This window comes from Dryobates pubescens, chromosome 31, assembly GCF_014839835.1.
Source record: "Dryobates pubescens isolate bDryPub1 chromosome 31, bDryPub1.pri, whole genome shotgun sequence".
NCBI classification, from domain to species: Eukaryota; Metazoa; Chordata; class Aves; order Piciformes; family Picidae; genus Dryobates; species Dryobates pubescens.
In genome coordinates, this window is record NC_071642.1 from 11683658 (window position 1) to 11824036 (window position 140379).

Sequence of the window (140379 nt, forward strand, 5' to 3'; positions counted from 1 at the left end):
GTGAGGGAGGTGTGTGTGCTGCTGGCCTGTTCAGAATGAAAATAGTTGCTAATTATGGTATTTTTCTCGTGGAGATTAATCTCTGCTCTGGAGAGAGCGGCAAATTCTCATCTCAGGACAAACAAAACCAGGGTTTTTGTTCAGAAGCTTTGAGATGTTGCAGTCTGAATGCAGACACGGGGGGGGGGGGGAGGGGGAAGTTGAATTGGTTTGTGGATTTGTTTTTTTTCTTTTAATGGAGTTGAACTACTTTGCCCTTTCTGTGCTCCAGTGGAGACCCCACAGCAGAGCAGGTAGTGAGGCTGGGCAGGGATGGCTCCATATGGAATGGGTTGCATGGGCAGGAGCCAGAAATAAGGACATACAATACAAGAGCTCAGAACCAAGGTTCATTTTTGTGGCAGAGTTCTGAGTAGCGGCACAGAATCCTCAGGAGATGTGGGCTGTGCAGAGCTGCTCAGCTCCTTGGCCAGGGTAGGAAATACTTTAAAATATTAGCAAAAAATAACTCCCAGTGGTCAGCTTGTGGTGGACTTCAGACAAAGTGCTTCCACGTCCCTCTGACATCATTCTGTGGAACTGGGGGAGGGTTAATTCGAGCCTCCCCCAAGGCAGGTGGGCAAGTAGCAGGAGGCTGAAGCAGAAGGTCTGTGGCTGGAGCCTGCTGAGCTCCAGAGCAGCTCCTTGGCTGCAGGAAGTCACTGCTTGGGCATGGGGAGAGCCAGGGAGAAGAGGAGTTAGGGCAGAAAAGGTGTCAGTAATTCTGCAGCTTCAGTTCTGCAGTGGCAGTTATCAGTATTTCCCTGGCTAAAAGGTGCTGAGACTGAAAAGGAGAAGCCAAGCTGCTTCCAGCACATTCCCGTTTGGATTTGATGCATGCAAGGAAATGCCTTTTGTGTGGATCCCTTTGGACACTTCCTGCCCTCCACGAGCCTTTAACAGGAGTTTCACTTTTAATCTGCAAACATTCCCCCTCCTGCTCTCATCCTCTGAGCACGGGAAAAGTAAAACAGTTTAGAATTTGCCAAAGAAAAACAGACAGGTCAGATGGCTTAGGAGGAGATCAGGTTGCCAAACAGCCCAGCGGCAGTGTTTTGTTTGGTGCTTTCCAGCGCCTGCCAGAAAATCCCCAATACAAACATCTGCTCCGCTGGGGGAGGCGAGGGGGTCCGGGGAGGGATGGTGGTGGGCAAGGCAATGCTGTGTCTTTAATTTTTCTTTTCTGGAGGAAGAAAGTCTGCATAGCAATGACAGGATCGCTTGTTCATGCCTTTAATGCGCGATCTGTTTTCTCCAGTGGAGGGCACTCAGTGTATCACAAACTAGAACATTAGCACCAACAAGCTCCGAAGCATCACCGCTCTCCGGGAAGCCTCCTGAATTAGACGAGAGCTGCCTCCCAGCACAGCTACAAAACACTCGAAACCTGAGCGCCTAAATGGATAAACCTTTCCTGCACGGCCTTTGAACTGGGGGCTTACACAGCACGGGGGCCTGCCTGCTTCAGGAGCCGGGCTGCTGGAGGATGGATTGCTGTGGCTGGCAATGGCACAAGGCAGCAGAATGAGAGATGCTAGGTACCGGCAAAGGCTTTTGTATTCCTCCCGGAGAAGTTGGTTTGCCGCCGTGGTCTGCTGTGGCTTTTCCTTGCTGATTGTCACTTAACGCTGATGGTTCTCTGATGACTTACACAATGGCTCTCAGAGCTTAGAGTCCCTCCCTACCCCTCCACACTTCCCCCCCCACCCCCAACCCCATCCTTCGTCCTGTCTTCCCCACCCCCAATCCCTTCCCTATTCTTTCCCTTCCTCATCCCCAAAATCCTCGCTTGTCCTCTCTAGGGAACTTTGTGTGGGTTACTGGCATGCACGCTGGATGGCGATGATGTGAGTGGCAACCCTGCTGTGCCATGAAGATTCTGAGGGTTTAAGGAAAGACCAGTTTGGAAAAGAGGGAGGCAGAGGGAGAGGGGGGGGGGGGAATACAAAGAGAGAAGAAAACAGCTGGAGGAAGGCGAAGGAGGCCGTTTGCTGCCGACAAAAGGATGGGTAAGTGAACTTTTCTTGTTTGTTTGTGAGCTGCAGCCGTGGGGGTCATTTTTCAGTTGGTTATTAGCTGCACGGGAGGGGGAAACAGCCTCCAGAGCGGCAGCGGCGGCAGCGCATTCCTTTGCCAGGTGACTCACTATCTGCCGCTGTATTTTTAGATCCCCCAGGCACACAGACACCTTTCCCCCTGCAGTGCCTTTGTAATTCAGCTGTAGAGGCATGCAGCGAGGTGAGGGCTGGAGAGGGTCCCCTGGCTGGCTGCACCCCCCCACACACACCTGCACACCTATGGATGGGTGCAGGGATGCAGCAGGCACCTGGCAGCACATCGCTCCTGGGGCTCCATTCGGATGCCGTGAGCCCGTAGCGGTGTCAGCCAGGCTGCCAGGAAGGGCTCTTAACACTTCGCAGTACGTAGGAAGCTGAGGGGCGTTGGGGGTGGTGGTGGTGGTGGGGGATTGTCTTCTATGGGTGCTTGGGGAAAGGCTGCTTTGGTCTTTGTAAAGAACCCCCCCAAACATCGCTGCTAGATTTCCAGCAGGCATTTGCCAGCCCTATTTTTTTCAGGTTTATTTCCCTCCTTCCATTCCCCTCACCCCCAACCCCCAAGTCTGTGGCAGCCAGAACATATTTCCAGCTGCCTGCTGCTGCCACATAGGAAGCAGCATCAAAAAAAAAAAAGAAAGAAAAGGGAAAAAAGAGGATTTGAATTAGAACTCTTCCCCTCAGATGAGAAGCACAGGCAGCCAGGGGCATTTCAGAGCAGGAATTGTTTTGCAGATTGAATTCCATTTTAATCCAGGCAGCAATAACTGCAGCACAGGGCTGGGTTTGTGTGTGTGACAAATCATCGAGCAATTATGTATTGAGGTGACAAATAGCCCCCAAAATACTTCCTGTGGGGAGCAGGGGGGTTAATTGTTACCGAGGTGGCAACTCTGGGCAGAGGCAGCAGCCCTCAGATGGATACAGGTTATGGGAGGTGCGAGCCTGTGCTGAATTTTCTGCCAGCCCCTCCACCCCCTCCACAATCATTCCAAGGTGCAAAATGTGACTGTCCTCACGTAAGGAGCACTGCTGCTCTCTGAGAGCTCTGACACCTCAAATGCAGCATCTGCCAGTCAGGCAGAGCTGTGGGGGAGAGAGGGGAGCTGGGATAGAAATCAACCCCTTGAAACTTTCTGTGTTTGCTGCTCCTGAGGCAGGGTTTGTGTCAACATTCTGTGTTTAGTTTCACAGAGTACATGATGTAGATACAAAATAATGACTGCTGAGGTACTCAGCTGCATGTGGATCAGCTTAATGTGTCTAATGAGTCATGTTAGAGAAAGATGTCTTCAGGCACTACCTTGCTGTTGGGGTCCCATCCTAGCATTACACAGGGTCCCCCTCCTCGACATGCTCGAACTTCGTTTCTCTGCACCTATTTTATAGTTGAGGCCCATAAAAATAATGAGCAAACCTTCCCTTAAGCCCCAATCTCCGTGCAAAAAGTAAAGCCCCTACTTCCTGTCTCATTTTCCCAACAAATCCACATTTTAAAGCTGGATCAAAGTTTTCCATAAGCAGATTTCTCCCTTTTTCTGCAGTAATTTTGGGAGGAATTGGGACTCACAGTTGCCTTTGTGGAGGGACACGTTTAGCAGCACGTCAATAGCAGCAGCTTTGGCTCATTTCCTTTCCAGCACTGTGGAGCATTCAGCACAGTGACTTGACAAATATGTTTATTGTGAAAACCTCAGCATCTACGATAAGGATACAGCAGCTACATTGAGAGATGATGTACAGGAGAAGAGCAGGCAGAGGACAGGCTCCCGGTCCTCCCTAGGCATCATAAATCACACCAAAGTAATTGAATAACAAGAGGAGAAGTGGGGCTGGTGCGGGTAGGAGGGATGGCGAGGCAGGAACTCGCAGGAGCAGGCTTCACACGGCAGAAGAAAGTGCAAGGCAGGAGGCAAACAGGTTGCCTTCAGAAGCCACTGCTCCGCTTGCGCTGTGCTAGCCGCCCCCTGCCCTTCCTGGTCCGCCGCCGCTTTGTGCCGATGGCCTCACAGAGCTCCTTTGTTTTCTTTTTCCCGTGGCAGGTTTCCATTTAAGGAGGCAGCTGAGAGGCATGAGTGTGGTGTTGGTGCTGCTTCCGACGGTGCTGCTGGTGGTGCTGGCGGGGGCTCAGCGAGCCTGCCCCAAGAGCTGCAGGTGCGACGGCAAAATCGTCTACTGCGAGTCGCACGCCTTCAGAGACATCCCCCAGAACATCTCCGGCGGCTCGCAGGGCTTATCCCTGCGCTACAACAGCATCCAGAAGCTGAAATCCAACCAGTTCGCAGGCCTGAACCAGCTCATCTGGCTCTACCTTGACCACAACTACATCAGCTCCGTGGACGAGGACGCCTTCCAGGGCATCCGCCGGCTGAAGGAGCTGATCCTGAGCTCCAACAAGATCACTCAGCTGCACAACAGAACCTTCCACCCCGTGCCCAACCTCCGCAACCTGGACCTCTCCTACAACAAGCTGCAGGTGCTGCAGTCGGAGCAGTTCAGGGGCCTGCGGAAGCTGCTGATCCTGCACCTGCGCTCCAACTCGCTCAAGTCGGTGCCCATCCGCATCTTCCAGGACTGCCGCAACCTGGACTTCCTGGACCTGGGCTACAACCGCCTGCGCAGCCTGTCCCGCAACGCCTTCGCCGGCCTGCTGAAGCTGACCGAGCTGCACCTGGAGCACAACCAGTTCTCCAAGATCAACTTTGCCCACTTCCCACGGCTCTTCAACCTGCGCTCCATTTACCTGCAGTGGAACAGGATCCGCTCCATCAGCCAGGGGCTGACGTGGACCTGGAGCTCCTTGCACAACTTGGATTTATCGGGCAACGACATCACAGGGATAGAGCCTGGCACCTTCCAGTGCCTGCCCAACCTCCAGAAGCTGAACCTGGATTCCAACAAGCTCACCAACATCTCGCAGGAGACCATCAACACGTGGATCTCGCTCATCTCCATCACTCTGTCTGGGAATATGTGGGAATGTACTCGCAGCATCTGCCCTCTCTTCACTTGGCTTAAGAACTTCAAGGGCAGCAAGGAGAGCACCATGATCTGCGCCGGCCCCAAGCACATCCAGGGTGAGAAGGTCAGCGACGCGGTGGAAACCTACAATATCTGTGCCGAAATCCAGGTGGTGGTGACCGAAAGGTCCTACCAGCCGCCCAAAACCCCCCAGAGGCCTCTCTTCGTCCCCAGGCCTACCGTGTCCAAGCTGGAGAGCGAGCAGGCGACGTCCGCCGAGCCCAGCCCTTCCGCCGCGCCGCCGACACCGGGGCTGGAGCCGGACTACGAGCACGTCTCCTTCCACAAGATCATTGCAGGCAGTGTGGCTCTCTTCCTCTCCGTGGCCATGATCCTCTTGGTTATCTACGTCTCCTGGAAGCGGTACCCAGCCAGCATGAAGCAGCTGCAGCAGCACTCACTCATGAGGAGGCGCAGGAAAAAGGCGCGGGAGTCGGAGAGGCAAATGAGCTCTCCCTTGCAGGAGTATTATGTGGACTACAAGCCAACAAACTCTGAGACCATGGATGTATCAGTTAATGGATCTGGGCCCTGCACCTATACCATCTCTGGCTCCAGGGAATGCGAGGTATGAACCATGACCCTCCTAAAACCATTTCAGCTGCTGGGAAGGAGAGGTAAATGTTCGACGCTCTTGAGGTGTCTCTCTAAACACACGAAAGGTTCATGAGGTGGTTGTGTCTCTGGGGCTGCTGGCTGTGCAAGGTTCTCTCCTCAGCAGCAGTGGTGGTGATGGTTCTTGAAGGATTCTGATTTATAAGGGAAAAATAGATGAGGAGGGAGGAAAGAGCTGTGATAAAGGCTTCTGGAGCGTTATTCCCCTCCTGTGTGCACCCAGTGGCTACAGGACAGTCTCATTTGTAATGCATTGGTAGGAAGAGAGATGTTTAAGAACCTTTTCTGGTTTAGGAACACACATGGGAACCTCTTTGCTGCAGACTCTGTGTCAAGGCTTGAGGGGTTTGTGGTCTATTTAGAGATAATGCCAAAGATTTTCTGCATCATATGGCTGGTTGAAGAGTAAACCAGGGAGCAGGAGGACTGCAGCACAACCTTACAGCTAGGCGCTGCTTCTCCTGGAGGAGCAGGAAGGTACCAGCTGCTTTGCCAGCTCTGCTGAACTGGAGCCTTGGAAAGGCCCTGGGTCAAACAGAACATCTGCAAATGTCTGGGTTGGGAGAGGAGGATTCTTGAGGGGGGGTGGGGTTCATTTTCTTGCTTTGCTTGGGAGACAGCTGTGCTGGAGTGAAAGGTTTCCTGTACCTAAGGCCACGTTATGAGTTTGACTCAGCCACATGGGGAATGCAAGCAGGAGAAGCTTTCAGTGCTGCTGAAAGCTGTGGTGTGGAGCAAGACAGCAGCAGAGCTTTCCCTGCTGGGCTGTCACTGACCCTGTTGGTGTGCATGTAAGAAACGTTGGTACCTGTCAGTGCCACTGCCCCTCTGCACCTGCTGAGCAGGATTGCTTAATCCTGCAGGTGATGTGGTGTGAGGGGGCTGGGGGGGGCTCTGCTTCCTTGCTTGTGGGCTCATCCTCCCTGGGAGTGCTGTGGAGCACTCCCATTGATGCAAGCTGAGCTTGGCTGTATGAAAGGTGTTAGAGGTGAGCAGTGCTGAACAGGCTGCAGATCTGGAGGCCTCCCTTACAGCTGGGTGCTGTCACTTCCTGACAATAAGGCATCCAGAGCATGTTGTGGTTTGGGCACCTGAAATCCCTGGGTGATTTTGGACCACAGAGCTGAGGGGAAGAGAAAGCAAAGGTCTGCACTTTGGGGTTGCTTTCTCTGGAGCAGCATCGTCTTCAGGAAGGACAAGCAGCAGTCACACCCTTGTCACTTCCACCAGTGGGCTGTGAATGGAGGCTTGGGGTGGATTTTCCCTCTTAGCAGCATGAGTAGAGAGTAAGTGATGGTAGCAAAGTTGGTTTGCATTTTCTCTGGCTGTCACAAGGAGCATTAATCTGACCTGAAAGGCTGTCTGCTCTTCATGCTAAAGTTTAACACTGCTGAAGTTTCATTAGCTTGAATGAAATGCTGTTTAATTTACACCCAGATGATATGGGAGAGAGCTGAATCTGCACTCAGAGCTGAGAGCCCATGGAATGAAACCATCCTCTGTAGCAGAACCTGGATCATGATTGCAGGGCACAGAAGACAGGGAGTGTGTGATGTAGTCTGAGAGACTGCAAGCTGAATCATTTGCATTCTGGCAGATAAATGAGAGACTGAAGAGTCCTACCAGGCTGAGGAGCAGAAGGTCCATGTGCTCTCATGTCTTGGTGCTGCTGTGATTGTTACACATAGCAGCAAACACAAGGGGACCCCAGTCCTCTTGCTTTCCAGGTGCAGCACCAGGACAGTTCTATTCTGCAGCTCTCTTCAGGCTGAGTTAAGCTGGGGCACAACTTCGCACAGCTGCAGCTGTGCACCGTGTGGTCAGCGGGGCTGTGCTGAGCGCAGCGGTGCTGTCCAGGCTGGGGCAGAGGATGTGCACCCTGGGTGTGCAGTGTAGGAGGCCTGGGGGTGAGCAAAGAGCAGCTCACTGGAGGCAGCGTAGCAGCCATCAGCCCCCACTGAAATGCGCTCTCCAGCTTGGATTTAACATCCTTCGTCTCCATAGCTACAAGGCTCCACTTGTAGAAGGAGAGAGATGCTCTGTACAGTACTTACAAATGGTAAGAGAATAAACCCTTGGAGTGTCTTCAGCAGTGCAAAACTTTTGTGTTTGGGGGGGGGGAATCAAACAAAGCTCTCATTATTTGCTAATTGACCCAGGTGTGTGCACTACGGGGAAACTGCTCTGAAAACTGTTCTTTGGTCCAGGCCCATCCTGCTGGCACTGACTTGCTCACTCACTGTGCTCAGACTCAGCTTTCACCCAGCAAAGGAGCAGCCTGGGGGCGGGGGAGGAGGGGGCAGGAGGGGCGGGTTAGCAACATGGAGGCTTCCAGGATTCATTGCTTAGGAGTTTGTTGACTTTACTTCTTCAGTAATGTTTCTCAAATGATTGTCTGCTCTCAGGTGTTTAACCCCACACACGCCTGTGAGCAGCTGAGGTGGCCAGGAGCGGTGTCCTTCAGGAGAGGACTCGTGGCTCGCTTCCCTTTCAACCTGGGAACGATACCTGAGCATCCCTGCTGCTGGGAGCTGGGTGGTGATGGCTTCAGAGCATGGCCTAGGGCTGTGTGGGCATTCCTGCTCTGCTCCCAGGGATCATTTGGGGTTTAGCAGTGTCCAGCTCAGTTCATGCTGCAGCCTCCTGTTTCCCATGGCAGAGCTGGCCTTGCTGAGGCATTTCTGCAGGCTCTGTGTTGCACAGCAGCAGGGCACAGGAGCAGGGCTGGGGGCTGGGGGTGGGTCAAGCTCAGGGAGCTTTCTAGATACAACAAAGCAACACAAGCAGAGGAGAGCTGCCCTGTCTGGGCCTTTGTGCTGCAGGTGGAGGAGCTGCAGGTATGGTTTGTGTGGCTGCTTTTGCAAGTCCCTGCTCTGTGAATTATTTCTTGTACCAGGGAGGGAGAGCCAGAGCCAGGCTGGCTGCAAAGCGGAGCCGCTCTTGGCATCGGAGGCTTTATAATCACTGACACCTGGCCTGGGGTGTTCTGTTTAGTCTCTTGGCAAGGGGTTCTGGAAGAACTGGATGCTGATGGCTTTGGCTCTCACCATCCGGTTAGCAAGCTGCTGCTCTCTCATTCTGGTGTTTGCTCTGTGCCTGTGCATCTTCCTCCCTCTCTCTTTCATATTTATTTGTACATTTGCTGAAGACCTGGGAGCCATAAAAAGCAATTTCCTAACCCAAGCTCTAATCTCATCTGTCTCCTACAGATCACACACAAAGTGCCTGTGCATGGCACTGTGGAGGTGTGTGGGGAGAAGGAAGGTTGCTACAGAGCCATTTCCTTCTCTCTCCTGAAGGGTTATTCAGCTCTGTTTCTCAGGCTGCCAGTTACAAACCACCCAACAACCAACCCAACAAGTGAACATCTTGGCTCTGATAGCTGAGCACTGCTGATGTGAGGCCCTTGGAGAGCAAATTGACACAGACCTTGTGAGGCTGCTTTTTACACTTCTCAGTGTCTAACCATACCCAGTGCTGACAACCAAGCCCACCTGTTCCCTCCACAGACCAGCTCCTCTCTGCCCTGCTGCTCCTGTGCTCTCCACTGGAGTGAGAAGCAGGGCAGTTGTCACTTGGATTTGCACATGCTAAAATCAGTCACACAAAATTATGTTCACTTTGAATTCTGCTTCCTGCCCTCTTGCCAGTGGGAAGAGATGGATTGGTGGAGGGATGTGACATATGCAGGCTCTGTGGGCTGCTGTTGACCTCCTGCTTTTGAGCCTAATTTGGAAGGAAATGTTGACATGCCACTGGTGTTTATTATTTATTTCTGGCACACCACTGCTGCCTTGTTCTCAGCAAGATGCAGAAAAGCAGAAGAGTCTCCATGGCCCAGATCCTCCTCAGCCCAAGGTTCTAGTTCTGTAAGGACAGAGATGGCTCTGGAGCTCAGCTTGGGAAGGGCTGCCCAGGAGCTGAGCATGAGCATGAGACCTCAGGAGGGAAAGGGCTCCATGACTGGCAGAGTTTGTCATCATCTCTGATCTCTGGGTGCAGTGCTGCTCTTTCTTGTGGCCATCAGCCTGGTGGGATGCTCAGCAAGGACCCCATGGCAGAGGGGTGAGTTCATCCCAGCTGGGGGGGAGCACAGGATGAAGCTGGTTTCACAAGGGGTGCATTACAAGAGAAGAATATGGGAGGTGAGGGGTGTGGGAAGCTTGGAGACCTCACTGCCATTCTAGCCAGAGCTGTGTGGTTGCCTTTCCAGTGACTCCCTTTTGGAACACATTAGGATGGAGGTCGTTACTTTGGCTTTCTTATGTCCTTCTGTGCTGTGGCTCCTTCTCTGCCTGCTTCTTCGCCTCTCTGTGACTGTAGATGGACCTCAAATGCTTGCTTGAGCTGTAAATCAATCTCACAAAAGTCTGCCATAAGCTCTGTGTTTGTACTGGGAGGGTAAGCAAAGGCTAAGCCAGGAGCTGCTCCTCGGTGCTGTGTGTCTGGAAGAAATATGTCAGAAGTGGCTGAGAGGCAAAAACTTCAGGCACCAGGCCAGAGAGAGAGGCTTCAGGAGAAGGTGAATTTTAAAACTGCCTTCAGGATTAGGACCAGAAGCAGAGATTTGTGTCTGGCTGTTACCCTCCAGAGCCTTCCCCAGCCCTGCAGACTCGTTCTGGCAAGTGCAATGTCAGCGCACAGGAGGTTGTGCTCTACAAGTGGTAGTGATGTAGTAATAAACACAGAGGGGCAGATTTTGCTGGGCTCAGCGCTTGCAGAGTGTGAGCCTTGCCAGAGACATCACCCAGAGCCTGGCCCTGCTTCCGGCAGAGCTCAGCCAGCTGTGCAGCAGCAGCAATTGAGGCTCTGGGTGTGGATTTGAAAAGGAAGCTGCGGAAGGATGCTGAGCACTTGTGAAAGTCTTACTCAGTCCTTTTTCAGGTGCCTGGGTGAGGGATGAGCTTGGCTGAGATCTGGTCTTGCAGTAGAGGTGCTGCTGAGACCTTGGAAGTGGTGAGCTGCGAGGCAATGCAGACAATCTCACTGGTGAAATTGTTTGGTGCTCCTCCCCAGCCCTGTTCTCCAGACCCTTCCTTGCAGCCCCTCAATGTCCTCCCTGGAGTGAGAGCCCCAAAACTGAACCCAGCACACAAGGGATGGCCTCAGCAGTGCCCAGTCTGGGGGCACCATCACTGCCCTGCTCCTGCTGCCCACACCACTGCTGATCCAGGCCAGGCTGCTGGCGGCCTTCTTGGCTGTCAACCAGCACCTCCAGGTCCTTTTCTGCTGGGCATCTCTCTGACCAGTCTGGAGCCTTCATGGAGCTCTTGTCACCCAAGTACAGAAGCCAGCACTTGGCCTGGTTGAATCTCATCCCATTGTCCTCAGCTCTTCAATCCATCCTGTCCAGGTCCCTCTGCAGAGCCTTCCTACCATCAAACAGATCACCACTGCAAACTTACTTAGCCTTGGAACCTTCCTAACCACATTTCAGACATTACATTTGCTCCTTTAGGTCTCATCCAGGGGCTGGCAGTTGAATGGATGCTAAGGATTCTTGGTCTTAAGCATCACATCCAGCTGGGAGGGTAACTGATGGACCATTATCCTCCTGTCCTTCTCATCACCTCTTTTTCTACTTCCCCAAATTTTGCCATTTTCTAGAAGCTTCATGTTTTGAGCTGTGCACAATGAGGGCTGCTCACATGGAGAGGATGCTGCCCTGTAAAAGCTTTGTACCAGGGAAGAAAATCCTTGTGCTGCTATTATAATTGTTGCTCAGGTCCTTGCTCCAGGATCCCTGCATTGCTGGAGCTGTGACAGACACAGTTTGCCCTCTCCATCTCCCTTTTTCCTTTCTCTCATCTCTTCTTCTGCTCCTGCTCAAACTCTGTGATGTGCTGCCAGTATTTTAAGGAGGAGGAAAAAAAATAAATCAATTTTAGTCCATTATGTAGCTCCTGCCAGGAGGGAGAATGCTAACAGAAATAGCAGAGAAATCTGTTGAACCTATTCATTTTTTACACACCAAAACATGAAAAACCTCAAGCTCTAAGAGGGGTAAACAATCTTATTAGTAAGTATCCTGCTGCCAGAAACATTCCTCAAACTCTCCTCCAGAATAATGGAGCTGACCTGATTCTTGATGTTAAGTCTGGTGCCTAAACCACAAGGGCTGTCCCTGCACAGCTCCCTGAGCTGCTCTGGGTGCTGCAAAGAACCAGAGCTCAGGAGGTGCTGGTTTGCTGCTTCCTGACAGCAGTGCTCTTAGGCACAGGCTCCTTCTGCAGACCTTCTGCCCCTAGCAGAAGACATCTACAGGTTTCAAAGCCTCTGGGACTGCACTTCAGGCCTCAGCTCTGCAGGTGTACTAGAGTCACAGACTGACAGAACTGTGGGGGTTGGAAGGGGCCTCTGGAAATCATTCAGTCCAATCTGGGGCAGGTTGCCCCAGCTTGCCCAGGACTTCAATGTCCAGGTGGGTTTGGAGTCTCTTCAGAGGAGGAGACTCCACCACCTCTCTGGGCAGCTTTCTCCAGGGTCTAGCACCCTCAAAGTAAAGAATTTTCTCCTTAAGTTAAGTGAAACCACTTGGTTTCTAGTTTGTGCCCATTGACCCTTTTCCTGTTACTGGGCAGCACCAGAAAGAGCCCAGCCCCAGCCCCCTGCCCCCTACCCTTTTGATATTTGTGTGCCCTTTGGGGCTGCTCTTCTCCAGGCTCAACACCCCCAGGGCTCTCAGCCTTTGCTCCTCTTGGGCTGGGGAGCCCAGAATTGGACACAATCCTCCAGGCTCTGGCCTCACCAGGGAAGAGCAGAGAATCTCCCTTGACCTGCTGGCCACACTCCTCATGCAGCCACCCATGGCTCTGGTCTGCTGGCTCTGCCGAGGCCATCTCATGCTTTCCTAGCAGGGGCTGTTTGGCACACAGGAGTGTGCAGCCCTCCCTTGCTGCCCATTTCAGTGTGCTTGGTGCTGATGGCGCTGATGGCACTGGTGGCATGCAGGTATTGGCCATTTCCAGCCAGGTGCTTCAGCACCACACCCAGAGGGGCTGCAGCAGCAAGCAGCTGTGGCACTCATCAGCTGCCCTGTGGTGCAGCCAGAGCAGCTCAGCTGCCTGTGCAGCTCTCCATCTACACACACTGTGACTGGATCAATTCTCAGCTGTTTCCTGGGAGCTGTTGTCTCTGTCCCCAGCATTGCCAGGAGCCAGGGTATGCAGTGCAGGGCCGAGGTGAAGCAGCATTTCCTTTCGGGGGCCTTGGCCTCTGGGCCTGATGAGCTTGGGTTGGTTTTGCCTTTTCCAGCCACAACACAGAGAAGTTTCCTTTGTAGTACACAACAATAATGAAAAAAGAAATATTCCTGTTTTCAGCCTGCAGGGAAACTGTTATGATCCTTTTGGTTGTGATCAAAGGAGGACCACTGGTGCTGGGTGCTTGCATGGCTTTGGGTTTTCTTTGTGTGAAGACCTAAATGGGAAAGGTTGACCTTAAGCTTGCCGTGACACCGAGGGCTGTGTGCTCTTTTGTCATCCCAAGGAGCAGAGCCCTCCTCTGCCTGAGCATTGCAACCTCGCTGCAAGGGTTAGCACACCAGGAAAAAAAAAACAACAACAAAACCTTAAATGGTTGTTAAATGACTTTGTGTTAAATGGTTTGTGGGGCTGTGGCACGTCCTTCATCACAACAGGCAGAGCTCAAGTAATTGCCTGGTGTGCAAAGATCTTTTGATAGGTTGGGTGTGTGCACGATGCCTCCAGCTGTGTACTGAGAGCAATACACAGTGGAGAAAAAGCCCCAATTTCTGGCAGACAATGCAGCAGCCACTTTTCAAGCAGAACGTTCATGATATTGTTTTTTTTCCCTCTGTAAATGCTGTTCAAGGTTGGCTTTTTCTTCCCTGTATGAAAGGAGAAGGCTTTTCCTCTGTTACTTGTGTTTTAATCTAATTAAGAAGCAGGCAGTTGAAAGAGGTAAGCTGAGGGTAATGGTGGTGTTATTGCTGTGGCTATTTGTGTTTGGGCAGCAGCTGACAGCTTCTCATTTCCATGTATGAAAACAGTGAAGGGTTCATTTTGTGCCCAGGAGAAGAGGACTCAGGAGGTGAGCTAAAGGAGCAGGGCACAGCAAGGAGCTGGAGTCCTGAAGGGTGATTTGCCTGCAGGACGTGAGGTGAGCAGGGAGTGCTGCAGGCCAGCTTAGGACACCCTTGAAGATGCTGTGCTCCATGGGTGGCTTCAGCTCAGCCTCCTGCAGTGCAGAGGCCACACCCTGCTCTGGGGCCACACCCTGCTCTGGAGCCACACCCTGCTCTGAGGCCATCCCATGCCCTGGCTTCACACCCATGCACAGGGCAAAACCCCCTCCCGTGCCAGGGGAAGACCTCTTTGGCACCGAGCACAAGCTGCAAGTTCTCCATGGGAAGGTCAGCCTCGCTCTGGGATCCTCACACTCTCACCCCCCCCAACTCATTTCTTTATTCAGTGCATGGAGTGCCTGTGATGAATGGACTTAAGTTGTGTGGTTTTGCTCATTTTCAAACCCAGCTCTCATTAAAAATCAGCTTCTCCTCCTGCGTGGTGGCCTCTGAAACCCCAGATGATTCTTCACTGCTCTCATCTTTCACTACCACATCGGTTTGGATTATCTCTGGACCATGATGGATGCTTTAAGAAGAACCAACAAGGCCATCAGATTCTTGCCCTGGTTCAACCAGCATTTGTCAACCTTCTAAATCATCTTGGGCACGAAATGTGCTGCTTCTTAAATTTAGAACGATGTGATTGCCTCAAACCTCTCCATGTGTTAATTAAATCTTCATAATTGTGGTTTCTTGAGCCTGACAGCTTATAAATAGCTGTTCCTGCCCCCTCCTGCAGCAGCCTGGGCTGAGTGACAGCCCAAGAGGCTATTGTGCAAACTCTGTGTCCGGCAGCAGCTCTGCCCTCGCAGCCTCCATTCCTCTGCCGTGGTTTGATGGTCCTGAAATAATCCACAGCGTGGTTCCTAAAGGCCAGCTAACTGTCATGCACTTCTCACATCGTGTGGAGATGAGGGAATGGGTTCTCTGGGTCATCCTCACCCATTCACTCTAGCAGGATGAGTATTAAAGAGTGCTGAAGGTCAGGGCAGGTGCTCCATGCCCGTGTCTGCAGACAGGGTCGGAGGTCAGAACACTCAGAACAAATCCAAGGATCAAGAAGCTTTGGCAGTCACCTCCAAAGCCATGCCTCATCCAAGAGTTTCATAGGATCATGGAATCATTTTGGATGGAAAAGACCTTTAAGATCAAGTTCAACTATCAGCCAAACACCACCATGGCCACCAAACCACGGCCCCAAGTGCCCCAAGTTCCTTGAAGGCCTCCAGGGATGGGGACTCCACCACCTCCCTGGGCAGCCTGGGCCAACCCTGACTACTCTTGCAGCAGAGAAATTTTTCCTCATCTCCAACTCAATCTTCTCTTGGTGCAGCTTGAGGCCATTGCTTCTCACACTGTCACTTGTTCCTTGGGAGAGGAGACCACCCTCCAGTTGGCTCCAGGCTCGTTGTATTTGTAGAGAGCAATGAGGTCTCCCCTCAGCCTCCTCTTCAACAGGCTACACAAAGCCAGGAGCTCCTCACCAGATCTGGTCTCCAGACCCTTTCTGTGCAAACAGAAGCCTCGGTGCTGCTGCTGGAGTTGTCCTCTGTGCTGCCATGTGCTGAGGCTTCACCTGGGGAGGAGCAGAGCTGCTGTGCTGTAACTGGCACAGGCAGAACAGCTTCATGAGGTTACACATTGCTCCAACCAGCTGACTCCAGGCACTGTTGTCGCTAATCTGGAGAGGGAAAAAAGTGCTGCAAACATTGAAGCTGACCAAGGATTTGTGCAAAGCTCCCTGCTCGACTTTTGATCTTCCCTAACTTCAGAGCTGCTCTGTCCCCTGTGCGAGAGAATGAGGTAGAAATGATGTTAGTGGGAGCATCCTCAGGCTTGCATTATGGATAGAGCCATCAGGCAATTATTTGTTGCTTTTTAATTACTCCCCTTTAATGTAGGCCTGCACGCTGTTTACAGCTCTAATTTGTGGAAGAACCTAAGGCTAGAGCTTCAGCTGCTGCTCTGCTTCCTCCTTGCTCCTCTAATTACAGAAAGAAATGGTACCACCGGCTGGAGCTCCTGGATGTGGAGATGTGTCATGCTGATTGGCCTGGCTCAGGCAGCTTCGAACAGGGAGCTCAACCTTTCTTTCCAGGGCTGGAGGATGCCCTTCCTCCTGGTGTCTTTGTAAAGCAAGGTGATCCACAGCCAGCTCCAGCTGGAGGCCAGAAGATTTAGGCACTGCTCTAAACTGCTGTTAATTTACTGTGTGAGCCGGGAGGGATTGTTCCCTTGCAAACTGGCACACTTCAAACGAAGAAAGGGAAGCAAGGTCACGTTGACTTTCATTAGAATTTGAGCGTTGAAACCAATCCTTACGTCTTTGAAAACACCTCTCAGTCTTTGCCCTCCCATCCACTTACACCCAGGGTCAGCCTGAGAGGATTGCTTTTCACTCCCTTACTCCATGGCGGCTGGCAGAATAGGGTTGGGGCTTTAGCTCCTGCTTTAGCAGGCGAGAAAAAAGTATTGTCTGGAGCCTTGAGGGACTCCTGCTGAGCCTGTTTTGTTCCTGGCATAAAAGCCAGCCTGAAGTGCCGGGCTTTGTCTTGGTGTGGTATTAGCAGGCGCCTATTTAGTTCTTTTAAAACCTCTATACCGTATTCAGATGCAACAGAGACTGACTTACAGCCACTCAGGTGCTGCCTTCTCCCAGGAGCTTCCTGCGGGAGCAGGGAAATTGCATTATTTTAATGTAAATCTTGGCTCCATTTCTTTTGCCCAGCTTCATCATTTTCTTTCCCGCAGCCTCTAAATAATACCTTAGGCTCCTGGCTTAAAAAGCCACATCAATGTCACACACAAAGTGGAATCAGGAGATGAAGGCAGTTTGTGTGGGTTTGGGGCTGGAACACAAATTGTGCAAATCAAAAGAGGAAGCAACCCACTGGTGAGCCTGAATGATCAGAAATTGGTATTTGGAAACAAAATCTTGGAGTATTTTCTCTGCTGCCTCTTCTTTGTTGGATTTATCAAGAGTCCCAGTGTGCACAAAGCTCTGGCAGTCTGAGGAATTGATTAACCTTCTCATATTTGTGATTAGCTCCCAAATATTTATTGTGTTAGCTCCTGAGAACGAGGTCAAGACTTTGTTTTGCTGTAATAGAGCAGGGACTGGAAACAGCATCGCTGCAGGGAGCTCTCCACGCAGCTTGCGCTGAAACCAGGCACAGCTTGGGCCCCTCGCTGCCACCTGTGTCCAGCCAGGGCTGGAGCAGGGATACAAGAGCCGGCAGGAAGGCCACCAGCAGCCAGGCCCGGATCAGGAACCACACGGCCAGGAGGACCAGGGAAGAGCTTGGTGGAGTTTAGCCCTTTGCCTGGCCCCTAACCCTGATACCCAACCTGTGAGGTTGCTCTGTTCTAAGGCTGCTGTGGATTCTGAGCTGAGCTTCCTTCACTGTTCAGTGCAGTTTAGCAAGGCACTCTGCATCTGCTGTCCACCTCCAAAGAGCCTTCTCAGCTTGCTGGCTTTAGCAGCCTGAGGAAATGACTCTTTCACCCCAGCCCCCAAATGTGGGGGGTTGCTGGCCTCAGCCAGGTGGACATTGATTGCTCTGTTATTAATGAACTGCTGCAACAGGGATAGTTTGCTAATGAATTCTTCAGTTAGCTACAGAAAAGAGGCTCCTGAAGGGCAGGTATTACTCTGGAATAATTATACTGAAGAGCTTCTGTAAATACAGGATTTTGGTAATTGAGCCGAGGTGGAAAGGAAGGCATTTGTCAGAGCTCCCAAGTCTGTCTTGTTCTGCTGAATTAACAAATGTTCTGGTTATAGGTAATTAATTAAAAATCATTGATGAGTCCAGGACTTGTAGCAGGCTTTTTCCTCCCATTAATCTGACATGATAAACTGCAGAAGATGGATTCAAAGTTGGTGTCAGGAGCATGTTGCAATTTACAAAGCACTTCCCGGAGCGAGCTCGGCAAGGAGCTGAAGTGGCACAGGGGTTCAGCTCCTTGGCAAAACATCTCACACTACCTCTGAGCTGCTTCTGTGCCCAGACCTTCCTGCCTGCCTCGGGTCATCACACTCTTCTTTCCTTAAACCATGCACCCATGCTGGGCCCCATCCTCTTTAACATCTTCATTGATGATCTGGATGAGGGGGTTGAGTCAGTCATCAGCAAGTTTGCAGATGACACCAAGTTGGGAACAGATGTTGGTCAGTTAGAGGGCAGAAAGGCTCTGCAGAGGGACCTCGACCGACTGGACAGATGGGCAGAGTCCAATGGGATGGCATTTAATAAGTCCAAGTGCCGGGTGCTGCACTTTGGCCACGGCAACCCCATGCAGAGCTACAGGCTGGGGTCAGAGTGGCTGAGAGCTGCCAAACAGAGAGGGACCTGGGGGTGCTGATTAACACCCGCCTAAACATGAGCCAGCAGTGTGCCCAGGTGGCCAAGAGGGCCAATGGCATCCTGGCCTGTATTAGGAATAGTGTGGCCAGCAGGAGCAGGGAGGTCATTGTGCCCCTGTACTCTGCATTGGTTAGGTCACACCTTGAGTACTGTGTCCAGTTCTGGGCCCCTCAGTTTAGGAAGGACATCGAGAAACTTGAAGGTGTCCAGAGAAGGGCAACAAGGCTGGGGAGAGGCCTTGAGCACAGCCCTATGAGGAGAGGCTGAGGGAGCTGGGATTGTTTAGCCTGGAGAAGAGAAGGATCAGAGGTGACCTCATTGCCCTCTACAACTACCTGAAAGGTGGTTGTAGACAGGAGGGGGTTGGTCTCTTCTCCCAGGCAACCAGCACCAGAACAAGGGGACACAGTCTCAAGCTGTGCCAGAGGAGGTTTAGACTCGAGGTGAGGAAAAAGTTCTTCACTGAGTGAGTCATTCATCATTGGAATGTGCTGCCCAGGGAGGTGGTGGAGTCGCCGTCCCTGGAGGTGTTCAAGGGGAGATTGGACGTGGCACTTGGTGCCATGGTCTAGTTGTGAGGTCTGTTGGGACAGGTTGGACTTGATGATCCTTGGGGTCTCTTCCAACCTTAGTTACTGTGATACTGTGATACTGTGATACCCCAGACTGCAGCAAAAGCCTGGCCAGCAGATGGAGAGAGAGGATCCTGCCCCTCTGCTCTGGGGAGGCCTCACCTGCAGTGCTGCGTCCGGCTCTGAGATCATCGAATGCAAGCATCAGCCCAGCCCCACAACAGTGAGGCCAGCAGGAGCAGGGCAGCGATGGTGCCCCTGGGCTCAAGAAATGTGTGGCCATGACGCCTGGGGACACGGTTTGGTGACCAGGGTGGTGCTGGGTTGATGTCTGGCCTCGATCTGGGAGGTCTTGCCCAGCCAAAACCACTCTCTGGCCCTGAGCTCCCTGCGCTGTGCTGGGGCTCTCCAGTGTCTTGCTGCTTTCTGGTTGCTATTTTGCTTCCCTGCAGCGGGGGCAGGCGAGGCAGGGGCTGGCCTCATCTGTGGTTCAGGCTCACCACAGCAATTACTGATTTGCTCTGTGTACACTTTGTAAGAGGTTTAGGAAGTGCTGGCTAATGATTGATGAATTTTTAAAGAGGATAAGCACATAAGTAAGAGGTCACATGTGATTTCTGATAATTTCTTACAGCGTGTATCAATTATTTATTAATTGTTGATAAGCTGTTTACAAATGCAGGCTCAGATGAGCTGCAGTCATAAAGCCAAGGAAAAACCTCTCCAGACTAGTGGCTGCTCCACAGAAACACCAGTTCAGTGCAGTGGGTGAGGGAAACTAGGTTAAAACATGGAGTGAACAAAAAATCAGTTGTAAGAGCTCACATTTGGTTCTGAGATGAAGTGTGGAGGCTCAGGGAGCTGTCAGCTGGCCAGCTGCCACTCTAGGCAGTGGAAAACAGCTCTGTTGGAGAGGTCCCCCTGTGGATCTTCTTCACCATTCAGGACTTGCTGAGCACAGGAGCTGTGTGGTTTGAATTCGCTTGCAGTGGTAGTCAGAAGGCTCGGTGCCTCACCCCTCAGTGCGGAAACAGAAGGGCTGTAGGAGGGCTTCTGCCTTCCTTCAACAAGGCCAAGAGCTGGGTCCTGCACCTGGGTCACAACCACCTCATGAATGCTCCAGACTTGGGGCAGAGGGGCAGCCTGGCAGCTGAATATGAGTCAGCAGTGTGCCCAGGTGGCAAACAAGGCCACCGGCATCCTGGCCTGGGTCAGCAGCGGTGTGGCCAGTGGAGGGGAGACCTCATTGCTCTCTACAACTCCCTGAGCAGAGGCTGGAGCTGGGTGGGGGTTGGGCTCTTCTCCATCAGGTCATAGAAGGAGAGGAAATGGCCTGAAGCTGCAGCAGGAGAGGTGTAGGCTGGAGATTAGAAAGACCTCTGGGTGCTTTATCCTCCAGTGACAGAAAGGAGCCATGTGAAGCACCTGCTGCCAAAGATGCCCTCTGGGGAGTGGCTGGAGAGGGGCAGAGTGCCTGCCACTGTGGAGTTGGCATCCACAGCTGACATGCATCATTTGCTCTTTGAATTCCAGAGTCTTCACACACCTTTCATGAACAGGAGAAGAGAAAAAACCCCAAACCAAACAAAGCACAACAGCTTTCTCTCTGCTTATGCTTCCTGAATCAATATTTATACCTTGTGATCTCATTAAACGCAGCGTTTATGGCTCCTGCTCCCCTGCACCAGGCTCTGCCTTTCTCTCACAGCTCTGCTCTGGGCTTTTCTTCCTTTCTTTCTTTTTTCTCTCAGGTAGGCACTGAAATATCTCTCCCCTCTCCTTGTGTTGATTGCTAATTACCTGGATGCAAGGTTGGCTTTGTTTCTGTTTAAAAGCATTTGCTTGGGACTATTTCATCAGCATCTTTGAATCAGAGTGCAGCAGCAATATCAAGCAGAGAGCTGTCAGGAGCTTTGCTTGCCACCTGTCTCCTTTCCAATGACTCAGTCCTGATTTCTTCTTTATTTTCTTTCAGCTTCTTCATCCATTTGATGTTTTTGCATCTGAAGAGGTTTTTATTCTCCTCCCTTCCCCCTGTTTTTATTTGGCATGGCTCTTTAGCCACCTCTGAGCCTCAGCTGGTTTCTTCCAGGAAGGTCCTTGAACTTGCCAGGTTCCCTGACAGTGAGGAGCCTCAGAAAGCTGCTGCTGCTCCACTGCTCTCCATTTTTAGCTCTTTCAAAGGCAGTTTGAAGTCTGGCTGTTGAAAAAATTAGTAGAGGCACACTGGGACGTGGTCCAGTGGTCATGGGGGTGCTGGGTAGGAGTTGGGCTTGATGACCTCAGAGGTCTTTTCCAGCCTTAGTTATTTCTCTCCTCATTTTTCACAAGGCTATTTTAAATTTTCCAGGAAAAAAACAAAACACCAAAAGCCCAACAACAAACCCAAACCAAGCACTTCAGCCATGCCAACTTTGATCCTTGTTTTCATCCCATTTTTACCTTTTATAGCAAGAATTTCTGTTTCTTGTAGTGCAGCATCAGAGGCTCTGCTGAGTTTGACCTCACATTCCAGCTGCTGTTGGGCTGTCTGTGCTGCTGGGAGCTGAGTGAGGGAGTCACAAAATGTTAGGGGTTGGAAGGGAGCTCCAGATGTCATCTGGTCCGACGCCAGGGTTTGTGTCCCTGTTCCCAACTGGAGACCCACAGTACCTATGGAAACATCTGAAGGTAGAGGTCATGAGGATGGGGGCAGACTCTTTTCTCTGGTGGCTGCTGGTAGAACAAGGGGCAGAGGGCAAAAACTGGAACCCAGGAGGTTGCATCTGAACAGGAGAAACTTCTCTGGTGTGAGGCTGCTGAAGCCCTGCAGCAGGCTGCCTGCAGAGGTTGTGGAGTCTCCTCTGGAGAGCTTCCAACCCCCCTTGGCCATTGTGCTCCTGGGCAACCTGCTGTGGGTGCCCTGCTGGATCAGGGGGCCTGGACTGGATGATCTCCAGAGGTCCCTTCCCTCCCCTCACCCAGCTGACATTCTGTGATGCCATGAGATGTGATATTTATCTCACAGCCAGATGGGTCCCCAGCCTGCAGAGTCTCTCCCCTGTTTTTCAGCCCGGTGTCTTGGCTGTGTCTTTGGTATCTTTCTGCAAGTTTCCCCTCTCAAGCCACCAACCAGACCTTCTGCCCATAAATCTGATTTGCACAATCTCCTTTCCCATGCACAGAATCCTGTCAGAGCCCAAATACTCTGTGTAATGTCTTTAACCATGCAGACAGACAACAGGATCAGGACTGCCTAAGGATCAGTTTAAACTAAGTTTTCTCTTGAAGCCATCCTGCTGCCCAGTACCTCCAGTCCTCATTCCCATTTCAGAGCTCATACTGTACAAAATTTACCAGAAAATACTTTGATCTCCGGAGCATAATCTTTGCAGGACATGTAGAGAGCCTCAGTGAGAAGTGCTGCTGCCTTCCTCCAGCAGCAGGTTTGCCACAGCTCAGCTCACACCAGCCCTGCTCATTAGCCTCCCGGTGTGCCCTCTGCCTGTGCCATGAAGGATCCATTTAGCAGAGAGCAGATAACTCTGGGAGTGTTTGGAGCATGCAGCCCAGCAGGCAGCTGGGCTAGGTGTGAAATACCTTCATGTCTCTGCAGCCTTCTTTGGATCTTCCTTTAACCACAGGGGTGACTGAAGGCTGCTGACCACCTACGACTCCCTGACAGGAGGCTGCAGTGAGCTGGAGGATGCTCTCTTCTCCCTAGGATCAGGTGATAGAAGGAGAGGAAATGACCTGAAATTGTGCCAGGGGAGGCTGAGGTTGGAGATCAGGAAAAATGTCTTTGCTGCCAGAGTGTTCAGGGGTTGGCACAGGCTGCCCAGGGAGGTGGTGGAGTCCCCATCCCTGGAGGTGGCATCTCTGCCACACCAGTGCTTGCTCAGCTGTGGGTGCCCCAGCAGGGCAGTGCTCTGGAGCAGCTGCACATGCTGGGAAGTGCAGCAGGGAAGGATGGGTGCTGAGTGGATCTCTGTGAACAAAATCTGAAAGACAGGAGACTGCAACCAGGCAATCTGCATCAGATCTTACCTCCAATTTGTCAGCTCAAATCCAGCTACAGTAACTACAGATGAACTACAGTTCAGTGCTCTGTGGTGTTCTGGCCAGCATGGAGAGCCTCTAGTTCTCTGGAGTTTCTTGAGGGATGAATGGAAACATTAGTCTGTGGTTGTGCTGCACCCAGAGCAGTGGATTCCTGATCCAGGGGATCACAACAAGAAGAGGCAGTCCAGTGCAGAAGCAGCTCTTGAGCAGCTCTGACAAGCACACCAAGAATTAGAGACTCAATTATTGCCTCCACCTCAGCTTCGAAACCCTCTGTGCAGGGATGGCACAGCTGCTGTACCTGTCTGGTGGCTGCAGGGAGGACTCCTGCCTCCAGAGCTGACAATCTGGAGCACTGAATTCCCCCACACAAGGAATCCATCTGCTTGCACAGCCCAGCCCTGTCTGCAGCCTGTTCCCAGCTCTGCTAAGCTACTGCCCATGAAAAACCACAGCAGTGCAGCCTGTCCTGAGCAGCTGCTGCTGGTTGCACCCTGCCCAGGCAGAGGAGAGCTGCTCTCTCTTGAACTCCCCTTGTGCCAGTGAGAAAGTGAGAGGTCATCTCCCAAAGTCTCTGTGCTCCCATCCATGCATCCCTCTGCACACCTCCACAAATCCTTTCCTTCCTCTGGTTCTGTTCCCTCTCTCCTCTTGGTGGTTTGGGCAGTGAGCTCTTTGGGACAGGGCTGCAGCACTTTCTGTTCCTAGGCCTGCAAGTCTCCTGCAATGAAAATAATCAAACTCTGCCCTTTTCACATTAGTCTTGAGCTCTTGCTGCCATTTAGAGAAGCAGGCAGCACATAACTGTCTGAAAATGTCATTTGCAAACATTTACCTCTCCAGTGCTCGCTCTGCTTCCGTGGGAAGGCTTCTGGAATCACACAGCCAAGGACCAGGACTCATTTAGTGCTGCCTTGTGCTGGCACTGCCTGAGCAGGATTAGAAAAGGGCACAAGGGAGACCTAATGAACAAGCTCTTGAGCAAGGGACTATCAAAGATGCTTTAAGGAAAATTAAGGAGAAAGGAGAGACTTAGGAAGGCTTCCTTATAGAATCCTTCAGGATCCTCCAGTCCAACCATCCTCTGACTCTGCCAAGGCTGGGGCTAAACCATGGCCCTCAGCACCACATCTCTGGGGCTTTGAAACCCCTGCAGGGATGGACATTCAGCCACCTCCCTGGGCAGCCTGGGCCAGGCTTTGAGAACCCCTTCAGGGAAGAAGTTTCTTCTGATGTCCAAGCCAACCCCGCAGCCTGGGACTCCTGGCACAGCAGCAGCGGTGGCAGCGCTGCCGCTGCCGTCGGGGCAGGCTTTGGGGATATTTGTGTTTAGTTCATGTTATTATTTTCAAGCAGTTTCAGTTTCTTTTTCCAGCCCTACACTCTCTTCTCATTCCCTTCCTTTGCTCTTTGGGAAGGGAGAGGGCTTCACAGAGAGCCTTTGTCACTCCCCTGGTGGCCAGCCCAGCTCTGACCCTTGGCTCCTTGCTGTTCTGGTCCCTCCTTTGGTTTCATTATTGCTGCAGGAGGTAGCACAAAGAGTTCAGCCCGGGGTGGTTTCCCCTCTCTCTAGAACTCATTCTGTTTATCATTATTATTATTATTATTTTTGCAAACCACCAAACTCAATTGCAGGTGGAATAAGCCATCTGCTTCCTGTCACAGCCACTGTATATTCCATACGTAGGGGGAAATTGCTTATTGATTTAGCCAAGTGTGAACAAGTGCTCACAGGAAACCACAGAAGTGCTCCCGATGCTAATAGATCCGATCAGAAGTGACACCCTGCACGTGGCTCCTGGCCAGAGGGCAGCAGCTGCTAACCAAGGAGTTAACAGCCAGATCAGTGCTTCCCCTGTGAGTGGCCGTGCTGCTGGTGCTGGGGTGAAAAACCTCTTGGGGAAAAGAAGGGAAGAGACTGAAAGTGAGGATCTGAATGAGAGGATCAAGTGCACCTCAGTCGGTGTGCAGAGGACACTGAACTGGGTGCTGGAAGGCTCTGCAGAGGGACCTGGCCAGGCTGGACCCCTGGGATGCGGTGTAACAAACTTGGGGCATGGTTTGACGGCCGTGGTGGTGTTAGCTCAGTGCTTGAACTCGCAGATCTTGAGGGTCTTTTCCAGCTGAGCCAATCCTATGGCTCAGTGATTCTGCACACCCCATGTGTGTGCTGCTGACCTTCCTGTGCTCTGTGTGCTGGAGTCAGGCTGGGCTGCTGCAAGGTCCTTCAGTTACTTACGTCAGTGAATCACCCGGAGAGCTCCGGTGCTGGTGGTGCTGCAGCATCTGCACACATGTATTTAACCAATTATTTGTATGACCTGGATCTTATTTTTAGCCAATTTGACAGATGAAACCACTGGGAAAAATGGTACAGGGCAGCCTCAACCCAGTGTGTTCCTGCCTTTGCAAATGAGCTGCTCCTGTGGGGCTGGAAGTTGATTTCCAATACCTTTGGGGAGGAAAGTTGGAATAGACTAAAATCAGGGAGACTGATTTGTGGGGAGAAGATTTCAGTTAGACAATGGGGGAATAAGTAGAGAAGCTGTAAAAATGGCCAGAGAAGTCAGGGACTGGCACAGGCTGCCCAGGGAGGTGGTGGAGTCCCCATGCCTGGAGGTGTTCCAGAAAGCTGTGGCCATGGAACCTGGGGCCAGGGCTTGGTGGCCATGGTGGGGTTGGGCTGATGATTGGAGCTGATGATCTCAGAGGTCTTTTCCAGCTGGAGCAGTTCATTGATCCCATGACTCTGTAACAGCCTCTGGGGTTGATGTGAGGAATTCCTTAGGAACTGGTAGCTGTGACCAGAACTTCCTGGAGGAATCTTCCCACTGGAAGCAGTTTCTGCCTTTCTGCTCTGGCTGTGCTCATCCCACAGATGTTTATCTGCATCTCCCAGCATTTATGTTTTAGAAGCTGTGATCTCCACATGCAGCAGTGCTCCTCCTGCTGCCACCATGACTGAGGAAGCTGCCAGCCCCTTGCAGCAGCCCTGCTGCTCTCTCACTCTTCCCTGGCCCTCCATATTTAGACCTCCCCAAGTGTGAATCATTATTAGGAGGATTGCTTCTGTATCAATACATCCTTCCATATCTTAGCAAAGTTTGCCAATCAGATGGAGAGCAGAGGCACCATGGGATGGGATCCCATGAGGCATTCCAGCAAGCAGGAATCGCTCAGCATGGTGCTAAGTCTTCTCCTGCAGCCTGTGCGGAGGAGCAGGGATTCTGCCAGCTGTGCTCTGCCTGGCTTCTGTTACTCATCCTCTCGTTCTGCATTGTCTGCTTTGTACTTCAGAGTTACCTTCACCCTTGTCACTGCTAATGCCTGGGAGCACGTTTGTGATTGTGTTTGAAGAAGGATCTCTCTGGCTTAAGTGTCCAGCGGTATTTTCACAAGGCTGATGTGAGAAACCCTCTTACAGATGCTCTGGAGTTAGCACATTTAATTTAGGAAGCAGGCAGCAGTGGATCACAGTGAGTGGCATCTGCTCTGACTCCTTGCAGAATGAAACCTGAGTGTTTGTGGAGGATTCTGGAAGGCTTTAGGACATTGGAAGAAGGTTTTTTTACACAGAGGGTGCTGAAACACTGGGAAAGGTTGCCCAGGGAGCTGGTGGAGGCCCCATCCCTGGAGATATTCAAGGTCAGGCTTGATGGAGCTGTGAGCTACCTGATCTAGTTGAAAATGTCTCTGCTGAGTACAGGACTGGGTGACCTCGAAAGGTCCCTTCCGATCCAATGCACTCTGTACTTCTGTGATTTTGCTCCTATAAATAGAAGTGATTAAACAGCTAATTAATGTTGTGTTATAACCCCTGACTCTCCAGAGGCCCCTTCCAACCCCTGCCACGCTGGGATTCTGTGTATCAATTGTTGATGTAATTGATGATTAAGTAATACAGAATCATAGCATCACAGAGCCTTCCAGGTTGGAAGAGAGAGGTCATCCAGTCTGACTGCCCCCCCAGAGCTCACAACCCACCTCTCCCACCAGCCTAGCCCATGGCCCTCAGCACCACACCCAGGTGGCTTTTGAACACCTCCAGTGACGGTGACTGCACCACCTCCCTGGGCAGCCTGTGCCAGTGCCTGAGAGCCCTTTCTAGGAGGGTATTTTCCTTGTCCCTGGCTTTAGCATCCTGGTTATCAGAGGTATGGAGCATCAACCGTGGCAGCTCCTGGTGTTGTGCCACTTCAGAAGCCCATCAGATCTCACCTGATAAGCTTCGGCTGGTGCAAACTGGTGTGCCAGATGAAGTCACTCCTCTGTTTCAGAGCAGGATCCTTTAAAGCAGCAATAAATCATCTCACTTTTAATCTGCTCAGCAACAAGGGAGCTGTTAATGCTTCCTCCTAGTGCCTAATTTGTGCCACGAATTTGACTCCCTGACAAAGGATCAGCAGATAGCAGGTTCAGCTGATCACAGCTCTTGGGAAGAGTGTAGGTGATACTGCTCCGAGTTAGGGGGGAAATAATGGAGAGCTGAATGCTGCAGGTAGGTAATAACAATGCTTAAGCACATTACAGCTTCAAGAAGCTGTACAAACATTAACTAATTAGTACCCCCAACTAATACATAATCCCCCACCATGGTATGTAATTATGTATTACTATTAGAGCTGGAGGAATTATTCCTTGTGAATAAATTATCCAGTAAATTTTACCTGGTTTGGGCTTGGGGTTTTTAATCCCCCCCTTCCCTCCCCACTGCTGTGACTTTGTTTGCAAAGTATTCCCAGGTGTTGTGGCTGTGCTTGGCCTCACCTTTGCCATGATGATAGCCAAAGGCATCCTCCGTGTTCTGTGTAACCATGTCCTGCAGGCACTGGGTGGTGGTTTGTGACTCTCACTGGTTTTGTAGCAGCACCTCCAGGCCCAGCTGAGGGGAAGAGCTCAGAGTGTGGTCAGCAGAAGGACCGAAATGATGATGAGGGACATGGATGCAGAGGGAAGGGACAAGTGCTTGGCCCACATTCATTGGTGACTGTGTTGGAATGAAACAGGGGGTTCCTGAAATGCATCCCCGTGGGCAATGCCTCTCCTCTGAGCTAGGTCAGAACAATTCCTGTGATGTCACAGAGCTGCTCCTGTCCCCACAAGCCCAGGTCACTGTTTCCTGCCCTGCCTGGGGCTGATCTGAGGCTTTCTTGCTGAAGGCACATCCTCCTGGAACAGGGGGACCCGTTCAGCCCCAGCCCCTGCCTTCTCCAGGCCCTGAGCTGCTGTTGTGTGTGGGGCTGGCTGGGCCCTGCTTTTGCAAGCTGTTTGCAAATAGGCTGGTGGCAGCGTGCCCGCAGGTGCCGGCCCGTCCGGAGGTGGCAGCGTGCCCGCAGGTGCCGGACCCGGCCCGCCCGCCGCTGCCGGCGCAGCGCTGCTCAGCAGCCTGCCCCGCGGCAGCAGCACAGGGCACACACCGAGGGCTGCACACACTGCTCACTCTCCTCTCTGGACTGCCTCCCCAAACCTCTCTCTCTTCCTCTTTGCTGTTTAATTGTTGTTGCTTTCCCAGCGTCTTTTGGAGCACGAGGGGAATGGGAAGTGTTTAAGCTTAGAAGGGAGGTGAGTAAGGTGAAGCCCCAGGACTGAAGCCCTCTCAGTAATGGCTGAGATGGGGAAGAGGCATTTGGAGCTTCTTTGTCTGTGAAACTGAAAGATGGGAAACTGGCAGCCTGTGCCCATTCCTGACCACTCTTGCAGCAAAGAGATTGTTCTTCATCTCCAACCTAAGCTTCCCCTGGCACAGCTTGAGGCCATTTCATCCTCTAGCTGTGGAGTTCCCTGTGGCCTCAGCTGCTCCATCCACATCTCCAGCGCCATGGCAGTTCTCTGGTGTCAAGCAAGGTTGTCCCTTCATGGGAAATGCCACTTTGTCTGTGTTGCTTTGGGACCTCCTCTCCTGTCTGCCATGTTCACACCTTGTGTTAGCAGTTGCTCTGATTTGGGTCTGCTGCTCCAAGCCCTGCACTAAAAATTAGCACTTCCATTTTCTGTGTTGAATGCAGATGGAGCAGAAGGCTGAGGGTAAGAGATCTGCAGGGAAGTCTCTCTTCCCTTCCTCTGTGAAGAGGAGGAGGTGCAAATACAAGTCTGGTCCAGAAGCTGTGTGTTAGTCTGAGAAGGCTCCAGGGACTCATGGTGGGCACAGCAATGTTGGGGTAACCACAGCAACGAGGTGGGCTTGGGTTCCTTTGCAGCCTTTGCAGTGACTCTCACAAAATGCCACTTGTGTGTCAACTGCAGAGGATTTATAAATATCTGCCTGGAATGTACTTGCCAGAATTGTCCCTCAGGGTTTGACACTGACTGATTTTAATGGCATCCCATGGCACACAAAAAAAGGCATTAAAAGGTTTTACTGGGAAAATAAAAGGAAGGGCACAAAGGGTTCAGAGCAAATGTGTCTGGCTGGGCTGCAGAATTCCTGTTCACTCCACCCAGGTGCTGTTAGCTGTCTGATCTTCAAGCAAATCCAAAGCAAAAGGCATTAATTAATCCTCATATTAGCTCTCATGCATGAAACTTGTCAAGAAGGAAACTCCTCTGTCAAGTGGCTATGGGTCAGGAGTCTCTGTGTAGGTAGTTTCATTTCCCAAGCTGAAGGAATGGCATCTGGGATCACATCATGAGAAGCCAGAGCATCTTCTGGCTGTCAGCAATTTCCCTGAAGGTTCTGGGTGGCAAACTTTGCTGTCTAGTGGCCAGAGAGTAGGAGCTGACCGCAATGAGCAAGCACTCGGGTACAGAATCATCGAATCACAGCGTGGGGTTGGTTGGAAAAGCCTTTTCAGATCCTCCAGACCCAACCATTCTCTAACTCTGCCAAGGCTGGGGCTGAACCATGGCCCTCAGCACCACGTCTCTCTTGAAGCACCTCCGGGGCCTGAGAACCACAGTCTCACAGTATCACCAAGGTTGGAAGAGACCTCGAGGATCATCCGGTCCAACCTGGTACCACAGAGCTCATGACTAGACCATGGCACCAAGTGCCACATCCAAGCCCCTCTTGAACACCTCCAGGGATGGGGACTCCACCACCTCCCTGGGCAGCACATCCCAATGACAAACAACTCGCTCGGTGAAGAACTTTCTCCTCACCTCCAGCCTAAACCTCCCCTGGCGCAGCTTGAGACTGTGTCCTCTTGTTCTGGTGCTGGTTGCCTGGGAGAAGAGACCAACTCCTTCCTGGCTACAACCACCATTCAGGCAGTTGTAGAGGGCAATGAGGTCACCCCTGAGCCTTCTCTTCTCCCTTTCAGTGAAGAAGTTTCTTCTAATGTCCGACCCAAACCTCCCCTGGCATCACCTCCCATGCTTTTAGGGAGCAAGAACTGATGTTCTAGAAGCCCTGCCTGAAAAGAGTCATTGTGAGGGGAGGGGGCTCTGTGGATAGAGAGCCCCAAGGGGTACCTGGGTGGGTGCTGCCCTGGGTAGGTGCTGCCCTGGGTGGCAATGGAAGTGGTCAGGTCACTGTTATGTGAGAAGAGGTCTGGGTGGCTCTCTGCTGCTTCCCAGTTGTTCTGCCATGGTGTGTCTGGGAAGGATGCTCCTGAGTCCTGTTTCCATGACAACCACAGCCCAGCACAGGATTGGTCAACTGATAAATATTTTTAGGCTGAAGCACAATTTATAGCCTGTTCCAAACTGCCCCAGGGAGCAGGGTGCTGGAGATGATCTGAGACCTGCTCCTAGCTCTGGCAGAGACTCTCAAGACCTTCTCTTAGTTTTGTCCTAAGATCCCAGAGCCTTCTGGGTGCTAACAACAAAGCCTCCACCTGTCCTGGGGCCCAGAGGTGTGCAGAGGCACCCTTTGATTCTTCCACCAACAGCAGCAGTCCCACAGCGGTGTTGGGGATGTTCCCCAGAGCCTCTTCTGACAAAGCGACATTCAGGAGCTGTTGGTGTCCCTGGCTGTGAGATGAGAGAGCTCTCACTCATTTCCTGCTGTCCATAGGGAAGTTCACTGCTGAGTGCCTCTGGCATGGATGCTGCTGGGGGCTGCTCCCAGACTTGTGCTTTTGGTGGCACTTTCTGGTTCCACTGAATTTCCTGGGGAGAAGGGGGGGCAAAGGTAATTATAGCTCTGCATTTTTTCTCTCCTGGCCTACTTAAACACTAAGTTAACACTTCTAAAATAGGCTAAAATTCGGGATGCCTGTGATGCCTGGGTTCAGGGAGTCCTTGGAGTCTACTTCTCTTTTGATTTTTAACTCTTCCCTTGTCAAAATGAAGCCAGCAGTACCCAACCCCAGAGGCACTGCTCTCTGCTCCTTCCCTTTCCCTGCTCTGGTTTGGTTATTTAGCTTATGAGGCTCTTGGAAACAGCAAAGTTGCTGTTGTGTGAGTGGCACAAAGGGGAGTCCTAATCCTGTTCAGTGGTTTACATCTGCATTAGTTAACCTGCTGCTTGAGTAATTTGGGGCTTTTTGTGTGGGTTTTGGTTTGGTTGGGGTTCATTTATTTATTTTTGGAGGGGCTGGTTTGTTTGCCTGGCTCTGGTCAAGTGAAGCACAGGAAAGATAAGGGATGAGTCTGGAGGCATGAATCCTGGGTTCAGGTTTGGGCCCCTCTTTCCAAAAAGACATCAAGGGGCTGGAGCAGGTCCAGAGAAGGGCAACAAAGCTGGGGAAGAGTCTGGAGAACAGGGCTGGGGAGAAGCAGCTGAGGGAGCTGGGGGTGTTCAGGCTGGAGAAGAGCTCCAGCAGCAGCTCTGGGGTACAACACAGAACTGAAGAGCAACCTTTGAAGTCCAGGCTGGCTCCCAAGCACGTGGGCTGCCTGCTGCTCCAGGCACCTGTGCCACGAGGAGTTGAAGCAGGTGAAGGGACAGGCAGCAGGAAGCAGGAAGGTCTGTGATGTGATGTTCCTTTGAACAGGCACAGCAGCTCTCCTGGCAGAACACTTTGGCACAAGGGGAGGTTGTGTTCCTTCTCCTGAGAGCAGAGCTGGTGGTGTTGCTGCTGCATTTCATGTGCTGGGTCAAGCTGCTTTTACACCTGGCTCAAAACTCAGCACTGTTGAGAGGATGCAATCATCTTCTGTTCTTGCATGAGTCAACAAAGAGATTTTGTGAAGTGGGCTGAAGAAAAGTACAGGAGATTCCTGCTGCACAAGGTGAAGGAAGGCAGAGCTTAAAGGGTCTCCTGAGCTTTGAAGGGCACATTTAATCAAGTCTCTCTTCTTCTGCTGTTTCAACTTCCATTTGATGTGTTTTGGTTTCTTTAACTATCCTAAAGTTGATCGGAAGTTCATAAAAGAGGCTGTGCTGGCCAAGTGGAAATGTAGCTGAGCAGCAGCACTGAAAGGTCACATTAATTAGGGATGGAGCTCAGCAGAGGCATCTTCAACCGTTTCAAGCTAATAATCATTGCCACAGCCAATGAAGGCAGAGCTCTGCTGCTTGGGTTTGAGCTACCATTTGGGTTCAGTCGTAACAGGGACCTGTGAAAACCAAACTCCTTTATTTGTGTTGTTTTCTTAGTGCAGATTGGGCTCAGGAGGAGCTCTTAGGGACAGGCTTAGGAAGTGTTTGTTGCTTGCTAATTAAGCCAACTGTCCTATGTGCCAGGTGCCAAGCACTTGGAATCCAAGCTTGGCATGGAACTGTTGAGCTTGGAAGAGGCCTTTGAGACCATCAAGTCCAGCTGCTGGCCTGGAGCTCACAATCCCACCACTGCCACTGAACCACGTCCCTCAGCACCACATCCATGCCTCTCTTAAACCCCTCCAGGGATGGTGACTCCATCACCTCCCTGGGCAGCCTGTGCCAGTGACTGGGAACCCTTTGGGGAAGAAATTCTTCCTAATATCCAACCTGAACCACCCAAGTCTCACTCCTGGGTTAATTCTGATCTTCTGCATGGCCTCTGTTTATTATTTCACCCAGCGAAGACAGCTTCTAGTCCTGCCTGTCCCCTGGCATGTGGTGATGGTGTCACACATGGTTGCCTTCTCTCCAATGAAAACTTCAGCTGCTGGGTTTTGACCTCCACAGTCTTGAATTGCTGGAGGCTTTCCTGAGAGATCTCTCTCCCAGAGCTGCAACTGGCAGAGGATCTCAAGCTTGACCCCTCTTGAGGTAAACAGGAGGGAGCTGTGGCAGGAGCACGTCTCTTCAGGCATGAGTATTGTTAGGATCCATTCTGCTTTCATCCAAAGCAGGTAGAGTTTGTTAAGAGCTGGGATATGTGGCAGGACTGATTTGATTTGGCTTCTAGAGGAAGAGGGGCAGGAGCAAGGCTAAATGCCTGTGTTGCTCAGAGTGGTTTTGGTGGTCCTGATTCTGGAGAATGATTTCCTGGCGAGAAGAGAAGAGAAGAGAAGAGAAGAGAAGAGAAGAGAAGAGAAGAGAACAGAACAGAACAGAACAGAACAGAACAGAACAGAACAGAAGAGTTGTTTTCCTTGTAGCTCCTCTGGCTGCCCCTGCTCGAGCAGGAGGGTTGGTCTAGGTGCTCTCCAGCTAACCCTTCCAACCCAGATGATTTTGTGGCTCTGATGTCACCTCTGCTGCAGCTATTTTGGGAGTCTGTTGCTCACTGTTACCTTGGCAGTGGGGCTGTGTGTGTTCACACAGGGGGTTGTGTTTGGCTGCTGATGCATTGATATGTTTTTGCCTGCAGTAAGCTGATGACTGCCCCAGCCCTGGCCTCGTTAGGGAACAGTTGCAGGTTAAGCTGACAACGAGGTTGTGCTAATGAGTGCCTGGACACTGCCTCTCCTGCTGAGTCTCATTATGCTGTAGCTGGGATTTTGCTTTTCAGGGCACTTATGGCTTGGTGCTGATGGGTGTTTGCCTTCCTTCCCCTGCTTGCTTCCTATTCTAATGTCAGGGCACTGAAGAGCAACCTGGGCTGGTGGGAGGTGTCCCTGCCCATGGCAGGGGGGCTGGAACTGGATGATCTTTAATGTTCCTTGCAACCCAACCCGTTCAAGGACTCTGATTCTTGCCTTTTGAAAGTGTTGTCTGTGTGTGCCCTGGGTGTGCAGAGCCCAAAGACAAAAGCATAGAATCAAAGAATTGTTGTGGTTGGAAAAGTCCTTTGAGATCCTCCAGTCCAACCGTTCTCTAACTCTGCCAAGGCTGATGCTGAACTATGACCCTCAGGCAGAACTGGGTCTGAAGAGATTTGTTTGGCTGTAACCAGAACGTGGGGCCACACAACACAGATGGTGTAGCAGTGAGAGCTTCCCTCCTGCCTTGCCCCTGCTCCTGTCCTTTGCTCCTGTTTGGTGGCCAGACCTTATCATCCTCTTACAGTTCTCCGTGGTGGAAGAGCTGACTCCATGCTCCTGCTGTTGCCCTGTCCATAAAGGCCACCTTCTAGTCACATCCACTCCAGCTCTTGCCTAGTAGAGGACACTCTTTTCCCTTGCTTGATGTGAAGCCCTTTATGCAGGGCAAAGGAAAAAAAGGTGTGAAATTTCTGTTCTGTCAGGGAGATAATGATTAACATCCTGTTTTCACAGCTCTAAAACAGAGCTCAAAGTCTAAGGGCAATGAATAACATGAATAAAATAAATAAGATCCTATCTCAGCTGCTGCTGGTGCATGCAGAAGTGACTGCAGCCAGGGTTTAGCTTACAGTGAAGTGCAGAGGCCAAAATCCTGCAGGATTTGCTGAAGCTGTAGGATTTAGACCTCAGGTATTTAAATTCTTTTAGTTGCTGATGAAGAACTCAGTTGTGAGCAAGCATTTGGATCTATGGAGCTGGGAATGATGAGCTCCCCTGAGAGCTCTCTGACTGCATTTTGTTTCCATCCTGGGGCTCTGTGTGTGCTGTTTGGGTACTGGCCCAAGTGTTGACAGGGACTTTGGTTGTAGGTGGATGTGCTTCACACCTTTAAACAACAAACAAACAAAGCAAGAAGGACCCAAAGCAAACCCAACCCCAACCCCAAATCAACCACATCTTGTCCTGTCACTTGTTGCATGTGAGAAGAGCCAACCCCAGCTCACAGCAGCCTCCTCTCAGGGAGCTACAGAGAGCACTGAGGTCTCCCTCAGCCTCCTCTTCTCCACACTGAACACCTCCAGCTCCCTCAGCTGCTCCTCCCCAGCCCTGTTCTCCAGACCCTTCCCAGCTGTGTTGCCCTCCTCTTGCATCCCATCCTTTGGGGGCTTGTTGGTTGCCAGCAGAGACCAGGAGGAAAATCTCTTCACCCCTCTCCTTGCTGGGTGCCAGCTGCCATTCCCTGCAGCCCTGTTCCCGCAGCAGATGCAGTGGCTGGTGAGCAAAAGGGATCCCAACTGCTCAGTTGGATCTGTTCTGTTTCATAACTGTGCTCATGTTCCCCATCTCAACAAAACCCAATTGCTAGCAGCACAGAGGAGTGAGGGGAGGAGGGAAGAGAAGCAGAGTGGCTCCATAGAGTTAGAATTAACATAATCAGGCAAAGCAAAGTAAACTGCTTTGCAGTGACAGCTCATTTGCATAATGCCATCTCATGGAGGTGCTGCTGAGATGTGCTGGGGGAAGGGGAGGAGAGGGCCTGCTAAAAAATGGAGGAGTTTGCCATTGTAACTAAGGCCCTTGGCACTATCTTCTCAGCCCTGTGGTGGCAGGGAGCATTAGCAATGAGGTGGAACTTGATGTGGAGTGTCTTGATGAAGAAAGAGCTGTTCTGAAGGCCTCTGCAATGATGGAGGTTGCACCAGGAGAGGTTTAAGTTGGATGTGAGAAGTTTCTTCACTGAACCAGGCTGCACAGGGAGGTGGCTGAATGACCATCCCTGGAGGGGTCTCAGAGCCTCAGAGATGTGGTGCTGAGGGACATGGCTTAGACCCAGCCTAGGTGGAATCTCTCTCCAGTGGTTCTCACAGTCTGAAAGTCTCAGGACTTGTAGGTGGAAGAGAAAAGGGTTAGATGAGACACAGTTTCTGGGTCCAGCCCTGCGATGCTGCTTGCTAGAAGACACAAGCAGGAGGTAGGTTTGATGCTCTCCCCTCCCAGAGCTGCGTTTGCTGCAAGTCTTGCTCCTCCAGAGGTGTCTTTGCTCCCCTCCTGCAGACACCCAGGCAGCTCAGTTTGAGTGTTTGGAAGTGATCTGAGGTGGGGTCCAGATCCAGGAGGGGGTGGTGATGTGTGGTTAGAGCACAGATACCTCCTTGCTCCCAGGTGGCCCACAGCCAGAACATGTTCCTCTGTTTGTTCACACGGCTCTGGCTGATTAGCAGAGCCATGCTTTGTGAGGCTTGAATCGAGCCTGTGCCATGCACATTACCATAATTAGGTCAGATACAATGCAGGGGCAGAACACAGCAGTTTGACAAATTAATCATGGTTGAAAGGAGTCCTTCTTGTGAAAAGCCTCCTGTGCTGCTATTTTTAATAGCAGATATTTTAATAGGTAGCACCTCAGGTTCTCAAATGTTCTTCCCAGGGCAGTGTCCTACTGGCCCAGTTCAGAAGCAGCAGGGTCAGTCACACAGAGCAGAATGAGGTTGCTCAGCCCCTCCCTGGCTCTAGCTCTGCCCTGACAAATCCAGCTCTAGGAAGGGACACTCCCTAGTCACAAGTGACATGACAAGAGGGGATGACCTCAAGCTGCGCCAGAACAGGTTTAGGCTGGACATTAGAAGAAGCTTTTTCCCTGTAAGAGTTCCCAAATCCTGTCCCAGGCTGCCCAGGGAGGTGGCTGAATGCCTATCCTAGAGGGGTGGTGCTGAGGGATGTGGTTCAGGGGTAGTAGCTTTACAGTAGTGCTGGGACTGTGAGCTCAGAGCTCTCTTCCAACCTCAACATTTCCGTGTTTCAAAGTTGGTTTATTCACTGTGCAGCTCTGATTACAGCAGCAATGATTTCAGACCAGCAGATCCATGTCCTAGGGACCTTCACTGCATGATGCCAACAAGTGTGCTGAAGTCAGCAGGCACTTCCCTTCCAGATGAGAGCTGTTGCTCCATGAAAGCACAGTGCTTAACTGTTACATAAGTTGTCCATTAATTTACTACAGGGAGTATTTTGCCTTGCATCTTTTACAAACACTGTGATGTAATCTGTAAAGAACATCGTGTTGGAGATGAATGTTTTAAGTTACAATGGATTCAGCACTGGGAGGGGAAAGGGATGGGGAATGCAGACCTGAAACTGTCTCTACTCTGGAGGTGTTGGATGTGGAATGGTTTTGCAGCCAGCCTGGACTGTAGGGGTGGGCATGGTCCATGGCACTCATGGAAGGGGCTCAAGACAAGGATGATTCATCCCCAAATTCAAAGCTCATGTTTAAATGTATTCCATAAAGTCCCAAAGACAATTTAAAAGTGACTCTCAGGCAGTGCTGGATCTGAAGCTGCCACCATTTAAATTCTTGTTGTTAGCAGGGATGGGCACCCAGGGAGGTGGTGGAGTCCCCATCCCTGGAGGGGTTCTAGAAACCTGTGGCCATGGCACTTGGGGCCGTGGTGTAGTGTCCATGGTGGGGCTGGTTTGATGGTTGGAATTTGTGGGCAGGGATGAGCAGTTGCTGACCCAACAACCACCTGGTTTGCTCCCTCCCTGTGCAGCACACAAATCCCTTCCTGCCCAGCAGTAAATCACTCAGGAGCCTTTGCTCTGCCTCCAGCAGCCCCTTCAGTGCGTGTGGGCAGCTCCAGCTCTGGGCTGCTGTGATGTTTAACAGATTCCATATGTTAATGATGATAAATCATTTCTGAGCTAACCCTGCAAGGGTGTGCAGCCCAGAGAGGCTGGGGAAAGGGTTTGCATGCTGCAATTTGCTTTAAAAATTACAATGTGCTACATCAAAATGTACAGCAGCTCTTCATCTGCCAGCTGATTTGTGGTGCTGTGAATTAAGGGCAAGCCTCTGCTCATCAAGGAGGGCAGTTAAAGCATTGTGCAGCTCTTGGATTTCACTTAAAAGCCCCAAGAATAATGGAACCTTTTGAGCAGCTGACAAGAAGCATTTAAAACAAAAGCTTTTTGGGTGTATTTTTGCCATGTTATATAACAGAAAGTCATTCCTTGGAGCTCATGACTGTGAGCCAGCTTTGAAATCAAGAGAGCAACAAGGTGTGAAAGCAATGTATTTGGGAAAGACATGGATGTGATTAATGAGGAAATTCAGGAGCAGAATTGTTACCCAGAGCAGTCACGAGGTCTGGCAGGGATGCTGAGCCCTGCTGTGCAAGGACCTACATAAACAACAGGGGCTGGAGCCTGGGAGGTCTCCAGTGTACACCAAGACATTCTAACCCCACAGGCTGCCCTGTGAGCTGCTGGAGTCCCCATCCCTGCAGGGGTTCAAGGAAGGTGTGGCTGTGGCCATGGCACCTGGGGCCATGGTTTGGTGGCCACGGTGGTGCTGGGCTGCTGGTTGGACTGGCTGCTCTTGGAGGTCTTCTCACCCTTAATGATTCCGTGATTCAGGACAGGCCACAGGCTCCCTGTGCCAGGCCCAGCACAGGCTGTCCCCAGGGCAGCTCTCAGAAGGTTGTGTCTCAGAGCTTTTTCTCCTCTCAGGTTTTGCAGGAGACAGGATTCAGAGCTTGTTTTGTTCCTCCTCTCAGAGCGAGCAGAGGATCTGCTGATCCTCCCCTCGCAGGGACTGCAGCTCCTCCTGCCCCTGTGTCAGCCTCTCAGCAGAGCCACTCTGAGTGCCTTTGGAGCAGGCTTTGCTTGGTTAGCTCTTCAGCCCCCTGGCCCCCTGTGAGCAGGGCCTTTCCCTACAGGAGCAAACCCTGGGGTGCAGGGACTGTAAATCTGATTCTGAGCTGCTCCCAGATGAAGACAAAGAAGTGAGTGTGGCAGAATGCTCATGGAAATGCATGAGCTCCCAGCAGCAGCCTCGCCAGAAGGAGCCACAGGGAGAATCATCTTCACCATGACACAGGTTCTGCTCAGCTCTCCTCCTGCCCATAAACACTTGTGGCTGCTTGCTCAGGCTCTGGTAATTGCGAGGCAGCCTGAACCCAGCTCCCATCAATCTTTGCACAGATGCTGACTCTGCTGCTGAACAGGAGCCTGAAGTGCTTCCCAGCCCCTTCAAAGCTGAAGTGGCATTAAACTTTCTAGAACAAATTGTGCCAAAGGGTCGGTGGGCAAGCCAGATACTAAAAAAAATCATCTGGCTGGGGCTGAGCCAAATCTTCCTCTCCTCTGCCAGTAAATCAAAGAGCTTTTGACAATAATTGTGCAGTATTGTGCATGGGGATAAACCAAGAACATGCTTTCAGTTTAGCTGTTAGTGACAATGCTCTTGTAAAGAAAAGGCTTCATTTGGCTCCCCCAGGAGATGACAAAATGCTGGAAGGGAGCAGATCTTTACTTGGAGCTGGGCAGTAAGGAGACTCTGCTGGAATGGTGCCCAAGTGGCAATGTGTGAGCAGGACTCGGGGAGCAGATCCTCCTCCACAGAAGACTTTAGTAGAGTTAGATGATGGTTGGACTCAAAGATTGTAAAGGTCCTTCCCAATCCAAACAGCTCTGTCACTCTATAGGAACTGGTGAGTGTTGTCTGCCTGTCCCAGGCACTGAGCAGGCAGCTTTGGCTCCTCAGCTGCAGGAAATCCACTCCCAAGGCTCCGTCCAGCGGCGCTCAGCAGCGAGCTGCTCCCTGGGTGCGGAACCATTACTCACTTCACCACACCTCCAACCTCCCCTTTTTGTTCTTTTAATTTCTTCTGCACAGGCTTATTTATAGAGGAACTTGCTGCACTGGGATTCATGCACAGCAACACAGCCTAAAATACCATCCTTTGAATTAATTCTCATTTCTTTTTCCTTCTCCCTTCCACATCAAAACAACTGAAATTACAGCGCGTGGCATCTCCCAGGCACTGCTGCTCCCCACCCTCCGCTTTGTGGCTATGAAAAATGGATGCAGTGGATGTGCAGTGGCTTGACTGGGCTAATTCTAGTTAATGGTGTTGAAAAATACTTTGTGGCTCTCATTTATACTGCACCTTCAAGTCTGAGAAGAACTCCTCTGGATGAACTGCTGCAGACGTGAGGAGGTTCTGAAGCCGTTCAGCCCTCTGGAAGGAACCTCTCAGGGCTGTCTGCAGGCAGGTGAGCTCAGCAGGCAGCTCTGGGCAGACCTCTGCATACCAACATCTGCAGGGGCCTGGGGGCCTGTGAGCCTGCCTTTTTGTCGTGCAGCACTCTGGAAGCTGCCTTGAGTCTCTTAAAATGGAAATCTGTTGTTAGCTGTGATGCTAAAGCAGCTCCTGGTCATGCAAACCTGCTCTGAGCTGGAGGAGGGTCAAGGCTCCCTCAGGCAGGCTGCAGACTCCCTAGTGACAAATGACAGGACAAGAGAAATGGCCTCAGGTTGCAGCAGGGCAGGTTTGGGTTGGACATTGGAAGAAGCTTCTTCACTGGAAGGGTTCTTAAAGCCTGGCCCAGGCTGCCCAGGGAGGTGGCTGAGTACCCATCCCTGGAGGTGCTTCAAAGCTGCAGAGATGTGGTGCTGAGGGCCATGGTTTAGACTCAGCCTTGGCAGAGTCAGAGAATGGTTGGACTCAGAGATCCTGAAGGGCTTCCCCAGCTGAAACCATTCTCTGATTCTATTCTATACAAAACCAGGACACATTTTTTGCCCACTGCTTTCCTTGCTGTGGCTGCAACATCAAGCACATGCTCTGAGGCAGCCAAGAGCCCCATGTAGCAACAGCAGGATTCTGTTGGATGTTGGAAAGCATCCAGGGAATCACCAGATGGGGATTGTTGGTGATCCACCACCTTTGACATCACCTCAGCTCCTGCAGCCTGGTCTGTATCTGCTTGTGTCTGACCATAGGATAAAACTGGGCTCAGGCTGCAAGCCCACTCCTGGAAGCTGTCCAGGCAAACCTGTGGCCTGATCTGAGGGAACTCTCTTTGTCACCTCCTGACACAGACCTTCCTCTCCCCACTTCTGCACAAGACAATTTATTCTTTATCATCTTCCATTGATGATGGAAGCTCCATTGTGGAGCTGTCCCCTGTCACTGGCTGTGCAGGTTCAGGGACACCCCCTCCCATCATTTCTTTGTCTTGATTTAATCATTGACCATTGAATACCTTTGCCTGGCTGTCATCAGCCTTCCTTTCACCCTTGATTGCTTTGATTGACCTTGATTAGCAGCGTGCATTTGAGGAACGGGGTGACAACAAGGCAAGTGACAGCAAGAACGTTGGCACTGGAGGACTGCTTGGGCACTCAGCTCTGTCTGAGGACAGTGGGGTGAGACCAGCAGGGCATTCCATGCCCCGGCCTGCAGGGAAGCAGAGGAGGCTTCTGCTGACAGCCAGGACAGATGCAGTGCTTCTGGAGTCAATGGGAAATGCAATCAGCAGTGACTTGAGGATGTGCTCTCTGCATCCTCTTTGGATGCTGCCTGGTCAGGAAGTTCTGGTGAATGCCTGAGTGGAACCCAAGACTCCCAGGTTTCATCTCTCTCTGCTCCTGACCTTGAGTCAGTCATTGTATTTCTTCAGACATCTGTTTCCCCACTTGGGAGTGAGGATGATCATCAAGATCCTCACCATGGAGTGCTCCAGACCTTCTGTGCAGGCTCTGCTGACAGTGATGTGCGGTCCTCACGCCTCGGAGCCTGCAGGAGACGCTCACCCAGGGCAGCAGGGGCAGCCTGGGGGCGCTCTGCAGCCGGCAGGGCACAGCAGAGCCGCAGCTGAACTTCAAGAGAAGAGACATTTGGTGGCCCCACGTCAGGGGGCAGCAGATGCAGGTGGTCAATTAGGTGTCTGTGCCAGGGACTGGGGGAAGCAGACAGAGCTGGGGACAGGAGCAGATCTAATTGGGTGCAGAGGAAAAAGAGCAGACAATTAGAGGTGGATTCTCAAATTAAGGCCCAGCATGGGCTGGGAAATGCTGTCCCTGCTCTGAAGGGATCTCAGATGCCAGTGGGCTGCAGCAAGTGCTCCTTTTTCTGGGTTTTTCCTCTCTTTTTCCCCCCTCTTTCCTAAACCCTGCTGCTTGGTAACCGCAGTATTTTTGGGACTGATTCTTTTGCTAATTGCTAACCAGAAATAGCACCTAAGTTTGGCAGAGCTCTCAGCAGAAGAATGAAGGCTTGGGGGGGGGGGATTCAGCTATGCATAAAACTTGCATAAAAACCTGGTTTGTTCCTCTCTCTGAAAATCCAAGGCTGAGGAATATGCAGAATGAATATGATTATGACAAGCAGGAGAGGGTCCAGGACTGCTTTAGAGAGGAGGCAGTCCCAGATTTTCTCTTTTCAGCCTTAAAACCCAAGGGTGCTTGGTGCCAGAGCCCCCATGGGAGCTCACGGCCCCGCTCCTGCCTGTGCAGCTCTCAGGGCTGGTTTGCTCCCTGCTGGGGAACAGGATGCTGCCAGGCTGAGTGATGAGGAATGAAATGAGGCAGCAGAGGTGGCTGGAAGAACCTTTTGGAACCTCTCCTTCCAATCTGCTGTGCAGCAGGACTTGTGATAACTGACACTGGAGATCAGAGACTTGTAGAATGCACTGGGTGGGCAGAGACCTTCAAAGCTCATCCAGTCCAAGCCCCTGCAGTTAGCAGGCACATCCCCAGCTACAGCAAGTTGCTCACAGCCCCATCAAGCCTGACCTTGAATGTCTCCAGGGATGCAGCCTCCACCACGCCCCTGGACAACCAACCTGTGTGAGCATTCCACCACCCTCAGAGTAAAGAACTTCTTCCTAATGGCCCTCAGAGCTTGCTCATTTATCCAGCACCTAAGAGAGAAGACTCAAGAGCGAGCAAATCTGCCCTGTGTGTGGTGTGTGGATCTGCCAGGCTGCTGCAGGTCCAGCAGCTTTTACTGGCACGGGGATGCTCCTGGCTTGCAGCAGGTCGTGCCTGGTGCTGAAGCAATGCAGCGGGGAGGGAAGGTCCTTCATGAGCTGTTGGCCTGCATCTGGTTCTTTGTGTTTGCGTGTGCAAAACAAAGGCAGTGGCTACCCAGGGACCAAATGGCAGAGGCCTGCTGGTGCTGGTGAGCAGTCGCTCATGTGAGCAGCCTCATTGACTGCAGCAGTTAAAGGAGCGGCGTCGTTAAGCTGTTAATGCTCAGCTCCCTCTCTAACGATACAAATCGGCAGGGAATCACAGAGCCATTAAGGCTGGAAAAGACCTCTACGATCCTTGAGTCCAACCATCAACCCAACACCACCGTGGCCACTAAACCAGACCCAAAGTGCCACATCTACACATTTCCAGCAGAATCCTTCCAGGCCACGTGGGTGTGGGGCTGGTGTTGGAGCTGGACACAGCAGCAGCTGATTGCGAGCCAGCAGCAAGGGAAGGGAGTGAAGAGGAGAGGGGCTGGGGAGGCTTTTGTCTGGGCCCATCACTCAGTGAGGAATGCTATAATTATTTTGTACTGGAGGCTGATATAAGATATATCCATTTATATTTTTTCTGACTCACATATTTTTTATGGCAACTGCAGAAAAAGGAAAAGAAAGAGAGAATGTACATAAAGGGGAGGCTGGGAATGAACCAGCATGGAGCTGCAGCACCTGAAGATGTACACTGAGAGCACAAGCAAGGAAGAAAAGGTCTAAATGGAGTTATTTTTGTATAACACCATGCTGAAGAGCGAATCAAAAGACCACAGAAGGCCCAAGGGTCTCCTAATTAATCTCATGGCAGGCAACACAACCAATTGCTGCACCCTTTTTTCAAGGTAATTCGGGTTTGGGGGTTTTTTTTCCATTTCTGGATGGATTATTGCAAGGAAATTGGGATTAGAGTGAGTGTGTCTCTTAGTGTTACCTACTGGCAGCTGCTACAGTGCTGCTAATCCACCTCCACAGATGCTGCACTACCCCAGTGTTAATTTTTCTCATTCATCTCTCATTGTTAGTAGCTTTACATCTCCAGCCAGAGAAAGAGAGCTCTTGGAAGTACATCCTGCACACGAGGAAGAGACTCTCTGCTTGTAAAGATTTGGAACTGCAGCCAGGAAATGCTTGGATTCTATTTTTTTCTCTTCTTTCTCTGTGAGGAATGATGAGAAAAGCCAAGGTGCTTGAAGCTAAGCACCTGTGGATCAGATGTGCCAGGCCCTGAAGGGGTGTCAGGGGAGCTAAACCCAGGGGATTCTGTACTTCAGATCCTTGTAAAGAGAGGCCCTTAAGTTGTCTAGGAAGCATCCACATCTGAGGTCTTATGGTGGTGCTCTGTGCAAGCTGGAAAGCTCCAGCTCTGCTGATTGCTCCCACAGCTCAGTGTTGCTGGTAGGGATGGAGCCATGGTTTAGCCCCAGACTTGGTAGAGTTGGAGAATGGTTGGACTGGAGGAGCTCAGAGGTCTTTTCCAACCCAAACAATTCTCTCATTCTAACTGTGAGTTCTTTTCAGTAGGAGAAATGTACTCTTCAGTTCCAGTTTTCCCAGAGCCAGGCTGTGCCCCTGGCAGTTGGAAAGCACACAGGGAGCAGGGACAGCCCCTGCAGCACAAAGCTGTGCGAGGGCAGGCGCCCAGCTGGGCCAGAACTGATGGCAGCACTCCCTGTTGGCTGTCTCAGGAGGTCTGGCAGAGGCAATGGGGAGCTGCTTGTGAAGCTGTGCAGAGATGGAGCACCTGGGAATGTTTCCTGTTCTATGGCCATGGCCCCTCTGGCTGCTCCATAGCCCATGGCCATCAGAATCTCTGAATCATTTGGGTTGGAAGAGACCTCTAAGATCATTGAGTCCAACCCTTAACCCAGCACTGCAGGACACCACCAAACCATGGCCCTCAGCACCACATCTCCAGGGCTCTGAAACCCCTCCAGGGATGGGGACTCTGCCACTGCCCTGGTGAAGAGCAATGATTGACTATAATGGAAAGCTTAGTTCTTATTCACAAGCAGTAGCTTAGTTTGTCCCCAGAGCAGCTGCCTCTCAAGGTGGAGTTAGTATTTGGTAATCTGGATTCATCACTGCTGCACATCAGAGCCCTTCTGTGGAGCAAGCTGAGCTCATCCAGGAGAGGAAAGGACTTCTGTTGGGGCAGGGCAGGGACGCAGTGCTGGGTTCAAGCACTTGGTGCAGGGGATTTCAGTGTCTGAGGCTCACCTCAAGGAGGCCTTTGGAAGCCTGACTGCTGGCTGGTATTGAAGGTGCTGAAATCCTCAGGCCAGTTGCCTGGAGGGGTTTCTGAAATCATCTGAGCCACTCAGAACTGTTTCAGTTGGGAAAGACCTCCGAGCTCATCAGGTCCGGCCGCGTCCTGGCTGCCCAGCGCAGGCTCCTGTGTGCCTGGCCAGGGGCATGTGGCGATGTGCAGCGCACACCAAAGGGAGGGAGAAGGAAACTCATTGTGCTTGGATCTCCCTCCTAAAGCTGTGGCTGGCCTGGGCAGGGCTGTCCACATTGTAAGTGTAGTTAAAATTCCAGAGCATTCGGTGCCAGTGTCTACAGGCCAGCAGGGGGTAAATGTTGTATGTTCTGCTCAGCTGCTGCTGAGGTCTGTGCATAAGGGATGCAATTGTTTATGGTAAATTTGCCCCTGTTAATGAGGACACACTCTTAATGAGACAGTGTTGTGGAGAAGGACTCATTAGTCATTTGCTATTCCTGTCACAGCTCAGGGTTGAGCTGGCATGGCTGGCCTGGCATAAATGCACACTGTTGTGCCTCGGTGTCACAACGCCCTGGGAGGCTCCGGGATGCAGGGCAGAGGTGGACTGGCTGGGAGGAGGAGAGGAGAACTCATTTCCCATTGCTGTGGGGATTTCTGCAGAGCAAATTAATCCAGGACTGCAATGCAGGGAGGCAGAGATGCCTTCATTTTCTCCTGGGTAGTTGATTGCAGCTGTAAGAGAGGACTTTGGTCTAGGTTGGATGAGCTTGCTGCAGCCCCTGGGTTTTTACCCCAGTTGGTAACTCAAGAGCAAATGTGGAGGGAGCCACACAGGCACTGGCTTCAGTCTCTGTAGCTACAACAGCACTGAATGCCAAGAGCCAGTCTGGAGTGCAAGCCAGCAAGCTGAGCATCTACCCACAGGATGGTCCTGCTCCCATCCCTTGCAGTTGTGTTGTGAGGATCAGCAGAGTGAAGGCTGTGACGTGCTCGGTTGCCATGGCAACGGAGGCTATATAAATAAATGAGAAAGGTCCATTGGAGATTGGAACTATGGAAGAAAGAGGCTGTTGCTGGTGGAAACCACTGGCTGTGCAGCAGCTCCTGCCTTCTGCTGGGGAAGGCACTGCTCTGCTCTTCGGTTTGGGTTATTGCTGTGGGGGCACCCAGTGGAAGCATCTGATCAGGAGCCTGCTGTGGTAGAAGCTGTGCAGACAGCAAAGAGATGGCCCTGGCCTGGGAAGCTCTCAGTGGCCACATCTGGCCTGCATCAGGAACAGTGTGGCCAGGAGGTGCAGGCATCTGATTGTCTTCCTCTGCTGAACAGCCTGGGGGTGTTCAGTCTGGAGGAGAGGAGGCTGAGGGGAGAGCTCATTGCTCTCTACAGCTCCCTGAGAGGAGGCTGCAGGGAGCTGGAGGTCTCTTCTCACATGCAACAAGTGACAGGACAAGAGGAGACAGCCTTGGGTTGTGCCAAGGGAGTTCAGTTGGATATTAGTGACCCCACACCCCTCCAAGGGGAGTGTGAACAAGGGCATTTCCAGAACAGCCAAGGACAGAGCTGCAGTTACCTCAGATATATCTGGAAACAACTCCTTGGGGATTTTCTCATCACTTCTCTAGCAGGTCCCACAAGAGAGGGGGAGGAGGTGTCACAGCTGAGGCAGCCCAATATGGTCTGTGTCCCCATGCAGGTAGTGCAGGAGATAATTCTGGTGCCATGGGACACAGTGAGGGGTGCCAACCTTCACAGCTCTTTACCCAAACAGAGAGTGACAGATTTGGAAAGAGAAGAATCCCTCAGCTCCTCTGCTAGGATTCATTACTGTGCAGCTTAGACAGTTCAAGGTGCTCCATGGAGGAATAACCTAAGCAGCCACAGCATCCCTGGGCAGCCTGTTCCAGGCTCTCCCAACCCTCCCTCTAAAGAATTTCTTCTTCATCTCCAGTCTCAATCTCCCCTCTCCCAGCTCAGAGCCATTGTCTCTCATCCTGGCACTCCCAGCCCCCGTAAAAAGTCCCTCCCCAGCTCTCCTGGAGCCCCTTCAGGTGCTGGAGGCTGCTCCAAGGTCTCCCTGGAGCTTTCTCTTCTCCAGCCCCACCTCTCGCAGCTTTTTCTTTCCACACGGTGGCTTTCTGGGCCAGCCTGTGACTCTGCTGGGGCTTTCTGGGTTCTGAAGCTTCTGTCTTCGTTTCTTCTGGGAGCTGTCAGGGCTGGGGAAGCATTCCAGAAAAAAACCCTGCCCTTCACTTCACCAATTTCTGTTAAACCCAAGCCCCAGTACCCTCTGGATTTGGCCTGCTGCCACCGTGGGCTGTGACCAGCCAGCTCCCACCGAAGAGGAGAGCACCACGGAGTCCTTCCAGAGAGCCTGAGCATTTCCTGTGCACCCTGCAGTGCTCATCTCTTGCATAACAGCCTCAGCATTTTCATAGCCCTTTGGTAATTTGCCTCTTTTGAAAGTGCAGATCCCCCTTTCGTTCTTGCTTCAGAAGATACCTTGATGATAGCTAATAATGAAAACACTTTTTCATCCTGGAAGAGTTTTAATGCAAGAGCCTCTGACTGGGTGCCTGGCTCAAAGCAGTGCTGTGCTCACTGCTGCTGCAGCAGAATGGAACCTCCACAGCCATGAAATAGGCTTCTATTAAGATATCTGCCTTGTATAGATTGGGGAAATGAGAATGCTCAGCTAGCAAAGAGCTGATTTGGGATGCAAAATTAGAAGCTATTTTCTGGTTCACAGTTTGTGATTGTATCACTCCAGCTGATGTCTGCCCACATGGGGCAGCCTGAGCCATGTGCAGGGGGCTCTGCCTTCACCACGCAGCAGGAGAGGCTTTCTCTGCCTCCACCTGAGGGCTTTCTCTGAGAGCTGTGGTCCTCTTGGCTTCCTTCTTGTAGGTCTCATAGAAGCAGAAGCTGTGCTGGAAGAGAAAAACAATGGCACCGGTTTAGGGTTGAGTGTTGTCTTCTCTTGGAGCAGGACACCAACAGTTCCCGCTGAACCCCACTGAGCTGGAAGCCTGAGAGCAGGGTAGAGGAAGCTTTCCCTGGGCTAGAGGAAACTTCCACCAGGGTAGAGGAAGCTTTCCCTGGGCTAGAGGAAGCTTTCCCTGGGCTAGAGGAAGCACTCACTAGAAATCTGCTTCCTTGGCAAATGAGGCCAGCAGCAGCCCCAGTGCTCAGGGGCAACTCAGTGCAGTGACAGAAAAATCTGACACGTGTCCCTGGCCTCGTGTGAGCTGCTCTCCCTTGCTCTCTCTTCCTAATGGTGCTGCAGTCCTGGCACAGTGATTGACAGAAGCTCCCCCAGAAGTCTGCCTTGGCAGGTGGTGCAGGCTGGTGAGCTCAGGAACATGGAGCTGGAAGGAGCAGAGGGGTCTTGGGGCACCATCCCCCACAATCATAAATGAGCATACAGCAGAATGATTCACAGGACCATCTGCTCCTTCCCTGGGAGCCTAGATCAGAGCTTTGGGTCTTATTAAAGCAGTTTATTGTTTTAATAAGATTCCAAGTTTGATAAATGCAGGAACGTCGACGACGGCTGCCGAGCTAACAGGATTAGGAGCTCAGCCTCCACTCTCAGCCTTCACAGGAGCAGCTCTGTGGGGCAGTCCTTGGACTGCAAGCACGACAGAAGCTGTCCTGACCTCACTCACCCAAGTGGAGTTCCCAAGTGGTGCCCTGTGCTCGTGCCTTGTAGCTCCATGCAGCGCAGAGCCCTGGAGCTGCCCCTGCTCTGCAGCTCCCTGCCCTTCGCCAGACGATTGCACACACTGCTGCGTGTTGGGAACCAATCGCATGGGCAGTGGTGCTCCAGCATGTGGCAGGGGTGACACAGCTCACGTGGTGACTGCCACCCCTGGAGTGGTCTCTGCCACCCCTGGAGAGAGCAATCTCTCTCCCCTGTGGGAGGGGAAATCTTGAACCTGCTCTTCACTGCAGTCAGACATTGGAGTCTGTCTGGCGCTCCCCAGGCAGCTGCTGTGCTCTCAGCCTGGTGCAAATGTGGCTCTTCATCAGCAAGCTCTTAATTACCACTCAGACCTCTGTGATGAGACCTGAACAAAGAGCTCCAAGCAGGTACAAATCACAGAATGGGTTGGGTTGGAAGAGACCTCTGGAAGTCACCCGGTGCCAACCCCCTGCCAAGGGCAGGGACACCTCCCACCAGCCCAGGTTGCTCAAGGCCTCATCCAAGCCTCCCTGGGCAACCTGGTCCAGAGTCTCCCACCCTTACTCTAAAGTATTTCTTCCTAATCCAAACCTGCCCTCTGCCAGCTCTAAGCCATCTGATTTGCTTTGGGGATTTGTGTCAGACTGAGCTCTGAGCACAGCAGAGACCTGCACCAGGTCTTGCAGACCTTGTTTCCTATCTCCAGCTGCTCAGAGCTCTGAGGGACCCTGATCAGCTCATGGCAGTGTCTCCATTTCCTCATCTTTCAATGGCAATGGTGTCACAGAGCTGCTTTGAGCAGCACCTGGACACAGGCAGGCTGCAGAGGAGAGATGTCCTCAGTACTGTGATTTCCTCAGCTCCAAGCACCAGGCTTCAGTCTCTGCCAGGACCCTGTTCCTGGAAAGCCTTACAGAAAGAAGTTATAATTCTGCTTCTAACCAAATTCCTGATGTAAATATCAGGAGGTCCTTTAGCATTTGCCTCTGCTTACCAAAAGAGCAAGTTAAATAAAAATTAGATGAGCAGGTTCTGACGATGAGAAGGAAACCTTCCCCTGCCTCCCCCTCCCTGCCGGGCTGAGATGTTCATTGTGCTGCAGGAGGGGTCAGCTCCCAGCCAAGGCTTTGCCCAGGCAGTGCCAGGGGCTGCTGGGAAGCTCTGCAACGTGAGAGCAGCAGGATGACTTCTGTCTGAAAGGGTTTCTGCTGCTGTTCCTCCTTTCCCCTGCTTGTCAGAGGTTGGTATTTTGGAAGCTTTGAAACTCTGAAGTCCCTGCAGCCAGGCAGACTTTCAAGTTCTGACAGAAACTAGAAAGGAATTTTGGGGAGGATGTAGGATTTCACCTCCTTGCTGCTCCAAGAAGCCATTTCTGAATTGTTTCATCAGAGTCTCTTTAATTATTACAAATCCAGTATATATTTTTAATGAATACTAGATGTGGCTCATCTGTGCTGGACATCAACAACCACCCCACAGTATGCCCCCCTCAGCCTCCTCCAGGCTCAACACCCCCAGCTCCCTCAGCTGCTCCTCCCCAGCCCTGTTCTCCAGACCCTTCCCCAGCTTCCTTGCTCTGGCCATGCTCCAGCCCCTCACCCTCTGTCTTGCAGTGAGATGTGAAGCTGCATCTGAAATTGCTGCTTGCCTGTCCCCTCCAGGCCGGATCAGGAAGCTGAGTGATCCTCCTGCCTTGCTCAGGACTCGCAACTCTGATCCGAGCTTGCCTCTCGTTCTGGTGAGCACTAAACTGCAGCTCAGCTAATGAGAGGCCAGGGCATCTCTCCCTGCTGTAAAAACCAAAACAGAGAGCAGGGATTATAGTCTTTGGCCCTGATTCAGGAAGACATTGCTGATTATGCTGCCTTGGAGCCTCAGTAAGCGTGCTCATAAGTATTCATGTGCATACAGCCTGGGAGGATGGGAAGTACTCTTGGTGGGCAACTTTGATCATCTTCAAACAGTAAATTTTGTATGTCCATGCTTCCACAGATGTGAGAGTCACAGCAGGCCTGGCTTGTGTTTGGCTTTGTTTCATTTCATTTTGTCTATTATTTGTTTATTTATTTGAAAGGAAACAAAGTGCAGAATCCAGAACATCTGGGCAAGCTGCAGAGTAACAGACAGGTGGTGTGAAACTCCAGAGTGCAGCTCTGGCCAGCTGGTGGTCACTGTGCTCTTGTAATCATCATGCTCTGAGGGCTTCCTTTATCTCCTCCAGGGCACTGCATGAGTGCAGTTGAGTACAGGAGGTGATTTCTTCAGCCCCTGAGGTCTGCAGGGCCAGCCTGTGCTTCTGCAGTCATTTATACTCCCTCTGCATGACCAGCTTCATCCTGGTCATGGGGCGAGGATCACAAGCTTCAGGAAAAGATCAGAGAGTTATTAAGGTAGGAAAAGGCCTCCAGGATCATCCAGTCCAGCATCAACCCAACCCCACCATGGCCAGCAAACCACGGCCCCAAGTGCCATGGCCACATCTTTCCTGAACACCTCCAGGGATGGGGACTCCACCACCTCCCTGGGCAGCCTCTGCCAGTCCCTGACCACTGCTGCAGCACAGAAATATTTCCTGATCCCCAGCTTAACCTTTCCCTGGTGCCAGCTGAAGCTGTTTCCTCTTGTTCTGTCAGAGGGTAATGAACTGACTCCAGCCTGACCACTTGCTGCATGCTGCCAGCTGGGGAGGAAGGAAGGGCAGTCCCCAGTCTGGCCCAAATGCAGAGCAGCATGGAAAGACAAACAGGATCTGATCTAGCATGAAGCCTCCCAGACTTGCATGGTTAAAACATCAGTTTCCTGTAACCAAATTATGCTCCCAAGGCTGAGCTGCTACTGAGTCACTGCTGTGCATCATGTGGCCAGCCTGGGCTCCGTCTGCTGTTGGAAGCCCTGGAGCTAGATTTGCTGTGCCACTGAACTGTGGCCTCAGTGTCAGCCCTTTCTGATCCTCTACCAAACCACAGATTAGCTCCCACAGGTCCTGTAAGGGTATTTATGCTGCCTGAGAGAAGAGAGGCATGAGGGAGGGAGAAGCTGTTTGAGAAACTCTGGAGTGATAAAGACAATCCAGGACAAGAGTTAATGAGGCTGCAGCTGCAGCACTGCAGCCATTACCAGCATCTCCTGAACTGCCTCTCTCTTGCTCATTCAAACTGCTAATGGCTGCAGCCTTGGAAAGGTCATTCAGAGGTACTCAGAGCAGCACTTGGAGTAACCTAAGGAGAGATGCAAAGCGTAGGCCACTGGATTTTAACTTTGCTTCTACCCAGCCCTGGCTCTCCCCACGTTTTACATCTCCCAGTTTTCCTGACTCCCTCCAGAGCAGAGCTGACCCTCACTGCAGTGGCATCCTGAGAAGCTGAAGGCTTTGGCTGTCATTTGGTTATGATGCTCAGCTCGAGGGTGGGGAGGCTCTGAACAGGCTGCCCAGCGAGGCTGTGGCTGCCTCCTCCCTGGAGGTGTTCAGGACCAGGCTGGATGAGGCCTTGAGCAACCTGGGCTGGTGGGAGGTGTCCCTGCCCTCGGCTGGGGGTTGGATCTGGATGATCTTTGAGGTCCCTTCCAACCCAGCCCATGAGATTTGATGGATTTGCTGCTCTGCTCTGTGTGTGGCAGGAACACTCAGTGCCTCTGAGCACACTTTGGGAAGCTGTTGTGTTTTCTCCTGGTCAGGCCACTGTGTGTGTTTTTAGGAGTTAAAAATACAAACTACAAGCACTGGGGAGATGTAGTGGATGGGAGGGGAAAAAAAAACCAAAACTGTGGGAGGTTTGTACCCAGCTCTGCTTCTGATGTGCCTGGGAAAACCTCTTCACCAATGTGTTCATCCAAATCTGTTTAGATTACAAACTCCCTGGAGGGGAAAATTCTCCTTACCAAAGGTGCCCAGCAGCTCTCGTGACCCAGGGCTCCTGCTCTGTCGGCAGCACTGCTGGGGGGAAGTGAGAACTGACACTGAGATTTTCTGCACTCTGCATTTGTTTCAATGAGTGTTCCTTTGCTTCCTTGTATTACAAGAGCAAGTAAATAGTAATATCTGATTTATATGGCTGCTGTGGCACGCTGCAGCTGACAGCTCTCTGCAGCAGCCATCCACAGAGCCGTGCTTCCCCACCACTGTACATGACTAATGCCATTCCCCTTTAATTAGGCCTTAAAATGCAGAGATCTTTCAGGATGCCTCATTGCTTTCTGCTATTATTTTCCTTTGCTGCTTTTTCCATTGGGGTTGTGGCAGTGTGGATCATTCTGGGGATGGATGAGAGCCTTCTGCAAATCTCTGGAAAGCCAAACATGGCTAAAGTTAGAACCACAGCATCCCAGCATGGTGGGGTTGGACCTGTGGAGATCATCCAGCCCAACACCCCTGCTCCAGCAGGGAACCCACAGCAGCCTGCCCAGGATCACAATGGCCAGGGCTGGTTGAAAGTCCCCAGAGAAGGAGCCTCCACAGCCTCTTTGGGCAGCCTGCTGCAGGACTCCAGCACCCTCACAGCAAAGAAGTTTCTCCTGAAGTTGTGTCAATGGAGCTTTGAAAGCCAGCACAGAAGTGCTGCAAAAGTGTATGGACTGCCTGCAAGGAGGCTGCGGGGGGGGGGGGGGGCTGGTCTCTTCTCCCAAGTGATAGCAGAAGAGGAAATGGACTCAAGTTGCATGAGGAGAGGTTTAGGCTGGAGATGAGAAAAGATTTCTGTGCTGCAAGAGTGGTCAGGGACTGGCAGAGGCTGCCCAGGGAGGTGGTGGAGTCCCCATCCCTGGAGGGGTTCCAGAGCCCTGTGGCCATGGCACTCGGTGGCCATGGCACTCGGTGGCCATGGCACTCGGTAGTCGTGGTGGTGCTGGCTGATGGTTGGCCTGGATGATCTCAGAGAGCTCTTCCATCTGGCACAAATCCATGGTTCCATGCTTCTATTTCACATCTTGACAGAAGTCCCCAGTGGGCTCTGCTGTGCCTTGTTTCTGTTTGAAGTGAAGCCAGGGGCAGTCTGGGAGCTGATTCAGGTTAGTGTTTGGCTCCTGTGGCCTGGATCTGTGCTGTGGAGATCAAAGAGGAGGCTCCTTCGTGACCACACTCAGTGCTAGAACAACTGAAGCTCATTTTAAGGAGTAATGAGCAGATCTGGGACATTCTGGTTGCTTTTCTGACTAGAGAAGTCCATGGACCTTCTGCCGTGGGGGTCTGAAGGACCCAGGGGAGAAGAGTGTGAAATGGATGCAATTTTGTGGAGTCTTGAAAGGGAGCAGGCAGAAGAGAAGGTCTTACAGAGCCCAAGAGCAGAGAGGGAAGATAATTTTGAGCCATTATGTACCAGATTTTGCAAAGAGAAAAGTGTCTCTGGCTGAAGGCTGCTGCAAGCAAAATGGGGCTGGAGGGTTTTCCATCCTGTAATTCCACTCTGGGTTTTCAAAAGAGTTGAGTCTGTGGGATGTTGATTAGAGCCTATCAGAGAATGAAAGGAGGAGGGGAGAAAGGAAATTTATTTTCCTCTGCTGAAAATTTTGATGAAAATGAAGAGCATTTTGCTTTCAGATTTGATTTGCTTAAATGTAGGAAACAGAGGAAGGAGCAGGGGTGTCGAGGAAGGGGAATGGGAGCCACGAGCCACAGACGCAGCAGCAGACATTAGGAGCAGGGGTTTTGGAGAGCAGAGGCAGTCAGATGGATCAACAGCAGGGTGCAGTTGTCTGACCTTGGAGCACCTTAGCCATGAAGCAGCACAAAAGGACATCACCAAGCAGTGCTCTTCACTCACAGAACTGCTCACCTAGGCAGCACCTGAAATTCCTAGGTCTGGGATAACTTTTCTCACACTGCACCACGGTGCTGGGTTGGGTTTTTGCTTCAAGTCAATAGGAATGAAGTGGGAGCCAAGGTGTAAACCAGGGAGAGCACCTTGAGGGGCTGACCTGCTGGGAAACAGCTCTCAGCTGGTGGAGTCCCCATCCCTGGAGGTGTCCAAGAAAGGTGTGGCCGTGGCACCTGGGGCCAGGGTTTAGTGGCCCTGGTGGTGCTGGGTGAATGGCCAGAGAAAGCCAGAGAGGCTCTCCAGGAGCCTGCAGAAGAGAACGTCCAGAATCGCAGAAGGGTTGGGTTGGAGAGGACCTCTGAGATCATTGAGTCCAACCATCAACCACTACAGACACTAAACCATGTCCTGCAGAGTCCTCCTGTGTATGTGCAGGAATTCCCCAAAGGAGGAACTCTCTCATCCATGTTTAGTCCTTCCAGGCCAGCTGCTCACCTCGGGTGTGCTGCTCCAGCCCTCTGCTCTTTGCTCCTGGCTTTATTTCCCCCGCAGCCATCAGGCAAGCCACGAGCACTGCAAGTTGTCCTTTCTGCCCTCTGTTTAGCAGGGTGCCTGGAGCTGAGGAGTGGCTGAGTTTGATGTTCCTCCAGCAAACACCAGCGAGAAGGATCCTATTCATTTGCAGTTCTATTAGTGGAAGCTACGGTTAACAATTCAAATCTAGGGAGGAAGATAATTGCAGGAGCTGATTGCCAACCATCCTCCTCTGTTGACTCACAGGGCACAGCGAGGCAGAGGGAGAAAGGAAGCTAAAATTATAGTCCAAGTCTCTGAGGGCTGTTAATGTAATAGTCTCAACCTGCTCCTGCTCACGCTGGCTCCAGCTCTGCTGGGCTCTGTGCAGCACCGCACTGCCTCTGGGGTGAGTGTGGCTCAGCCCTGCACACTTCTTTCTCTCTGGTGATGCTGAGGTGCAGAGTCTGCCTTTGGGCTGAGGAGTTTCCATCTTGTTTGCTTCTCTGTGTGCAGTGCTCTAAAGGGAGCACGGGGTCAGCTAATTAGAGAATGGTTTGGGGTTGGGAAAGACCTCTAAGATCACGGAGTCCATCCTCAGCCCAACACCACCAAGCTTAAGGATTCCATGGTTCGAGGCAGTCTCTCGCTGAGCTTTCCTGCTTTGCCCCTTCCCTTCAACCCAGCTCCTCAGCTGCTGCTGGCTGCTGCTCCCCCCCTTTGTGTTTTGTACACAAACCAGAGCTAACAGCTCCTGTTAGCTTTGCCTCTCCCTCCTGTGCCAGGCAGCTTAATGAGGCCAGCCCAGGATAAAAAATCTTAGCATCTGCTGTAGGGAGCAGCAGAGAAGCGAAGGCAAAGCGTTCAGGTAGGTCTTATGTATTCTGTCAAAAAGAAAGCACCTCCTGGGTGTTCTTTCCTGCAAATGAGATATAAAATAGCTTCCCACTCCCCTGGGGTGCCAGCACTGCTCACTCCATCAGGCTGCAGTGGACAGAGATCCATTAAAAGTTTTAAAACTAATCATCTGCTGGGTTATGATAGCCTCACCCTGCCTGGCAAGGGACTGTCAGCCTTCCATCACCCTGTCACCAGGGCTGGCTTGCAGTGCTCAGCAGTGTGGGTGTTGTTGTTTGCAGCTATTAACAACCTAATCCTTCCAGTCTTGCTCCCTACCTGCCACCTTCTGAGCACACATTAGAGTCAGTTTTGTAACATGCCCGGCAGAAAAAGGTCAAGACAGGGTTTGGTTTTCATTTCCCAGATAGATCCTCAGCAGCAGTGTGTGGAGATGTGTAGAGCTGGCAGTGAGCTGGGCTGGATGGGCTTCAGTCTCCAGAGCAGCTGCAGTGGTAGCTGTGGAAGGCTGATGTGGGGATAGCTTCTGTGTTGTCAATTATACACAGCTCATTAGACCCCCCCAAAGAGAGCTGAGTTCTTCTCAGAGGATGCTGAACACCTTCCAGCTCTCGTTGAGGCAAGCAGCAATTGCCTCTTGCAGGGTCTGTGCTGCTGGGATTTGCTGTGCCTGGTGCTGCCCCTTGTCCACGTGAAGAAAAGCCAGGGGAGGGCTGAAGAAGAGCTCCTCAGAAATGCAGTGTTTGGGTGGACTGAAATTGCGCCAGGGGAGGCTTAGCTTGGAGATGAGGAAAAATTTCTTTGCTGCCAGAGTGGTCAGGGACTGGCACAGGTTGCCCAGGGAGGTGGTGGAGTCCCCATGCCTGGAGGGGTTCAGGAAACCTGTGGCCATGGCACCTGGGGACATTTAATGGCCATGGTGGTGCTGGGTTGATGATCCTTGAGAGCCTTTCCAACCCAAACCTTTCTGTGATCCTCTGGGTACTTTCTCTTCTCATGAACTCAGCTCAGCTGAGTCTCAGCAGTAAAAAGGAAAAGGATGAAAGGTGCAGTTCTGTCTAGACAGAATTGTTGAGGGAAGTGCAGCTCTTGGCTGTGTGGGACAGACAGGCAAGGTCTAAACACAACCCATGTCACATATCTGCGTCTGTATGAGAAGCATTTCTATCCCAGTTGGATCAAAATTCCCTGGGACTGCAGCTTTGAAACATCTGCTACCAACTGTGCTGCAGAGCCAAGATACTCACTGAGGGAAACCATTCTTACACCTGCTAGCAGTACTCCTCACCACAATATCAACATAACCGCAGTGATTTACACCTGGATTTCATCTCTGGAGCAGCACTGAGCTCTGTTTGGTATGGAGCCTGTATCCAGAGGCCTGGGCAGCTAAACCCAGTGTGGAGTTGTTTGCCAAATGCCCAAAGGGAGAGGCAAGCACAATTTGTTGTGAGAAAGACCAGCACTGGGTGCTCAGTGAGTGCATTCCGAGGCCAGAAGGGACACCCAGTCCCCCTCCCTGAGCGTGCTGGCTCCACGCTGCAGCTGGGGTCCTGACCCTGATAGCTTGGGTTTGGTTACTGCAGCCTGCCCAGGCAGGAGCTGGGGGATCTTTAAGGTCCCTTCCAACCCAAGCCATTCTAGGAATCTATGGATCTGGAGGGAATATTGTATTGTTCCTTAAAAGCCATTCCTGCTGCTGGCTGCTGCTGGGGGAGGATTCCTGCCTGCCAGGCCAGGGCTGGTTTCAGCTCAGCACCCCTCAAGCAGCAAGTCCCTCATCCCTGCAGACACTTGCCCTGCTCCTTTCCCTTTCCCTTTCCCTTTTAGTTTCCCATCCTTAATACTACTGCACATCAGATGATTGTATTGACTCATCCCCTTACAAAAATAAACATTCTTGGGTGATGAGAGCATATTTGAAATCAATGTCTTTGACTCACTGCTGCAGATATCCAGATCCTCAGGCTCATGTTGGGTCCTGCCTAAACTGAAAGGCAAAACTCTCATTAGTGACAAATTGCCTGCAGAAGTAACACAGAGCCCTGAGCCCCTGCAGGGCCCTGCAGAGAGGCTTTGCTCTGCAAATGGCAGCACAGCACTGGAGGAAGGTTAGAGTTTCATCAGCACTCCACATGGCAGCTCTGTGAGAAAGCTCAGAGGATGTGAAATGGTCTGAGCAGAGCAGGGAGTCCACCCCCACAACCCTTCTGTGCTGTCACTGCCAAGTCAGACTGTCCTGTCCTGTCCTCCACTGCCCATGTGTGAGTCACCACCCCTGGAGGTGCTGACGTGGCACCTGGGGCCATGCTTTAGTGGCCATGGTGGTGCTGAGTTGGTAACAGCTGAGCTTTCACCTCAGGGTGTTGTGCAGAGGGATCAGCACTGTTCTTGTTTTACAACAGGGCAGGCCGAGGCACAGAGGCAGGTATGGATTTGTTGATTTTGAGGTCCCCATGTCCAGGGATGTGCTTCCATGTACAGGAACTGAGCCCCAGCAAGAGCAGGACTTGGACTTAGTTCCCAAAGACAAGCCCTGATGTATTTTGGGGGTGTTTTTCCTGACTGCATGCTGCATCTTACTAATTATACCCTTACAGGTGGGATGAATTTCATCTCCTCCACTTCCCATGGTAGCTATTACTTTACCTTTTATCCTTAACTGCTGGAGTTTTGAGGGACATCAACATTTGCCCCCCTCTTTTGCATTAAGCTGCTAAAAGGCTTCCCTTGAGCTGGTCTGAAATCAATGTTCCATTGAAAACAAATGGTCCTGCTCTGGGGCTGATTGAGGTGACAGATCCTGGAGCAGAACTGCCACTGCTGCTGGAACAACCAACACCTCCCAGCTGCAGGCCTGCCCTTTGCACTTCAGGAGACTCACTGGGGGCTGGAGGCCAGGCACAAGAGTTTGCTCTCCAGAGGTCACTGAGGCACAGAACCATTTGGGGTGTAAAAGCCCTTGGAGCTCATCCAGTCCAACCATTCTCTAGCTCTGCCAAGGCTGGGGCTAAGCCATGGCCCTCAGCACCACATCTCTGTGGCTTTTAAGTGCCTCCAGGGATGAGGATCCAACCACCTCCCTGAGCAGCCTGTTTCAGTGTCTGAGAGCCCTGGTGAGGCCACATCTGGAGTCCTGGAGCTGGTTCCAGGCTCCCCAGTTCAAGAGGGACAGGAAACTACTGGAGAGAGTTCAGCAGAGGCCATGAAGATGCTGAGGGACCTGGAGCATCTCTGTGAGGGGGAAAGGTAGAGAGACTTGGGGCTGTTGATCCTGTGCAACCTGCCCAAGGCAAGCCTGTGTTGGGAGAGGGGTTGGGGTCTCCAGAGGTCCCTTTCAGCCCCTACCGTTCTGTGATTCAGTGAGGGGAGCTGGTGGAAGGCTCTGCTCCAGCAGCTGAGGGATGGTGCTTGTGGTGGAGGAGCTGTGGCACTGCTGGGTGGAAGGCTGCAGCCAGCCTTCACCCAAGGCAGTGAACTCGGGCTGGAGGTCTCTTGTCTCCTCACATCTCTCTGCTGCCACCTCCCATCTCCAGAGGGAAGTTGTGACAGAAGCAAATTCTTCCCTGAGTTTTCTGGGCCCGTGTGGTCCGTGGCTGGAAGATACCACATGGGACAGGCAGGGCTCTTCGGTGCCTCACTGCCTTCTCCTGGACTGCGTGCTCCCTGCTGGGATGAGTGGAAGTGCAGAGGGTAGTCACAGCAATGCCCAGGATGGCTGGGACTGAAATGTGTTTTAGTGATGTGCTGAGGAAGAGTCATGTGAGAGGAGGTGTCTGAGATGATGCAGATGATGACTCCTCTGTCAAAGCCTATTGGCACTCCTTCTTTTTGACTGATCAGCAGGCTGAGCAGCCCCAGATGCCTCAGCTGCTCCTCACCAGACCTTTTACCAGCTTCCTTGCCCTTCTTTGGTCTGGTTCCAGCCCTTCAATATCCTTCTTGGAGTAAGGTCCCCAAACCTGAGCAGACAACTGTCAGACCATGTCCCTAAGCACCTCATGCAAACCTCTTGTGAACACCTCCAGGGATGGTGACTCCACCTGGACTCACCAGGACCTGCCCCTGCACTGCTTGGCAGAAATGGACTCCTGTGTACTGCATGCTCAACAACCTCCTTTCTCACCCACCAGGCCCCCAGCACCACCAATCTGAGCGGGAATGGCAAGGGATGGGAGGGAATCTGACAGACACCAGAGCTCTGTTTGTCCTGGCAGGGCCCTGGGTCAGGCATTGGCGATGCACAGCGGGGCTCTGGTGTCGGATCTTATCACCAAGCTGGACAGGAACATGGAGATGCTGTGGCCTACATGTTAAAGAGCTGCTCAGTGCCAGGGCTGAGCTGTAGTTTCAAGCATTAAACTCGGGTCCAGACATCACAACACTTGAATTATTTATGTGATGGCTAATGTTAAGACCCAGCATTTAAAACCAACACCTCCTGCCCCAGTCCCTGGCACACACTTTTACTGCTAATGAGGACACGGCGCCGGTGACCTCCCTCCCAGAGCTCAGCTGCTCTGCAAATTCAGCACAGGCTGAGCACCAGGGGCTGCCTCTATTTACATCCCATGCCATCCTCTTGAAATTAATAGAGCTTTGGAGCATACAGAGCAGGCAATTTGGCCCAGAGTAGGCAGCAGGCTCTCTTTCAGCTTTTAGTGCAGATTATGGCACATTTGTTTGTTAGGCTGTCAGACAGCTCTGCTACAGGCAGGCTGAAGGAGTGGCAAGGCAGCAGTGCTGCCCTGCAGTGCCTCAGTGCTCTCTACAGCTCCCTGGCAGGAGGCTGGAGTGAGGATCAGGTGATAGGGTGAGTTGTGCCAGGGGAGGGTTAGGTTGGAGATGAGGAACAATTTCTTTGCTGCAGGGGTGGTCAGGGACTGGCACAGGCTGCCCAGGGTTTGGTGGCTGTGGTGGTGTTGGGCTAATGGTTGGACTGGATGAGCTCAGAGGCCTTCTCCAACCCAAACAGCTGTATGACTCTGACAACCTTTCAAGTCCATGTTTGTGTTTCTGGCTCCTTAAAGCCCTCCCCTGAGGGGCTGCCTGCATCTTCCTGAGGCTTTGTTGCTCAGAACCTGTTTGTACAAATCAACCTGCTGCTCCCAGCGTTCTGCAGAGGCAAATGAGATTGATAGGGAAGAGTTCAATGAACAGCATTCTGAATGGGATCCATAATGGGCTTTTTAATTAAATGAATATAGTCATTTCATAGAGGCAGTTCTCATTAGTGTGCCAATCCTGAGATGACCATTTCCTTCTAATTGCATCGTGTATTTGTGTAAGAGGCTCTGGTGTAGGTCTGATTTGAATGGATTGATCTGTGCTGGTGTCTTGACACCGAGTGCACAGCTAAAAGGTGGAACTGCTCTGCTTTGTAAATGGAGCTGCTAAATATTCAGTGAAACAAATGGCAGCTGTGTGCTGGAGCGTGGCTGAGGAGGTGCAGGCTCTACCTGGGGCAGTGTCTGCACAACTCAGCTATTGGAACTCCTTTGCCTTCTAGAGTGGATTTTACTCAACCCCAGTGAGTTCCCCTCCTCCTGTTTAGATGGAACTTCTCCTGTTCCAGTTTGTGCCTGTGCCCCGCTGTCCTGTCCCCGGGCCCCATCCTCCTGACCCCCACCCTTGAAGTATTGATCAGCATTGATGAGATCCCCTCTCAGGCTGCTCTTCTGCAGACTCAAAAGTCCCAATAGTCTCAGCCTTTCCTCATCAGAGACGTTCCAGAACCCTCAGCATCTTTGCAGCCCTCACTGCTCCTTCCTCCCTCTCTGTCGCCTCTCAGAGGATCCTGCCCTTACTGACTGGTGGCTTCCACCCTCAGTCACATCTTGTGCAGGTCTGGGGCTGTTGTTCGGGCTGCTGCCTTCATAGTGCTGCTTACTGTGCTGCAGACCTTTCCAAAGAGCTAAGCATTCTTCAATGCCTTTGAACAGATTTCACTTTGCTCCTTCTATCCCCTCCAGGAGCCCTGAGCTGGGCCAGGCTGAGCTTTGTGGCACACACAGGACCTCACTGATGCATCCACTTGGTTCTGCTCACAGCAGTGTTGCTTTCCAAGGTTTCCCCCCTCTAATTATTTCCATCACTCCAAGGCAAGGTGTGTTATTTCTCTCAGCTGCCAGGCCCTTGCAGAGGGCTTTATCCTACCAACTGTGAGACATTGCTTTTTTTTTTAGTAGTAGTATTCCTTTTATTGTAGTTGCAGCTAAAATCATCCTGGCTTTGTTCTCACCAAACAAGAGAGGATGCTAACAAGGCTCCCAGTGTGTGCATGTGTATCCTAAATGCACTTTGCATACCCACACTTTGGATTGTCCTTTACTGAGCATCAGCCTTTGATTGATCTCTCTATGAAAAGCTCAGTGTGCAGCCTGGCATTCCTGGCAGGAATTTCCAGCCCTCAGCAGGGCAAGGATTGCCTCTGCACAAGAGCTGCTGCCTCTCCAAAGCCTCCTGCACTTCCCTCTGAACGTCACCACAGGAAGGGTTTAGATGCAGGGAGGCAATTGGAGCAGAGCTGTGGTGCCCACCAGGAGCTGCTGCCTCTGAGTGATGCCTGGGGCCAGCAGCAGGCAGTGCTCTGTCCACCTCCAAAGTGGATTGATCCCAAAATGTGTTTGGCAAAGGTGGATCTCTGGCTCTGCTGCAGGGCAGAGGAGAAGAAATCACAAAGGGTAGATGGTAAAGCCCCTGCAGGAGAGGAAAGTGTGAACAGGTGACCAGAAAGTGCAGCTAGGCAGCTAATGGAGCTGTGAAAAACAGGTCAGAGAACTTCAGGTCTCCCATTGGAAGCACACAGGGGAGGGACAATTGCAGCTGCATCTCGTCCCTGTGAGTGGTGTGGAGATGCCATCAGACAGCCGAGTGTCCTGGCAAACTTGGCTGAGGGTCTGTTAAGTTGTGTCACTGATGTGCTTTAATTTCATCTTACTGTGTTGTTTTTTATCCTTGCCCAAGGAAAGAGCTTCCCAGGTTTGGGGAAGGAGGCTGGAGAACAGCTTGCCTTGGACGTTTCTAGGGTGTCTCAGTGATTTACTACATCTCTCCTTGGATACCTGGAACCCTTTTCTTCTCTCCACTCCTCAGGCCCCTTTTTTACAGCTCCTGTCAGCATTCCCAGTTGTACTGAATAATTTACCCTTTTAAACTGACAGCAGCTGTCATTATGAAAATTGCAGGGCCAAGTTTGACAGGATTCACACAATGGGGGAACTGAAACTTTTAACAGGCTTGGAGGGAGCCCAGACTGCTCAGCACAGCCTGTCAGTCAGAGCATGAGCTCATCCCTGCCTGTGAAGAGCTGGCAGATTAGAAGATTATATCTGACAGATCTGAAACAGCACTGATGGCATCCTCCAACGAGAATGTCCTGGTGAGGGCTGGGGGTGGGAAGAGAGGAAATGCTCTAATGAAGGAGTGGGGAAGCACTGCAGAGCGAAGGAAGCCTGCTGCTGGTGGCTACCCCTCGGTAAGTCCTCTTCCATGGGCCAAATCCTCACAGCTCTTCATTATCCAGAGGGTTCCTGCTCCTCACTGAAGGATGTTGCCCAGGTTTTAAGGTTCCTTGCAGCTGAAGTCGAGGCCTCTCCTGTTCCTGAGCAGCCTTTGACATTGCTGGTGGTGCTGCCTGGGGCAGCAGCAGGTGATTGCCTTTCCCTCTATTTCTAATCCTGCACCCTTAGCAGAGGTGCTCCAGCCCTTGGATCACCTTTGTGGCTCTCCCCTGGGCCCTCTCCACCAGCTCCATGTCCTGCTTTTGCTGAGGGCCTGTTTGACTTTCCTGAAGACTGCTGAGGAAGAATTCATACCAGGGACAATGGTTTTAGTGTCCCTATCTGTTTGGGGGCTGCTGCCATGGTAGGAGGTGGACAGAGCAGTGAGCAGGAGAGCTTTGGCTGGGGGCAGGCTGCCCAAGCATGTTCCAAGTGTGCTCCCAATAAATCAGTTAGTGTGGACACAACAGGGAGCAGGTAACTCCTACCCACTACCAACACTGTAAATTGGCAGCTGTTCAGAGCAATTCCTGTTGCTACTCATGAAGTGCTGAGGGTGCTCAGCTCGTGGCAGGAGGTGCTCATTACCCAGCTGCCCTGGACTTGAAGTGATTAAGATCATGTTTCGTGCTTTAGGAGTCCTGCAGCAGCTCGAATGGCTCTGTCTGGGATAATTGGGTTTGTTTCTTTATGTTAAATTTACAGCCCCTTTTATGCCTTCTCCCCATGTGCTTGCAGATTTGCCATGGTAATTTGCAAACTAACCCTGATTGCTCTCTCCAAGCTCCTTTCAAGCTGCTGTCTGCAGAAGAGGTCTGCAATGGCTTTGGGCAGTGCTGGGACCTGACAGATCAGAGAGCTATGGATCTGGTTTGGTTGGAAAAGCCCTTTGGGATCACCCAGTGCCGCCATGCTCACAGCGTGCCAGGGCTTGGAAGGGACCTCCAGAGATCAGCCAGTCCAACCCCCCTGCCCAAGCAGGGTCACCCAGGGCAGGCCACACAGGAACACATCCAGGTGGGGCTGGAAAGCCACCAGAGAAGGAGACTCCACAACCTCTGTGGGCAGCCTGCTCCAGGGCTCCAGCACCCTCACACCAAGGAAGTTTCTCCTCCTATTGAGGGTTCCAGTCTGTGTCCATTGCACAGGACGCCACTGAAAGGAGCCTGGCCCCTTCTTGACCCCCACCCTTCAGATATTTGCAAATACTGATCCATGGATCTTTCACAGACATGCAGACCTCAGCCATCCTAAAGCTGCTGCTGCAGAATCACTCAGGCTTTCCCCCCCAGATATCTGATTTATTTTGTAGGCCAAGCCAAGTGAGGGCTGCACTCTCTCGGTGCTGCGAGCCGCTGCACTGCCATCGCCCTGTCCATCCCCAGCTACAAAGAAAATATTCACTTCAGAATGCCACCAGTGGGCTGTGCAATATGACAGTCCCCTTGGCCCTCTGAGTGATGAATGGCTCAGCTCAGCCTCTATTGTGTGCGGTTTAATTTCAGTGGGCACAGATGATTCATTCCATGCTGTGCTGCAGAGTCCCTGCAGCACCTCAGGTAGCTGAGAGTTTCATTCTGGCAAGTTGGTAATTGCCTGCCCTGGGTATGTTTATTGTAGTCTTGGTCCATGTCAGTGTGTGGGGAGAGGGAAGGTGGAGGAGTGTGACCAAAATGGAAAAGTGGAATGAAAGGAAGAAATGGAGAGGGCAGAGCTTCAAATAGTTCCCAGCCTTGGGGAGGTCAGGAAGCAGCTCCAGAGACCAGCAGCCAGCAAGCACTGTGAGATTGGGTGCTGGGTGCTGAACTCCCTCCCAAGACCTCCCTCCCTCTGGCTCTTACTGGAGTCATGGAATCATGGGAATGCTTCAGCTGGAAAAGGCCTCTGAGATCATCCAGTCCAGCCTTCAACCCAACCCCACCATGGCCACCAAACCATGGCCCCAAGGGCCATGGCCACAGGTTTCTGGAACACCTCCAGGGATGGAGACTCCACCACCTCCCTGGGCAGCCTGTGCCAATGCCTGAGCAGTCCAGCAGCAAAGAAATTGTTCCTTATCTCCAACCTAACCCTGCCCTGGCACTATTCCAGGCCATTTCCTCTCCTATCACCTGAAGGTTTAAGGGGTTAAAAGTGTAAGGGCTTCTTTGGTTTGCTTTGTTTGGGGCTGGGGGGGTTATTTGGGGGGTTGTGTGTTTGTGCTGTGTTTGCTTGGGTGGTTTGGTGGTGGTGGTTTGGTTTTTAAAACCATTTTGTTTTGCTTTGTGTGTTTGTTGTAGGTTTGTATTCCTTGTTGTTATCTTTAAAGCAAGTCACATCTGGTGACCCAGAAATGTTTCTTCCCCTGCCACCTTTCTTCTGTCCCTCCCTTCTCCTACTGAAGCCCCCACTTGGATTTCTTTTTCTCCCCCTGCTGTCTGGGAGGTTGACTCCAGCTGCTTCTCTTTCTGCTTGGGCTTGGCTGCAGGGAACCCCCAGCTCTGAAGCAGCTCTCAGGTGTAAAGCTGAGGTGGTGACAAGAGCTCAGCCTGGGGAATCCAATGGGCCAGGTCCTTCTCCTGCTGCTGCACGCAAGAGCCCTGCCAGCTGCACCAGGGCAGGCTCACAGCCGACTCCATGGAGTGTAACCCAGCATTCATCATCTGGGAAGGGCTGGGGGAGATAGGAACCACAAATCCCCTAAACCTCTCATGGCTTTGTGTGCATCTAACCACAGAGGGATTAAAAAACCGCTGACAAATCCGGAGAGATTCTGTGCTGCACTCAGGCAGCTCCGAGAGCTGCTGGGGAGCCTGGCTGGGCTCGGCAGAAACATCAGGAAGGAGAAGAGTTAAACACCCGAGGGGCTGCTGGCTCAGCACTGCTGGAGGTGTGTCAGAAGCACTGTTCAGTAGTAACTGAGTGAAATGCTGCAGGCTCTTGGAGAAGAAACCTTCTCCTTCCAAGGAATGTGTGGAGATTGCACTTGGAGTCCAACCATCAGCCCAGCACCACCAGCTGCCATGGCCACAGGGTTCTGGAACACCTCCAGGGATGGGGACTCCAGCAGCTCCCTGGGCAGCCGCTGCCAGTCCCTGACCACTCTGGCAGCAAAGATGTTGTTCCTAATATGGGAACTTTTCCCCATGGACACCAATGGAAGGGACTGAGCTCTGGTTTTCACTGCTAGCTCCCTGGGCAGGCTGCTTGCTTCTGAGGCAGGCCATCAGCTGTGTGTTCTGAGGCCACCCAAGGCTTTGCCCTCCTTTTGTGGGGGTTTTTGTTAATTTTTGAGTGTCCTATTTTCACTGAGAGCTTCAGGTTAAAATCCCTCCTCCAAGGCAATCAAATGATGAACTGAAGGACCTCTTGGCAAACCTCTGCGGAAATGCAGGGTTCAGTGGCAGGGAAATTGTGACAGAACTGAAAACAACTCAGAGAAGGGTGAAGAACTTTGGTGCTTGGGGACTCTGTGCTTTGAACGTGCTCAGCTCTGCCTTTGGCTGCGGTAGGAAGCAGATGTCAGTTGTCGACCGATATAAGCTTTAAATAGTTAAGTGCTGCCTTTGTCTGTGGGGACAAAACTCAGCTCCTTAAATCAAGAGGGTAATTAATTTTCCTGACAAGCTTTCAAAATGCTGGATTGAGATGGTAGCCTTCATATATATGACTTGACAGCTTGCATTTGCCTTCTCCCACCCCCTGGTGAAGGCTGCATGCTTGCTGACTCAGGCTGCTCCCAAATCCCACAGCACCAGGGGGTGAGATTGGGCTGCAGTGCCAGACAAAAACTTTGCAAACTGCTCCTGCAAATGCTTCCCGAGCTGGGAAGTGCAGCTCTCTGCATCTGCTTTAGGCACAGAGGTTCCACATCTCCCTGCAAAAGGTGCTTTGCTCAGACCTGGCACTGAGTGTGAAGCCGAGGCATTGCCTGATGTGTTTGCTGGGCTGGGGATGAGGACTGCAGTGGGAAGCAGCGGGAGGAGGGGAGGCCCTGGGCAGTAGCTGCAGTGTTGGTCCTTTGCCTTTTCTTTCTGCTCCCTGGATGACTTCTGTGTTTCTCCTCTTTGCCTTAAAATAACAGAATTATAGAATCAATTCAGCTGGCAAAGACCTCTGAGAGGGTGGTGTAGGGAATGAGTTCCTTGTCCTGGTGCTGAGTTCTCAGCATGTTCTGTCTTTATTTTCCTGTGCATCCCAGCTGTATCCTTACCTGTATCCTAGTTCTGACAGTGCCCAGGCTGCAAGGAGGGAAAGGCTTGGTGCATGGATAAGGCACTCAGTGTGGATACCTGCTGGGATGCAAAGACCTCGGGGAGAAGGCCTTGAGGTTTGTTGCTGGCTGCCTTTGGTGCAGGCTGCAGGTGGATCAGTGTCAATCGCTTGGCTTTACAGCTGGTACCAGGGTGCTGCCCATAGGAAGCTGAGGTCTTGTGTTACTCATTCACAGGAACATTGAAAGCCTTTTGTCTACAAGGGCTGAAACAAGTTCAGATCTTTTCTGCTGGAAGCAGCAGGTGTTCCCTCGCTCCTCTGCTAGAGGAAAATTAAATCTGAAGCAGCAGAATTTCCCTGGGAGGGAAGCTCCAGCTCCTGGGCTGGGGGTGGGCACAGCTCTCAGAGTGGCTGCTCTGTGTTTTCATACCTTCTCCTCTCTGTTTTGTACCTCCTGACTCATGTCTGGTACCTCAGCCATAGCTGTTCTGGGGCAGGGAATCAGCTTTCTGATCTGTCCACATCTCTGTAGATCCTGGTGCGCGAGTGGAGGCTGAGCCACTGCTGAAATGTAGCTGCTAACTAAGCAGTGCAGGTGTTAGGAGGGAAGTGCTGAGCCAGACTCCCATCAAAGGGCTGATGTAAACAAATCTGACTTGCTTCTAACCAAAGAAAGGCTTCACTCTGCAATGTTGATTATTCAAAGTGGTCCCTAACACAGTGAGGCAAAACAGCAAGCAGATTATTCACAAGGCTGTAGACATAAAGCTCTGTGGCTGTGTTGGTCTCTTCTGCTTAGTAACAAGCCAGAGGATGAGAGGAGATGGCCTCAAGCTGCCCCAGGGGAGGGTTAGCTTGGACATTAGAAGAAACTTCTTCCCTGGAAGGGCTCTCAAAGCCTGGCCCAGGCTGCCCAGGGAGGTGGCTGAATGTCCATCCCTGGAGGGGTTTCAGTGCCCCAGAGAGGAGGTGCTGAGGGCCTTGGTTTAGCCCCAGCCTTGGCAGAGTCAGGGAATGGTTGGGCTGGGTGAGCTTAAAGAGCTCTTCTGACTGAAGTGGCTCTGTGCAAACCAGACAGGCTCCTCATGGAGGCCCTTCTCAGCAGGGTGGGTTGAGGTTGACTGCAAGGGCAGCTGTCAGGACGTTGTGTTGCCCCCAGGTGAGCAGTTCTCTGTCGCTTGGGTTCGCTGTGTGCTCCATGTTTGCCTTGCTCGAGCTGCAGGGAGGGCAGGAATGGCCAAGCTGTGGAGAGGCAGTTTTAGAGCAAGGAATTCAAGACTGAGGTTGGAAGGAAGAGAGAGATGATGGTGCAAAGCTGAAGTGGTGTCAGCTCTGTTAGAGCCTGAGCTCTGCTCTGTGCTCTTCCATCTGCCACCTCCTGCTATTGTGAGAGCCAAAGGAGTGCAGCAGAGACTTTTGCCTTCTCAGCCACTGGCGTTCTGTCACTTCAGCCTCCATCACTTTACCTCTTCCTCAGCGCCAGGACTGGAGCTTCTACACCAGGCCTCTGAGCAACTTGCAGTTCCCAACTTTGCCTCCCCCCTTGGGCAGAGATCATGGCTTGGCTGGAACCTCTCCAACAGGGCAGCATTGCCAAGCAGATTGTCACTCCCATGTCCCCTTAAAAGAAGTGCAAAGGCAAACCTGGGGTGCAAAACTTTCCTAACCAGTGTTCTCCAGAGTGCCTTTAGCAAATGGAAGCATGGAGGAGCCCTGCTGTTCTCACACCTTCTATTCCCCAGCCACCCCTAAAGGCTTCCCCTGCACACAACAGCAGCATCTTCCCTGCCCATCTCTCCCTGTCCTCCTGATAAGTATCCTCCAAAAATGCTATCCCTCCTTCTGTGGATGGTTGCTGTCCCTCCTTCTGTGGATGTTGCTGTTCCCCAGGGGCAGGCTCCCTCTGCAGTGTTTACTGTAAAGAGTGAGATGATTAAATATTTGACCAGTGCATTCAGCACTGCAGTGCAATAAGCTGCCTGATCTCCTGGGGCAGGGATGGCTTCATCACCTCAGCAGCAGAACAGAGTCAGGATGCTTCTGGAGGTGTGTGGGCAGGCCAGGTGACAGCTTTGCTCCAGTAAACAGAAGCAAAGCCTCCTCCTTTCTTTCCTGGAAGACTTCAGTGTAATTTGCAGCTGTTGTTAACTTGTCATACTGCCCCTTCTCCCCCCCCAGTAAAAGCCCCAACACTGGTTGAATAACTCAGTGTCTGTGTCTTAGCCTCATGCTTTTGTAATTCATAGTTAGCATTGAGGAAACTTGGGATCCAGCCTGCTCCAGGGCTGCAGCACCCTCACCCCAAAGAAGTGTCTCCTGAAGTTCAAGTGAAGCCTCCTGGGTTCTAGTTGGCTTCCCAGAGAGGTTGTGGAGTCTCCTTCTCTGGAGACTCTCAAGCCCCATCTGGATGTGTTCCTGTGTGCCCTGCCCTGGGTGATCCTGCCCTGGCAGGGGGCTTGAACTGGATGCTCTCCAGAGGTCCCTTTCTCAGTTTGATTCTATACATCAGCCAAGGGCAGGCTGGATGGGGCTCTGGGCAGCCTGGTCTGGCTGGAGATGTCCTGCCTGCTGCAGGGGGCTGGGACTCGATGACCTCTGCAAGACCCCTCCAACCCAGTGCATTGCAGTGTGCCCAGGCAGCCAAGAGGGCCAATGGCATCCTGGCCTGCACCAGGAACAGTGTGGCCAGCAGAGCAGGGAGGTCATTCTGCCCCTGTGCACTGCACTGGTTAGGCCGCACCTCGAGTCCTGTGTCCAGTTCTGGGCTCCTCAGTTCAGGAAGGAGGTTGACTTGCTGGAACGAGTCCGGAGAAGGGCAACAAAGCTGGGGAGGGGTTTGGAGCACAGCCCTGTGAGGAGAGGCTGAGGGAGCTGGGGTTGCTTAGCCTGGAGAAGAGGAGGCTCAGGGGTGACCTTATTGCTCTCTCCAACTCCCTGAAGGGAGGTTGTAGCCAGGAGGGGGTTGGTCTCTTCCCCCAGGCAACCAGTACCAGAACAAGAGGACACAGTCTCAGGCTGCGCCAGGGGAGGTTTAGGTTGGATGTTAGGAAGAAGTTCTACACAGAGAGAGTGATTGCCCATTGGGATGGGCTGCCTGAGGAGGTGGTGGAGTCCCCATCACTGGAGGTGTTCAGGAGGAGACTTGATGGGGTGCTTGGTGCCATGGGTTAGTTGTTTAGGTGGTGTTGGATCAGTTGATAGGTTGGACGCGATGATCTTGAAGGTCTCTTCCAACCTGGTCTATTCTATTCTATTCTATTCTATTCTATTCTATTCTATTCTATTCTATGAGTCTAGCAAGGACCACAGGCAGGCATTTGGCCCTGCTGCTGCTTTATCCTGCCCTGTCTCACAGGGAGAGGAACATCTGCAGGTAGCAGGAAGTCTTTGGAAGATTTAGGAACTTGGTGCCTCTGGAAGTCCCTCTGCCGTGGATGTTCCACGCCAGCCAATCAGTTTGGTGTGGGGAGGCAATATTTAAACCAGCAGAAAATCATTAGATGATTTACAGAAGGGAGAAAGCACAGGAGGGGAGCAGGAGGCCTCTTTTTGGAGGAGAAAATGATTTAATTATCCTTTGCCGTTCGAAACATTCGTCTTGGTAAAAATTAAACTGATTGTGTCAGGCAGAAAATTGTGCTGCATGTTAATATTTGCTGTAAATGAACAAATGGCAGAGTGTCAGCAGGGCTCTCTGCTGGGCTGGGAGCATGAAATACATTCTGTGAGCTCCTGAATCCACAGCACTTTTTCAGGGCTAATCAGGGAATTCTGCGAGGCTGTGCTGCTGCTTTAGATTTTCATTTAAGGAAGGCTCTGCCTTTGTCTGGTGGAATCATTCCTTCCCCTTCTCCCTCACTGATAGCATTCTGGCTTCTGAGTGTTTGCATCTGTGTTCAGTGTTGCCACAGTGCCTTGTTGTGGAATCAGAGTGGTGGGGGCTGGGGATCTCTGGGCACCCAGGGCAGGTCACACAGGACCACTTCCAGGTGGGTTTTGGGTCTCCAGAGAAGGAGACTCCACAGCCTCTCTGGGCAGCCTGCTCCAGGGCCCCAGCACCCTCACACCAAAGAAGTTTCTCCTCCTGTTGAGGTAGAATTGCCTTGGTTCCAGCTTGTACCTCTTGTTCCTTGCCCTAGCACCGGGTACCACTACAAAGAGATTTGATGTTGCTGCCAGGGCATTTGCCATGGGGCAGGGAGGAAGGGGGAACAGGGATCACACCTGAGGCAAGAATGTATAGAGTCACAGAATTGCTGTGCTTGGAACAGGTCCCTCCCGAGGCCCCAGTCGGTTCATTTCTTGTCTGTACCAGAGGAGGTCAGAGCACAGGCTCCAGCTGGAGCACAGCCAGATTAACCCCAGCCCCAGCCCCTAGCCTTGCTGCTCTGGCCACATCTCCCCTCCTCCCACTCAGAGACGGCAGCAGGAGGACAGGATCTGGGGGAGGGTTCCAGCTGCCTGTGCTGCTCTAATCTCAGCGTTTTGGGGTAATCCCTGGCAGTGTTGAGTGAGTGAAACGGCTCCGATCTGCTCTTTGTGTGACCTCGGCTCTGAGCCGCTCCTGACCGCGGGAGATCAAAAGCATCCAGTGGGCAGCGGGGGAAGGGCAGAGGCAAACTAGATTAATGTTTGTGTGGTCCCATATGGCCTTCAGACCTCGGTTTGGAATCCCCTTAAGGTGATCAAACCACTCTGGCATAAAAGGGATGAAGATTAAAGTGGTCTCTGCTGGCTTTGACCTTCTCACTTAAAAGAGAAATTATAATATCAAATCTAAATACAAACAATCTGTGCTGCAGGGCAGGCTGCTCAGCAGCACCTCCCTGGGCAGCCTCTTCCACTCTGGCAGCAAGGAAAGTTTTCCTCAGCTCCACCCCAGCCCTCCCCTGGCCCCGTTTCAGGCCATTTCTACTCTTCTATCACCCGACCCTAGGGAGAAGAGAGCAACCCCCAGCTCCCTGCAGCCTCCCCAGGGAGCACAGTGCTTCTGTCTCCATGTGCAGGGAAGGGACCCAGGCTGCACTGCTGGCAGTAGCAGAGCCCAGGGCTGCCTACCCTGGCCACTCTTTCAGCAAAGACCTTTCTCCTGCTAGATGGATAAGGTGGACACAGCTCCTAGCCCTGGAATAAGGGGGGGTGAGGGGTGAAGCTTTGCCTGTTGGAAGGCCCCCAGCTTTAAGCTGGGATCTGATCTGCAAGATCTGAGTAGGCAAATATCCTTGTGGGGCAAGCATGGCCCAGTTACAGCCTGGGCTCGAGGAATGCTGTCTGCTCAGAGCTGAAGTGCAGGCTCAGGACCACCTGACAGTGTTGTCAGCTGTAATTATCTACCCTTCAAACCTCTACTTACAATAACTTCTTCTTTTTTTTGTTAAATCAGGGGAGAGTATTTGCTTAATTACAGCTCTGATATGCCAGGCAGCCAGGAATGATGACATTAATTAAATTTAGCCAACAAAGCAAGGTAAGTGGCACACCACACCTGTTCTCCACTCCACAGGGAGTTGTGTTCTGTCCAGGCACAAGTCTGCTCCTACTCTTTCTCTCTCCTTTCTAAGTCCCTCTTTGCTGGGATAGAATCACAGCATGGGAGGGGTCGGAAGGGATCTCTGGAGATCATCCAGTCCAAGCCCACTGCCAGGGCAGGATCACCCAGGGCAGGGCACACAGGAACACATCCAGATGGGACTCGAGAGTCTCCAGGGAAGGAGACTCCACAACCTCTCTGTGCAGCCTGCTTCAGGGCTCCAGCACCCTCACAGCAAAGAATTTTCACCTCCTGTTCAGGTGGAACTTCTGGGGTTCCAGCTTGTATCCATTGCCCCCTGTCCTACCACAAGACACCACTGAAAAGACCCTGGCCCCTTCTCGCCCCCCACCCTTCAGATATTTAGACAGTCATTGATCTTAAAGGTCTTTTCCAACCCAAACCATCCCAAGATTGCCTGATCCACGCCAGAGCAAAGCTAAACACTTCATAACTCCTATTAGTTTGTGTAACATCGTTAAAAATTCAAACCACTGAGCAGTCTGTAGGCAGCACAAACAAGCCTGGATAGGGAATTAATTAGAGTTGTCAGCAACACTTCAGAAAATAATACTAATAATTAAAAAAGAAAAAAAAAAAGCTGTGTGTGTAGTGTTAGAGCTCTGCAAAGGACTCAGTGAGCAGAGCTGGGGGAGGGGCACCGCAGCGCTCTGAGCACGACCAGCAAACAGATGTTGCTACGATTAAGATAGAAATGAAAATCTCCCAGGTTGGGAACTGTTTTCCCCCTTGTAATTGAGATGTTGTTGCTCACAGGCACCAGAGAAAAGCTCCTCTGGTTCCGGCTCTCAGGGATGAGCTCCTGGTGGCTGAGCCCAGAAGGTGCCTGCTGGCACACAGCGATAGCAGTGCCTGCACCTCCTGCGCTGCTTGAGCCCCGGGACAGCTGTGGGCTCCCCGGGTTGTGTTTCCAAAGGGGGAGGGCAGCTGAGCCCAGCACCTCATTTCCCCTCCCCTTTCTCTGCTGCAGAGTCTCAGCCTGGCTCTGGGGTGGCAGAGGCACAGCACTGCCTTGTTTCTGGGGACTCATTTCTTCTGCAATTGCCTGAAGCAGGCTGCAGCCAGAGGTCTTTCTGGAGTGGAACTAACACAGCATTTCTGTGCTGAGGAAATGATCTGAGACTCAGCCCCAGGAAGGGATGGAGCAGAACACTCCCAGCCTGTCAGCAGGCTCTGTTCATCTCATAGATTATAATTAAATCTTGATTACAGAAACACCTTTTAGCTCAGCACCCAGCACCTCCTCGTGCCGCTCGCTGCAGCGGGTCATAAACGAGCCCCAGCAGAGGAGAGCAGGAGCTGGGAGTTTATGCTGCTGCCTGCTGGAGGAGGCTGTAGCAGACCTCTGACCCCCACTGCCAGCACAGCAGTTTGTGGAACCTGTATGACAAATAAAGATCTTGGGAAGAGCACACAACAGCTTTGTGCTAAACTTCTCATTGCAGAAAAGCTTTTAATGTCTTACCAGTCGTGAAGGAATCTGCTGAGGGAATGCTGGCTGCAGAGCTGCGATGGACTGAGATTGCTCCTGCATCTCTGACCTGACCACCCCCCCCAAACTTGCAGTGCCAGGCTGAGAATCACCAAATCTGACTTCCACCCAGCCACAGAATCACAGAAACTTCTTTATCCTGAGGGTGACAGAGCCCTGGGGCAGGCTGCCCAGAGAGGTTGTGGAGTCTCCTCCTCCAGAGAGATTCCAAACCCACTCTGGATGGCCCTGCCGGAGCAGGGGGAGTTGGCCCCAGAGGTGCCTTCTGCTCCCAGCATTCTGTATGGTTGTGTGAGTCTGTCCTGGCTGTGGCTCTGGCTGGGCTGGGCTGGGCTCTGCGTGGCTGCCAGGAGCGGCTCCGGCGTGGGCAGGCTGCGCTCGGCGGCTGTGTCCTTTGCAAAGTTACCGAGTGGTTTGTTTTGTTTCCTTGTCAGAACGATCACAGATAGTGCATCTGCTTGAGTTATACCACGAGGGTCAGGACTGATAAGAGACTATTTTAAGCTACTCTTAACAACAGGCTGTGAAACCGCAAGGTTGTGTGAAAGATAGCGGCGGAGGGCTGGGGAGCTGTGGAGTGAATTATTAACTGCTGCCTCGAGCCCGAGATGACAAATAAAATTCTGTTGCAGAAAGATGCTCAGTTGTGTCAAGCATCGATTCGGGGAGATGTCTAACAAATGGCTGCTGGGGAAGCACAGCAGCCCCCTGCACTGGGCTGTCTGATCAGGGCAGCTGAAGGCAGGCAGAGCCAGCAAATGAGATTAGCATTCCCTTGCAGTCATTATCTCTGCTTTCTTAACAAAAGACCTGGCGGCCCCCTGGGTCAAATGTGTGCTACAGACAGATGCACTTTGCAGATAGATTGATCTCGGTGTCTTGGTAAAAACCACTGAGGGGCCATGAGCCAGCTCCAGGCAGGGCAAGGCAGACCTGCAGCAGAGTGGTGCTGGTTCTGGGCTGGGGTTTGGTTTGGTTTGTTCTGTTTTCAGTGGAGCTGTCTCTGTTTGGCACACTGTCACTCGCTGCCCTGTGGTTCCTCCTGGCAAACGCTCTTTGTGTTGACCACTCACAGCAATTAGCCAGGATGACATGAAAAGGGGAGGGGAGACTAATTAGAAATCACAATAGCTGAGTTTCTCTTCTGCAAACTGTGGTGGGTTAGAGCCCATCCTGAGGGTTTGCTGGTGCTTTGCCCTCCCTGCAGGGTTTTTTCCCCCTGGGAAACTGAGTCTTTTCCACTCCCCCCTCCCTGCCCAGCTAGGGTATCAAAAGCAGGACAATGCAGTCATTAGGCCTCCTTTTGGCTCCTGCCTCTCCTGGATGAGAGCTACTGTGGCTGCCTTCCTGCTCCCCTGCCACATGGTCGGCCTGATCCTTCTCCCTGCTGCCTCCATGCCTCTTCAGAGAGAGACTGGTTTTGTATTCTTCTTCTTTGTCCCCCTCCCATCCATCCTTGTTCCTTGCCCTTGTGAACCTTACTTGTTATATATATCTATTTTGTTTAAAGAAAACTCTTAACCTCTCTACTTCCAAGCTGACTCCAAATTATTGCTTGGTGGATTTGCTCATTCCTCTTTTCCCCTCTCTGTTGGGAGGGAGGAGTAGGGGGAGTGGGGGAGAGATTCTCAGCCTTGCCCCCATCTGAGCTCTTAACTCCCAGTTAAGGCTTAAACCACCACACCAACTTGATCCCTGGCCATGGATCAAAACCAAGAAAGAAGGAAGAGGAGATACCAAAGCAAAGAGCATTGATGCTGCATGAGGTAGCTAAAGGCAGCTGAGGAACTGGGGCTGTTTAGCCTGGAGAAGAGGAGCCTGAGGGGAGACCTTCTGGCTCTCTACAGCTCCCCGAGAACAGGCTGGAGGCAGGTGAGTTTGGCCTCTTCTGTTAAGTAACAACTGATAGAAGGAGAGGAAATGGCCTCAAGCTGCACCAGGGGAGGTTTAGGTTGGAGATGAGGAAAAATTTCTTTGCTGCAAGAGTGGTCAGGGACTGGCAGAGGCTGCCCAGGGAGGTGGTGGAGTCCCCATGCCTGGAGGTGTTCCAGAAACCTGTGCCCATGGCTCTTGGGGCCATGGTTTGGTGGCCATGGCTGGGCTGAAGGTTGGACTGGATGATCTTGGAGGCCTTTTCCAACCTTAATGATCTTTGTCTGTGCTCAGGAGGAGCAGACTGAGGAGGCTGCACTGGATTTGCTGAGCCTTGTGTGGTGGCTTCCATGCTGTGCTGCAGTCTGTGCCTGGCTTTCTTTTCCAGCCTGCTCTCCATGGTGTAAACAGGTTCAAGAGGGCTTAGCAGAATCGATGGTGATTTATTGTGGAGTCCTGTGCTGTTTCATTATATTCTTCCCCTTGTTGTGTCTGTTTGCTGGCTTAATGAATATTCAGTTCTGAGAAAGCAGAGCTCTCTCTGACACTGGCTGGGCAAACAGTGTCTGAGTGCAGGAGTGTGATCCAAAACCTGCTGCAATCAGCCCATCTCTGTCTGCTGGGGTCACTGAGCCTTGCATCAGGCAGCGAGGGCTCAGCCTTGAACATTTACATTTCAGGCACAAATTCCTCCTCTCAATGCCTTTGGTGTTCTTGCTGGAGATCAGTGCAGCTCAGGTGCTTTCTTCATGCTGCCCATCCCCAACTGCCTGCATCAGACACAGCTAATTCCCAGCCCCATTTGCCTTGCTGCACTTTTCCCCTACGTGTGGTGGAGTGCAGGAGCTGGAGGTGATGTTGAGATGTGGAGCAGTGAGATGGTTTACAAGCCTCACCATGGCTCTTTTTTCATTAACTTTGCTCATTTACTGAGGCTGTTAGGTGCAGCTTCTGGGTGATAATCCTGCAGATGATGGAGTAAGAGCCAGCCCTGCGTTTAATCACGAGGAGCTCGCTCTGCCTCACTACAAGATTTAAGGCCAAGCAATGTGGCTGAGGAAAGCTTTCTGCTTTCTCCCACTTACAGAAAATGACAACAGCAGCCAAGCAAAGCTCAATGAGGAGCACAGGCTCTGCATACTGAGAGGAGGTGCTGCTGGAGCAGCAGGGCAGCAGGTCCTCACCAGCCTCCTGTTACCACCAAGTGGCAGATGCCACTTTGCATCTCACACCATTAACAAATCATTAACTGGCCCTTTGCATTTGACACATTTTTGCTTCCAATGAATTTCGTTGCTGCAAGGCCACATTACTGTATCTGCTCAGTGCCCTCCAGGCTCAGAGGAGTGGATCTGGGGCTTGGGTTCTCGTCAGTGTCAGTTTTTCCATGTCCTTGCAACAGAGGATCACAGAATCATTAAGGTTGGAAAAGGCCTCCGAGATCATCCAGTCCAGCCATCATCAACCCAGCACCACCATGGCCACAGGGCTCTGGAACACCTCCAGGCATGGGGACTCCACCACCTCCCTGGGCAGCCTGTGCCAGTCCCTGACCTCTTTTGCAGCGAAGGGGTTTGTCCTCATCTCCAACCTAAACCTCCCCTGGCACAGCTTGAAGCCATTTCCTCTGCTCTCCCTTTATCCTAAGGAGGAGAGACCAACCCCCACCTCACTCCAGCCTCCTTTCAGGTAGCTGTAGAGAGCAATGAGGTCTCCCTTCAGCCTCTTCTTCTCCCCCAGCTCCCTCAGCTGCTCCTCCCCAGCCCTGCTCCCCGGACCTCTCACCAGCTCTGTTGCCCAGCTGCTCCTCAGACCCTGTTTGACTCCTTTACCATCATGCACTATGCACAAGCAATGCAAGGCTCCTGCACTGGGCAGCTTTGCTGCTCTGGCTCCTTGTGTTTGTTAGTTCAGCAGCAGAGTTTGCATCAGGAGCAGGCAGTAGCTGAGCTCTGCTGTGAGTTGATTAATTCCCACTGAATAAGACAATTTCTGGGGCTTTGTTCTTGTGGTACAATGTGAAGACTGAACACCTGTAAGTGGCTGCAGTCTGGAAGAGTGAACACATCAGGCACGGACTAACAAATGAGTCCTGAAGCCCTGTGTGCCACAACAGATGGGGATGGGATGGCACAGCCGGGTGGCACTGATGAGCTTCTCAGTACAGAAAATACTTTCTAGACAACAAAAGCTGCCAGAGCCATGAGTCACCTGCAGCCCCCAGCTCACTTGGGTCAGCAAACCCCCTTTGCTTTGCCCCTTTTTGCCTCATAACTCCAGGCAGGTGGTGGAGTCCCCATCCCTGCAGGTGTTCAGAACATGCAGACATGGCCCTTGGGGCCGTGGCTTGGTGCCCATGGTGGTGCTGGCTGATGGCTGGAGCTTGTGGACAAGGCTCAGCAGCTGTTGACCCAACTGGGCTCCAGTTCAGGAGCGCTCTGGTGGCTTGGGCTGCAGAGACTTCTCCTTTGCCTCTCACAGTGGCGTGGAAACGAAATGGCCATCAGCAGGAGTGGGGAGTGCTGGCAGCCTGAGAGCATCTATTTTTGTGCAGAGCATCTGAATGCAGAGGGGATGGTTAGGCATGGGAGAGATTACATTCTTCTGAGGCTTTTTTCCTTCTGATTTAGGAGACCATAGCCCTGAATCTGTAACTCTCCATGGCAAATGCCTTTCGATCTGCACGGTGTACGGAGAAGTTGTTGTCGTTGCTTTTGGCATTCTTTGGGGGCTGCTGCTTGTTGTGATGTGCAGAATTCTGGCAAATTGTCTCTCCATGGTCTGGGGTGGGTTGTTTTTTTCTTTAGACTGAATAAAAATGAAATCTTTGCCACACAGAAGCTTTCAGCTGCGGAGCTGGATGGGAGCTGAGTGTCCTTATTCCTAATTAATGTATTGAGAAACAACATGAAGTGGCTTGTCTGTGATTGTGCAGGAAAGTCACTGCCTCCAACTTGGAATAAATTCAGGAGGCTTTGGATCTGCATCCGTTGCCCTTCCAGCAGCTTCTTCCTTTGATTCATTTGTTTCTTTTTAAAGATGTCTCTTCCCAGCAGCTCTGAAAGTCAGCTCAGTTGTGTGGCACTGCCATGGCTGCTGCTGGCAGCTGAGCTTGCACGCTCCAGAAGTTAAACAGCACTGGCTACCGGGGGGGTCAAGGATCACAGAATCACAGAGTGGTTTGGGTTAGAAGGGACCTTAAAGATCATCCAGTTCCAAGCCCCCTGCCATGGGCCTCCCACCAGCCCAGGTTGCTCAAGGCCTCATCCAACCTGGCCTTGAACACCTCCAGGGAAGGCACATCCGCAACCTCCCTGGGCAGTCTGTGCCAGGCTCCCCCCAGCCTCAGAGTGACTTCTTCAGGGAGGAGACAGACACCCAGCTCAAGACAGTGCCATGCCTGGAAAGAGCTTGCAGCCTCTTCTGATCAGTATTTCTGGTTTGCTAATTCATCTTTGGGTTTGTGCTTAGCAGCAGCACTTCTTTTAATAGGGTGAGATTATGAAGTGCTCTGTAGAGAAGTTCTCAGCAGTGTGGGGTTTAAAAGGAGGCAGGAAGGAAGAAGGAGAGAGAAGGGAAAAAATAGAATAGAAATTTCCCTCTGTCCTTTTCAGCTGACTGGGAGCAGGTTGAAAGCAGTCCCAAGGCATGACATAGCATCTATTAATCCTGGGAGACACACTCTCCACATGGCTAATGATCCACTCCATGCATTCATTTCCTTTGGTTTCAGCAGCTTAGTTCTGAGCATTAGAATGATGGATTTGTCTTGATCCTGAAGGCTTCCATTTGAAAGTCAAAACTTCTCCTGGTAGAATACTTAACCCTGTTGGCTCCTGCAGGAAGCTTCTGCCACCCAAAAGGCAGGCAAGCAGCCAGAAGGGCTCAGGAGGTACCAAGCCCACAGAAATCTTTAGTTAGGTGCAAGCAAAAATGGCAGGTTTCATGTGGTAGGACTTCTTCCCTTCCCTTCCCTTCCCTTCCCTTCCCTTCCCTTCCCTTCCCTTCCCTTCCCTTCCCTTCCCTTCCCTTCCCTTCCCTTCCCTTCCCTTCCCTTCCCTTCCCTTCCCTTCCCTTCCCTTCCCTTCCCTTCCCTTCCCTTCCCTTCCCTTCCCTTCCCTTCCCTTCCCTTCCCTTCCCTTCCCTTCCCTTCCCTTCCCTTCCCTTCCCTTCCCTTCCCTTCCCTTCCCTTCCCGTCCCTTCCCTTCCCTTCCCTTCCCTTCCCTTCCCTTCCCCTCCCCTCCCCTCCCCTCCCCTCCCCTCCCCTCCCCTCCCCTTTTTCCCCTGTTGTTTCTCAGCCAGCTGCTGTCTAGCTGGGAAGGAAATGGATAACTCCAGGCTGCAGCCAACAGGGTGCTGGCACTGGAGCCATTGATTTCCCTCCCTGCCAGGCAGAGGCTGCTGCTGTCTCTCTGCAGCCTGCACTCGTTCTGGGCTTCATTACCAGAGCAGCCATGCAGAATTGAGTGGAGTTGCTCTGCAGAGAGGGTTGCTTGGTGCAGCCACTTGGTTTAGAGACCCTAAAGACCACTTCTGTGGTCCCCTTGAAATGACAGCATTGGACTGAAGCTGTTTCACTAATGGGAGGTTTCTGCCCCCTCCAGGATGGATGTTTTGATGCTTTCTCTTCTCTCTCTGGTTTTGCTTTTTTGCTCTTGAAAAAGGCAAGGAGCTGGCTGCAGCTTTGGCTGTGGGAGCTGAGCTGCAAAACTTAGCTGAGCTCTTTCCAAAGAGCTGTTTATGCTTGGAACTTAAAGAGACAGATTCTGACAGGTGCATCACCACACAGGAGCCAGATAGCCCAAAGAGCTACTGCTCCTCTTCTGGCAGGACATGAGGAGGAGGATGGAGCCAGGAGGGAGCTGGTCTCTTCTCCCTAGTCTCAGGTGATAGAAGGAGAGGAAATTACCTGAAGCTGTGCCAGGGGAGGCTTAGGTTGGAGATGAGGACAATTTTTTTTGCTGACAGAGTGGCCAGGGATGGGAAGAGGCTGCCCAGGGAGGTGGTGGAGTCCCCATGCCTGGAGGTATTCCAGAACCCTGTGGCCATGGCAGCTGGGGCCATGGTTTGGTGGCCATGGTGGTGCTGGGTTGCTGCTTGGACTGGATGATCTTGGAGGTCTTTTCTAACCCCGAGTTTCCTGTGGTGCTGACTGGCATTCAGAACACAAAACTCTTACATTTCAAATCCCTTTTGTTCAAAAAAAAAAAAAAGGAGAAATAACTCCAAGCATGTAATTCTTATTACAAAATCCTGCAAGTTTGACTTGATTTGACCTCAGCAGAACAAAGGCTTTGAAGTTCTTTAACAAGGATTTTGATGTGCCATGTTCCTTTAAGGCACTCTCCCTGAGCCAGAGCAGCCTGGTTTGATGCACAGGAAAAGGTTTTTCAGGAATAGTTGTGAGCTGCTGGAGTGCTGGGGGTTAGTCTGGGTCACTGGCTGTGCAAATATTTGCATGAAGACCTCTTGCTGGATGGCTGAACCTAAGCAACCTTCCAGCACCACAGAAGGACAGGGAAAGTGTTCTGTGAGCAGAACTGTTGGCAGGCTCCTTTAAAAAGGTGGAATGCAGGACATGAAGTGCTGGGTGTTGAAGAGGAGAGCTCTTCCTAGCCAAGGGAGTCATTTGTCTGCAATGCAAAAGGCAGTTTGCTGCCTCCACAACTTTTAGGTCATAGAATCCCAGAATGGCTCAGGTTGGAAGGGACCTCAGAGATACCTGCTCCAATCTCCCCACCATGCACAGGGACACCTCTGAACCAGAGTCAGCTGCTCAAGGCCTCATCCAGTCTGGCCAGGCAGGAGGCAGCCACAGCCTCCCTGGGCATCCTGTTCCAGAGCCTCAGCACCCTCCTACTGAAGGACTTCTTCCTCAGTTCCAGGCCAACCCTGCTCTGCCTCAGCATCAAACCATTCCCCCTTGGCAGACACCCTCATGAAGAGTCCCTCTGCAGCCTTCCTGCAGGATCCCTTCAGGGTTGGAGGGCAGCTCGAGGGTCCCTCTTGGCAGCTGTGTTTCTTTCTCCAGATGTGGTTGGGTACAAGGTGGGGCCAGGAGGCATCAGCACAGTCACTGTTCGTTGAATAATAAAGATGATTCATGACTGTCCAGCTCTGAGAATTAGATTTCCTGTTGCAGGTCATTGGCTTTGCTTTGTGTGTTGGTGGTTGTTTCTTTTTAGAAGCTCTACCTTGAATCAGTGAAAATTAAACTCACCATTGCCATGATTAACTTGCAGCTATTAGAGCTGATGGTGATGCTTGGCTTTTATATTCTTCGAAGATACTTGAGGCAGAGTTGCTGTCTAGACACCATCATTTTCTATTCAATCCCAAATTGTTCCCAGTGTGGTTTCTGGTTGTAACATCAGGGTGGAAGAAATACCATGAAATGAAACAGAGAGCTATCTATAGACTCTTCAGCACAGAAGAATTCACTTAGGCTGGCAAACACAATTCAGATTTTCCTCTAAATTAAATTCTCTCTGTTACTTGTTTGCAAGCAGAGAGCCAGAGGATGCCCAACGCTGCCAGGATCCAGGGCATTCAGGTTCCTTCTCTTTCCATAGGGGAAAAACACAAAAGCTCTGTGCTTTCAGTGGGCTTCCTGACTCCCTGCAGGTGTTTGTGTCTGCTCTCAAGTTAGGCTTTGTCACAGCTCATGTTAAAACAGAATTTGGGCAGTTTCAGACTCATCCTTCAAATTCTCACTCGGTGCAGTAATGCCAGAAGGGAGCTGAGACTCTGGCACAGGCTGCCCAGGGCGGCTGTGGCTGCCTCCTCCCTGGGAGTGTTCAATGCTGGGCTGGATGAGTCCTTGAGCAGCTGAGTCTAGCTGAGAGGTGTCCCTGGGCACGGTGGGGAGCTTGGAGGGGATGAGCTCTGAGGTCCCTTCCAACCTGAGCCACTCCATGATTCCAAGATTGCTTTGTGCTCCTTATCTGAGTGTCCTACAGCCATTAGCACAACCCTGACTTGGAGAGCATGAGCAGGATCCAGTGGCTGCTGGCTCTCAAAATCAAAGCTGGCCTTAAAACATTGTGAAAAAATAAACCCAAACCCACCCACAAATTTCTCTGATTTATCTGAGCTGTGACTAAATTGGAATTTGAGCAGCTCTTCAAGCAGCCAAACAAGCAGGGAAGCAAGCAGAGCCCAATTTCAGGTGCATTTAACATGCCTGTGGATGAGTGGATGTTTAATAGCTGATCTCACCCCACCAGCTCCTGGGAAATACCAACCCGATGGGCAGGGCTCCAGTGGTGAATGTTTAATGCATCTTTAGTGATTAAAGAGCTCTTTTCCCCCACTGCTTGAAAGAGATCACAGTGGCTTTAAAGAGCAGTTTAAAGTCGAAACAACAATGGGGAATTAGTAATTGTAGCTGACCACAGCTCGCTCTGGCAGAGAAGGGCTGCGGCTGTTTGCATACCAGAGCTGTGGTGGAACATTGGAGACAAAAGGAAATCACCACTTGGAGAGCAGCAAAGGAGCCAGAGCTGCCTGGCAGAGATCCTCTGGCTTCTTTGTGTCTCACAGCGAGAGACTGGGCACTGCTGCCCTGTGCTGGGCACTGCAGAGGCCACACCTCCAATACTGCCTTCAGTTTGGGGCACTCAGGGCAGACAATCAAGAAGGACATTGAGAGGCTGGAGCAGGTCCAGAGAAGGGCAATGAAACTGGGTCAGGAGAGAAGGGCTGGGGAGGAGCAGCTGAGGGAGCTGGGGGTGTTCAGTCTGGAGGAGAGGAGGCTGAGGGGAGACCTCATTGATCTCTACAGCTCCCTGAAAGGAGGCTGCAGTGAGGTGGGGACTGGTCTCTTCTCCCTAGGATCAGGTGCTAGGACAAGAGGAAATGGCCTGAAATTGTGCCAGGGGAAGCTTAGGTTGGAGATGAGGACAAATTCCTTTGCTGCAAGTGTGGTCAGGGACTGGCACAGGCTGTCCAGGGAGGTGGTGGAGTCCCCAGCCCTGAAGGTGTTCCAGAAACCTGTGGCCATGGAAGCCGGGGCCATGGTTTGGTGTGCATGGTGGGGTTGGGTTGCTGGTTGGATTGGATGATCCTGGAGGCCTTTTCCAACCTTAATGGTTCTGGGTTTAAGCTGACTCGTGCTGATAGAGAGGGAAACCAGTGCAGCTCCTGATTCCTGTGATGGCCTCTGCAGAGATGCAGTAAATAGAAGCAGAGAATTGTTTTGGTTGGAAGAGAGCTCCGAGATCCTCGAGTCCAAGGCCAAGTCCTTGCAGAATGCAGGCTGTGCTCTTGCTGGATGCAGTGCTCTGGCACAACCCCTGCAGGGTGCACATTCATCATCTAGCTGGGTGCCTCCTTGTGCCAAGGACCAAGCCGCTCCGGCGTTCCTGGGAAGCAGAACTGCCTCCAGCAAGAGTAACTGTTTACAGAAGTGGGAAGTTAGTACAACAGAAGGCAGGAGGCCCAGATGGTGTGGTTGTGAATGGAGCTGGAGATCTCCCATGGTGTCAAGAGAGATGCAGGATTTTGCTTACTCCATCCTGCCATTCGGAAGAGGGAAACTGGCAGCTCCCTCCCTGAGCCAAGCTCTCTGGAATGCTGCTGGTGGTTTTCTTTTCCAGCCTGACACTGCCGTGGGTGGTGTGGTCCAAACTGCACATCTGCAAGGGACTGGCTTGCCTGAAACCTGCAGAACTGGGCTGGCTTTGTCATTTCCTCTGTTATCCATTTCCCTGTTCATTTGCCCATGCCTACAGCATTGCCCTCTTGCCCTCCAGCGGCTGGAAGCTCGGTGTGCTCCCGGCAGGGAATGAGGAGCAGAAGCCTGTAAGGAGATGCTGCTTTCTCCAGAAGAGCTGCCCCAGGGATGGCAATGTGGTCTGTGCAAGCCTCTCTCTTTCTTTGTATCCATCTTCTGCTCATCTATGAGATTCCTGCTCCTGCCATGGGTCCCTGACACTGCAAGCTGCTTTCAGTGCATTCTCAGCACAGCACAGCTTCCAGACCAAGTTGTCTAGGAGCAGAGTAGCAGGATGGGTGAAAGCTGCTGCTTTGGGGGTACCTCTGGCAGGTAAAATGCTCTCATTGAGAGCTACCTTCTGGGCAGGCAGCAGGGAAGGCTCAAACTGAAACTTCAGCTCCTTACTTCCATTGGCATTCCTGCAGTGGTACCTCCTGCCTGGGGTGGGTAACTGCTTCACTCCTTGCCTGCATCACAGAGCACTGACCAAGTCTTGTCTCTCTGATCTTCTCCTCCTCCTCCTCTGTCTCCTATTTTCCCAGCTAGCAGGTTCTCTTTTCCCCCCATTTATTTATGCCCTCTTTGCTCCAACCCCTCTCCATCTTAATTCCATATGTTTATTATCTTTTCCATCACCAAGCTGTGAATAATTTTGTGGAGGAATCATGCAGCTGCATGGGAATCAGCTGTTTGGCACAAGCACTGTGCTGGCTCGCTGGAGGAGTCCCTGGGTTAGGAGACAATTGCTGCTAAAGTGTTTTGGAGAGCACATAGAAACAGCCTCCACCAGCGGTGCCAGTCCCAGGCTTGTAACAGTCCTAAGTTCTTGCTGGATTGACTGAAGGACAGTGAGTTAAAAACACAGCAAAGCTGGAGGGATTTCTTTGCTTTCTGCTGCTCTTCGAGCTGCAGAGCACTGCACACCCCCAGCTCCCTCAGCTGCTGCTCCCCAGCTCTGTTCCCCAGACCCTTCCCTCTCTTGGTTGCCCTTCCCTGGCGAGGTATGGCCTCTCCAGTGCCCAGAGCAGGAGCAGGATCCTGTCACACTTCGGTGGGGGGACCTCCTGGCTGTGTTGTATCCTGGTGCAAGTCTCCCAGCCAGGCTCTGTTAGCAGGCATAGGATGCAGTGCTGCACCTCCAGCTGTTCTCCAGCTGCAGCGGTGGCTCTCGGGCAGCCCGGCGCTGGCATTGTGCTGTCTCTCTCCGTAGCGTTAAAGCAGCAGAGGAGAAAGCTCCAAGAGAGGACCATCAAGTGATTTCCCACGACTTCTTGTTTCTATTTCTAATAGTCTCCTCCATTAATCCCCACTGGAGAGCAAACACTCTTCTTGTAATGATCCTGAAGAGCAACACAATCTTCTCTGCTTGCTTTTGCTTCTTTTTCTTCTCAGTTTCGCTTCCTTCGGAGCAGCTCCGCACTGCCTCAGCTCGCCGCAGATTTGAATGATAAAGGCACTCAGATAGCCCTATTAAACCAGAGCTCTGCTGTTTGCTGGGAGACTACAATTTGTACAAGAAGCTCCAGATAACCTCTTCACCTTCCCCCACAGAGCTGTAATCCGTGGGTTCGGCCATATGGAGCTGGTATTCACACAGAGTGAATGTAAATAAAGCTTTGCAATGCCTTTGATATCAAAGCTATTTATGCCTCTCTCTCAGCAAGTATTTCCATTCTCTCCCAGACATAGTTAGCATAAAAGCAACCCCCTGTTTGGAATGCTTTTAGAGTGGAAAAAAACACCAAACAAACCCAAAAACCTCCAAAACTTTAATCGCTTGTTCCTTGCCTTCAGAAGGTCGTCAGAAAGTTTCCTCCTCCAGATATTATTTATTGGGCAGAGGATTTAGCAAACAGTGGGAGGACACCGAGGGCTGCAGGGCGTCCAGAGAAGAGCAACAAAGCTGCTGAAGGGCCTTAAGCACAGCTGAGAGACCTGGGGCTGTTCTGCCTGGAGAAGAGGAGGCTGAGGGGAGACTGCATTGCTCTCTGCAGCTTGCTGCAAGGAGGCTGCAGTGAGGTAGGGGGTGGTCTCTTCTCACATGCAACAAGTGACAGGACAAGAGGAAATGGCTTCAAGTTGTGCCAAGGGAGGTGTGGGAGGTGTAGGTTGAATATTAGGGAAAATGTCTTCCCAGCAAAGGTTCTGAGGCACTGGCACAGGCTGCCCAGGGAGGTAGTGGAGTCCCCATCCCTGAAGGGGTTTAAAAGCTGTGTCCATGTGGTGCTGATGTGGTTTTGGCAGTGGCTTAGCAGCAGTGTGGGGCTGTGAGCTCTGGGTGATTTGTTAGACTTGGTGATCTCAAAGGTCTCTTCCAGCCTCAAGAGCTCCATGGTCTGTGATTCTGTAAGGCTTGGGGAGCCAAAGACTCACAGTCCTGGTTGGGTTCCTCAGCTGCTCCTACCCAGCCCTGTTCTCCAGACCCTTCCCCAGCTTCACTGCCATTCTCTGGACATGCTCCAGCCCCTCAGTGTCCAAGAGAGGACACAAATCATCTGTCCACTCCCAGGAGATGCTGGGCCAGAGGCAGTGGATCAGTCACCACCTTAAGGCAAGTGTCAGACCTCTCAAGCTTTGTGCCCAGTGTTAATCACTTCCCTGTAAAACTTCTTAGACAGCAGAGCCTTGGAAGGTCACCTGGAATAAATCAGTCATGATTCACAGCAGATCTGATTAATGAAGGCTCAAGGTCACACAGAGTCTGGTGTGTGTCTGATGGGGTGTGCAGGCAGCGTGGGGCTGTTTAAGCAGCAGCCCTGTGTGTAAACTGAGGTTGGTTTGTTTGTGCACGTTGCATAATTAATAAATCACAAGAGGCAGAGTGGAAATTCACAGGCTACAGCCTGGGCCTGAGCTGCAGATGGATAAAAACGAGATAATTTCTCTGTAGCAGTGGTAAAGGAGTTTGATTTGTGCAGTGTTTTAGCAAAGCTTTGATCACCCTCCCAGCAGAAGTCCAGAGGAGTTCTGGTTTGAAACACTGGGAGAGGAGAAATGGAGATCAGCAGAACGAAAGCTGCAGGGAAGGTGTGGAGAATGCTGCTTGCTTGAGCTGGGGGCAGAGGGGTGGTGCTGAGCTGGGGATGATTGAGGTTTAATTTAAGATCAATTAGTCACCATTTTAATTAGGCTAGCAGGCAAAGCTGAGGCTGCTGTGTTGAGGTGCTGCAGACATCCATTTGAAGTTAACTCTTGTGCTGAGCAGCTTCTGCCTCCCTTCTGCAGGCAGCAGCTGGGTGGGAAGAGGCAGTGCTGTCCCCTCCGACTCACAGGCGGGGAGGCAGCAGAGAGAAAGCTCTGGAGCTCGGGGTTGCTATCAGACTTCTCTGATCTTGAATGGTTTCTGTCATTTCAGCAGAGGAATAGCCTCAGGTTGCACCAGGGGAGGTTGACCGCCCTTTAGGGCAAGAAATTGTTCCTCAGGTCCAGCTGAGGAAATACTTCATGAGACAAACTTCAGAGGGATTTTCCCCAGGGATTAGTTTGGTGTAACCCACTGCTAGGAGCAGAGCCCTGTGCTGTCAGCAGCTGTAGGATACGTCCCAGGGCTCTGCTGCAGCCTCTGGCTTACAGAGCTGTGAGATAAGCTCTCTGAAAGCTGGTTCCTGGCCTGTGCAGTGTCCCTGCATTAAAAAGCCTTTTTTTCCCTCATGGGCTTTTGACATCTGCCTGCAAGTGCTAAGGACTTTAAAGCCCTTGGTCTGCCTGCATCTGGATCTTGAGGTGTGGTGCCCTTGCCTTGGTTCCTTTCCAGCTCGTGGCTGCGTTCTTTTGCTGCCAGCTTCATCCTAGCACTTCTCTGACTTTTTTTCCTGGCTGGACTCATTGTACAATGAAACCTGGATCAGCCCTTCCATGTCACAAATAAATTGTACTTGGTCTCACCAGCCTCTAAAGAAAATCCATTTGCTGATCCCTTTGAAATCAGGGAAGATTTTTTTGTGTCTGTTCAAGTGAGAAGCTTTGGCATCCTCTGAAAATCAAAGGAGGAAGGGAGTGGAGGCATTTGTTTAACAGGAACCTGTCTCTGAAGCTCTCAGACTGAGCCCCAGAGCTGTAGGGGATTGGATCTGGTGTGGAGAGGAGGTCACCAGATCACAGAATGGTAGGGGGTGGAAGGGACCTCTGGAGATCATCTAATCCAGCCCTGCTAACACAGCTGTGCTTGGATCAGGTGGCACAGGAACACAATCTCCAGGTGGGCTTTGAAAGTCTCCAAAGGAGACTCCACAGCCTCTCTGGGCAGCCTGCTCCAGGGCTCTGTCAGCCCCTCTGCAGCTGCATCTCCACTTAGAAAGCAAAAAGCATGGATCCAGGGATCCTGGGTTTGTATCAGAGGTGTCTGAGTCATGTGCATGGTGATGGCAGTGGCACAGATCCATTCATAGAGGAGATCTTTGTTCACACCCAGGATTGTTAATCCAGGGCTTTATTTTTAAACCTGTGATGTTCACAGGAGCCTGGCACTTGTCAGTCTCAGGCAGATTAAAGTGGTCCCAACGCTTGGTGGTTCCCAGCATGCACATCCTGCACCCTCCTGAGCAGCCTGGGACTCACCAACATGAATTTTAAAGACGATGAAAATCAGGTGCAGGAGGAAAGAAAGTTCTGGGCTCAGCTGTTTGAAGGACTTGAGTTGTGTGAGGCTCGACACTGAGGACTGACAGAGGCAGACCTGTGAACATAAGGGGCTGCAGCAGCTCTCCAAAGCAAAGGTTTGAGCAGACACCAAACCCAACCTTGGTCTCTTGCATCTTAGGTGGGTGAAGGAGCAACTGAGCTGCTTGTCTCCTTGAAGTGCCATTTTAACACCAGTTGACTGCACTTAGAATTGGCAGCAGAAATTTATGCCTTGAAAATGGCAAAGATGAGAATCTGTCTGCATGGTCCTGGGGAGGCTTCTGCTACCACTGAAAACTGGGAGAGCTTTTACTAGAGCTGGCCAGCAGGAGCAGGGCAGGGATTGTACCCCTGGACTGGGCACTGGTGAGGCCACACCTTAAGGGCTGGGGTCAGTTTTGGGTCCCTCACCCCAGGAAGGACATTGAGGGGCTGGAGCAAGTCCAGAGAAGGGCAAAGCCGGTGATGGGTCTGGAAAGCAGGACTGGGGAGGAGCAGATGAGGCAGCTGGGGCAGGGGGGGAGTGTGGAGAAAAGGAGGCTGAGGGGAGACCTCATTGCTCTCACAGAATGAACCAGATTGGAAGAGACCTCCAAGATCATCAACTCCAACTGATCATCCAACCCTAACTGATCAAGTAGACCATGGCACCAAGTGCCTCATAACCAGTCCCTTCTTAAGCACCTGCAGGGATGCTGACCCCACCACCTCTCTGGGCAGCCCATTCCGAGGGGCAAGCTCCCTGAAGCGCAGCTGCAGTGAGCTGAGGCTGGGTCTCTTCTCCTTAGCATCAGGTGAGAAAATGAAAGGAAAGGGCCTCAAGTTGTGCCACAGGAAGTTTAGGCTGGATACTAGGAAGAAAATTCTTTGCTGCAAGTGTGGTCAGGGGTTGGCAGAGGCTGCCCAGGGAGGCAGTGGAGTCCCCATCCCTGGAGGCGTTAGAGAACCTGTGGCCGTGGTATGTGGGGCCACGGTTTGGTGGCCATGGTGGGGTTGGGCTGGTGGTTGGAGTCAATCTTCAGGGCCTTTTCCAGCTGATTTTGTGATTCCTCCTGCAGGGTAAGACTGAAAGGCTAACCCAGGGAGCTGAATGCTCTGGGGTTAGGGTTTGTGCAAATGGCTGCTGGGCTGTGGGTGCTGCAGGAGCTGCTCCAGACCACGCACCTTGATTAACTGAGCTGCATAATTTATGCCTCTGCTTATTTAATCACTCCAGAGTTTTGGTATTTGCTGGCAGTTGCTAGATTGCTTTATTAAATTGAGGCTGTGTTGAAGGAAATTTATTTTTGTGTATTCCTCCTTCATAATTTTTTTTCCCCTTTCCTTAACTGTTGTCACATAAATTACTGCGTTATCGATGGATCTGTGTGCAGAGCCTTCCTGCTTGCTTCCCATGCCAGAATCCTCTAAATCATGCCTGGCATCTGTATTATATCTTACTTCATGCAATCCTTCTCCATGATGGATGGACTTCCTTTGCTTTCTTCTCTTTCACATCAGACAAAGCATTCAGACTTGAAAGCAATGGAGATTAAAAAAAAACCCAAACTCCAGATTTTGTCTCTTGACTCACAAAAGTGTGAGACCGTGGCGGTGACGGAGGCTGCAGCAAGGTGGAGTTGGTCTATTCTTCCAAGTAGCAACTGACAGGAGAGGAAGCTGCCTCAAGTCACACCAGAGCAGGTTTAGGTTGGACATGAGGAACAATTTCTTCCACTAAAGGGTTCTCAAGGCCTGTCCCAGGCTGCCCAGGGTGGAAATCCCATCCTGGAGAGGTTTCAAAGCCTCTGCTGAGAGCCATGATTTAGTGGTGGTCTGGCAGTGCTGGGTTGGACTTGATGATCTTAAAGGCCTTTTCTAGCCTAAAGAGCTCCATGGTCCTATGAACCAGATCTGTTCAATAGCGTCACCACACGAGCCACAGACATCTCCCTGCCCGAGCAGGGCAGGGCTCAGGGGGGAGAAAGCTGCTTTGGTGTGGAGCAGGTTAAACATGAGCTGCATTCTGTCAGGAGGAGGAGACTCCAATGGTCAAAATGTTTACAAAGAGCCCATCCACATTACTTTGTCTCCTCTTTAGTGGCAGCATAAGGAACGTGGTGAGGTGAGCAAGGTGAACATTAGTGGAAGGCAGTAAGCTGTCTAAATCTTTCCTTGGCCGGAGGATGTCTTCCTTAGCTGCAATTTTTGCAGCTCAGCCTTGTCACCTGCTCTGTAGATGCAGGAACTTTGTTTTCCAATCTTCTGGGGAGAAAATTCCTGCAGATTGCTTGTTCCTCCTGCTGCTGACTCCATTCCTCGTTGCAGGTACTGGGAGCAGCATCTGAGTTAGCACAGTAAGGAGTTAGCAGAGCTGCAGCTGTGACCGCATTGGATTGAACAACCCAAGAACAGCTTGGGATGTGCAGGCATGGGGGCATCCAAAGGGTACCCAGGTTTGATTTTTGAGGACAAATAGCTCTCTACAAAATGCAGCATTTGTCACAGAATCCTAGAATTGCTTCAGCTGGAAGAGACCTGTGAGATAATTGAGTCCAAGCATCACCCCAAGGCCACCATGGCCACCAAACCCTGGCCCCAGGTGCCACGGCCACAGGTTTCTGGAACACCTCCCGGGATGGGGACTCCACCACCTCCCTGGGCCACCTATTCCAATGCAAATTGCTGGAAAATTCCCTTTTTGTCTTCTTTAAATTAGCCTGGATGTGTCTTTTGATGCAAACAGATAATATTTTCCTCTGAAGTTCTTGCAAGCAGGGAAATATTTACGGAGCTGATGTGTATTCATCAATAGCTGCTGATGGCTGTGTAATATGGGCTTGGGTTTAATTTCCTACTTGTTATTTGCCTGAACATAGTTGATTTATGAGTGTGTGCATGCCTAGATGGAGATATCTTTCAGCTGGTTGAAAACTACCCCATGGAGCTGTTTTTTAATGGGAAATTGTTTTTCCAGTTATTCATCTCATTGCTACTCTCTGCTTCCAGTGGTAAAATGAAGTTTCCAGCAGAAATTTTTCCAGACAGCTATCAACATCACTCTGATTCTGCTTTTCTCTGCTGAGTTTACATTCTTCCTTAGCCAAATAAATCTCCCAGAGGGTACAGGATTTGGGCTTTTATCTATAGAGCTATCCCTTGGATATAGAGGAGCAGGCAGCTCTAGCACTGCAAATCCTACTGAAGGAAGGCAAAAAAAAGGCATTTGGAATTACAGCTCTCTAATGAGAAAATGACAATGGTTACTTCGGGTTTTAGAGGATTCTCAGCCACAAGGATTACTGAACTGAAGGCTTTTTCCAGCTATTTTATTAGCCAGCTGAAGTAGAATAGGCCTAATCTGCCTCCAGTCAGATTCCACAAGTCTGGGGCCGTGGCACATGCAAATGTTCTTTCCTGCTCTTTGCTGAAGGACTCAGAGCATCAGAGGAGAAGTGGCTGTGAGACTTCTTATCTGGAGATTCTGTGCTGTGCTTTGGAGAGAAACTCAGTGTAGGAACTCCCCAAGAATCACAGAATCGTAGGATCAGGCTTCATATGGCTCTGAGCAGCCTGCTGGGGATGTCCCTGCTGACTGTTGGACTGGATGACAAAAATCACAGTGTCCAGTTCTGGTGTCCCCAGCAGCAGAACGACACAGAGTTGCAGGAGAGAGTCCAGAGGAGGCCACAAAGATGATCCAAGGACTGGAGCAGCTCTGCTGTGAGCACAGGCTGAGGGAGCTGGGGGTGTTCAGCCTGGAGAAGAGAAGACTCCAGGGGGACCTCAGAACTGCCTGCCAGGACCTGAAGGGATCCTGCAGGAAGGCTGCAGAGAGACTTTTCCTGAGGGTGTCTAGAGCCAGGCCAAGGGGGAATGGCTTGAAGCTGAGGCAGAGCAGAGTTAGACTGGAGCTAAGGAAGAAGTTCTTCAGTGCCAGGGTGGTGAGGCTCTGGCACAGGCTGCCCAGGTGGGCTGTGGCTGCCTCCTCCCTGGGGGTGTTCAAGGCCAGGCTAGACGATTCTATGGAATATTTTGGCTTGGGAGGGAGTTTTGGAGGTCATCTGCCCCCAAGAAGTGGGGATTAGAGTCAAAACTTCCCAGAGAAAAGTGCTGTGATCAGAGGTTTAATCTCAGGTAAATGATTTGTGCATTCCCTTGGGAAGCTGATGTCTGTTACTTGTACTTGGAACAGTTTTTTGCCTGGAGAGTGCTTGTACTGAGGCCCTTTAAGAAAAGAAAGTAGCCCAAATCCTGGTTTTGGAAGAGAACTTTGTGACTGAAGTTACAGACCCAAACTCACTGGCCCTGAACTTCCTCTGGAGGTAATCAATGCTTTGCATAGCAGCAGTTGTGCCAGGGGAGCTTTGTCTGGAGGCAGGGCAGCAGTTCTCAATTTCATGGGTGAGGAAGCAGGGCAATTGCTTGGCCTCTGGCCCTGGTGCAGCAGGGGTAGGGAAGGGCCCTGTGTAGCTATGCAAATGTGCTCAGCCGGTCTGGGTGGATGGCAGGAGAGCAGCAGAATGGTCCAGTGCAGCCCAGCGCCGTGCAGGCTCTGGTGCCGCAGGCAGATGATCCTTCATGAGGTTTGCCTGTTCCAGTGCCTGGCCACCACCATCCCTGGAGCTGTTCAAGAGCCTGTGGCCATGGCACTGGGGAGTGTGGTTCACTGGGCATGGTGGTGGTGGGTTGGTGGTCGGGCTGGAGGGTCTTGGTGGCATTACCCAACCTTAATAATTCCAAGGTGCTCTGTGTACCTCACCCACACCCCGCCGGGCTGACTCCTCCTGTGAGACTGGAACCCCCCAGCTCTGCCTGCACTCCTGACAACAGTTTCTTCCAGATCACAGCAGCAGAGTGATGGAAAAAAATTCATTTCTGAATTGCACTAATTCAGAGAGGAACAAAAAGTGCCAGATGCCATCAGGGCCCTTCAGCACACGGTGCTGTCACCAGCGCTCTGCCTGCAGCCAGCGTGGCTGAGCTCGTGGCAGTCACTGTGACACTTCCACACTGTGTCACACACCACTGCCACCTCTGCCCAGCCTCACCAGGCACTGCATGCAGCAGTTTCTCTGATGTCCTCTTCTCCTCCCCCTTCTTTTCCCGCCTGGCACTCCCTTTCTCACAGTCAGCTGAAGCTAAGCATCCAGGGTGCTGCCACATTCCCCCAGGGCATTTCCCACCTGCATGAAGCAGCCACAGAATATGTGAGGCTGGGCTGCACCTCCCAGCTCAGAGAGAATGGTGCTGTGGAAAATGTCACCTCCTTCCCACCCCCTTAGCCTGGGGTGCTCCTCACTTCAGCCTGGATCCTGCAGTGCTGTGCAGCATTGGCACAGGCTGCCCAGGGATGTGCCGGGGTCCAGAAACCTGTGGCCGTGGCACCTGGGGCCATGGTTTGGTGGCCACGGAGGTCTGAGCTGATGGTTGGACTGGGTGAGCTTGGAGGCCTTTCTCAAGCAACAGAGTTCTGTGATTCTTTGAACAGAGTGAGATGGAGTGAGGAAGGTCTCTTTGGCATGGGAGCTGAGCTGTCTTAACAGAGACTAGAATCCAGATCGCTGGAATTAATTAATATTAATTCCTTATTTATGTAATATAAATCATGTAATTACCACGTGCAATTTCCATTTCAAACTTGGTTAATTTATCATTTTATGTCCTTGTAAACTATGGCTGAGTACAGCATCAGCCTTTTATCTCCATGTAGCTGTTGTTAATTAATTTTTTTCCAGCATGACTCTGGATGTGTTCTGTGACCTGTAGCCATGCCTGCAGAGACAGGCAGTGCTGCCAGGCAGAACGGTAGAGGCTTGTCATACCATGGGTTGCTGCTGGGAGAACATGGTGAGGCAGTGCAGGCTTAGGTGCCCCTGGACTGTGCATGAAGCACTAACACCATGAGGTGCAGGGCTTGTGCTGCAGCTGCCTAAAGAGAGCAGGGCTGGGGAGGAGCAGCTGGGGGACATGGGGTTGTGCAGTCTGGAGAAGAGGAGGCTGAGGAGAGACCTCATTGCTCTCTGCAACTCCATGAAAAGAGGCTGCAGTGAGGTGGGAATTGGTCTCTTCTGCCTAGGAAGAGCTGATGAAATGAAAGGAAAGAGAGAGTTGTTAGCCATTGGGATGTGCTGCCCAGGGAGGTGGTGGAGTCACCGTCCCTGGAGGTGCTCAAGAGGGGACTGGATGTGGCACTTGGTGCCATGGTTTAGTAGTCAGGAGGTCTTGGGTGACAGGTTGGAATTGGTGATCTTTGAGGTCTTTTCCAACCTTATTGATTCTATGATTCTATGAAATGGCCTCAAGTTGCAGCAGGGGAGGCTTAGGTTGGACATTAGGAAAAAAATTCATTGCTGCAAAAGTGGTCAGGGATGGGAACAGGAGGGTGCAGTCCCCATCCCTGGAGGTGCTGCACGAATGATTCTGGAGAGCTTTTCCAACCCAAGTTTTCTGTGATTTTATAGACAAATAGGAAGGATTTGTACACTGAGAACCTGAGCTTGGAATGGTCCACACACAGCTGTCACCTGGGCTGGGAGTTGCTGCTTCCCTGGCCCACAGCTGGGGCTGGCAGCTCAGGTGATGTCAGCTGGCAGCGCTGCCTCCCCCGCCGCAAGTGGCAGCACTTCACCTGTGCCAGCGCAGCAGCTGCCTTGGGGCTCTGTGCTGGGAGCCGAAATCCCAACATGGACCAGGTCCTGAGGCAACCAACTGTCCTGGCACAGGGCCAGAGCTGATGTCTGAAGGTGAACACCAAGGTCAGGCTGCCTTGAGGAGCTGCTTTCTCCTCGCTGATGTCGGAGACCTTTTATTAAAAGCAGCAGAAGCTGTGCCCCAGCCTTCTCCACCCCCAAAGCTGCTGTTCCTCTGCTTTCATTATGCAACCCAGCAGGCAGCAAGGGTTTGCTAAGTGGCTGTGACTGCATGCTGGGGTGGGAGCATTACTGCACAAACTGGAGCTGCACCCAGCCATGACCGCCTGGATTACAGCGGTCAGGAGCCAGCGCTCCGCTGACTTCTCTTAAGCAAAGATCAGAGCACAACTGGAGCTGGAAAGCCACAGGGGGGACAGAGGAAACCTTTAAAGGCCTTCTAGTTCCATGTACAGATTAAGGGAAATCCAAGTGGGAGAGGTTAATAGAGCAATGCCTTTGTTAGCAGTGGCTGTGAGCAGAGGAAAACAAGGCTGAGGGCTTCCTCCAGCCACCATCCAACCCAGAGCTTCGGAGCCAAGAGCCCTGCTCAGCGCTGGGAGCCCAAGGAGGGCCTGGATTCAGCAGCGTGCAGATGGTGTCCAAACAGACCTTCAGGCTGCAACTTAGGTTGTTCCCAAGATTGCTGTTGAGGGCCACAAAGATGATCAGAGGCTGGAGCACCTCTGCCATGGGGCCAGGCTGGGAGAGATGGAGAAGAGAAGGTTCTGGGGGGACCTCAGATCTGCATTTCAGTATCCACAGGGGACCTACAGGCAGGCTGGGGAGGGACTGTTCAGAAGGGCCTGTGGGGACTGAGGCACAGTGGTTTGGAACCAGAGCAGGGCAGAGTTAGGTTGGACATCAGGAGGAAGTTCTGCATGGTGAGAGGGTGAGACACTGGGACAGGCTGCCCAGGGAGGTGGTTGAGGCTCCATCCTGAAGACATTCAAGGTCAAACTTGATGTGGCCCTGAGCAGCCTGCTGTAGTTGGAGATGTCCCTGCTGAGTGCAGGGGGTTGGACAAGGTGGCATTTGAGGCTCCCTTCCGACTGATGCATTCTGTGACACCTTTGGGATGGATGTGATTGCTTTGAGTTTTCCCTTCTGTAACCCTTCCACCTCTGCTTGTTGAGGTAGAACTTATCCATGCCGTGGCATGCAGCTGAGAGCTTTCTGCTCCTCTTTTTCTCTCTGAGCATGAAAAAAGAGGTGAGCTGGTGTGCCAGAGCATTGCTACAGCTGCTTCTCACCTTGAAGCCATAGGTGAAACCCATAAATTTTAAATATTGGATTGAAGGTTTTGAAGATTCCTGATAGAAATACTACCAGTGGAGAGGCACCCTGGGACTCACACCACTCCTGCATTTCATATGCAGGGAGAAGCATTATGGCCTGTCAAGGAATTTGTCCTTTGCTGTCAAGGCTGCAAGCACCACTTTCAGCCTTCCACAGAGGACCCTTAATAGCCAGAAGATAAGAAAGTACCAAAAGCTGTAGGTGTAAGTGTGGTGGTTTGGGGTGCACTGCAATGCTGATCCTTGCCAGTGTGCTCAGGAGCTGAGGGCAGCTCAGCTCCTCTCTCCCTGCTCTCACTCCCCTCTGCAGCAGGTAAAAGGCTGGAACTGGAGCTAGCTGTGCCCTTCAAGCACCTTCCTCACCTACCCCAGGTCTCCCTACACTTCCAGTTGGCTGTGCTGTGGCTTTAATTGGATAGCATCCGAGGCCGGGAGGGGCCATTAGATCATCTGCTCTGAACTTCTGTATATCACAGACCATTAAATTTCACCCAGGTACCCCTGGGTGTTCTTCACTTCCACTCTTTAAACTTTTATGTGGTGCTCCTGTGCCATGGTTCATCACAGAGATAGCTACAGCTCAGTGAAATGTGCTCTGTGTAGGGCCAGGGATGCTTGTAAAGTGCACGAGGAGCCTTCAGAGCAGAGAGAACTTGGATCTGTTTGGGCTTGGGTTGTTCAGGGGCGCTTGGGGAATTAGGAGGCTCAAGTCCCATTAATCTTTATGAGAATTTAGCATCTAAATGCCCTGAGCAGCTTTGGAAAATCTCCTCTTTTAGGGGGAGTCATAAAAGTAAGCACTTGGAATTAGCTGAATTGTGCATGGGGTTCGTTAGTGTTGGAGGCTTCAGCACCACAGGGTAAATCCTGCTCTGGACCTCTGTGGTGACCTGCTCTGGAGGTGACATTTCCCTCCTGCCTGCCTCCAAGCACTTCACTGTTGGCTTTAGGCTTGGTTCTTTACACTCCTTTTTACCTTCTTTCCCTGCTTGATATACCTCAGGTGGTTCTTAGCAGCCATAAAGATGCCACAGGAGTTTAGAACATCACCAGGGAGGGAGACTCCACCACCTCGCTGGGCAGCCTGTCTGCAGTCTCCTCTCCTTCAGCAGAAGGAGAAAGCTTCCTCTGCTCACCCTGCTCTGCTGCCCTGGGGACCTGTGCTGTCCTCTCCTCGTCTCTGGCAGGGAGGTTTCCCTCTCTGACTCCGTTCCAGTTCCTCTCAGTCACTTCCTGCTGCTCTCCAGCAGACCCACCAGAAATCATTTTTCTCCCACCCTCTCTCTTGTGTCCTTTGGGTATTTGTAAGCAGTTGTGTTCTGTCTCCACCCTCACTTAAGCGAGGCTGGGCCCATGTGAGACAACAGCTAGTAAGGCAGGTTGTAGTATGTATTGAGTACACCTGCCTTCCTAATTACTACATGCCAGGATTAATTGCATGACTGCAAATATTGGCTCAGACTCCTTCCCCTGACATGTTGTGACTAAAGCAGCCCACAGCTCTTCTGAAGGCAAATGTTGCCCAAAATTGAAATATTTCTCTCATTTGACACAAATTGTAATTATCCCAAAGAACCTGAAAGTTCTTCCTCCTCCCCTCCCCCTTCTTTGTCTTCCTAATTATCCCCGTAGTTCCCCGGGAAAATGGCTGGGATTGCTGCTCATTAGCCCAATCATTTCTTTAGCAATTACCAGAAATGCAGGCAGCCAGTCTGGAGAAAAACACAGCAGAGCAGAGCAGAGTTTGCCTTTGGACCAGGCAAGGGTGCAGAGGAGGTGCTCTGGGGATGCAAATGCAAGAAACTGCCCCCTGGGCTGGGCACTGGGGAGGAAACACCCTGTATCCTGGGGTCAGTTTTGGGCTCCTCACTCCAAGAAGGACATTGAGGAGCTGGAGCAGGTCCAGAGAAGGCCAAAAGAGCTGGGGAAGGGTCTGGAGAACAGGGCTGGGGAGGAGCAGCTGAGGGAGCTGGGGGTGTTGAGCCTGGAGAAGAGGAGGCTGAGGAGAGACCTGGCTCTCTACAGCTGGAGGCTGGAACCAGGTGGGAGTTGGTCTCTTCTCCCTGGTCTCAGGTGATAGAAGGAGAGGAAATGACCTGGAATTGTGCCAGGGGAGGGTTAAGTTTGGAGATTAGGAACAATTTCTTTGCTGCAAGAGTGGCCAGGGACTGGCACAGGCTGCCCAGGGAGGTGTTCTAGAAACCAGTGGCCATGGCACTTGGTGCCATGGTTTGGTGTCCATGGTGGTGCTGGTTGATGCTGGTCTGTGTGATCTTGGAAGCCTTTTCCAACCCAAGCAATTCTGTGATTCTCTGATCTGAGACGTTGGCTTAGTTCCCAGCACCATCCCAGTTGTTCTCTGTGACCTTGGGCAAGTCACATCATCTGTCTTTACCAGAGTGCAGGTGGGCAGGCAGCAGAGATGCCTCCCTGTGCAAGCAGACAGCTCCTGCTGCAGGGTGGTGCTGCAGTGTCTGGGCTCACAGGTGGCTCTGGAAATTCAGGACATTACTCTGTGGATTGCTGCAGCCTCTGTGTGTGGAGCACTCGCTGGACAGGCACAGGGCTGTATGAGCAGGAGAGCAGCCCAGCAGAGCCTGCTCTGCTCCTTGCCTGCACGCCCAGGCCTGGCAGATGTGCTCCCAGCAAGCCCCTGCCGTGCTCGGAGCCTGGCCGCTGCCAGAGCCAGAGCGGAAGATTAACGAAGCTGTCACTGCGTGGAAGGGGCTGGGCACGGCAGGCAGCTCAGGAGCCTGCCTGCAGCTTGTCCACTTCTGTAATTAGAGAAACAGGAAGAGGGAGAGGAACCTGCAGAAGCACCAAGACGCCTGCAGGACACCTCCCAGCTGCTCTAAGGTCTCCCTGGAGCCCTCTCTTCCCCAGGCAGAGCACCCCCAGCTCCCTCAGCCTGTCCCCATAGGGGAGGCTCCTCAGCCCTCTGATCATCTTTATGGCCTCTGCTGGCCTCTCTCCAGCAGGTCCAGGTCCTTCTTGTGTTGAGAGCCCCAGGACAGAGTACTCCAGGTGAGGTCTCACCAGAGCAGAGTGGCAGAATCCCCTCTCTCCATGAGCCTGCTGGAGCTGAGCAGACAACCATCCTCTCTGTACACCTCTGCAGATGAGTCCTCTCCCCTCTGGAGTCTCTGCTCTGTTCAAACCCCTAACATTTCTTGCATGTCAAGCCAGGCCAGTGCCATGCTCTCTGGGGTCCTGGTGTGTAGGGAAGGCTTCACTTAGCTCTCCACGGGCTTGGAGCCTGTCTGTCAGCTGCAGCAGGTGCAGCAGAAGCAGAGGTACCCCTGGGGAAGGGCAGATGATGTCTGCAGTACCTCTGAGCCCTTGGGACACGTGGCTGCAGGGACAAAACCAGCTCAGAGTTCCAGCTGCTGCTGTGAAGGTGCAGGCTGAGAGCTGGGGCTGCTGGGGCATCTCCCTGGCATCTCCAGCCCCTCTGGGCTTGCTTTGTGCTGCAGTTCCCTTGCCTGGGCAGCTCCATAGCTCCCAGGTTGGCCTTACTCTAAGAGCACCTTTTTTTCCTCAGCCTGCTCCTGGTTTGTTTATCTGAGGGCTGAGCAGGCAAAGGAATTTTTGTATCAGTTCATGAAAAGGAGGCAGTGCCTGGGGAGCAGAGTGGAATGCAGCTCCTCTGGTGAAGCCACACCAGCAGCCCCCTGCAGCGTGGCAAGGATCTGCCTGGCTGCAGTTGGAGACCCCTTGCATCCTCCTAAAGATCCAGGAGACAAACAATGTGGTTGAATACTTTCTAATTTTGCTCTCCTCCATTATTTGCATCTCAGAAATGAGCTCCTGTTTTATTGCTTCCTTCCTCTAAAGAGAAGGGAGGGACCTGCTGTGGGGCATATTCCAGCCCAGGTAATGATATTGCAGCTCCCTCTGCTCCTCTTGCAGAGACAATTGGAAAAGGAAATCTTGTTGTGTGCATTCAGTTGCTAGAGGCAAAGTGTTTTCTGCTGGAGATGAGGGCTTTGTGGTGGAGTTGCTCAGTCTAGGGAAGAGGAGGCTGAGGAGAGACCTCATTGCTCTCTACAGCTCCCTGGTTGTAGAGAGGTTGGAGCCAGGTGGGGGTTGGTCCCTTCTCTCTAGTCTCAGGTGATAGAAGGAGAGGAAATGTCCTGGAATTGAGCCAGGGGAGATTAGGAAAAATTTCTTTTGCTGCAAGAGTGGTCAGGGACTGGCAGAGGCTGGCCAGGGAGGTGGTGGAGTCCCCATCCCTGGAGGTGTTCCAGAAACCTGTGGCCATGGCACTTGGGGCCATGGTTTGGTGGCCATGGTGGTGCTGGGTTGAGGCTGGACTGGATCCCAGAGGTCCCTTCCAACCTCCCCCATTCTGAGAGCAGAACCAAGCCAGAGCAGGTCCAGCACTTTCTGTGCAGGTGAAAGGCCACAGAGCAGCAGCAGCAGCTTAGGCAAGAGGGGCAGAGCTTGCTGCCGGGGTGGATCTTTGCTCTGTTGTGGTGTGGTGCACTGCAGCCCTCCAGCAGCCCTGGGCATGCAGCTCCAGGCATTGCACTGGAGCTGTGTCAAGGTGTTTACAGAACAGCTCATTCCTCCCTGTCCCTGCAGAGCAGGCTGGTGGCTGCTGCTGCTGCCCCAGAAGGAGGGAGAGACACAATAAATCCTTCTGCCTTCCTGCTCTCTGATAATGGAGACGAGTGACAGGAGCTGGAATGCTTTCCCCTGCTCGCTCTGATGTTCCCTGCCAGGCTTCATTGCCTGCTCCTGCAGCTGCACTGGGCTGGGCCCAAGGACAGACTGTCCCTTGGGGCTGCACAGCTGAAGGCTGCACTGAAATCCCCGAGGGTTTGCAGGGCTGAGCCTCGGGGAGTCCACAGACCTGACAGCCAGATCCAGGCTTCTGAGACCCCTTTGGAAATGTTATCTCCATTTTGCCAACTTATCCCCATTTTAACTCTTAATAAATAAGTTGTTTTAAGGATGAAATCTTAAAATCTCTTCAGCTTTCAGTGGCTGCCCCTGCTGCCTATTTTCTCCCCAGCCATAAAGCCAAATTATCTCAGGGTCTATCCCATGTAATTCCCTTTCTGGCCCTATCTCATCTCTGGCTCTTAGCTGGAGTGATTGAAAAACTCTGCCCTTCCGTGACAGAAATCCAGATGGGGAATCCTAGTGGGCAGCAGAGCTCTGCCAGGAGCAGGCCAGGCGCTTGGGAGCAATGCTCCCTCTCTATCTGCATACAGATAGGATGTAGATATCAGAGTGTGTGAAGGACTTGAGGCAGCTTGGCTCTGGGGTTAGTTTCTTGCTTGTTTGGGTTGGGTTTGGTTGGGTGTCTGGTTGGTTGGGTTTCTGTTTGTTTCTGGTTGGGTTTCTGCTTGGTTGGGTGTCTGATTATTTGGGCTTCTCTTTATTTGGGTTTCTGTTTGGTTGGGTGGGAAGGACAGAAGAGGATTTGCTTACACCAACTGGAGGCACTCGGATCTGGATCTGTTCTGTTGGGCAGCTCCCTGAAGTCCCACCAGTGTCCACCAGTGCTGCTGCCAGGGGGAGTTTTACACCCACAGCCCAGCTGTGAGTCTCCTGTGTGCTCAGCAGCAAACCAGCACCACAGGGAGGTGGTGGAGGCCCCATCCCTGCAGGCATTTGAGGTCAGGCTTGGAGGGGCTCAGAGCAACCTGCTCTGGTTGGGGATGTCCCCCCCTGTAGGGGGCCTGGACTAGAGGAGCTCTAGAGGCTCCTTCCAAGCCATTGCACTCTGTGCTACAGAGCTTTAGGGCTGTAGATGTTGAGGATGGAGGAGCAGTGGAATCAGTCTGCAGAAGGGCACAGCAGCTATGAGAGTGACTATGATTTATTTAATGCATCTAGAATGACAACTTCTCAAAGCATGGCTTTTTCAAGCTGCTGTCTCTTGTACAGTGACCTGGCAGAGTTCAAGTGATGCAGCAGAAGCTGCTCATCCGGATTCTCTCTCTCTGATGCTGAAGTGCCTGTTGAAAGCTACTCAGGACATCAGATGAAGCTCTCTCTAGAATGGTGCTATCAATATCTTCAACTCTGGATGCAGACTTGAGGGTTTGCAGATGCAGCAGCGAGGCAGATCTTGCCCAGCATGGCTAATGAGGATGCTTCTGAGGTTGAATTTGCTTGGGATGAGTTAGAGATGATTTCTGCTGGCGTGACAACGTCAGCTGGAGATGGCATGCCATGGGCAGGATTTACAGCTTCATCTCTCCCTATTCACCTCACTCAGGAAGGCAGGAAGTTTATTTACTATCCAGAGGCAGTTAACTGCCTTCCCAGAGCATTGTTTCAGCTGTGGAAAATGGCAATACATCTATGGATCTATTTTTAAATGAATGAGTTGCAGCAGGCAGGATGAGAAGCTCTGTTTGTTCTGCTGGTGACAGAGGAATGAATTTCTGCAGCAAGCCGCAGCCCAGACACAGATTGATTGTTTGTCTCAAGGAAGTTTTCGGTTGTGATTGTTAAGTTTTCACTCTTGATCCTAGAAAAAGCAATTTAAAAGAATTCTATGTTCTGTATCCCTTCCTTCAGCACAAGAATGGCACAGAGCCATCTCCATGGCACTGACAGCCAGCATGCAGCTGTCACTGGAGGGGAAGGACGCTTCCCATGTGCAGCATCCGAGGCTCCTAAGGGAGATCTGTTTGGGAGAAGGGAAAGCAGGGAGTGGGCACTTAGCAAATGTCCAAACACGGACCTGATGAGAGGGCTGAAGTTCCTTACCCTGAGGGTGGTGGAACACCGCAGCTGTTTGCCCAGTGGGGTGGTGGAGGCCTCCTCACAGGAGGCATTTAAGGCCAGGCTTGATGGGGCTGTGAGCAGCCTGCTCTAGCTGGGGATGTCCCTGCTGGGACTGGATGAGCTTTTGAGGTCCCTTCCACCCCAGTGCATTCTCTGAGTCTATTCTCTGTGATCTTTGTTGCCAGTAAGGGGAGCAAGGAGCCCTCCAGCGCGCAGCACAGGGCTGGTGTCTCTGCTGCTGCCCTGCAGGCAGCTGCCCTGCTGCAACGCTCTCATCCTCCATCGCTGCTGTTGCATATTCCCCTGGTTCCTGTTCTTCCTGAAGGTCCCAGGACAAATCAGTGTCACAAGGAGAGGTTATTTTGTGGTGAGGCTGTCGAGTCCCAACTCATTTTTAGCAACCAGGACTGAAACCTGGACTGGATTTCTGGCTGCCCTGGAGCCGAGTAATCCCAGGGACCGTGGTGGAGCTGTGCAAGCTGCAGCCATCAGAGGGTGCCTTGGTATTTTTTACTTTTGTTAATTAGCACTTAAGAACATTCCCTATCAGTCTGTATCGATTTGCAGATGTGATGCCAGATGAGTTTAATTCCTGATTGCACTAATTACCCCACGCTGCTGTGCTTAATCCTGCTCTGTGCTGAATGCAACTGCATAGCTGCAGGGATTGTTAGAGCCAGAAAAGCGTTTGCTGGCTTTATGAGTTTGCCACTAATGTGGGAGCTGAGCACATCACACTCTGCAGCAATCAGGTGCTCTACCTCAGTGGGCTCATGTATACATCATCATCTGTGTGAGATACAGGCTGAGCACAGTAGCCTCTCCTCTTTCTGCTCCACTGAAGCCCTGAATCCCTCTCAAGTTGGAGAGACTTTCCCCTCCCCCCCCTTTGCTTAAAAAGTAAAGGCAAAATTAATTGGAAATGACAAGAGGAAAATGATCCAGCTGAATGCTTTGATAAGCAATCAAGGCTTAATAGATTAGAAAATATAATTAATTACTTAATTATACTCAGAGTGGTTGTTGTTGGTAGATTGTTCCTTGAAAAGCCATTGTTGTGGAGGAGGCTATGCCCAACGCATGAGGATCAGCCTCCAGGCAGCCATTGCTGCTGGCTGGGGCTCCTGGGGAGCAGAGGAGCTGTCCCAGCTGCTAGCTGCCACTGAACCCTCACTGCCACCTCTGCCCAAAGCTTCAGCAGCATTCATCTGCCCCCACAGTTAGCTGGAGTGTGAGCCCAGCAGCCAGAGCCTTCCCAGAGCTGCTGCTTCAGGCAGGCACTGAAAGCAAGCTGGGGACGAGTCTGGGGAACAGGGCTGGGGAGGAGCAGCTGAGGGCCCTGGGGGTGTTCAGTGTGGAGCAGAGGAGGCTGAGGGAGACCTCAGTGCTCTCTACAACTCCCTGAAAAGAGGCTGCAGTGAGGGGGGATCGGTCTCTTCTTCCTAGTAAGAGCTGATAAAATGAAAGGAAGTTGCAGCAGGGGAGGTTTAGGTTAAACATAAGGAAAACCATCTTAGCTGCAAGAGGGGTCAGGGACTGGCAGAGGCTGCCCAGGGAGGTGGTGGAGTCCTCAGCCCTGCAGGTGTTCAAGAAACCTGTGGCCATGGCAGCTGGGGGCATGGTGGTGTTTGTTTGGTGGTTGGACTGGATGAGCTTGGGGATCTCTCCCACCCCAATGGCTCTGTAGTTCCTGCTCCCTCTAACCAGCAGAGCACTCCTCACAGCAGAGTGTGCCTGCCAGAAATGTACATAACCACAGAGTGTGCCACCCCCCGCTGGCACGGCTGCCTTCTGTGCCCACCCCGTGCTGACAGATTGTGCTGTCGCTGCTGCCTTGGCTTTCCCCACTGGGATGGTGTCAGTAGGATGCTGAGCTCAGCTCAGGGCAGGAAGGTTTCTCAATTTAGTGGCTGCAGCTGAAACCTGTAATTACAGTGTGAACGGAATGATAGAGTGATAGAATGGGTTGGGTTGGAAGGGACAGTGAAGATCATCCAGTGCCAGCCCCCTGCCGTGGGCAGGGACACCTCCCACCAGCACAGCTTGCTCAGGGCCTCATCCAGCCTGACCTTGAACACCTGCAGGCAGGGCACAGCCACAGCCTCCCTGGGCAACCTGTGCCAGAGTCTCCCCACCCTCAATGGAAAGAATTTCTTCCTCATCTCCAGTCTCAGTCTCCCCTCTCCCAGCTCAAAGCCATTGTCCCTCATCCCACCACTACAAGCTCTCCTACTGCCCTCTCTCTGTCCCCCTCCCCTGTTTCATTGAAAGGAAGTGGAGTGAGAAGAAATAAAGCAACTGGAACTAGAGCTGGTAGCATTCCCAGGCCAGCACGATGAACCTTGGGGGGCCCAGGAGATTGTTTCCTTGTCTTTGAGCCCAGATAATGTCTGCTGTTCATTGGAAGGGGGAAAAAAAAAAGATCACCTTTTTTAATGAAAGTCTTATTAAGTGATGCTGTTGCATTAGTAAGTGATGCTGTTGCAATCAATGGGATCCAGGGAATGAAAGGAAATGGAGCATGGAATCTCTGCTGGGGTGCTGCGTGTGCCGCATGTGGAAGCAGCCCTGGGGCAGTGCTGCTCCTCCTCACAGTCTCACAGAATCACCAAGGTTGGAAGAGACCTCAAAGATCATCCAGTCCAACCTGTCCCCACAGACCTCACGACTAGACCATGGCACCAAGTGCCACATCCAATCCCCTCTTGAACCCCTCCAGGGATGGGGACTCCACCACCTCCCTGGGCAGCACATCCCAATGGTGAATGATTCTCACAGTGAAGAACTTTCTCCTCCCCTGGAGCCTAAACTTCCCCTGGTGCAGCTTCAGACTGTGTCCCCTTGTTCTGGTGCTGGTTGCTAGAGAGAAGAGACCAACCTCCACCTGGCTACAACCACCTTTCAGGTAGTTGTAGAGAGCAATGAGGTCTCCCCTGAGCCTCCTCTTCTCCAGGATAAGCAACCCCAGCTCCCTCAGCCTCTCCTCACAGGGCTGTGCTCAAGGCCTCTCCCCAGCCTTGTTGCCCTTCTCTGGACACCTTCAAGTGTCTCAATGTCCTTCCTAAACTGAGTGGCCCAGAGCTGGACACAGGACTCAAGGTGTGGCCTAACCAGTGCTGAGTACAGGGGCACAATGACCTCCCTGCTCCTGCTGGCCACACTGTTCCTGATGCAGGCAGGATGCCATTGGCCCTCCTGGCCACCTGGGCACACTGCTGGCTCATGTTCAGGCAGCTGTCAATCAGCACCCCCAGGTCCCTCTCTGTTTGGGAGCTCTCAGCCACTCTGCCCCCAGCCTGTAGCTCTGCATGGGGTTGCTGTGGCCAAAGTGCAGCCTCTGGCACTTGGACTTGTTGAATGCCATCCTGTTGGCCTCTGCCCATCTGTCCAGTCGGTCGAGGTCCCTCTGCAGAGCCCTTCTGCCCTCTAACTGACCAACATCTGCTCCTAATTTGGTGTCATCTGCAAACTTGCTGATGACTCACTCCATCCCCTCATCCAGATCATCAATGAAGATGTTAAAGAGGATGGGGCCCAGCACTGATCCCTGGGGGATGCCTCTGGTGCCTGGCTGCCAGCTGGCTGTGGCACCATTCACCACCACTCTCTGGGCTCAGCCTCCAGCCAGTTCCTAACCCAGCACAGAGTGTTGCTGTCCAATCCATGAGCTGAGAGCTTAGCAGTTTACTGTGGGGGAGTGTCAAAGGCCTTGCTGAAGCCCAGGTAGACCACATCCACAGCCTGCCCCACAGCCACCAGGCAGTCACCTGGGCATAGAAGGAGATCAGGTTGGAGAGGCAGGACCTGCCCTGCCTAAATCCATGTTGGCTGGACCTGAGCCCTTGGCCATCCTTCAGGTGCAGTTATTGCCCCCAGGATAATCTGCTCCATCACTTTTCCTGGCACTGAGGTCAGGCTGCCAGGCCTGGAGCTTCCAGGTTCCTCCATCTGACCCTTCTTGTGGATGGGGACCACCTTGGCCAGTTTCAGTCATCTGGGACCTCTCCAGGGAGCCAGGACTGGAGGAAAATGATGGAGAGCACTTGGCAGCTCATCTGCCAGCTCTCTCAGCACCCTAGGATGGATCCCATCCAGTCCCATGGACTTGTGAGTGTCCAAGTGGCTCAGCACATCCCCAACTAATTCCTCATGGATTTCTGGGGCATCACACTGCTCCCCAACCCCATGGCCCAGCTCAGGAGGCCACTGGTGCTGAACTCCTGCCCTGCTGTTAAACATTGAGGCAAAGAAGGTGTTCAGGACCTCAGCCTTTGCCTCATCTCCAGTCACAGTGTTCCCCTCCAGGTCCAGTAAGGAGTGCAGGTTCCTCTTGCCCTTCTTTTTAGTGTTAATGTATTTGTAACAATGCTTTTTGTTGTCTCTCACAGAGGTGTTCAGCTTCAGTTCCAGCTGGGCCTTTGCCTCTCTCATTTTATTCCTACATAATCTAACAGCTTCCTTGAACATACCTGGAGAAGCCTTCCCCTGCTTCCAGAGGTGACACAGCCTCTTTTTTCCCCTTCAATCCTCCAGGAGCTGCTTGCCCATCCAGGCCCAGAGCCTTCCCTGCCTGCTCACCTTTCAGCCCATGGGCACTGCCAGTTCCTGTGCCTTCAAGAGCTCCTCTTTGAAGCAGCTCCAACCCTCCTGGACCCCTGGGTTCTTGAGGGTTGGTACCCAGGGAGCTTTGCCAATAAGTTTCTTAAAGAGGCTGCAGTTTGCCCTCCTGCAGTCCAAGGTGAAGGTTCTGTTGGTGCTCCTCCCTATCTCCCTGCATATTGAACACTTCACTATCTTGTGGTCACTGCACCCTGGGCAGCCTCCCACGGTCACATCTCCCCCCAGCCCTTCCCTACTGGAGAGCAGCAGGTCAAGCAGAGCCTGTCCCCTGGTAGGCTCACTTAACAGCTGCAGCAGGAAGCAGTCCTCTATTCACTCCTGGAATCTTCTGGACTGCCTCCTCTCTGCTGAATTGAGTTCCCAGCAGATATCTGGCAGGTTGAAGTCCCCCACGAGGACAAGATCTGATGATCTTGAGACAGCCTCCAGTTGTTTGTAGAACAATTCATCAGCTTCCTCATCCTGGTTGGGTGGTCTGTAAGAGACTCCAACCAGGATGTCAGATTTGTTGGGCTGCCCTCTGATTTTAACCCACAGGCTCTCAATTCCCTCATCTTCCACCTCAAGTTCTGTGGCAGAGAGTGACTCCCTAATACACAAAGCCACCCCTCCTCCTCTTCTCTGCCTTTCCTGTCTCTCCTAAAGAGCCTGTAACCCCCAGTGCAGCACTCCAATCATGTGTGCCATCCCACCATGTTTCTGAGGTGGCAACTCACCCTGGTGAGCCAGGACCTCCAGCTCCTCTTGCTTATTGCCCATGCTGCCTGCACTGGTGTACCTGCACTGCCTGCACTGGTGTACATGCACTGCCTGCACTGGTGTACCTGCACTGCCTGCATTGGTGTACCTGCACTGCCTGCATTGGTGTACCTGCACTGCAGCTGGGCTCTCGACTTCCCAATTGCCCCTAATTTGTGCCCCACTCTTTCCTCTGCATAGGGACTGATTTCCTCACCCACTCCCTTCAGACCTAGTTTAAAGCCCTCCTAATGAGCCCTGCCAACTCTAGTGCTAGGACTCTCTTGCCCTGTCTAGATAATTGCACCCCAATTCCTCACCTGGGCTGCTCCCAGGGCAGCTGCTCTGGGCTCTCTCTGACTCTGGGATCACAGAATCAGAGAATGCTAGGGGGTGCAAGGGACCTCTGGCTAGTCCAACCCCCTTATCGAAGCAGGGTCACCCAGAGCAGGTCACACAGGACATGTCCAGGTGTCTTTGGGAGCTCTCCAGACAAGGAGACTCCACAACCTCTCTGGGCAGCCTGCTGCAGGGCTCCAGCACCCTCACACCAGGGAAGGCTCTGCTCATATCAGGTGTCTGATCAGGAAGCCCCTTGGTACACATCTCACGTTGGACATCCAGAGTCAGCAGCTCCTGGGCTTTGTCTTTGGTGGTCCCGGATTCCATGGCTCTGTTTCCAAGTTTGTGAAGGCTCCTGGAGATTAGCAAGCAGGGAGCAGATGAATGCAAGAGGGTTCACTTAATAACAGAGCTGTGCCTTCATTCCTTTAAGTGCCATTTAGTTGGATGCAGCAGCAGCGAGCAGTGATGGACTGACACAGATGGAGCTGAAGTCCCCTGGGGAAAGCCCCACAGCTTCCACACGCTGCAGCAGGAGCACCAGCAGCGCTCTGAGCCCATTGCTGGTGGAGCCCAGAGGCAGCAGCCTGCGACAGCAGGAGCAAACCTGTCCCCACGGTCTGCATTTGACTTCATTAGCTCCTGCTGTGCCTGGGGGTGGAAGGGATTTACACCTCCCTGGAGCCAGGCATGGGGCAGCAGCTTTGTGCTGGGTGTGGTTTGGCTGCCCAGGAGCAGCAGGAGCTGAGCTCATCCTCTGCTGGGGCCATAGGCTGCAGGCTGCTCTCTCTGGCTGTCCTGGGAGGTGTTCTTAGAGTCTCTGAACTGTATTGGTTCAAATGACCTCTGGGATCCTCCAGTCCAACTGTTGGCCTAACACCACCATGGCCGCTAAGTGACGTCCCAGGTGCCATGGCCACACGTTCCTTGAACACCTCCAGGGATGGGGACACCGCCACCTCCCTGGGCAGCCTGTGCCAGTCCCTGACCACTCTTGCAGCAAAGACATTTTGCCCCATGGATGTGGCTCTGTGTGCACTTGATTCTCCTCTGTGCTGCTACACCTGGGCTCCACTGGCAAAGGGAAAGGGGGAAAAAAGAGAAGCAGAGAAGCCAGTGCCCTGATTTGTCAGAGGAAAACCATATGGTGGAGGCTACAATGGAGCCATGGTTGATCACACTCCCCTCCAATCTGCAGCTGCTTTCCTTCCCATAGAGAAATATGTCTTTAAATTCTGCATCCCCCCTCACTCTCTCAATTCATTATTGTGTTGTTTTTAATGTTTCCTTTGACAGCTGAATGTTTCCATTATGCCCAAAAAACATCTTGGGGACTGACCCACTCCTGCTTTAAATGCACATTAAGGCCACATTCCCTTCCTTTCACCTTCCAGAGGAAACAAAGCTGCTGCTCATTATTTGCAGCACTCACTGAAGAAGAGGCTCATTTCCAGCAGATAATTTTTCTCCCCTTAGAACTTCATGAAAACCCTGTTTCAGTTCCTGACCACAAAAGCTCAGTGAATAACTATTGCAGAGGAGTGCTGGGAGCTTTGATGTCAGAGCTGTTGTGTGTTGAAAGGGCACAGAAGTCTGTCAATGGCACATTCTTTTCTTCCGTGGCAATAGAGGAGCCTGCACAACACTGTGCTCTATTGTAGCAGGGCTTGCAGCCCAACTCACTACATAGCTGCAGCAGAAAGAGGAAAAGGGTAACCATGTCAACCATTGTCCAGCTGGCACTTGGTACACTGCTCTATGATCACTCACCTGCCTCCTGTCCTACCTCGGGAGCTTGGATAGAGCCAGCAGAGGTGTGGAGGGCACGAAGATGGGGCTGGGATCTTCTCAGTGGTGCCCAGTGAGAGGGGCAACAGGCACAGACTGGAACCCAGGAGGTTTCACTTGAACCTAAGGAGAAACTTCTTTGGTGTGAGGGTGTGGGAGCCCTGGAGCAGGCTGCCCAGAGAGGTTTGCTCACACTGGGATTACAAATATCTCCACAGCCACAGTGGCCACAGGAGGAGGGAAGTCATCTGGGGATAAAGGATCTGTATGCAATGCCTTTAGCTCATGCAGAAATCTGTCCCTCAATCTGTGCAGCAGTTTTGAGATCTTTTTCTTGTTTGCTATTTTCCTTTCTCCCACCCTTCATCTGTCAAGCCTGTCTGGAGTACCAGCTCTGCAGGGCAGGGGCTGTGCCGAACGCAGGAGCCTTGGTTGCCACCCAGCAGTTCCAGCTTTAGTCGAGGCCTCGAGGCACTGCAAATAAACAACAGATTGGAGATGCTGAGAGCCTGATTTATCTCCTTGTATTTATTTCCCCTCTCAGCCTGTTTCACCCTTGGTCAGAGTGAGATCAGGGATCAGGTCATGACACCATCTGGACCGTGCAGGTGATCTAGCCCTTGGGTATTGGTTCTAGGTGGCTGCAACTGGTGCAGACCCATGAGGGAAAGATCCCATGCAGACGGTTGTTAATGGTGACAGCTCCATGTTCCACCATGCCAGTGATGCAGCATAGGATCGTTTGGGTTGGAAGAGCCCTCTAAGCTCATCCAGTCCAAGCAGGCTGTCTCTGGTTGGCATCAGCTGCAGATGTTTCTAAAGCAGCTCCTCTGGTTTCCAGAACCGAGCTCAGAGGGCAGATGTTGTGTTCCAGCAGGGTTCTTTGAACCTGGGTCTTTCAATTTCCACTCCACCGCTGTGCTGAGGCTCAGAACTGGCCCAAGCGGGCAGCCTCTCTTTTTGACGCAAGGGTTCCCTGGGTCAGAGCAGGCGGAGATGAGGTCCCAGGGCTCTCCGGAGCGCCTGCAGCGCAGGCAGCCGCAGGCAGCCGGCCGTGAGCTCTGCCGCCCTCTGCTGGCCGCATCCAGCAGTGCTGCGCTGCGCAGGCAGCTCCGGTCCCCTCGCTCTGAACGGCGCTCGGCAGCGCTTGGTCTCCGCACCAGTCCCGGGCAGCTTCAGCCTGGAGTTCTGGGTCCAGTTCTAGGCTCCCCAGTTCAAGAGGGACAGGGAAGACAGCTGAAGAGAGCCCATGGGAGGCTGGGAAGATGCTGAGGGGCCTGGAGCATCTCTGTGAGGAGCAAAGGCTGGGGGTCCTGGGGTTGTTGAGCAATAGTCGGCAAGAGCTAAAGGGTGGGAGCCGAGAGGGTGCGGCTGGGCTCCTCTTAGTGGTGGACTGTGGCTGTTTGGAGGCTTTAGTGTGTGGTTTGTTTGGGCCTGTTGGTTTGGGTTTTTCAAATGTCATCCAGATTTTCCTGGCCGTTTCAGGAGTGTCACTGAAGTCCTGTTGCTCGATAATTCCACTGGTTTTTTGCTTCCATGGAGTAATTGAATCGATCCTCGTGGTTTTGTAGCAGCAAATATTGCTAAGCCAAGAATATTTCCTAAGCCATCATTCTTCCAGTTTTCTCAGGGATCCTCAGGATGTCTTTACTGATGATTTCCCTGCACATTAGAAAACTTGCCCAGAGGAAGGCAGAAGTCATTTGTTTTGTGTAGAGCATTAAACAGTAATGCTCTCATTGTGCAGTGTCCTTGCCTGCAATGCTGGACAGTCTTGCATTAATTTTCTGCTTGCCTGCTCCCTGATGCTCCACGCTGCTATGGGACACGACTGAAGCATGGCCCCTGCTTGTTGTCAGCTTGCTAATTCCATGTGCTGAGAGGAGGAACAATTTCTGTGCTGCCAGAGTGGTCAGGGACTGGCGCAGGCTGCCCAGGGAGGTGGTGGAGTCCCCATCCCTGGAGGTGTTCCAGAAACCTGTGGCCATGGCACCTGGGGCTGTGGTTTGATGGCCATGGTGGGGCTGGGTTGAAGGTTGGACTCAGTGATCTTGGAGACCTTTTCCAACCCAAACAGTTCTGTGATTCTGCACAGCTGTGCCTGCTTGGGATGTGTTTGTAGCCTTGGGCTGGGGGCCTCTGAAGTTGGGCAGGGTGAGCTTTCCTTGGAGCTGAATGAACAGCAGGACCCTTTAGCTCACTGGGTAAGGACCTGAACTCGCTCTCCCCTCACAGTCTGTGCTGTGTCCAGACTCCACCAGGCAGTGTCACCCACAGCCAGGCACCCTCCTTCCAGTCCTTCATCGGCATCCCTAAACTGCTTTCTCTCCCTCAATCGAGAAGAGTAATTTCCCTCTAGCTCTGTCCTCCTCTACCTGCTGCAAGATGCAGAGACTGTTCCCTGCCCTCTGAGGGAAGCTGCTGATTACATAAATCCTCACCCCATTATGAGTCATTTATTGGTGCCTTTTGGAAACTGGGGGGCTGCAGCTTCCTCTCGGCGTGGGCACGTTGGGAGTGACATATGGATCAGGAGGAGAAGCTGTCCCCTCTGCTGCTGGATTCATGTCCTCAGCAGCACGTTTGTGCCACTCTACATACTGATTCCTCTGCTAGGAGACAGGGCAGGCAATTAAAGCCTTCTAATTTCTCCTGAACAGAATCCTGCTGAGCCGTTCAGCATAAGAGGAGCTCCCTCCCGTGTCTGAGGAGGTCTGTAGTGCCAGCAGCTTCTTTCTCCTCACCCACTGGAGTGAATTTATCTCACTGTTTTCTCAGGAGAAAATACTAATGCCTGTGACTTGTGCTCTGTTCACAGGCATCATGGTTTGGTTGTTTACTCTTGTGGTAGTTTGAGTCAGTCCTGATCAACAGCTTTGGATGCTGATGGTCTGGTGTGCACCACCTGATCCCAGACCAGCTGAAACAAGCCCTGTGAGCATCTTGATTGCTTTGTGATTTTTGCCTCTTTTTCTTTTTCTTGTTGGCCATTTTCTGTAAAGGAGAGACCCTTGCAAATTGTCTTGAGATGGCCAAAAACTAAACCAAGGAAGGCTGGGTGCCAGGGGGAGCTCTTTATTGTGAGGGATGGATGGAGCTGGTTGCCGTCGTAGTGATCGCTGCATGGGAACCTCTCCACCCTTCCCTCACCACCACCATTCTTTGCCAACAAGCAGAGTGTGCTCTGTGTCCCAAAGCCTCTGAGGCTGCTCTGGGCTCTTAGGTAGATTGGGAAGGTCCAGCTCCACAGATTTCAGCAGCAGCTTAGGAATCTAGCTGGAGGTGGAAGTGTTGGGGGGCAGCAGCATGCTCTGTGCAAGCTGTTAGTGGATTGCCAACCTGTGCTCTACTCCTTCTTCTCGATGCCCTGGAGATATGGCTGGGGCGAACTTTGACTTGTCCTGGTAGGTTCAGTACAAATGATCCACAGCTCTCAGTGCAGTGCATGGGGACCAGCAATTCCTGTAAGGAAAATAGCTTTTAAAAGTCTCTGAGAGCAAGCTGAGTTGGCTTGAAAGAGGCTACAGTTTTGGAAGGTCTGAGTTTGAGGCACCCAAAGATGTGGAGAGGCAGCCAAAGGGATCAGAACCTACCGCGAGGTGCTGCATCCCTTTGCAAGAACTCATCTGCCCCCAAGCTGTGCAGAAGCTTTGCTGAGCCACCAGGCTTCCACCCCTCCTGAGTTCCACAGGCAGTGCTCCTAAGAGCAGCAGAGCCATATTAATGGCTTTGCAATTAACATCTCTGGATGCTTTGTTTATTTTATTGGCCCTCCACGGTGGGAAATCGAAGGCTGCAGCGAAGCTCACTCCAAGTTTCCCATCAGTGGATCTTTTTGGCAGGCTACTCTGTAAAAACCCAACAACACAAAAGGCAATTGAAAAGAAATATTTTGCCCCAGGAACAATAAGAAGGCTGAGGAGAGTTTTCTTCTTCCTGGGAGTTTCCTTTAGGGAAACCTTTTCATTTACTGATTGAAAGAAGAAACCTGCCCGTGGTGGGAGCAGTGGGGTGGGGGTGCTTTCCCTCCTCATCTCCAGAACAGCACACTCAGCTAAAGAGGCCCTGGAGAGCTTCAAGCTTAGAGGGGAAGGAGCTTGTGTGATTGGAGAGCAGGATTAGGAAGTTATCTGTAGGGCAGGGAAGCTTCAAATCCAGCTGCCGGTGTCAGTGGAGCTGACAGGTGATGCTCCGCTGGGGTTTAAGAGATGAAGAACACTCTGCAGGGATGGCTGAAGAAATCACCCCAGTGATGGGGGAGCCTGCAGAGCCCCCAGGTGCTTTACAGAGTTGGGCAATATTTTAATGCCACACAAGAAAACAGCAATAAAATTCTTCTAATTGACTTTGTTTCGAGGGAGGTTCTCAGCCTCCCTGTACTCCCGAGTCCAGTTCTGGGCTCCCCAGTTCCAGAGGGACAGGGAACTGCTAGAGAGAGCCCAGAGGAGGCTGGGAAGATGCTGAGTGGCCTGGAGCAGCTCTGTGAGGAGCAAAAGCTGAGAGCCCTTGGCCTGGGAGCCTGAAGATGAGTAGCCTCAAAGGGGATCTGAGCAACACTCAGCAAGAGCTAAAGGAGCTGTGGAGGGCAAGAGGCTGGGGCTGGGCTCTTTACGGTGGTGCCAAGGGACAGGACAAGGGACAGTGGCCACAAACTGGAACCCAGGAGGTGCCACATGAACATGAGGAACAACTTTGTGTGAGGGTGCTGGAGCCCTGGAGCAGGCTGCCCTGAGAGGTTGTGGAGTCTCCTTGTCAGGAGAGATTTCAAACCCTCCTGGGCATGGTGCTCCTGGGCAAGCTGCTGTGGGTGCCCTGCTGGAGCAGGGGCCTGGACTGGTTGATCTCCAGAGGTCCCTTCCAACCCCTGCATGCTGGGATGCTGTGATATTAAATCAACCAATTTTGTAGAGTATTAAAGAGTTATCCCTCAGCTGTTTGTCACCACGACAGAGCTGCTGTTAGGTTCCTCTGCTTACAGCCATACCCAATGCAGTGATGCTGAAGTGCTGCAGCTCTTCATTACCAGCTACCTTCTCCTGAGCTCTCAATGCCCCTCCAACAGGACCTGCAGAAGCAGCTGATGGCTGCACTCTCCTCTGCCCTCTGTCTCCTGCCTGTCCTCTCTCTGCCTTCCTCACACCAAGCCCTCTCTTCTGACAGCCTCTGTCAATTTCTGGAATCCAATTTTCCCAGCCAGAAATACAAGAATGGAGTAAGATTAATGACCTACCTGTCAGTCATTTGTAGCAGTTAGCCTCCAAATTTCCACTGATCCAAACTTCTCTGTACTGAGACATAATCTGAGCCCTGCCAGCCGCAACCTTTCATCTGCAGGCTGGGTTCCGATAAAGGCTCCTGTGCCATGCATGGAGTCACAGAGCCACAGAAGGCTTTGGGCTGAGAAAAGACCTTTAAAGGTCATCCAGTCCAACCCCCTGCAGTCAGCAGGGACACTGCAGCTTGCTCAGAGCCCCATCAAGCCTGACCTTGAATGTCTAAAGGGATGGAGACTCCACCACCTCCCTGGGCAGCCTGGTCCAGCGTTCCACCACCCTCACAGTAAAAGACAATCCCTGCCCTGGTCCTGCTGGCCACACCATTGCTGAGCCAGGCCAGGATGCTGGTGACCTCCTTAGGCACCTGGGAAGCCCCTGGCTCATCTTTATTGGCTGTTGACCAACACCCCCAGGTCCTTTTCCACCAGGCAGTTTCCAGCCACTCTGCCTCCAGTCTGGGGCATTCCTGGGTTGTTGTGACCCAAGTCAGGATCCTTCCCTTGGGGTTCCTGGGCAGTGCACGCTTGTGCCTCTTCCCGAAGAGGAATGGTTTCCTGAGCTGCCTCCCAAGGGGTGTTCCAGGGCTGTTAGCTGTGATTTTTCAGCAGTGTGAGATCCCCTGCAGTTGTTTATCCCAGCTCCATCAGCCTAATGTGCCTAATCAATCTGTCTCTAAGGTGAAGCTGTGTGCTCCACTAATCGTGAAGCTCTGGCAGTATATCTTGCTTATTTTTGCTCTAAATTATGAGAGGGTTTAAAATGAACTCTGAATTTGATTTATCAACAGCTATGATGCTAATTCAGCAACGAAGCCATGGTGTTCTGAGACTAAATATTAGCACTAATGAGAAAACATAGCCTCCATATTTTGTAACTCTGAGTTTCAACTACATATGGACAACTTCTACAGTTGCCTCTAATTTGATCCTATAATCATTAACCAGGCAGCCACTTACACATCAGTCAGTGTACCTGGATTGTGGAGTGCCAGGAAGTGTGAAACCAGAGAATGTTTAACAGCTCGAGAATATTCCTGCCTCATTTGGGGTTTTCAGAAGGAAATGTCTGCTGCAAGCCAGTGGTGGTTGCCTGACCTGCAGCCTTCTCTTCTCCAGGCTGAACAGCCTGGTTTTGTAGCAGAGGTGCTGCAGCCCCCTGGTCATCTTTGTTGCCCTCCTCTGGACCTTCTCCATCAGGTCCATGTCTTTTCCAGGGCCCCAGGACTGGACACAGCACTGCAGGTGAGGTCTCAGCAGAGCAGAGGGGCAGAATCCCCTCTCTTGACCTGCTGGCCACGCTGCTTTGGATGCATTTCTGTGATTTCAGACCCAGACAAACCTGACTTCTGGGTGAAAGCCAGCAGCAGGTGGTACAAACCTCCTGAGGAACAGCTGAGAAGGAGCTGTGATTTCTCCACTGTTCAGGGCTGCTCTTGAGATCCTGATCCTTTTGACTCCTGTTTGCAGAAGGGAGTCAAACAAGCAGGGAGGCCTCGGGTGGGTAATGGACTGTGTGGTAGTGCTGGAGAGTCAGGACCTCAATCTCTCAGCTCTCCAGGACACAAACAGTCCTTGGCTTTTACAGAATCATAAAGAGCTGCCTCAGAGGCTGAGGACAAATCCAAGCCTTGATAGGTTCTGGCATGGATATTCCTGTATCCAGAGGGAGCTGCAGTTTCTTGCACTGTGCCTGAATTTGATCCACAAGTGAGCACAGTTGTCCCATCAAATCCCACCCAGCAGCTTGTCTTCTGCATTCCTGCCACTCAGCTGTCACACCAAGTGACGTCTGCAGCTGAATTCCAGCTGGTGGAAGAGCTCTGGAATCTCTCCAGCCTTCTGCAGAGAAGCAAGGGGAGGAATCTAGCTGCTGAGGAGACCCAAAGTGAGAGCAACCCTGACCCTGCACAACTTCTGATTAATCTTAATGCCTTTCCTTCTCCCCTACCTTTCTGAATGAAGTTTGCCATGCAGTGGAAATTGGTGATCAATTAGCTCTGTGGTCTTCACTCAAGGTCCTGCATGGACCACAAAAAGCTGTTAGTTACAAGACTGAATTGTGTGGGGTTCCTCCAGCTGTAATGAGCTCAGGTTTCCAAGCAGTGTTGCAATAAACTCTTGCCAGCATCTCCTGCAGACGGCGTTAGGTTTTTCCCCTTGGTGCATATTTCTTTCTACTTGCTCAGTCCTCTCTTGCAGATGATAAAATTATCTGCAGAGATTTGTACCTGATACTGTGCCACAAATCATCTTTAGCTGTAGGATTAATGTTTGCAAGCAGAGAATATTTGTGGGGGGAAAAAATCCGAAGGGGAGGGGCTGGCAGTTTCTGAGCATTTACCTGGAGAGGAGAGTTGGGGCTGGGGAGAGGGGGGTCAGGAGAGATGCTGCAGGCTTTTCAGGTTCATGGCCATGTGTTTAGATTGGATAGTAGGAAAAATGGCTTTGCTGCAGGAGTGGTCAGGGACTGGCAGAGGCTGCCCAGGGAGGTGGTGGAGTCCCCATCCCTGGAGGTGTTCCAGAAACCTGTGGCCGTGGCACCTGGGGCCATGGTGGGGGTGGGTTGAGGGTTGGACTGGGTGATCTCAGAGGGCTTTTCCAACCCAAGCAATTCTGTGACTCTCTGAAGATGACAATTTGAAAGCCTCAGAGGTTCTCCTGGTGCAGGAGCTGTGTGCTGAGCACGTTTGTGCTGAGCACCCCACGGGGCTGGGGCTGCAGGCGCGGGGCACCGAGCGCGCTGCTCACACCGCCCTCTCCTCTGACCTCCTTTCTCTGGTGCAGGTTCCTCACCACATGAAGACTTTACCCTACTACAGCTACGACCAGCCAGTGATTGGGTACTGCCAAGCCCACAAACCTCTCCATGTCAACAAGGGATACGACTCCATGTCCCGGGAGCAGGCTGAGACAACCAACCTGGAGCTCAGCCGGGACCACAGCTTCATCGCCACCATCGCGCGCTCGGCCGCCCCGGCCATCTACATCGAGAGGATACCAAACTGACCCTGCAGGGCGGAGTGGGGCTGCTGCTGAGGGACCTTCCAGGCCAGGAAACCTCCATCTACCATTCCTGTTCCAAATGCTCCAGCAGAGAGCACGGGAAGGGGAAACAGCGAACTCCGCAGCCTGGTCGGGCGGGACGCAGCTGAGGACTTCAGGATTTTCTGTGCTTTAAACTTTCAAACAAATTCCTCAATGTAAATATGAAAAGAGAGATTGTCCAGTTCTTATTAAAAAACAACACAAAAAAAGACAAAAAAAAAAAGAGAAAAACAATAGATTTCACTCTAGCTACATACAAGGGATGGATGAAGAGTTTTGTTTGTATATTTGATTTTTCTACATTGCACGGTTCCAGGGAAGGAGAACCACAGGTCAAAATCCAAAGGGGATGGGGAGGGCAGCAGGGGGGGTGGCTCAGCCATGATTCCTCATGGAATGTTTATTATTCCTCAGAGATTGGGTTAATTATATTTTTGTTTGGTTCTTTTTAAACAAACACCAGAGAGGAATTGAGGCTTTTCTTTTCTTTTCTTTTCTTTTCCTCCTTTTGCTTTCTTCTTTTGGAAGTTGGTTTGGTTTGCTTGGCCTTTGGGGTGGGGTTGGTTCTTTTTTCCTTTGTTTGGTTTGGTTTGTTGTTTGTTTTTTTTTTTTCAGTGGTCAACTGCTGATATTTCAAACTCCAGACATGGGCATTAGAGCTTATGTTGAACCCAAAGGACATTGGCCATGGATGCAGCAGGGACAAAGGAACTCGGGTGCATGAACATTTCAGACACAGGCTGTGCACCTCGGGGGTGCTGTGGATTTTTACTCTCTTCATTGTGCTTCGTTGTTGACACTTTCATTCCTCTGTGGGCTCTAAAGAGAGGGGAGGCAATGGAGCACCGACTCTGCTCCTCACAGGCTCCCGGAGCCCAACCCACGGATGCTCGGGAGCCAGACCGGAAGCTTGGTGGTGCTTGAGATGGAGCAGAAGGAAAACACAAATCTTTTGCAGCAGGAGTGTTTGGTGAACCTCACTGCCTGACACAGCTCCTCACACCACAGGAGGCTGTGCAGCGCTGGGGCTTTGGGCTTTGGGGGTTTCTTTTCCGTTTTTTTCCCCTTTCTCTTTTTTTTTTTTAATTACTGATTATGATCAGTTAGGTTTTGTGTAGTTTTTATCAATAAAAAGAGAACAGACAAACAAACAAACAGAAAGTGGTGGAAAAAAATAAAACCTATTATTTTGTGGTTGGGACACCACAGGCAAGCTGCTGTCTGAATGATTTCTGTGGGTCTGTGGCATGGGGGCTCAGGGGGCTGGGGGCAGGAGGCTCTGTCCTGCTTCACCTTCAGCCTCACCCCTTGCAAAGAGCTGAAGGAATTGTTCTGAGTTTGAAGCAGCTCAGTTTATTTGGCTTGTCCAGGGAAAGGTTAAGAGGTGATTTTAGCAGGGGAGGGGCAGAGGGTGGAAAAGCCTTTTGGTACTGGGGGGGTTTGGTGCTTGGGTGAGAATGCAGAGTTCTGTGACAGGAGCAAGCCCTGGGCTGGAGCTAAATCACTGCGGGTCAGAACATCAGGGGATGGCTTTCACCTGAGGGCTGCACGGGCAGCTGTGGAGTTCAGCACATGCTGAACGCTGTGACTGTCCCAGGTGCTTCTGCTGGCTGTTCTGGGAGGGATGCACACATCCAGAAGGGCTTCCCCTGGCCGTGCTGGGCTGTTGGTGTTGTTCTGAAACCCTTGCCTGTTTTTCTCTGAAAGGAAAGGAGGAATATGTATGGATCTGTGCACTCCATGTGCCAGGCAGCTTGCAGGAGGCCATGGACCTGCTGAGTCAGCCTGGAGGATGGAAGGTAACACATTTGGAATTAAGAATTACCCAGGTAATGGAAAGAAAATGGAGTGGAAGGCTCACTGATGAGGTTGCAGCCAGCTCTGTTAGACACTTCCATACCTGTCAGCTTTGGCAGTGCTGTGGATGCAGGGGAAAGCTGCTGGGAACTCTGATTTCCTTCACATTGAGTTTCCACCAGTGACCCCACAGCTGAAAATGGAAGAACTACTGTGGGCTGCAGGGCAGCAGCAGAATATGTGTCCATAAGCAGCAGAAGTTCCACAGCATTCCCAAGCTCCTGAAAGCTGAGGATGTTTTATTATAAGGCTCATTGTCCCCTCCCTGGAGGTGTTCAAGGCCAGGCTGGATGAGGCTTTGAGCAGCCTGGACTGGTGGGAGGTGTCCCTGCCCATGGCAGGGGGGTGGGACTGGATGAGCTCAGTCCTCACCATTCTCTGGTTCTGTGTAAGACCCAAGAAAGACAAACCCTGCAGTGTCCCTAAGGATTCCTCTCCCAGCAAACAGCAGGCAGGACCTTACTGAAGAGAACTCATGACTGGGTGTTTGCTGGTGGTGGCATCTTTATGGTCATTGCACCCTGGCTGAATGCCACAGAGCTCCCAGAGAAGGCTGTGGTTGAGCTCAGGGCTGTGCAGTACCCAGACAGCAAAACTAAAACCCCATCAGGGTGACCTTCAGCCCAGAGCTGTTGAACTTTGTGCTGTGCAGAAGACAACAACTGATGTGATCAAATCACAGGCTCTGGAACACTCGGGGGGGAAATGGAGTGCTGCCTGTCTCTGCAGCTGGTAATTGCCTTGCAAATGTCAGGAGGGCACTGAAATTATCCTGTCCGGATAATGCTGTGGGTAGGATCTGCAAGCAAGGAGAAGAGAGTCTGCAAGAGCAGTCTGCTGCTCAGAATGATTTCCAGGGCTGGCAACATCTTGCTCTGAGATTTAGAAACCTTTTGGAAGAAGCTTCCCTTTTCTGCAGTGAATTGGAAGGGTTCTGAAGATTGATAAACACAATTTTACCTCCAGTCCCCAGTGGAAAACTGATCTGAGGACTGGGGCACACTGTGGCTGGAAATGCAGAACTTTGATAGAGGCTTTGGAGCTGCATGAAGATGTGAGGGCCTAATGTGCTGGATGCTGAAGGGTACTTGGTTTTGGTGGCTCCTTTAAATGCCACAGGTCACTTTTTAAACCTGTGCAAAGGAAGGAGGAGTTGCTAAGGCTCCAAGTCCCTTGGAGGAAGGGAATGACCAGTCTGCTGCTGCTGCCCATGCACAAGCACTGCAATGCATCCTCCAAACATGAGGAGCCACAAAGAAGGCTCTGAGAGGCTCTGGCAAGTTTGGGCATGCTAGAGGGCAAGAACACAGAAGGCTCCACCTAAAGATAAGGAAAAATCTTCTTCATGGCCTCCTCTGGACTCTCTCCACGAGTTCCATGTCCTTATGCTGGATACAGAAGAATTTGGTAGATAGATGAAAAGCAGCAGAAGGAAACACAAACCCTCATCAGTCTGGGGTGCTGAGTGGAGCAGCAGTAGCAGATGTTCCTCCTCTTGCTCCTGGTGCAGTTATTTCAGCAGTGCTCACTGCCCATTGCTTGCTCTGCTGCCCTGTGGCTGCTTCCCATCACAGGTGGGCAGGTTGGGGCAGAGGAGTCTACAGAAGAGAATTGCCTTGGCCAGGACTGGAGCCAGGGGACACATCACACCTCTGCCATTACCAGGCAAAGACATTTCCTAGCATGGCAGAAATAAATCTGCAAGGTTCTCTCCCAGGAAGTTGCTGCCAAGCAGCCCTTCAGTGCCAGCTCAGCACTTCTGAGGTCTTCAGTGAACTGCAGAGATGGCTGTGAGCATTGTCAGCCAGCTTCAGAGACACAGGATCACAGAAGCAGAGAACTGTTTGGGTTGGCAAAGCCCTCCACGATCATCCAGCCCAACCTTCAGCCCAACACCACCCTGGCCACCAGACCATCAATGCAAATTGTTTTGGTGACTTGAAACACCAAGGGAGCAATATTTGTGTTCCTTGTGCTTGCTTGTGCTGTGTGACAGCTACAGGTAAGAGAAGTTCTTGAATGGCTACAGACAAGCTGCTAAATGCATTCCTGCTTCTTTCACTAACTCTTTTTTCCTTTCTCTAGGTAATATCCAAACTTGGGCAGAAAGGGAAGAGTCCTTTCCAACTCAGCAGCCACTGCAACGCTGTGCATCTGCAAGGCAGACCTGAGTAACTCAGGAGTCAGTGCCTCTCGGGAGGCGAGGTGCAGATGCTCAGCTGCCCCCCGGGCAGGCAGCAGCTGATCTGCTCCCAGAATCACAGAATTAACCAGGTTGGAAAAGACCTTCAAGATCACCAAGTCCAACCTATCACCCAGCACCATCTAATCAACTCAATCATGGCACTAAGTGCCTCATCCAGTCTCTTAAACACCTCCAGGGACAGTGACTCCACCACCTCCCTGGGCAGCACATTCCAGTGGCCAATCTCTCTTTCTGGGAAGAATTTCCTCCTAACATCCAATCTGAATCTACCCATTTCTATTTTCCTTTTCCATTCCCCCCAGTCCCATCATTACCTGACACCCTCAAAGTCCCTCACCCACCCCATTTTCCCTCTTTTCCCCCTCAAACCCAGAGCACCTGGGCTCTATTTGACTCTTCTCCCGCTCCAAGTGTGGCCACTTGGCCTTCCCCACCCACTCCCCTATTTAATCCCACCAGGAAGAGCAGCAGCCCCAAGCTGAGCCCATCTGGGCTGAGGATCCTCCTCTCATCTCTGGTGAGTGTCCATGGTGCACACTGGGTGATGGTGACAACAAAGGCTGAGGGGCCTGGTGCCCCCCTCTCCTTTCCCCTCCCCCTGGTTGTTAGGGCAATGATTGATGACTGCTCCAATCCCATCCACGGGTGCTGGCTGGGGCTCCTGGCTGGGGCTGAGCTCCTCTGGGTGGTATCTTGGCTGGTGAGAGTCTTGCCCCTGGCTCTGGGCTGGGTGCAGGGCTGGTGGGGCAGAGCAGGAGCTGCTCAGCCAGATGATATGATGCTAATTGCACTGCTTTGACCTGGAGGCCCCTGGAGTCTGCTCTCATCCTTCAATAAATCTCTGCTCTTGTGCCTCACTTTCAGACCATTTCTTCCCCCTCACTGCTGCTACTTCTCAGAAACAAGGAAGGAAAGGAGGACAAAAGCAACGAAACAGATCTGGAGAAGGTATTCACTTATCAATCAGCTCTGATCAGGAAGCTCTCAGGAAGAGGGGCAGGGTGGGAAGGGAGAATCACTTCTTGTGAATCACAAGGCAAATGTCATAAAGAACAGACAGGACAAGACTGCATCTCCTCCACTGTGGTTATGTTTCATGGTGGTAAGTGCAGAGGGGGGAAAAGAAGTTCAATCTGGCTTGGAAATCTCAGTCACACTTCTGTACAGAAAGAATCCCTGAGACAGGGACACTGTGAGAAGTGAATCCTCCTCCTGAATACAAAATTAACCAGGTTGGAAAAGACCTTTGAGATCACTGAGTCCAACCTCTCACCCAACACCCTCTGATCAACTCAACCATGGCACCAAGCACCCCATCCAGTCTCCGCTTAGGCACCTCCAGTGATGGGGAGTCCACCACCTCCCTGGGCAGCACATCCCAATGGCCAATCTCTCTTGCTGGGAAGAACTTCTTCCTAACATCCAGCCTGAACCTCCCCTGGCACAGCTTGAGACTGTGTCCTGATGCTGGTTGCCTGGGAGAAGAGACCAACCCCCACCTGGCTACAACCTCCCTTCAGGTAGTTCACAGAATCACCAAGGTTGGAAGAGACCTCAAAGATCATAGAGTCCAACCTGTCACCACAGACCTCATGACTAGACCACGGCACCAAGTTGTAGAGAGCAAGAAGGTCTCCCCTGATCCTCCTCTTCTCCAGGCTAAGCAACCTCAGCTTCTCCTCACAGGGCTGTGCTCCAGGCCCCTCCTCAGCTTTGTTGCCTTTCTCTGCCCAGCCTGTAGCACTGCCTGGGGTTGTTGTGGCCAATGTGTAGAACCTGACACTTGGATGTGTTCAATCTCCTGCCCTTGGACTCTGCCCAGCCTGGCAAGGTCCCTCTGCAGAGCTCTCCTACCCTCTAACAGATGAACTGCCCCCAGCTTGGTGTCATCTGCAAACTTACTGATGGCTGACTCAGTCCCCTCCTCCAGATCATCAATAAAGATATTGAACAGGCTGGGGCCCAGCACTGATCCTGGGGCACACCACTGGTGCCTGGCTGCCAGCTGGCTGTGGCACCATTCACCACCACTCTCTGGGCTCAGCCTCCAGCCAGATCCTATCCCAGCTCCAAGAGCTGCTGTCCAAGCCAGGGGCTGACAGCTTGGCCAGGAGTTTGCTGTGGGGGATGGTGTCAAAGGCCTTGGTGGTGCAGGGTTGAGTTGAACTTGCTCTTAGAGGCTTTTTCCTTCCTTGGTGATTCTCTGACTCCAGTTGTGAGCTGTTCAGGACAGAGCCTGCACCTCCTGCCCAGCCTTGCTCTCTGTGATCGCTTCTGGAGCAAGCAAAACAGAAATCAGTAATAAAGTCAGAGAACCCTTCCCTGCCTCCCCCCTGCCCTGTCCCCCCCAGCGATATTTGTGTACTAAAAAGGCAACCAAATCAGCCTGGTAATGCAGAGCTCTGGGAGCTCCTGACTTCCAATCAGTGCCTTGGACTCCCCAGTGATCTGAAGGACTCTTATTTCCTAGCAGTGTGCTCAGAGCAGCAGGGGTGAGGGGCTCTTGATGTGTTGATGAAGAAGGAAAAAGGAATCTTTTTCTCCAAAGTCCTCCAGGAATTGAGAGTTCACCAAGGGGGCAGGCAGGCAGCTGAGCACACACAGCGCTGGGGGCTCTGGGGGGGAAGAAGTGCAGGGCCCAAGACTTCAGAGCAAGATCCTTTTTGTGTCAGAGTCTTGGCTCTTGCTTGCTTACTTGGGCTGAATTTTGGGGGAAAGATTCACCTCTGGACCTTGCATTCATTAGAAGCACAAAAGGCTGAGCAAGGGCAGAGAAGAGAGGGAAAACCTCGGCTGGAAAAGTCATCTGAGGGTCATCTGGATCAGCTGAACAGAGAGGTCCCAGCTGAGGCTGCTCCTGATCCTGGGAGTTCAGTTACAAGGAGGAGCTGGGGGACCTGGGGTCCTTCAGCCTGGAGAAGGGGAGGCTGAGGGGACACCTCAGTGCTCTCTGCAGCTCCCTGGGGGCCGGTTTCTCTCCTCAGTAACTAGCAGTGCAGAGGTGGTCTGTGCCAGGGCAAGATGCAAACTGCACTCCAGGAGGTTTCACATGACCTTAAGGAGAAACTGCTTTGGTGTGAGGCTGCTGGGGTCCTGGAGCAGGCTGCCCAGAGTGGCTGTGGAGTCTCCTCCTTTCTGGAGAGCTTCCAAACCCCCCTGGGCACTGTGATGCTGGACAAGCTGAACTGAGGTGAACCTGCTCTAGAAGGGGTGTTGGATTCTGGGGTCCCCAAGGGTCCCTTCCCACCACCATGCTGCTGTCATTCTCCAAGGGGTGAGTAGCAGAGGCCAGGGTTGTACTTCATGGGGGGTTGGGTTGGTGTTTGGACTTAATGACCACAGAGGTCTTTTCCAGCCTTCACAGTTGATTAGGCACAGTGGTGTTGGGTTGATGGTTGGGCTCCATGATCTCAGAGGGCTTTTCCAACCCCCACAACTCTGTGGACACACAGCTGTGGAGCTCAGTGGGGCCTTTTGCAAACTCCTTGTCTTGGGCAAAGGAAGGAGCTGGGAGCGCTGAGCTGCAGCTGGTGGTGCACAGGTGGTAATTGATGGTGTTTGCTCCCCACCACGGCGGTGTCTGCGCTGCATTTATGTCACATTATGTCAGGGAAAGTGTTGGCAAACACTCATCAAGTATTTATTGGACATGCCACTGTTTGTTCAGTGATTTATAAATCAATGCTGTAAAGTGGGAAGTGGTGACAGAGTTTCAGATAAATTCTTTGCAAAATATTTGCTGTGCATCAATAATTCTGCTATTAATTAGTTTACAATTTATCTGCAAGTGCTTTGGGAGTGATTTACAGTTGATGTTCCTGCTAGCCCCAGGGTTTGCAGCCTGGCTCAGGGTATGGCTGGGGGTTCACGCTCTGACGCAGTCCCGAGCTGAATCTGTCCCTGGTGTGTGCCTTGGAGCCTGCCTGTGGAAGGGTTTGGGAACCAGCAGCAAATGGAAGCAATGAGAGGTGCAGGGGAAGGCAGAATAAACCCTGAGTGCCTTCAGCAGCATCAGCTCAGTCCCAGCAGGCCCAGCTCAGCCTCCCAGGATCACAGAATGGCTTCAGCTGGCAGAAGCTGTGGTTCACTTATGGGGACCTGGCCACTAACCTGTGGCCCCAAGGGCCATGCCCCCAGCTTTCTTGCACACCTGCAAGGATGGGGACTCCACCACCTCCCTGGGCAGCCTGTGCCAGTCCCTGACCACTCTAAACTTGCAAGAAGTGTGAAGCTTTGGGAAGGACAACAAGGAAAAGAAGAAGTTAATTTTGTTTTGTAGGGAGCAGTGGAGCATGGCAGAAATCAGCTTCTAGAAGCCATAAAGAGGCTCTTGTCAATGCAGAAAATACTGAGCTTGGGCTTTGCTATAGATTAAGCTGCAGTATTTTAGGCTTCATACTTGGTATTGAGGTTTTCAGGAGAGGTTTCAACCTTCTAAAAGGCATCAATATTAGAAAAGCAGAAGCAAGTTGGTTTACAAACTGTTCAGTTGTGTTAAATAATGGATGGATGCTGGTGGAGCAAACAACAAATCGATAGCTGATGCGAGCCGAGCTCTGACAGAATCCAGAGGAAATGTCAGCAGCTCTGTGCTGCTGCTCTGCTGCCCATCAGATGCTTTGGACTCTCCTCTGAAATGTTTTTCTCAGCATTGGCTTTTACTTTGTGCTGAATGCTCCTGGAGGAGCTGCAGCTCCTGTGTTTGATCCTCAGTGGAGACTTTCCAGAGACCTTGGGAAGCTCCTCAGGGAAGCGGCAGTGCAGTGATGAGCGATGGAAGGTGTTGGCCTCTCCATCCAGCAAGGTTTCTCTGGTTGGTAGCTGTGAAGTGGCTTCTAAGGCACTGGTGGGCTTGGAAAGTCCTCTGTGTGCTTTGCTTATTATGGTCTGTAAGTGTCTGCAGGTACAGATGGTTGCTGACCAGGAGGCACGGAGTCCTGTGCTTTGTCCAGGTGGTGCTGACTGCAAGGTGTGCACTGGGCTTGGGGCATGTGGTAGCAGGTACAGACCACCTGCACTTCCCAGTGCATCATCCACCTGCGAGGAGAGCAGAGGCTGAGCCTCCTCCTCACCACCCTTCAGCTCTGGGGTTGGAAACCAGCCCCCACCTGCTTCACCTCCTTAGGCTGAGCCCCTCACAGCACTGTGGGGGCTTGGAGCCTGTGTTGGGAGAGGGCTGCTGCTCTCCCCTGGCTCCTGTGGAAGTCCTGCAGATACTTCAGCACTTGTTAAGAGCGAGAACCTTGATGTCTTCTCCCACTGCTGCTTGTAGGGGTGAGAGTGGAATAGGAAATGAGATGTGTCAGTTCTAAAATGCTGCTATGCTCCTCCAGTTTAATTTTGGTTAAGAGCCCTTTCATTATTAATGCAGGGAGGAAGTCTTCCCTAATGACCCTTGGGACCTGCCAGAGTGCTTTAAGATCAGTTTGGGTAGTCAGAGCTGTGTGAGTAATCCAACGTCTGCTCTGCGCAGGGCTTTTGCCCACCCTTGGCAAGGGAAGTTGGCAGAACGGTCGCTTGCTGATGGCTCCCAACCTGCTGCTCCTGGAAGAGCCTCCTCCCTCCTTTCCTTGTAGCCTCTCCTATTTCTGACTTTATTTTCTCTTTCCCAGCACAGAAGCCTCAAAAGTGAAGGCAGCAGGAGATGCAATATGACATAATCGATAGAGGAACTTTTCCAGCTTGCCAAGACTTGGAATTGTTCTCTCTGTGTGAGTCTCGCTGGCTGTCAGCTGTGCTAATGGAGCCTACACCCCAGATGGCATCTGTGCCCCGGGGGAAAGTGCCTCAGCAGCCCTGCAGAGCACAGCAAACCCTGCTGGGTGCTTTGCCTGTGGATATTGTACTCTGCTACAACAAACTTGGAGCTTCTACCTGAGCTCACACCACAGCTTGGGTTAGAGCCCTTGGTGTCACTGCTGGGTCACAGAGTCCTGGGCCACTGGCACAAACTGGAACCCAGGAGGTTTCAGCTGTGGAGTCTCCTTCTCTGGAGGGGTTCTGCAGCTGAAGTGCAGGGATGGTAGGGAAAGCAAGAAAAAGAAAGCTCAAGCCCTGAAAACTTCGCTTTGCTCCCTGAAATTTATTTAGGAAGGAGAATGATTGTGACCAGATGTGTGTGGGTGCAGGGAGGAGATGCTGTGGGTTTGCAGAACTGATGGCAATGCAGAGTGAGCCTAATCAGATTAGAGTAACTTGGATGGCTCTGTGCAGGAGCAGTGGGTGTCTGCCTGCAGACAGAGCCCCACAGGGCTGCTCTGGAAGGGTGCTGCCACTTCGGGTAGGAGCATCCCAACTGCCTTCAGCATCCTGCAGGAAGTTCAGCAGTGCCTGCTCAGAGGAGCCTGGGTGCCACTGGAATGGAAGCAGAGAGCTTTGATGCCACCTTCTGTGGGTGTCACTTGGCAGACAGCAATCCTGGGGTGGGGAAAGGGAGCAGGTGCCTGGGGTGCCTCGAGCACCTCCAGGGAGGGGGATCCCTGAACCCTCCAAGAGCTGAGCCTCTGACCAGCACGCTCCTGGCCGCTTCACGCTGTGGGCTGTGGAGGCAGGGTGCCCACAGAAGGTGTGAGATGTGCCCAAGCTCTCCTGGTGATGCTGTCAAGTTCACTGCTGTCATCTAGCTGCCTCCACCTCCGGGGAGGCTGCAGCAAGCAGGCAGAGCCAGCTATTAATACCCAGTGTGGCAAAATGGTGCCTGTTAACTTCTCATCTAAATTTAACTCCGAGAGCCATCTTCAGCTTGGGTGTCTCAGTTGGTTGACGTCAACAGTCTCCTACAAACCAGGAACCAATTCTTCTGCTTCCAAGCCCATTTTTAGGTGTATAGAAATGCAGAGTATTTTCGAGTACCTGTGTGTGTGGATGAGATGAGCTAGCAGGCAGCCAGTGCCTCTGGGACCCCTGGCAGGAGTGGGGAGAGATGAGCTGCCAGTGGGGAGGGGGAAGGTCTGTGCTGGGATGAGCTGCTGAGGCTTTGCAGGTCTGCAGACTTTGGGCTCTGTAGTTTCCCTTTCCTGCAAGAGTGGTCAGAGACTGGCACAGGCTGCCCAAGGAGGTGGTGGAGTCCCCATGCCTGGAGGTGTTCAAGAACTGTGTGGCCATGGCACTTGGGGACATGGTTTGGTGTCCATGGTGGTGCTGGGCTGAAGGTTGGACCTGGTGACTTTAGAGGGCATTTCCAACCTTAATGATTCCATGATTCTACTACAGCTGAGTGTCTGCAGATGTCTTCATGTTGGGGATGAAGTTCTGCTCCATTTCTTTCTGCTGTTTTGAATTGAAATTCTAGTGCAAGCCACTCTGATCCTTGCAGAGCTGCACATTCCCACACTGACATTTTCCAGCAGCTAAAATTGTTCCCTGAGCACTGCTGACTGGCTCCCAGTGTTGCATGTCTGCTGCCCATGTTCATGAAGGCCTTGGAGCTGTCAAGCCATCTGGCAAGCAGACAGGAGATGCTGATCAGATCCAGGTTCCATGTGGTCAGTTGCCCTCTCGCACAGGATCACATTGTGCACCTACCTGCACTGCCAGGAGCTTGAATGCTGCAGTCCCTGGGCCGTGTGTCCCTAGCTGGGGGTCAGCACAGTTCTGAAGCCAAGCTCCCAGTCTCCAGGGATGATTTGCAGCTCCCCCAGCATGTTGCCTGCTCTCTGCATTTTGTCCATGCAAGATGTTGTCAGAAGCACTTGGTGTCAACATGCTGAGCTCCACTGAAATCCTGGACTTGATCTCTGCTTCCATTGGCTGTGGTCACACATCTTTGGAAACAGCTATCAGAAAATGTTCCTCATATTCCAGCAGCCTTCAGCCTCCTGCTGCCTTGAAGGATGAGCCTGGTTTGCACTCCTAGAAGCTTAGTGAAGCTGTTCTTGCTTGGTTCTGACAGCAGTGAGAGACTGTGGTCTGTTCCTTTTCATGCCTTTGCATCCTCCACCAAGCCCTTGGTGTTCTGCAGGCTCTAACTGCTCTGCTAAGCTACAGCCCCAGCTCTACTCCCTGACAACCCTGAATTGAGCCTTTGTGACACAAGGGGAAAGTAAAAATAAAGCATGGCCTCTGCTGCAGATGGTTTCACTCTGGGATGGTTCTGGGAGCAAACAGGATTTAATCCCCTCCTGTGCTAGTCGTGGGGAGAACTTCTGTTAGAGAAGGGACAGCAGAGGTAGCAGCAGATGGATTGACTGCAACTCCTGCTTGTGAATGAACCTTTCTCCTGCCTCCCCCCTCACTACCACTGACCATGGGGAGAGGAGCAAATGCCTCCACACAGCCAAGATTAAAGGGAAGGCTCTAAGCAGGATCCTCTTGGTGAAATCTCTTTGTAAACCGGTGCAGATTTTTGTCTGCCTGCTGCCTGCCTCTTCCCCTCCTGTGCTGCTATCTGCCACGTTTAACCTCATCTCCCTCACCCATCTGATCTCAGCACTGTGCTGCAGACAGAAGCCGTTTTCCAGGCTAGAAATCAGTGCCTCAGGTTGTCCCTGCTGCGTCAGCCTGGGCTCTTGTCACCTCCAGAGCAGGAGCTGCTTGATCCTCGTGCCGAGCCTCGCTGAGCCTGCGAGCAGTGAACATTAGCATTCCACAGAGATGCTGCAGGGACATGAAAGGAATAAAATGACCTCTGGCCTCCTGCAAACCCTGAGAAGAGGAATGCTTGCAGGGGCAGTAAAACCAGTCCCAACATGGAACAGCTCTGGCTTGCTGGAGGGAATTAATTCATCCTGCTGTCTGAGCCCTTTAGCTGTGGTCCTGCGGCTGTGTAACCTGCTCGGGATTTGCAGTCCTTACAAGCCTGACACTGCCTGACCTGATCTGCAGAGATGCTGCCCGTTCGCAAGGCAGCTGGAGCTCAGCAGGGCCGTGGGACAGGCTGTGCCTCCAAGGCCATGCTCAGGCAATGGAAATTCTGCCTCAGCTTTTCTGAGGGACGAGGCCTTGGGCTTTGGCAAAGCCTGGAGAAGAGTCTTGGTGCTTAAGGAAAGCATCCCGCAGAGAACTTGCTGCAGCCCGCTAGCACAGACTGATCCCAGCATCCCAGCATGGATAGGCTGCTCGCTCTTACCCTCTCTGGTGCAAAGCTCTCTGGTTGGAGGTCTCATTTCTGAGTTACCCTGGCTTCTACTCCTAACTTTCAATAGTTATTTTGACCTGGGTTTGCTTTTTCTTCTGGCTGTGGAGTGCTGACTCAACTGCAGTGGCTCCAATGGGCCTTGTACTAAGAGGTCCCTGCAGCCCCTGCGTAAGTGTCACCAGTTTCATCCTGGACTACTTCTTTCCCCTTTGTGAGCTCTAATTTCCACCTCGGGGAGCTCAGGGCTTTTTCTTGCACCTTTCCCTTAACCTCCTGACCTGTCTCACAAGCCTGGCTGCTGTGCAGCTGCTGAAGCCACAGCAAACGAAACAGAGCCCAGCTCCAGAGCAGCTGAGCAGCAGCTTCTGTTTCAGCAGCGTGTTCAAAGCTACCCAGCAAAGAAGATGTTACTGCCTGATGTGGATGAAAGGGCTTGGCAAGGGGCCTTGAAGAGGCCACTACAGAGAGAACCTAAAAGTTGTGAGGCAGAGCTCAGAAGTCAGCACTTCAGAGAGCCAGCACAGCCCTGCTATGGCTTTGTCCTTGTCCTCACACTTACCCAGGTGAGCTTTGGAGGGCCACAACAAGGAGAACCTGGATGACCTTGGCAGCCTTGGAGGGCAGGTGCAGGTGGCAGGAACCATAATGGGACTGATCCTATTGTCAGGTCCTGCTCAGCAGCAGGTGGCCTTTGCTCATGGGGCTTTGACTGAGGATCAGCTGGGAACACAGCAAAGGTTGCTGCAACTGTGTAGAACTTCTTTTTCCCTTGATCCAAAGTTGCACAGTGAGCTGAAAGCTTTTTGATACCATAAAGGCTGAGTGTTGGATCTGATGTATTGGAAGCAACTTGGTGCCAAGCCACTGGAAACACCTGGAGAGCTTCTCTTGGCCAACCTGCCTCTAATGGTGTCTTCATTTCATGACCAAAGCAGATTTTACTTCAATTTTAAGTACTTCTACTTACATTTTATTGATGTTACTGCACCAAGATGGACTTCCAGATCACAAATGAGACCTGCAGTGTCCTTTAGCCCAATCAGTGTGGTCTTGGTAAGCTACAGGGTGCTGCTGTTCACATAAAGCTTGGCCATTCTGTGGGTACAGCCTGCTGCTGTTCCCTGCTCCAGCATCCTCTCCAGGGAGAGGCCACACCACTGCCTTAATGAGGGAGAAAAGGAGCAGGAGCTGAGATGTTTATCTGCCAGGACAAGCTCTCCCTGGCTTGGCTGTGCTGTGTGGGTTGGGCTGGAATCCTGCTGTGAAGCATTCATCTTCCAGGTGGTGTTTGTGCAGCCGGTCGCCGTCCAGCTCGGCTCTGGCTTCTCGCTGCTGTGTTCCTGGAAGCTCAAGTCTGACCTTTAGAATTTTTATGAGGCTGTCATGTCACAGCCCTACAGCAACAAGCAGCAGAGCAGCAGCCCCTTGGAGGAAATGCTGAGCTCAGGCCCAAGCACTTGGCCAAGGCTCTGCCAAAGGTGGTGTCAGCGGGAGGTAATATTTTATGAAAATCCTTCTTGTGACCTCTGGAGCAGTCCTTGGGCTGTGCCAGAGCTGCCACTAAAACGACTTTTTAAAGCCTGAGAGCCAACACAGCTCCCCAGTGGTGCCTTTGAGATATAAATAGACTCAGTGAGCTCTTAGGTGAGCACGGCTGATGGTCCCCACCGGTGCTCTGCACTCCTGGCTGGGGGCAGACTCACCCTTGGTTCCCTCTGATTTACAGCAGTGAGGGGAGCTCGGCTCTGCTTTCATTTTTACCTAGCAGTTGATATCCTGCCCTGTGCAAGGCTGCAAAGGAAGGTCCACAGGCTGGCAGAGGACAGAAGTGCGGCATCTGTGCCTTCCAGAGCTGTGGTGGGAACTGGTGCACTTTGAGGGGGACCCCTCCTGTCAGCAGGCTGTTCCCAGAACTGAGAGAGGTTTCCTGGAACAACCCTGCAGCAGGATGTGCTTCTGGAGCAGAGATCCTTTCAGAAGTACTTTGATGAGCTCCAAGAAGTCAGCTCTCACCTCTCCTCGTTTGGTAAATCATTTCTTCCCCATTTGTGCTGTCAGATGCCACCAGCTGGGGCCAATAGGCTGCAGCAGGCTGGGTGGATGGGACATGCCTTGCATGGGCTAGAACCAGCCTGTGAGGTTGGAGCATCCTCCTGAGCATTCTGTTGCCTCGCTCAGCACAGCAATCTGTTCAAAACAAGCTAATTTTAGTCCTTTGCTGGTGGAATGGAGCCATTTTGTTCATCTTAATTCCAAATTGCACATTTGTGTTATGTAGGAATTTGGGATTGACCTGTCAGAAATTTCACAGGGTGGGAAAAGCAGGAGCTGCTGAGCTGCCTTTTGGAGCAGTCAGCTTGGCCTTTGTTTAGTGCTAACTGGGTGGACTCCCACAGCATTGTGTGGGTTTGGGTTTTTAACACAAAATAGAACAGAAGGACTGGAACTGGAGGCACAGAAATCATAGAATCATTGAAAGGTTTGGGCTGGAAGAGACCTCTGAAGGTCCCTGCAGTGAGCAAGGACACAGATTCATAGGATCACCCAGTGCAACCAAGGCTTAGCTGGGGCTAACCCATGGCCCTCAGCACCTCCTCTCTGTGGCTTTCAAACCCCTCTAGGGGTGGGGATTCAGCCACCTCCCTGGGCAGCCTGGGACAGACTTTGAGAAGCCTTTAGAGGGAAATCAACTTCTTCCCTGGAAGGCTTCCTGATGAGTTTTGCAGGTAGGATTGGAGATGACTTCATGACCTGAGCTGGATTGGTTTGAGGCTGCTGGGTGCTTCCAAACTGTGCTACAAGCACTGGGACCTGAAGATGCTAAGCCCTTGTGAAAGGCAGAGGATTGTGTTGCTAGGGGATTGTGTTGAGGAACTCTTCTTCTGTGTGGTGACTAATTAGACTCCCCGAAGGTGACTTCAAGTGGTAGGTGACCCAGTAAAGTCAATTTGAGTGCTGGATGAACAGGCTGATCAAGTCTTGGAGAGGGACACTGCTGCCAATGAGATCAAACTTGTTACCCTGAAGGCAGTTGGAAAAAATTGGAAATAAATTGAAAGTGGAGAAATTGCCACTGGCAGCAGAGGGCTTTGCTGCAATCCCTGGAAGGAGCTCTGCAGAGCATCCTCCACTCTCAACCACCCATCAGCTATTGAAGGCTGCTGAAGTGTTGTGTTCTGGACTGGTAGGACCTGCGTGGAGCAAGGGCTGGGTGCTCCTCACTTGCTTTAGTTGCTTACCCACAGCTCTTTCTGGGCTGGACCCAAGCAATTTGTCAGTTGATTTTAGTATCAAAAGGTTGTGTCTAAAGCAGCTCTGCAGAGGCCAGGGGTCTCCTGGGGAGCCCTGGAGCAGGCTGCCCAGAGAGGCTGTGGAGTCTCCTCCTCTGGAGAGATCCCAAGCCCCTGAAGTCTTCTGTTTCTGGGATCTTCAGAAAAGTTCACCTGAAGCAGGAAAGCTAATGGAGCTTTGACTGCACACGGGAGGGAAGGAAGGAAGGAGGGAATGGGCTACTTGTGGTTGCTGTCCCCTTTCTGAGTGCTGAGCATTCTGGAGGTTGGATCCCCACTTCTTACAGAGTCCTGGAGCATCGTTTTTTCTTTCAAAAAGCCTTCTTTTAGGTGTGTGGGCTGGGACTCAGCAACTTTTCCAGTCCTTAGGCAAAGATGAGTCTTCCCTTGCATATTTTATACCATCTTCATTTGTTGCTTGTCAGGATTCTTGGGGGAGTTGGTTCTCTGCAGTGAAGTGTCGCTGGCTGGTTTGGATCCTGACTTCTGGGCTTCATTGTGCTTCAGGGGAGCGAGGCAGAGGGGAGGCAGACAGCTTGGATTGATTTTGTTGTTCTGCAAGAGGTGCTGCTGGGTGTGATGGTCAGCAGCTGTCTGCCATGGGAGGTCAGCTCTGCTTTCAGAAGAGGGTTTGTGAGGGAGTCCATTCTGTGATCAAAATGGGGATGAGTTATTTTCTTTCCCGTGACCTGACCCTGCTGTCACTTGTCATAGAAGCTAAACCCCAGCGCCTCTGCAGGTGCAGCAGCAGATTTTACCAAGGGGATTTTGTGTCAGACAGGGTCAGGGCAGACAGAAGTGTCATGAGGTTGTTATGACTTTAGCTTTCCCTGGATCAAAGCGGAGAGGCGAGGTGCAGGGAACCTTGCTAAAGCCTTCAGCATTTATCGGCTGTAGCAGGACCCAGGGTCAAAACTGCCTGAGAAGCACTGGTTTGGGTGAAATGTGGTGGATGAGGAAGATTGTCTGGGGGTTAACCTGCACCTCTCTGGGCCAGCAGAAGTAACCTGTCATAAATGGATTTCCTGAGCCTGCCTTCAAGGCCTCTGCAAAGGCTTTGGGCTGGTGCAGTGCAGAGACTTTCCAGGAACACCTGGGACCTCCTGCAGTGCTGAGGTCTCTTCAGAATCTGATGGTTATTATTCTTCAGCCTTTGTTCTCTCCAGATAAATGAAGCTTCTTCAGCTCTCCTGCATTTCCAGCCATCTCCTTTCTCTTCCTCTCTTTCCTTGCTCTGTTTTTCTCCATGTTTGACACTTCAGCTCTTCTGAGCCTTCATTGCAGCGCTGAGAACAGCCGGGGCAGAGGGGAGAGCATGGAAGGGAGGAGGCTAAGAACCATCCAGAACTTAAACAAAAAGCTGCTGATTTGCATGAAGCTCTGATTTTCCACCACATTAGAGACAGAGCTGCTGCTGCTTCTGCTGGCCAGCTGCTCCAAAAATAGCAACGAGGGAATCCTACTGATTTCCCCTAACCCTTTGTCACTCACCTGTGGGGCTGTGGTGTGCTGCTGCTGCCAGTGCCCGAGCCCAGAGGAACAGCCAACATTTAATCTTTGTTAAAGGCAGCAAAAGCAGACTGAGAATTCATACACATTTTCCTGCCTCTGTGCTGTGTTAAACTACAGCAGATCAAACCTCCTTTGCTGCGGCCGCTGCAGTGGCAGTAGCTGGTTTCCCTTTCATCTCAGTTGAGGCTTTTGTTGTTCTGGGCACTGCTTCACCTGCTCCTGTCCTGAGAAACTTCCTTTAATTTGATTGTTTGGTAACAAACCTGCAGTGGTTTGCCCATAGTAGAAGTGGAAAGCAGAGCCACAACAGCCAACGTTATGGCATGGAATCAGAGGATGGTAGGGGCTGGAAGGGACCTCTGGACACAGGAACACATCCAGGTGGGGCTTCAAAGGCTGCTCAGAGAGGTTGTGGAGTCTGCTCCAGGGCTCCAGCAGCCTCACCAAAGAAATGTCTTCATAAGTTCAAGTGAGACCTCCTGGGTTCCAGTCTGTACCCACTGCCCCTTGTCCTTGTTTCTTCTCTTCCTGCAGTGAATTCTCTCTTTGCTGACCCATGGACATTTCATTCTCAGCAAACGCTGCTGCTCCTGCCGAGTGCTTTGTTGCTGCGATGCTAATTGCACCCCGGGCTGATGGGAGACAATGAAACTAGAGCTGCTATTAACAGACCCCAAGTGGAAGCTCTGGTTCACTACCTGCCTTTTTTCTTCTTCTTCGAGCAGCTTTTCATCAGCTCACAGCAATCTGCTGCCTCTCTCTGCAGCCCCACAGATCTTGCATGATTTCTTCTGCCGAGCAGCACAGGCCAGCCCCGGGAGGGGAGTGCTTGGGGTTATGGATTTATTTCTGGCAGAGGAGGAAGAGGAGCTTTGATCTCCCACCTCTTAGGCATGTGTCGGGACTACAAAGGTTTGCATAAAGAGGAGCGATCACCACCACTTCTGCCCTCCAGCTTCAAAAGCACTGCAGGGAGAGAGCAGGGCTCGGTGCCGGGCGTGCAGCAGGCTCTCCAAGGCACAGAAATGCTTCCCTGTTAAACTTGCTTGAACCCAAACGTCCCGCCCAGACCTGCAGAAGGTGTCCTGGTCAGTGCCATGGGGGTTGGAGCTAGCTGATCTTTGAGGTCCCTTCCAAGCCAAACCACTCTGAGGCTGGCAGTGTGGCAGTCTGTGCCGTGATTCATGAGGTTCACTGACGGCTCTGCAGGTGGGACCAGGGCTCTGCGCCCGGCGAGGACAAGCAGGGAGCTGTGGAAGTGCTGGAGCCTTGAGAGAGAGATGAGAAACTGCCTTCAGAAAGCGGCTGGCCTCTTGCTTTAGAGGGGGTGCATTCAGCTGGAGTAAATGGTGATGAATTACCCTGCAAGCAACTGCTGCAGGAGGCACCACAGCTTGGGGAAGCAGAGCTTTGGGCTGGAGAATTTCCCTTCCTGTTCCGGAGTGCCCTTGGAGCTGCGCTGGCTGGCTGCTGCTCTCTGACGTTCTGCTCCCTGTTCCTGCAGGTTCCTGTCCAGGTGAGGAACAGCAATTTGCATTATGGAGCAGCAGTGTCTGTTCTGATTAAGAGCAACACTTCCCCTGCCATCCTGTGCCATGAATATTTAAATTAATTAAGCCCAGCAAAGATTTTTCTGTCATGACTTAATGGCTTACAAAAGTGATGACTTCTGGTTGTGGAAATGAGGGGAATGGGGCAGGCACAGCTCTGAACACCCCAATGACTGAGGGGATGCATCCAAGCAGGTGGGGCAGCAGACTTTTCTCCTTAGGTGGAGAAGAGCAGCCCGAGAGAGGGCCAAGGATGGAGGTCATGAGGGCAGGGCTGGGCTCTTTTCAGTGGTGCCCAGCGGCAGGGCAAGGGGCAGCAGGTACAGACTGGAACACAGGAGGTTCTCCCTCAACACAAGGAGAAACTTCCTTGGTGTGAGAGTGCTGGAGCCCTGGAGCAGGCTGCCCAGAGAGGTTGTGGAGTCTCCTTCTCTGCAGCCTTTTGAAGCCCCACCTGGATGTGCTCCTGTGTGACCTGCTCTGGGTGACCCTGCTCTGGCAGGGGCCTTGGACAGGGTGATCTCCAGAGGTCACTTCAACCCCTGCCATGCTGTGATTCTATGATTTGGTGAATGAGGGACAGGAGCAAACCTGTTGTGCTCTGAGCTGTTGAATCTTCCCAGGCTGTAGCAGTAGTTGACTCTCTTCTTCTATCCTAATCCTCCCAAGTGTTGGGGGAGCAGATGCAGATCCTGTCTTAAGCGGATCAGTCTTGACTCAATTTAAATCCAGCTAAGAGTGCTAAATTGACATGTAAGTAGGTGAGTCAAGTGCTAACAGTCTCTCTCAGAACAAGCAGGAGATGTTGTGATTCT

General features: G+C 52.0%; 1 protein-coding gene across 2 annotated transcripts; it reads left to right on the forward strand.

The window, feature by feature from the left end:
• Positions 1 to 1251: 1251 nt before the first annotated feature.
• LRRTM4 (leucine rich repeat transmembrane neuronal 4) lies at positions 1252 to 120674 on the forward strand. 2 transcript variants are annotated; one of them, XM_054175030.1, is made up of 4 exons: positions 1252 to 1577; positions 1842 to 2048; positions 4136 to 5682; positions 119813 to 120674. In XM_054175030.1, exons 2-4 carry the CDS (start codon positions 2045 to 2047, stop codon positions 120032 to 120034), a joined length of 1773 nt encoding a protein of 590 aa, XP_054031005.1. In that variant the 5' UTR covers positions 1252 to 1577; positions 1842 to 2044; the 3' UTR covers positions 120035 to 120674. The 2 variants fall into 2 exon arrangements, with proteins under 2 accessions (XP_054031005.1, XP_009899906.2); XM_009901604.2 differs by lacking the exon at positions 1842 to 2048.
• The last annotated feature ends 19705 nt before the right edge of the window (positions 120675 to 140379 follow it).

Bases quoted from the DNA above. Each gene is read 5' to 3' on its own strand.
- LRRTM4 (XM_009901604.2), top strand. The intron at 5,683-119,812 runs GTATGAACCATG...TCTCTGGTGCAG, and splicing joins CTGGCTCCAGGGAATGCGAG to GTTCCTCACCACATGAAGAC.